The 144,179-nt window shown below is 38.4% G+C and overlaps 5 protein-coding genes across 6 annotated transcripts; 1 reads left to right on the forward strand and 4 right to left on the reverse strand.

The window, feature by feature from the left end:
• Positions 1-29,055: 29,055 nt before the first annotated feature.
• On the reverse strand, positions 29,056-42,557 carry smpdl3a (sphingomyelin phosphodiesterase acid like 3A). Its single transcript, XM_088908723.1, has 8 exons — positions 42,382-42,557; positions 41,030-41,243; positions 38,803-38,947; positions 37,652-37,748; positions 36,344-36,507; positions 34,727-34,907; positions 33,543-33,667; positions 29,056-30,417 (listed from the first exon to the last, which is right to left on the reverse strand). Exons 1-8 carry the CDS (start codon positions 42,497-42,499, stop codon positions 30,088-30,090), a joined length of 1,374 nt encoding a protein of 457 aa, XP_088764849.1. The 5' UTR covers positions 42,500-42,557; the 3' UTR covers positions 29,056-30,087.
• A 1,608-nt stretch (positions 42,558-44,165) lies between these two features.
• On the reverse strand, positions 44,166-46,894 carry fabp7b (fatty acid binding protein 7, brain, b). Its single transcript, XM_088929239.1, has 4 exons — positions 46,737-46,894; positions 46,316-46,488; positions 45,314-45,415; positions 44,166-44,490 (listed from the first exon to the last, which is right to left on the reverse strand). Exons 1-4 carry the CDS (start codon positions 46,807-46,809, stop codon positions 44,440-44,442), a joined length of 399 nt encoding a protein of 132 aa, XP_088785365.1. The 5' UTR covers positions 46,810-46,894; the 3' UTR covers positions 44,166-44,439.
• Positions 46,895-54,835: 7,941 nt separating this feature from the next.
• pkib (protein kinase (cAMP-dependent, catalytic) inhibitor beta) lies at positions 54,836-90,576 on the reverse strand. Its single transcript, XM_088929252.1, has 3 exons — positions 90,453-90,576; positions 58,276-58,447; positions 54,836-55,530 (listed from the first exon to the last, which is right to left on the reverse strand). Exons 2-3 carry the CDS (start codon positions 58,418-58,420, stop codon positions 55,442-55,444), a joined length of 234 nt encoding a protein of 77 aa, XP_088785378.1. The 5' UTR covers positions 58,421-58,447; positions 90,453-90,576; the 3' UTR covers positions 54,836-55,441.
• Positions 90,577-102,257: 11,681 nt separating this feature from the next.
• On the forward strand, positions 102,258-110,286 carry serinc1 (serine incorporator 1). The gene is made up of 10 exons (XM_088908389.1): positions 102,258-102,402; positions 104,736-104,897; positions 105,178-105,371; positions 106,007-106,086; positions 106,418-106,555; positions 107,199-107,368; positions 107,451-107,541; positions 107,890-108,031; positions 108,420-108,647; positions 109,025-110,286. Exons 1-10 carry the CDS (start codon positions 102,364-102,366, stop codon positions 109,161-109,163), a joined length of 1,383 nt encoding a protein of 460 aa, XP_088764515.1. The 5' UTR covers positions 102,258-102,363; the 3' UTR covers positions 109,164-110,286.
• Positions 110,287-112,251: 1,965 nt separating this feature from the next.
• On the reverse strand, positions 112,252-123,616 carry hsf2 (heat shock transcription factor 2). Of its 2 annotated transcripts, XM_088930057.1 has the most exons (13): positions 123,409-123,616; positions 120,893-121,001; positions 119,182-119,309; positions 118,589-118,713; positions 118,369-118,444; positions 117,545-117,606; positions 117,228-117,306; positions 116,072-116,196; positions 115,393-115,641; positions 114,735-114,840; positions 114,148-114,204; positions 113,727-113,793; positions 112,252-113,084 (listed from the first exon to the last, which is right to left on the reverse strand). In XM_088930057.1, the coding sequence occupies exons 1-13, from the start codon at positions 123,499-123,501 to the stop codon at positions 112,795-112,797; spliced, it is 1,566 nt and encodes a 521-aa protein (XP_088786183.1). In that variant the 5' UTR covers positions 123,502-123,616; the 3' UTR covers positions 112,252-112,794. The 2 variants fall into 2 exon arrangements, with proteins under 2 accessions (XP_088786183.1, XP_088786192.1); XM_088930066.1 differs by lacking the exon at positions 114,148-114,204.
• Between the last annotated feature and the right edge of the window lie 20,563 nt (positions 123,617-144,179).

The following is a 144,179-nucleotide window of genomic DNA, read 5'->3' on the forward strand; positions in this document are numbered from 1 at the left end:
TTGTTTTGTAGAAGTTGGTGCAGTGCACCGTGTTCATCTCCTGGTGATTCCTAAAAGAATCATCAGCCTTATCAAACAAACCTTTTTCCAAAGAAACAGGAATCTATAGTGACAGTGGGTCTTTTCCATACTGGCTTCTGACTCTGGCTCATTAAACCTCTGTACTAAGCACAACAATAACTATGTTTAAAATGATTATAACTTTTAGTTCTAGAATTGGCATTGTGCAATCAGCGCATATTTTTACCACATGCACTATTTCATTCTATCACTATGCACTGAAAATTGGCAACTCAAAATTCCCAATTGCGAAACAGCATAGAGTGGAAAAAATATTTTATTGCAGGGCAAATCTCTAGTCCATACAGCACAGAACACTACTGCTGAACTACAAATATTTGGAAAAGATAAGTGACAATTTTATGAATGATTTTACACTTCTGCGCATGCAACAATTTGTGATTATGTAGGTTTTGCTGGCTCATTTGTATGCATGTGCAGTATATCTAAACAAGATATACAATGATACTTCTGCCTCTAAACCCCAGTCTAAACTGGCAGTCTCAAAACTTTATTCAATTTTTCTGAGCTATGCAATAAAAAGGAAGAGAGAAAGCAAGTCTGAGCAAGTCACTGGTATTATTAAGCCCTTGCGCTTGGTGGGAATATATCAGCATGTTCTCCAATATTTAAATGTCGGGATATTCATTTAATATTGAATGGTATTAAAGTGTATATAGCCACAGATATTGGGATGTTAGGTGGCCTGGATGTGATATTCAATAGAATTGATCATTCATTCATCATGGTGTTGGATCTGAGATAAGACAGCAGATGGGTTATAGACACGCCGTAGCACAGAATTCATGGGGTATGAGAATGGGGTACAGAGAGCAAATCAAGACAGCTAGACAAAGAGAAAAAGAGATCCTTGGAGACACAGAGATGAGAAAGAGATAATTAGATGTTGCTCTTTTGTACATATGGAAAGAAAATTATTGGATCTCTATACCTGCTAAATTAGGTGTGTAATACAAAACAGCTGCCATTTACTGTTTACTGTTCCATAATGAAATCATGATTTCAAATGAAAAAACTGAAACACATTATAATTTTTCACGTGCTTATTGAATTAAATGTTTTCTTCACTATTTCCCATGTTCCTGATATCACAGTGAGGATTATTCATAATGTCTTGGTCTTTAATGAAAATGGTGACATTTGAGCATGTTCAGTCAGATTAGCTCGTTGCAACATTATTTTATTTGCAAGTATGAGTATAACAAAGAACACAATGACCACCCATATACAGAATGGGCCACAGGTTGTGCCATGGTGAATAAAAGGATTTTATGTAAGTTTACGTGCAGATAGGTCTTGACTTTATTGAGGCCCCGAGAGGTGAAAGGTTACTGAGGCTGGGTGACAGCCTATCACCCCTGAGGGAAGACAGAGCAGGTGCAGGAAGAGAGAGAGAGGAACTGCGTGAGACAACATTTAGAATGCATTGTCTGAACAGAGGCTACAGCAAAATGGGCTTAATGAGCTAAGTGCATAACTGTTTTAGTCATTCTAATGCATAACACTTGCTTTGTCCTAATTAGCACTATTTCAGCCGAGCAATTCTTCTGTTGTGATGCATTTAAAATTAGCATAAGCACCGTGTCTTTGAAACTGTGAAAATGTAGTTTTGTTGTAGGAGAGGGGGGTACAGGAGAACTGATTTTCTTCTCTTGGAGTGTGTATCTGAAGTACCCAGTATGCTTTTCCCAGCTGTCGGCAATTAAAACATGAAATGGTGTTGCAATATTAGGAAAGCCAGATTACTGTATGTCCCAATAATGATAAAGATGAAGCACAGACCAAGACTCATACAGAGATTCAGCTTGAGCTAAATGGGTTTAAATTGCACATTTCAGCACAATTGAAATACAGCACAAATACTAAAATCATTAAATACATTGAAAAAAAAGCCTGTTGCAGGTGTTGTGGGTGAGAAAGCCAGTGGGCCTTACAGTTTGGTTATTACACAGTTATAGAACAGAACAGGTTCAAATAGAAACCAGCAGCTCTTTCCTGTATGACAATTCAGCATGAGACATGGTGGCTCAGTACCTTTTGATCTTTGATGTGCTCACTTCACAGATAACATATAATAGGCTATACAATTAATTTTACCTACAGTTCTCATCTATACTGTACCTTTTCATGTCAAAATGTTACCAGTATTGGGTCAAGGACAAAGCTGTCTCAAATATCAGACACACAATTGTCTTTTGTTCTGCAAACACATGGATCTCAAGATGAGAGAAGACTGGATAAAACAAACTGGCCAGTTGTTTTCTAAGGCTGTAGAGCTATTACTTTTGAGAAAAGACGGTTATAGTTTTCACCCTTGTAGATACAGTAAATATCTTGGCATAATGGATAATAATTTTTCAAGAAACTTTAACTTAATTTTCTTTTCAATCTAACTGTTGTGCTACCTCTGTAGAATTAAGAATCTATCATTAAGAATTTGCTGTTTCTCAGTGCTGGTGCTCTGGGTTAGATGCTGCACCTGGGGTACTATCTGCTTGGAGTTCATCTGTTCTTCCCCTGTTTGTGTGGGTTTCCTCTGTCTGTTCTGGTTCCTTCCTACAGTCCAAAAACACACTGGAAGGTAACTGGCTTCTGGGAATATTGGCCCTGATGACAGTGTGTGCATGTCTGTGTCTGTGTGTCTGCTCTGGGATGGACTGGTGTCCTGTCCACCTGTGCCCGTTGCTTTCTGGGATAGGTTATGGTTCCCACATGACTCTGAATTGGCAGAAGCAGTTGGAAAATGGATGGACGGATGTTCTTATTGTAGGTTTTCATCTAATTCTCTGTGAAAAAAGAAGATGCCCATGGGGCATGCACTTATGAGAGGCTCTCATGTAGACAGTAAAAGCCATTGAAATCCATGCTAGTATTTCAATCCAGATTCAATCCATGCTAGTATTTAATAATACTTTAATAATAATAATAATAATAATAATAATAATAATAATAATAATAATAATGTTACTTAAATAAATATTATAATGCTGAAAAAAGCAGAAACAGAATATAAAACAATGGCAAAACAGTATTTTTTAGAAAGCCTAGATTTGAGTGTACTCAATGTGACTGAGTCTCAGTTTTCTTTTGAGACGATGGCCCTGAGCTTTAGGTAATAGTCCAGTCTAAGTGAAGACCGTACAGTACAACAGGGAGGAAACAGATAACGTATTGCCTAGTTAGAGCCAATCCAGCCAATCCATATAGAGCCTTGAATGTAAGCAGAAGAATTTACTCTAATCCTGAAAGGAGCCAGTGCAAGGACGCCAAGATAGGGATGATATAACCACTTGTGTGTGATCTAATCAGTCTTCTGAACATATTATAACTTCATTGTAGTTTTAAAGACTGAATGCCACATATAGGTAGGGTATTACAGTAATAAATCCTTGAAAAAATATACACAACTAATTTATCAGCTATAAACATTCTTATATGTTACTTTGTAAATTGTTAATATTTCAATATTAAAGAAGCACAGGTATTAAAGAAAATTAAAATAAATAGTGACTTATTTGTTCTTTTCATTCCAAGTGGGACAAAAGGCTACAATTACAATTGGGGTTTTCAATCCTTGGTGGATTGATGTACCTCTTCCCAAGAGAGACTAATCTTGGATAGCTCTACTGCCATGTTTGTTTGCCTGATGGTGTCCATTTTGTAACGAGGCTCAGAAGAGGTGAAAAGGATCCGATGCAGATGAAGGAGACATTGGGAGGTAAGTAAGCAAACAGACCGGAACCAGGAGCTGAATCATAGTTCGAAGGCGTAAGGTACAGTAGGTCGAGACCCGGTAAAGACACTGGTGGCGAACAATCCAAAACGTGAGACAGAATCGTGGTCGAAAAGAGAGCGGCAGGGTCAAATCCGAAATCGACACAGGTAGCAAACGATCCAAGGGGCGAGACGAGATCCGAAGTCCAAAGGCAAAAGGTGTAGTCAGAATTCCAGGAAGGCAAAAGGTAAAGAAACGCTAGGTAGAGCAACGAGAAGTGAACTCAATACCAAGCAGCGATATGCGGATAAGGGAGGCTTAAATAATGCAGCCTGCCGCACGGTAAGGCGTCTGATGTGAAATTAATATGTGCCGTGGCGTTTGTAATTATCACCCTGCTGCTGCAACTGATTAGTCCTCTTGGGGGCTGGTCTGGGCAGGTTAGTGGTCGTGACACATTTTAAGGTGGTTTTTGGGATGTGATCATTGCCCATTCTAAATACATAGCCAAGTCATTGCAGTCTCCGATATGAGATTTCTGTAATTACACTCTGACTTCTAGTCCTTTCGTACAGGTAGTGGTTGGATATTGTATTCAACCAGAAGATGCAACATACAATATTCTTCTAAGACTTGTGTTGTGGAAAGCTTCGACGTTCTTCATGTCTGCCAGCACCCAGACCTACAGAACAGGATGGACTTAATGTTGCTCATTTAAAAGTGAATCTCAGTTTTGAGGCTATTCTTCTTGGAAACTTCGAGCTTTTCCCAGCCTTGTCTTGATGTCTTTTTGCACCCAGCTTTCTTTGCTGACTGAGGCTGCCCAGTTATTGAAATTATCCACAAACTCAAACACCCCTTATGACAATTGGTGCAGAGGGAGTGGTGTTGATGCACATCACTTGACTTTTGCCGGTATTGATGTTAAGAACTTCTTGTCAGGCAAAGATATCAAGACCGTTGGCTTTTTCCTGTAGATTGGAGTGTTTGGTGGACAGGACAGCAAAGTGATCAGCAAAGTCTAGGTCTTCCTGCTGTTTGAACAGGGTCTACTGGAAGACTCTGAATGTGGTGTTAGTCATGATCCAGTCTATGGTCAAAAGGAAAAGAATAGAAGAGATAATGTAACCTTGTCTCAATCTGGTTTCAGCGATCTCTGCAAGGTTCTCAATGTACTGTAGGTCCTCTTGTCTCTACTGGCACTTCTCTTTGCTTCCCTATCTGTTTTTATAGGCTATCTGAGTCAGTTCTTGACTAAGTAGCCTTCATTAAGTTGTTTTCTCTCCTTAATTTTCTGCCATATATCAGGTGTTATCCACTCCTTAGCAGCTCTCAGTTTAAAGGGAGGACTTTCTGTACAGTTTCAAGATAAGTGATAATCATAACATCCTATTTTGTGTTTTTGTTAAGACTCTTCCTCTCTTTCAGTGGCGACATCCACTGTATTGAAATTGGTTTAAAGCTCCCATACAAATTCCCTTTTCTTCTTGGGGACTTGTGTTTTGTGATGTCCAGCTGCTTTGGGTCCTGCCCTGGTGTTATCATCTTTGTGAGTATGAGCTACAGCAATTAGAAAGTGATCTCTGCAAGCATCAATGCAGAATGGTAAACTCACAATGGTAGCATTGTCCAAAATTGGTAAACTCTCATGTCAATAATGACCTGCTCCACTGGCCATTAATGATGATGTGGACTATGTGCTTGGAGATTTTGCCATCCAGCGACTTCCACGTGAGCTTATGACTGTTCTTATGTGGGTAGATGGTACTGCCTATGACAAGGTGGTTAGTTTGTGTTGTCAGATATCACTGTGGCATTCATGTCACTAGTTATCTGGAGCTTGGGTACTTAGAAACAGCCATTTGGAGTTTTCTCAACCATCTTTGTCTTCTTCTTCAGCTTCATTAGCTGGTCCACAGCATTGCAGGATAGTGAGTTTGTAGAACTTTGACTTGAGGCATGCTCTTATCACCCTGTCACTCACTAGCTCCTATTCCATTAGGATCTGGCTTTCTCATTAAAAAGTACAATGGCTACATCATGTACTGTGTGTATGTACTTTTGTGGCCTGAGTAAAGAATAACAGTCTCATCATTCATCGCCAGACATCAAGAGCCAGTCGCTTGTCCCCAGGATATTGGGACTGTACCTCCTCTGATCACTGAGGACTTGTGCTGTCTTGGAAGCTCAAAGGTCATTCCATGTGCAAAGTCAGATCTTGGTTTTAGGCCCCAGTAGACTCTCCATTGCACTCCTGACTTCCGCCTGGTTTTCATCAGGGGTGATCATACAATCACACTGTAGTTTCTGTAACAGTTGATATTTTTATGGGATAATGCTTTGCCCAAGATCCAGACTGGAGGACCGGCATGCGGCTTTGGTCTGGCACCTCACCTGAAACCAATCCAGTATGGTTATATCCCCAGGAGTCAGGGCTCATACGGGCGTAGCTCTCAGGCTCTTAAGGCACAGAAGCTTCCCCACCATGTCAAGGTCACGACACCGAGGGGAAGGGCGAATTGGTTAGTTAATAATTATTTATAAATAGTGAATTAAGACAAATCACTTGCCATGAGGATACCATTAATAATTTAACAAGAGCCATTTTAGTTTAGTACCTGTCTAAAGGGTTCAAAAAGCTTATTTATAAATTATAAATAAATTATTATTTAAACTGAGATGATTACAGTATGTTCTAATATTTTCACATGAAGAGGCAAATTGAATTTTGGGGCAAAATTAGTTAAAAGTTTTGACTGATTGCAGCTCCTTTAAAAGCTGCGGGCACCACACCAGAGCTCAGGGTGTCATTTATTATGTTAAGCACCAAGGGGCAAAGGGCAGAGAAAGAGGAGTGAAATTAAACAAAGGGAAAGGGCTCCAATAAACAGGAAGTGTGCCTTCCTCCCAGGGAGGGCTCTGGTCCAGCATGATCATGGACTGCATCAGCGGTTATTGAAAGTGATGAGATGACACTTTCTGTAGGCCTTAACAAACAATTAATAGGGGAAATCAGGTTATCTAGGATTAAGTGATTATGCTGAAAAAAAAACTGAATCAAGAAATATTCATTTAAACCAGTTTAAAAAATGTCAAAAACAGACTATTAATGGTCTAATTTTATTGATCAATTCAATGTGCCACACTTGCATTTAATTTAAAGCGGCAAAATAAAAGAAAAAACATTGATTCAAAATTAATATGTTTGGAATTCTTAGATGTTTTCTGTTGTGTGACAACTGTAGTCTGTGTGCACCTCAATATCACAGATATTGTAATTACTTTGAATTGTAATTTATATTAAAAGGCGTTTGGTAATGTGAAAGGTTGCAGACAGCTCAATATAATTAGTGTGGATGTAATAAGACTTCTGAGAGACAGTGCCCTGTGATGTTTAATGCATTGTTTACCAGCCCATACTGTGTGACCTGGGCTGATCTTGTGAATATTTGTAGAATGTCTGCTGGTGTCAGATACTTGTGTACAGAGAACATGCAGCAAAATGATGCTTCGGAGCTTATCTAGGGAGCCAGATGGTTAAAGCAGTCTATTTTTGGATTCCCTGTTATTCTGACATCTCAAGTTAAGGAACTGAATCATGGTGGAGTGATAATCAAAAATAACATGAATCAGTAAACCTGAAAATATTATATTCATTTGAGATTTTGAGCTTCATTTAAATGCAGGGAGAAGGCAGTACAATTGTACTCAGTCTCCCTGAGAAACCAAAAATGGGAAGAGCTGTGTTAAATTATGCCTGTTCATCCAGATTTCAGAATGTGATGCATTGCAAGTGGCACTTAATGGACTTCAGTATCTTATCAAACACTTGCTCGGAGGCTCTGCCAATATGGTCACTGCATTTGCACTGATGTTAAAAAGGAGCAGTGTGTACCCCCCACCTCTTACAGTGCATGATAAATTACACACCATATGGCGAGCCCTTTGGCTGTGTAATGACCAGGTTTTCATTTCAATGTGTGACATCTGGGCAAATATACATAATGTTTACTGGTGTGGACAGCCTCATTTAACAGACTGGAGATAAAGGGTAGACGTACTGAAAGATTCAGGAAAGGGAAATGTGTTAATTCATTCTATGTGAATGTTTAATAATTGAAGATCCCTGGACTATATTTCCCTCTTGGATGTAGTAACAAAATAAAGTGCAGCTGACAATAAAAGGACAATAGCAGAAGAAAGCAACCAAATATAGATTTATGATTCCATTATAAAAGGGAGTTTCACACTCTACACTTAAATTTGTCTGTTTATAGTTTTTGCATGTAGAAATGTACATTTCCTTACCTGTATACATACTACACACATATGTTACTGAAAAAGAAAAGTAAGTATGTGCCTTGTAGCTGTGCATACTGTATGGTTTAAATTATTAGAAATACGTTATTTCAGGATTTTTCAGATGAACATCCTTCCTTATAAAGAGCAGATGAATGATCTGTCCAAAACATAAACATAAACAGCCAACCACAGCAGACACCTGCAATGACCCAAACGGCCGCTGGCAAACAGGCAACCTCCTTGAACTGACAGGTGCACCGGCGTCCTCCTGTCACTTTGCACTCTCAGTACATACTGTATGAACGCGCTAAATACCTCCTATCCTTTCGCACAATCTGTAAATTGTATTGTAAATAACAATCGTGTAATTTATTGTATACTTCTGTCCTTCTACTCTTCTATCGCTCTTAACCAGTTCACTGATAAAGCATTCCATTGCTGACAACACCACTATATGCTGTACTGTTACTTGATCCTTCATACCTGATACTCGATTGATTGATTTTGTAACATTGTTCAGTGACAATTCATCCCCGTAATAAAAAAAGGTGGCAAACAACCATTTAAGCTATTTATGCTCATACAGTATCTTGCCCTTATAATGGCAGATAGCAACAATTACTAACAATGTATAGTCAACTATACTGATGCAATTTTATTCACTCATTAAGTGTAAATGGAAATTCTGTATGTTTATACCTTATATTGTTAAGCAAGGCAATATAAAATAGAGCAGCACTGGAAAATGTCTTGTGCTGTTTGCAAACAAACAGCAGCATGAATAATGATTATAATGCTCAACTATAACAACAGTAAGAGCGCACAGAAAAATATAATGTTTGATCACTAATAATACATAAACACATACTGTACTTGCCTTTGTATTATAGATGCAAATCATGACACCAGTCTGTGCATGCAAACAGGCTGTGTTCCTTAGTTCTCGGAAACAACAAATAAAATTATACAAGAAAGCAACTATGATTCTGAGATGTTTTTTTATTCTATACTTTGACAAGCTAGAGTTTTTTATCGGTCATGGTAATGGTTAACCTGGGGATGGTCAGTGGAATATTCGGTATATTTTACCATTTGTTTGCTGTGTATGTGTATGTAGTTCTAAGTAATGTGCCAATATTGTGCTAAAACACAAAAGTATAACATTATGGTATTGTGCAATAATTGTTTAATTTGCACTTCCACTCTGATAAATAATAAACCCCAAATTATTGTGTAAAACTATTCTATAGAAATGTGTTTCTGTCCAAAATAAAGCTGCAATAAGTGAATGATAAGAAATACAGTTACATCCTTACGGTAGATATAATTTTTTTTTTCCAATTAGAGAATAACCTTTTAAAAAAGACATTTACAGGAAAAGTGGTTATGCATGGTTATGTACAGGTGTGTGTTATTTCACAATATGGGCACGTTTCATGCATTTCCTGCCATAATTACTGTGACACTGTGACCAAATGGGTAAAAGAGCTTTTGTTGTTCAACAACACATTTATATATACATTAATTTTGTTTTTTATAGACATTTTATTCATCTAAGTATGAATGTTTTAGAAGCAGTTAGTTTTTTACTTTCAGTAATGGAAACCTTGTAATTTACCTGTAGATAGTATTAACATCTTCTTTTGGATTGAAATAATTTATTTTTGATACTATACTTATTTATTTATATTTATACTCTGTATTAAAATATTAGGAGATGGTGCATTCCTTTTATTCACTGTCACAAACACTGTGTCCAAGAGTCGCTTAAGACAGAATACTAGAGAATAGCTAATGTCATGTCGATCCATAAAAAGGGGAGAAAACTGAATTACATAATAACAGACTGAAATGTTTGACTTCTATTATTTGTAAGGTATTGGAAGGGATTTTATTAACTAAACTAAAGATTATCAAAAGGGAAATTATATCATAGAAGACAGGATAGTATTAGAAAAGATACATAAGGGACATAATGATATTGTGCACTTAGATGTTCATAAGGCTTTTGATAAAATTCCTCAAAAATGAGTAATTCTCAAATTACAGGTGGTAAGCATTCAGGGTATCATATGGATCAAGAATTTGTTATTACATAGAAAAGAAAGGGTAAAGATAAGGGGTGAATACTCAAACTTGGGTGATGTAATTAGTGGAGTACCACAGGGATCTGTACTAGGACCACTGCTCTTTATTTAATTTCTCTAAAAGTTCTAGATACCAGATCAATTAGTACATTTAGGATCAAATTAAGAGGATCATATACTTTAGAAGTAGCAATTGAAATTAAAATGGATTTTGATCAAATTCAAGACTAACAAAACATTATGTTGAACGCAGGCAAGCGCAGGGTATTGCACGAAAGTAGTAAAACCTTAAGCTATAAATACAAAATGGGAAATGCTGAGGTAGAAGAGGGTATTTATGAAAAAGACAAAAGATATCTCACACTGTAGTCAGTATGTTATAAAAAAGTAAATAAATAATAAACAGTGACAGCATGTACAGACAATAAACAAAGCAATAAATAAATGGTGCAGTAGTACTTTGCAAGAGTGGAGGGGGAGCACAGTTTGTGGCGGGATATGTGAGATGCTGAATGATGGATTGGGCTTTATTGCAACAGCAGATGGTGTGAATCTCATCGATTGATGGTAAATCACATCCTATAATCCTCCGTGCCATTGCCACAACCCACTGTAGAGTGACTTTGTCATTTATGGCAGTATTGTAATATCATACAGTGAGGACACTTTCTATGGTGCTGCCGTAAAAGTTTATGAGTATCTTCTTCCCCATACAGCATTTCTTCAGGCACAGCAGAAAGTGCAGGTGATGTTGTGCATTTTTCAGACTGGCTTCTATTTAGTGAGACCAATCCAAGTTGGTGAAACAGAGACTCCCTCTGGGTCTCCTGAAGTCCACAATGAGTTTTTTTGTCTTGTTGACTATCAGGGCCAGATCGTTGTCAAGGTACCATCTTGTAAGATGCTCCATCCCTCACTCCTATATGCGGACTCTTTATTGTTACTGATCAGCCTGATAACTGTGATGTCATCAGTGAATTTTATAATGTGGCTTGTGCTTTAAGTGGCTGTACAGTTATAGGTGAACAAGGAGTACAGCCTAGGACTGAGACAGCACACATTTGGAGCTCCAGTGTTTAGGATCACTGTGGAGAAAATATTGTTGCCAATTTGCACCACCTGAGATCTGCCCTTCAGGAAATTCAGTATCCAGTTGCAGACAGAGTTGCACAAACCCAGATTCCTGAGTTATGGGACCATCTTGGCAGGAACAATCATGTTAAAGGCGGAGCTGTAATCTATAAACAGCATCCTAAGATAGTGTAGGTGCCCCACTGATCTAAATGTTCTAGGGCAGTATGTACTGCTAGAGATACGGCATCATCAACTGACTTGCTTGAGCAGTAAGCAAACTGGAGTGGGTTGAGGGAGTCTGGGATAGTGCAGTTTATATATGTCAATACTACGCTTTCCAGGCACTTCATGACCCCTGAAGTGAGTGCCCCTGGACGGTAATCATTCAAACAAGTTACCTTGGTCTTCTTGGGCAGTAACACAACTGTGCTTTTCTGGAAGCACTCTGGTACAACTGACAGGGACAGAGAGAGGTTAAAAATGTCTGTATATACAGGTGATAGCTGACCTGCACAGGTTTTAAGGACATGAGGGGAGACACCATCTGGGCCAGCTGCTTTACAGGTTTTCACTCTCCTAAAGGTTCTACACACCTGCTACATGCACCTTGAGTTGCTCCCAAGCTGTTTTTCTAATTTGTCCTTGTATTCCTGTTTTGTCAGTTTAATGGCTTTCTCCAGGCCATACCTTGATTTTTTATACAGTTCTCTGTCAGCTGACTGGAAGGCAGCAGAGAGTGCTTTAAGTCTGCAGCAGATGTCTTTGTTCCTCCAGGGCTTCTGATTGGGGTATATCCAGATCTTCCTGGGAGGTACACATCTGTTCTCATACGAATGCATGAAACTGCAAAGATGTCCATTCTGTTTGACATTTTGGGTTAGTTTGCGACCCAATTAAAAAAAAAAGTTTAAAACAGATGCTTTTGGTACTTTATAAATTTGTTCACTAGGACTAGATGGATCCTAATGAGCGGGATGAAAAACAACTATGGTGCCAGCAGGCAATAAGCTTACTTTGTATACTGTACATCTTTGGTTTTCTCGGAACATGGTTTCCAGAGGGGCACCACCTTCATCTGAACTTTTGCAATGAGTATCTCCCCCAATTTCCCCACAATATTTACAACTACAGTACATGCGTCTTTATAAGAGAACAAGAAGTGGTTTCTCATCTACATTTTATCCGGTTCTATTTGTCATGATAAATGAGAATTCACAAATCAAAATTTTATCAAATGCTTCTGAAAGCCAAAATTTTGTTAGAATACCTAAGAACCAGCTGTAAGGTCTTTCCAATTTATGTGTATTTCAAATTAAAAAAAGGTTAAGGGAAAACACAAATTAGTGTCTATCTGATTAATATGCTATTTCTTTTATTTTTCTTAATTGTTTTGGTTTTTAAAAGTTCTTTAAAAGTATGCTCTTAATGTACGTCTTAGTTCAGGTGGGGAGCTGTGTCAGCATGCGTAGGCTGCAAAGGAACAAGTAATAGGTTTATTCCATGCTGAAAAGAGAAGAAAGAAAACATGTTTCCACAGCCGAAACATTGTGTTTTCTTTCTTCTCTTTACATCATTCTAAGCCTTGTTAACATGAAGAGAACTGCAGCTTCCAGGTGATGGCGCCATTGCACTAGTTACATTCCATAACAAGCTGAAGTTCAATGTCAAATGAATACAACAGATAAAAACCTCTTATTTTGCTCCTGAAAATGGAAAACGAAATTGAATTTAAAAATACACCAGGAGTATGTTGTACTTTTTATGATATCTTATTTTGATAATATTATATTTCAGTCTATTGATTTATCACCCTCAAGCATCTGAAACAAAGCATTTTAGCTCTGTGGATTTTCCCAAACGCATTGACCCAGCACTGTTAAACAAATGTGATGCAATGTCTCCACCTTAACAAATTATTGCAAACCTCTTATTACCTCTGCCCAGTTACAAAAGTTTTGCTTTCCATTAAAAACCCTGACACAAGGTTCAAACTATCAACTTCAAAGTAACATTGGTCCTGTACCACATACCTTAGATACCTTACTAATGTGCAGTGACCCACAATTGCAAGTTGTATACTAACTATAATATAAAATACAGGTGATAAACTTTTACCATGTTTAAGCAAGAAATGTAAATTTGTAAATAGCTGTAAGTGCTCAATGTCTGACCATTGCAAAGATTACTCTTTTGTGTTTGTATCATATACAAGCATTTCAGTCACAGCAATAAATAGGGAAAGCTCAAAATTCATCATATCTCAAGAAAAGGATACTGCATAATCTCAAGAAAACAATCTCAAGGAAAGGAAAGAAGAGATTTAAAGAAGATTGGGGAAGACTTCAGTTAACAAATGCAGTGGAATCTGGTTTCTCTTCACAGTATAACCAAAGCTGAATTCATAAAATGAACATTTCACAAAGAGGGACTGAAGACACAGTAGCTACCAAAACTGGCAACAAGGCTGATAAAGTTATGTTTCAGATTCTCCCTTGTGACTGGAATGAATAACACAATGTGACCCTTACAAAGGGTTTTAACATATAAACCAGCTGTAATACAGAAATGAGGATCCTCCCAATTGTGTTTGTTCTTCAATACAAGACACATTCTATCACTTAGGTTGTGAATAATTCACCCAGAATTCTTTCTTTCCATGCTGCTTGTGCATGGCAATGTTTGTTTTTCCAGGTCTGGTCTGGGTACACAAGCTCCTCTGCACAGGGTAACAATAAAATATAGTAGGCAATCTTCATGACCCCGATTAATAATCAAACCTGCTTTATATATTAAATGAATAACCTAAGAGAGCATCGTACTCACGGTCACTGTTGAGGCCAGCACTTGGAAAAAAGAACGCTTACACTACAGTACATGTCATGATGTCTTTTATCAACTGGACCAACTGGTTCATCACACAGCACTCTTAGTAGATTCCTTCCAAATCCCAGTTTTGCACTAAACATACTGCAAGAATTCCTTTAAATTCCACAATAAAAAGCAACATAGAATTTCTTATTTCAAAATAACATAATAGGGCCATTCTTTTTTTTTTCTCAGTCGTATATAAAGTGTATTTCTGTTTTTGGAAAATATGCATGCACTTACAGTATTTACAGCACTTACCATATTATACTAGACTGTAAAATAAGATGCTTCAAGGCCACAGAACCGTTATAAATGAACCCCCTTGAATCACTCTATGAATGCCAGTGGCCTACAGTAAATTAGAGGGACATCTGAAAACGGAAGTGAAATGCAGTTAAAAGGAATAATAAGTAGGCATGGGCACTTGATATGCATGAAACATTTCTTAAAAGAATATGCAACTTGGGATATTTTTCTTGCATTAAATGAAAAACATTTCTATGTTCTATGTTATGTATAAAAACTCATTATAGGAGCTTCCAAAAAAATCGAGACTGTAGTTAGAGCCACTGACTACGTCAGCAGTGACTGAGCTTGTGTTTGTCTTGTTTGACATGTTGCATAAAGGCAATCAATATTGCACCCATCAGCCGTTGTGACTAAGGAGCATTTTTAAAATCTGCTAAATCAAGATTCTTCTAACAGTAATAGAATCTTCAAATCCTTGCAAGAGTCAATTAGAAACGAGCTTCGGAAGTCTACACTCAATGTAAGTTGCAAATTTACAGGCAAATGAAGAATGAGGGAACAGCAGAAGTTGATGAAATTCGTAAGCACAGGTGACAGGAACTAATACTACACCTGCAGATCCTCATCATATGGCAAGGATATGAAGATACCCTCCAATGGTTTCCAGGATGCCAAGAATGTGACAGTCTTCCAAGAAAGGGGACAAATCCAAAAGTAGAAATGACAGAGATCTTTTCTCTGTCTACTATAAGATCATTATAAGAATTCTCCCAAGCCACTTCACTCCTCTTACTGTAGGGCCTCAACCTGAATCACAGTGTGGGTTCAAAATCTACAGAGGCATAGCTGACATGAGCTAGGCTATAAATTAAGGGGGAAATGACAGTAACAATGCTCACCTCTTAGAATCCACTGACAAAAAGATGTACTCTATGAATCACGAGGCACTCTGGATGATCTTCGAGAGTACAGATTTCCTCCAAATTTGTCAACATCCTTTACCTTCATCATCAAAATATCTGTGCAGCAATCGTCAGTTAAACATCCACTGCAAAGTCTGCACTGGAGACCAACCAGAGAGTTATCACCCTCTCACTATTATCACTATCACTATTTTCAATATTTCCAAGTCCAATGTTCATTTGATTATGCATAAGCTCCCTGCTGAATGTAGCTGACTAATCAAATGGATGATAAATTACTTAAACTCCAAAAAACCTAGTCCACAAATACAACCATCATGAATTCAGACATCGACTTGCTATGAGAGATGAGAGATGGGAGGTATGAACTACCCTTTAGCAGAATTTGTCCGTTAAATCTAAAGTCTGTTATACCAAAGGTTTACTGTGACGAAATGACTAGATGAATACAGGTATTACTTTTAGCAGCTGCGCTGATGTACTGAGTAAGAAAGCAGCCATTATCGTTTCACAGTTTTAGCTAGTGATACTCCTATTAGCGTTTCACAATCTGCGTGAGGAAAAGTATAATCTCCTGTGATGACCACCTCTACCTGTACACGTACACCTCCAACTCTTCTATATTTTTTCAGCTCTCAAGAATAGTGAATATCCATTAATGTTGTCTTCACCGTGACTCTCTGCTAGCCCCAGTGATTACATTTGCATCACAATCTCCCACTAATGTAGTAGCTTCATCTCTTGCATTATGTGGCGAACACTTCATAAATTTAAGTATCACTTAATTTAGATGGTAGATGTTTAGTTTTATTCTTGGGTTCTACTCCCAATATCTCTATTGCAGACTCTAATTTTTTTCTATTGTGGTTTGAATACTACTTTAACATTAAAATGGGGCTACTTTTATTTTCATTCTTCTTGTCTCATTAGCATGACATATGAAAACATGAATATGAAAATATGAATGTGATATGGTGCTAAACTATGATACAGATAAAATCCAGCTCTTAAGCCTAATCAGCTGAAGGCACAGACCACGTTTCCAGTATTTGCAGTATTACTGTTATCCAATAGAAATCAAAAGATAACTGTAGCAGAACCAGATTTGAAAACATTACATTATTAATGCTTTTTATCACATCATGATAAACCACAACATGGTGAGAGGTCAAAATCAGAAAAAGTACAGTAATAACACACTGAGTTATTGAAGGAGATATGTGTCTTCTATGTACTGTACATGTTGCAGTGAAATTCCTGTGTGTACTTCTCAGTCCAAATAATAACAGGAATCATAATGAAATTTCTTTAAAATGATTAAAACAGTGCCATTCTTTCTTTTTCTCTTCCTGTCTGTCTCAGGAACATCTCTGTATGGTATTCTGTTTCTGTATGTGTAGACAAAAGAACCACATCAGTTCAACATGAGATTCCTCACTTCTCTGTGTTAACCTAACCTAGTGGGTCTCATTCTAATTGGCAAAATGTCTACACTGCTCTTCCATACTTATTTGGCCTCCTGTTAATAGATTATAGTCTCTCCAATTCAGAATCCATATACTGTATGCTACTTTTTGAAACATTTTCCTATCTGGAATGCTGCCTTTTGTTCATCCAAGTTCAGTTGTTGGGTTTTTTTGTTAGCAGTTCTCATGGAAAGCTCATGTGATTTCTTCACTTTCCCATATTCCTAATGCGTTTTCCTTTCAGAGGGAACAACAAGGAGTCTCTCTTTTGATGCTTGGCAAAGACATCGTCTGACAGTGATGTAATGGCCAAACCCTGAAGGGATTGGATGCAAAGAAACTGGTTATGCTCAGTCCACAAAGGAAAGGAGCACAATCGGCTTAGAGCTAAATAAGATCTGAACCCAAGCCTCCGTCACAAAGGTTGATGAAGGCAAGCATTCATACTAGATCTGACAAATTGCCACTGAAGCATAAGAGCAAAAGAAAAGCCCAGCTGTATTTTTGCCTTTTTCCCACTTTTCATACATAAATTCACATCATATGGGAAACAAACTGGTCCATACTGCAATAACCTGTGCACAATGGACTGTTTTTTTATAATGAAGGCCAATCAAAATCTGTTAGAAATGCTCCATACTTTACACTTTTTTGTGGTATCACATTGGTAATGTGAAAAGCAAATTTAAAGAAATATAGTTTGCTTTAGAAATATAGTAGAAATATATTTAGAAATATAGTAGGTGTTGCTCACTATGAATATGTTTCACATTTGAATAGCATTTGAATTGTGTGATTAGAACGAGTACACAATCTTGTAGAGCTATACAGTAAACAAATCATACAGATCATACAAATTAAACACAGTAAACAAACTACAAGAAACAAACTATAATAATGTGCAACACTGCTGCACATTAAAGATAATTGCATTTGCCACAGTTTTACTATTTTAAGAAAAAGCAAAAACAAGCTATTGCTAATACTGAATCTTAAAAAAATGTCCTGAATGTGTAACTAAACATTCAAGAGATCTCTTCGGCATGGTAATAAGAAGCATTTACAGCTGAGCAAATCTTTAGAAACACTTCCTTAATGAGGATTACTATGCAAGACCAGGAAGGTTACTCTGAGTCATTGACAGACCCCAGCTTCGCTGTGACACAGTTTCAGAAACAAAGCCGTTCTTTATATTGGAAATGGCTTGGGAAAGCACATTATGGTACATAAAACCCTCTGAAGAAAAATGAAATGTGCTATTTAATCTCTCACAACATATTTAAAAAGTGAGTTATTTTTAGATATGATTTTATTATTTATTTCTGAAATAGGAAAATAGTCATTTTGAAAATATTACTTTTAATATTTTACTATTTATTAATGTGTTTATACATTTCCATGTATTATTGAACACAACTGTGTTAAAATGTGTAATTTAATGGAAAATCACTGTATAATAATTGGCTGAAGTAAGTGAATTTCTTATACGGAGAGCTATTGTGTAGCATCTTCAGGAATGGAAATGTTCTGTTTTGTACTTGGTATTTTTATTCCTGATCTATGAATCCATGCACCCAGAACACCACTAATATTCCTGATATACTTGCATATGAAATATGTTCAATTACACACCTATTCTCCAGTGAATGAAAACACTCGCCAGTCATCTGAACAGCATATTAATATGCTAGAAACCAAGATGTTAGATAGCTAGTTGTAGAAAGTGTCAAGGTAAAAATGCAGTCCACCTCATGCATCAGCAAATCATTATCAGAAAGCATTTCGGTGTTAGTAAGGGTCATGGCTGCTCGGAGCCTTTTCTTGGGTGTATGTGCTGTGTATGTTGTATGTATGATGTATCATCTGTGGATGTGCTCTTCAGTAATAAGGCACCACACACAGTACAGTATGTACATCAGATCAAATCACAAAACCAAAGAGAAACATAACATAAACATACAAACATGCTGTATGCTGCAAACTGATGCATCAGAAAAATGTACAGTACTGTACATGGCAGAGTAACATGATTCTCCAAAGAGTCCTAAAGACTCCAGAGCCAAAACATTGCGTCTCTTGTCTTTTCCTTTCAGCGAGGAATAAACCTTTACCTGTTCCTCTGCAGCCCAAACATGCCGACGCAGCTGCCTACTCGAACTTCATAAAATATTTATAGTGCAGGCAGCAAGCAGTAATACACTGAATGAGAAAAAGAAAAGGCAGACAGAAGTACCTATCGTTTTGTGCATTCAATTTCGGCAGTTCATAAAATAAATTATTGCTTTTATTTTCTGTGCATTGACAAAGGACACATCCAGGAGACTCACAATAGCCTTTGGAACATCTCTGTGAATAACAGGTACGATGCCTTTAGGAAGGATTGGGACAGCATGGCAACACCTTTCGTTTTTGCTTTGCAGCCAATCATGAAATTAACATCAATGATCAATACACCACAATATACGTTTTACTTTTCGTGCCGTGAACACATTTGATCACAAACTAACAAAACTTACCTTGTGTTCAGCCCAGTGATTTCAAGTGACTATAAAGTATTGAAAAATATTAATTTAAATTACATTTGAGAGTGCAATCACTCAATAATTCAGACCACAAGAATCAAGCACATTGACTATAAAAAAGAATGTAACTGAAGTTTATTGTGGTAGCTGATACTTGATGTAATTATGACCATCTGTTGACCTCATGACTCCACTGTACAAAATTAACAAAACAAAACATATTGAAATATATGATTCAGTTGACCTGCGATGGACTGGCGCCCCATCCAGGATGTATCCCACCTTGCATCCAATACCAAGTTAGACACCACTTTCCCCCATGACCCTGTGCAGGGTAAAGAGTTTGGATGAGTAATTCAATACAAAAAGTCTTTTTAAACCACTCAACATCATAATTAAACATATATGGAAATAATCTTTTTTTGAGGGTTCAGGGAAAATAAGAATCTTTACCCAATGCACTGACAACAAAGCAATGATGTCTACTGGGGTTATTTACATTTTCCATATGCTGCATTAAGAATTAAAGACAAAAAAACACCCCTTCGTCTTCGCAATTGCTGAGTCAGGACAATTATACATTTTGTTCTACACATACAGTATAGCACCTTTTGTGATTATGAGCCATCGCACCCATAACCCGTTTCTTACAAAAAACAATAGAAGTGTTAAAATAAATGTAAAACAGTCCTGAGAGCCAACAGAAGGGCTTCAAATTGGAGATATCATACTAACTAATTAACATAGTATTTCAGCCTCGTTTCCACAGCAGTCCACTTACTGAAGCATCTGGAAGCCTCCCAGTCAACAGCTATGTAGTGCTGTGTCCTTGTTAACTGGCAACAACATCTCTGAACGTGCTCAGAATAACTGGGCAGCCATCTGAGACGGGAGTAACATTTCTAGATTTAGAGGAAGCGCTGCAAAGAACTAGCACAGCACAATCAAAGGCAACCCCCAGATTCTCATACTCTGATGCAGAGAATGGAACCAATTTACACTTTCTGATGATGCTACAGGGGCTGTGTGAGTGTAGCTCCAGTGACAGGAGGCCTCTTTGCAGCCTGTGTCCATAGACAGCACTAGTCTGTGTTCTACTGGAACATTACACTTCAGAAGTGCAATAACGCACTTTTGTTGATGCTGACTATTACTATACACAGTATGTAGGGTAGCATATACAGTACAACAAAGGACTCGATTAATTAAAATTCGATTAAGAAGTCGAGTGGTTGAAAAATGATAGCATGCATTGCTCATCATGGCTCTCTAATGGAAAAGAGATCTGAAGTCTTCTCAATGCCAGAAACAGAATGAACGTTCACTACAGGCAGCCTGATGAGTATTTTACTGGGCTTGTTTGTGAAATAGGAAGCTCTAACGTCACCACGTGACATCCCTTGCAGCCACTGAGCAAATTATGAAAAATGCCACTTGTATTTATTAGGAGAAGAAAAAAGACAACACAGCACAACCCTTCCCCCATCCAAAAAGGATCCCTGTAATCTACATCACGTGCGTATGTTAAATGCTGTGGAACCCACCTCTAATCAGTTTTATCTGTCTCCCAGCCTTGGGAAGCTACCCTTTTCTTACAGGCAAATAAACCAGCTGTCACTCTTGTCCATTGTCTCCTGTAATGCTCATAGCTCTTACTTAAACTAACATGCTCACAAAAACATCACACCTTCACAGAAGCCAGATTAGTTTGTAATATTTTCTCATGTTTACTTTCTTAACTGAACTCTCTCTTCAACTGAAGGAAAAAAAATCCCCAACAAGATGAAAGGAATGGAAGGTAACAAGATGTTCAAGATGTTTCCTTCAGAGGTGCAAAAACCACAGGCATTATTTCCTTCACTAGTGCACATAAAAGACAGAAGAAAATGTGCAAACTAGCAAGGACTAAGCTCCTCAAGATTGCCTTAATAATACAATTATAGTACGTGTGAGATGCACAGATGCAATCAATTACCACCCAAACAGGAGAGTAAACTGTTCATTCCAGTCTTTCTCAGTTGTAACACAATACCCATTCTCATACAACACTCACATACATGTACAAAAGAGCACCATTCATCAGAAAAGTTTTAAAATTATTCCCAGACCACAATTAGGGAATATCTCCCCAACCCCTCATCAGCATATTTCATAATAAAAAGTCAAAGGGCTGGTAAGGGATCATTTCTTTTATTTTTAAGTAAGAGTGTCAGACTGAGGTCCTGAAAGGATCTCTTTGTTTTTTGTCCAGAGCTGCGACCTGTAATCTAAGATCTGTGTAACATCCACCCATCTTCTAACTGCTTCTTTCAATACAGGGTCGCAGGGTCGCTGCAACCCAACGTTGACAGGACACACCCTGGATGTGACACTGGACACACACATATAGACACAGACACACACAGGCACACAAACACAGATACAGACAGAGAGACAGACAGACAGACAGACAGACAGACAGACAGACAGACAGACAGACAGACAGACAGACGGACAACCGTGATGGTCAGACAGACACAGGGCCAATTTTCCCAGAAGCAAACTTGGCAACCAGTATGTTTTTGGCCTTTGGGAGAAAACTGGAGTTCACGAAGGGAAACCCACCTGAACACGGCCAGAACGTACAAACTCCACACAGACAGCAATCTAGGATTGAATGTAGGATCCCAGTGTTGTGAGTCAGCAATGCTCACCACTGCTCTCTCTCAGTTACATAGTGCGTGTAATTATTCAACTAACTGCATAAGAGTAATACTTCTAACTGGCACTTGGGTGTTTTATAAATAGCTGTACTTGAATGTTTTAAGTAATTAACTGTGAAAGGTCTTCAGTTACTGTATACTGCACCATATGTCTGATAGGCTACACAGGCAGGAAGAAAAACCAACAAACACTCTCCCTCCAGGAACTGATCTTGACAACCCAGCTTCAAAGTTTCCCTTGTTCATAAGAAATCACCTCCAATTTATAGAAATCCTTACTAATCAACAAAACAAATGAAAAAAAAACAATGAACACAACCATATCAATTAACATTAACTTTAAGTAAAGGAAACACCTTACATGGTATAAAAAGGTATCAGAACAGCCATAATAAATTATTATGGAGGAAAATACTAGAAATACAAAGAGAGGGGTAGAAAAATATTAGGTGTTCTGCCTTTGAACCATCCAGGAGGTTCAATCTTGTTCCATAGTGACCACCTGAACAGAATAATATTTAGACAATTTTATAACAATCAAGGCTTGTCATACTGTACCTAAACAGAACTGCAATATCTAGCATGGGCTATGAGCATTTAAAGACATCATTAACCCATCAAACTCTTCATTGAATAACAAACAGGGAATAGACCAGTTTATTAAAGAATTGCATACATAACAATAATCACCAGAATGAAAACTGTTTCATGGTGAAGAATTATTAAAACCAAAATAATAAATCAAGAATACATAATGAATTGACATACACAAAGTGGATAAAAAAGAGTATCTTTATCCCAAAACAGAAAAGACTGTAGATTTTGGATCCAGATATTCAACGGACGGACTGGATAGATTCTAGTTGCACAAGGAAGTCAAGCCTGGACATCTGTACAACCGGAAGTACTAAGGTGGAACTTAAGTACAAGCGTATTTAGAAAATAAAATGAAATTGTCTAGCGAAACTGTATAAATTATCTTCTATTTCATCTTCTCTGAAATTCCTTTGAAATATATTGGCAGGATCATTCGATCAATAATCTGGCAGCACCCAGACAAACAGGGTCAAAGACTGTTCTTCTTGTTTTTTTTAAAGAATTTCACTACTATGAAAATACAAAGTGACCACTGTCAGTCTCTACTTAAAATGTTTCCTTAGCTTTCTATAAGCACCTTTAAATGCATAATAATGCCATAATTAGATTAATCCAGGGACATTTTGAAAACATTAGGCCATAAAACCAAATAACTGTTGCAATTGAAAATGTAATGAGGAATGAAAGAACATGTGTATTTTATATTAATAAAAAAGTTCCATCTATGAATACAAAAAGTGTGCTTAGCTGTATCCATCATGCCATGCCCATAGGTAATTAGACCAGAAATAAAGTCAGATTACCTTCAAGCCTGATAAATACTCCTGCTTACTCTACTAAACAGTGACAACAGGTTATTACAGTTCATTCTCCCTCATTACTGTGTCTCAGAGATTAATGTGCATGACGTACAGCTGTTACTCATAATCCAATTTAGACAGTGGCAAAAAAAGCTAAGAAATATTACAGAATGTATGAGCAGCACTGAACTTAATTGTTTTAGTTTGGTCTTGTGGAAGTACTATGCTACATCAATTACTTGACAAACTATACTCAGTTGTACAACTATAAACACTACTTGTTGTCAGCAATACCTGAAATGTAACACATAAAGTACACTGGATTAAGTATATAAAGCTCATTTTATTATTTATGATTTTTCGCATGTTTTCTTTAAAAAAAAGAGAAAAGTGCACAGCCTTTTCTGTGCCAGACTTGTTATATGATGCTCTATTTATTTTAGCACCTGGGTAATAAGAAAGTATATACAGTATATACACTATGTGTGTTAATGTTAGTAAATTTAACAAAACAAACTGGAAAAAATCAAGCAAGGAATATGATTTTAAATTAAGCACTAAACAGAGACTGGCCAAGTTCCTAATAATCTAACACCAGTTATTGACAACTGTTGCAGACACAGCTGCCCATTGCTCTCTCCTGTAGTGCACAGTACCTTCCAATACTGCAGCCTGCTAAGGACACTTCTGTGAACTTTTGAATTTTATATTTCTGCTATAAGCCTCTAAATCAATTAATGATCTGCTATAGGCCAATGAAAGAGAATGCTGCAAACAGCATACTGTCAGTTGATTTATCTGGTAATATTAAGAAAAAAGTGGGGAAGGATATGTCCCTGAACCATATAATCTTATCTTTCTTTGGACAGAATGTGCTTTACTGTACTTTGTTTAGCTATTTCATTTTCAATTGTATCTAGATTATATTCTACATTTTAACAAATTCATATTCTGAATTGGGCTAATTTGTCTGGATTTGTATTCTTTAGTTTTTGCTGCTGCTCATAGTTCTTTTTTATATATGTGTTATTAAACTACTTTGTAAATCATCTATTGATCTAAAACTGTTTTGTTGTAGTTTTCTAATTTAGTACGTACAGTATGTATCTGTTAGTTTCTCCATTTTTGCTTTAATACTAATTAAGCACTGATTAGGTCAAGCACTTGTGTGACTGATGCTGTAGAGATGGAAACTGATCCATATGATATTTCAAGGAGTTGCTGATAGTATTCAAATTTAATAACAAATTTGTTAATATTAACAGGGCTGAATATTTGACATACCAAATCTGCAAAAGTGCCACATTTAATGAAGAACTATGCTGAGGACGGATAATTTTTTGGCAGTCACTATTCTTTATTCACATTAAAAACTTTGCTCCTAAGAACAAAAGGGCACAAACAAGAGGCCACTAAGCCCATCCTAAGCTTCCCTGTTCAGAGATTTCGTAGATTTACACAGTCCTGACAGTAATCCACAGATTAATTTTTGTAGGATAAATGCAGCCATCAGAAATAAATACTGTCTGCTAACTGGCGACTCCAATGATGATCAGTCTGGCTGTAATGAGCTCCAGTAATTAACAGAGGCCTGACCTGCTGGAGTGGTTGGTATTAAGGTTTCTGTTGACACTCCTCATATGTTATATAGGATCATGTATGAAAGTGGTTTCCAATGAGTCTTAACATCATATAATTGAAAAATTAACCTACAATATCATTTAAATAGGTGTAGTGCATACAATACATACAGGTTCAACATACATTTTAATTAAACATTTTTTTTTAGATATATCCAGAATTTAAAATAAACAACATAAAAATTCAGAATTAAGAACCTGTTTCTCCCAATGTAGTAAGCTGAATGTTTTTAAATTTAAGCAATCTACAAAAATCTGTACACAATTGGTCAAAATACACAACAGTTATTTTAGTCGGTGAAATACACAATTATTTATTTTAGTATCACACATTCAATCTAAATAACAATAAGCTGAAACTTTATTTTCCATGTAACAGATGGATCTCATTTAATATGGAAGCCCGTTTCCGCCAGGGAGTAAAAAAAAAAACGCTCTATGGTATCTCGCAATTCTGACTTTAAATCTCAGAATTACGACTTTATATCTCACAATTGCAACTTTATTTCTCAGAATTGTAACTTTATATCTCAGAATTGCGACTTTATATCTCAGAATCACGACTTAGAAACTCATAATTCCGACTTTAAATCTCAGAATTACGACTTTATATCTCACATTTGCGACTTTGAAATACCCACATTTCATTGTCTGTCCTTTGGTTATTGTAATGGATTCGGGTTCTAGGGCTTGTGCCCTCGCCCCTCCCACCCTAGTTCGTGCCTCACTGCATTGGCTCGAACCCAGGTCCTGCCAGCTGAGCAGCAGATTTCAGACTTCACTCTGAAATCGCAGTGACTGTGGACCAAACATCCACACTATATCAACTTGTCTGTTGCTCCTTTAAATCTTCCAGCAGAAAATGCAGGGCCATCACTGAGGTAACTCAAAACAATTTTTTTTAACGGAATAAAAACAGAACAAATATTTATGCATTCTGGATATGTGGAACAAAAGTTAAATCACCTGGATTGTAACAGTTCTGGCCTCATGAGGATTTCAATCTCGATCAGGAAAGCAGTGATTAATGGTGATATAAAGGCTGCACAAAGTGATGATTAGATCTATGTTTCACTCTAGTTGCCTGGGTATTCCTCGTCTCCTCATCAAACATTTACTCAGCTCACTGAAGCCTACCAACTGCAGCCATTGTGCTGCCACCAGGTCCTCTCAGTCACTGAATACTAATGACGGGAAGAATTGGGACTTGAAGGACTGTTCCCGTAATGCAAGGAAACGGCCGGCTTGCATGCAGACAGGCTTTCCTGGATGCTAATGGCTCTGCCGGCCTCAGCGGGGCGACTCCTACGGAGAGGGGAGCTGGTCCACCGCAGATTTTTTCGTGCTTTTCTTTTGTCATGAGGGTCATGAGCTAACCTCTCCCACACTTTAAATATTGAATAATGCTGGAAGAAACAAAATTCCCTTCGGGGAAGATGGATTGCAAACCGAAGCCACTTGGGAGAAAAATCCTTTTTTTGACTAAACTCAAGTCATAATCAGGCTAGTGGGCCTTAGACTTGACATGAGTGTTTTAGGCAAAAAATAAAGAAAAAATGCTTAAAAGGACGCTGAAGACAGCAACTGCCATTTTGTGATTCACACAATAATGTTCAATTGTTCTCTTTAATGCCTTGGAAATATTCCTATTCTCTGACGTTCTCTGCTATATACAGGAAAAACAATATTAAAATTAGTAACCAGCAGCTGATAGTATAATTGGAACTACTGTATGTCCAAGTGTACACAGGTTTGGTAATTTATACCAAAAAATAACATAAACTGAACTGGTAACTGAACTAGATTGAATTTTAAAAAATATTTTGTTATTGAGTCATTATTGTCTGTAGAAGATAGATTTCTATCCCAAAGGGTGAACATCAGTGATTCTTCCACCTAACCCTATCACACCACTACTCTCATGTTCTAGGATAAAAAAGTTGCCATTACTATACCCTGGCAATGTTATACCAGTAAAGAATGAAGAAAGTCACACTCGGGGGTGGTGTGTTGTAACAGGTAGGACCCTGGAAACCAAACACAGATGCAGATGCAACAGTGCTTCTTTAGTTATAGTGCAAGAAAAATAATCAAAACCACTTACACTTACTTACACAAACCAAAAGTCAAAAACTTTTCTCTGAGCTTCTAACTGACATCTTTGCCCTCTCCCTCTATCAATTCCAGGGCAGCTAAACTGCTTACAGGCAGCAAAACACGCTTCTCTCTCCGAGCCCAACGTTTCTCTCAAAATGCTCTTCCCAAAACTTTCCAGAACTCAGTTTCTCTTCGAGACTTCAGTACAAAAAAAAAAAGGCTGACACTTCTCAAAATTCACAAGTTCCCAGTTTCACAGTCGCACAGCCCATCGTCGGTCGGTCAGGCAGTTGGTCACTTCCTTCTCCGTCTGTTTCTGTGCATGCGAGCACTCACTTTTCACTTCTTCCTGGACAGCAGATAATGACCAGCATGGAGGTCCTAGCTTGCTGGTTTTTAAATAATCACCAGACCAACTGTCTTCTCCCAGTTGGTCAGTTGAATAGAGGACAACAGCTCATTTCCCACAGCCCTACTGCCCTCTTACAAGAACTTGTTAATAAGGTTGTGTCCCAGTATCCACACTTGCAGTCTTGTGGCCTTCCTATGGGTGTACGTCAGCTTGGGTTTAGGGCGTCCCATTTCTAATTTGTGTTTCACAGGGGTGCTCATGAGCGCCCCCCAATGAGCCCTTTATGAAGACCCTTTTTATAACGGTACAACCTTGAATGCTCGCATACCTTAAGTCCACACCTGCACTATGTCACTGGAGGAAGTGCTCAGGGTTTAGTGCAACTTTTGAGACACATGTAAATAGTCCCAGCTTCATGTGTGTAAAATACATGTAACATAAATACATTGTAATTGAATTTATTTTTCCAATATGACTACTGTATTTCCAATAATTTTTATATATGTATTTATAAAGCAGTACATACAGTATATTCATATTATTGTCCCTTCTATCCCCTGCACCTAACAATCCTCAGTTAAGTCTGTGAGATGCAAATGTCTTCTGGGAGCAATTTGTGATACTTTCACTGGGTCTGGAATTCAGTCGGTTTTTAAGCAATCTGTACTGCACACTTTTTGCCCTCCCTCCTCTTTTAGTCACATGCTGTCTTTTTATGTTACGTCATAGATAAACCTTGCAGAACTGAACAGAAAACTTCACCGTATCTATCGCTTAAGTACAATGGGTAAAAGACCATCAGTCCATGGAGACGTTTTCTGTAAGCGCTTTTAGTTCCTGTCACGTCTACTTTTAATTTTAATTTTGGCTTTCCTCGGGAATGTTGTATAGTCTTTCCCCGTTAGAAGAAAAGTGAAATTATGTAGTTAATGTATTAGACATTTCCCATGTTTCCAGTTCTATCTTTGGGACACTTTACTTCATTGGTACTGTCCTTTTTGCTGAGTCATACTGAAAAAAAATGTTGTTTTTTTTCTCTGCTGCAATATTATTTTCTACTTCCTAATATCCTTTTTACAAGCACGCAATGTATTGTACTATCATTCCTTTAACTGCTGCTGTTTTTCTCAATTACTTAATTGCTTTTTCCTTCTGATATTCTTTTCATAATTGACCTGTAATACCATTTTAACCTACTACCTTCTAGACTTTGGTTTACTTACACTTGGGATGGATGCCGTCATACATTTTCTTCTAATTCACATTATCCCACTGTACTTCTGCTAAACTCCATCTCATTCCTTTAAAGCCCACAATCCTGAAATTCTCACCCTTTTCTTTTGGACCATACATTCTCCAAGTCTACATCAAACCATACAATGTTGTGATTACTCATGGTTTTGTCATTTGTATACAAAGACACTAACATATTTGATTCCCCCTCTTATGTGATTTGATCTTGTATTCCTTTTATTTTTTTCTTGTTGTTGTTGAGAAAAAAGACACACATTCTCCAAACTGTGCAGAGTAATTGCACGTCAGTGCTCAAGCTGGAAAGAATGCACTACATGTTAAAGGAGGAGGTTAAAAAATAGCACCTTTATTCATGACACAGATGAAACTAAACCTGAGTTTTCCCGCACACAAAAGTGTTCAATATGGAAATATTGTATATCAACTTAATTTGAGGTATGCAGAGACTAAAATGTATGTTCGACTGTTTTCTCCTAGGGAGAACATTGACTGTACATAATGTCCCAATTCTTCTGGCCAAGACCAGAAAATATGGATATTAATTAATACATAATCACTTATTTCTCAGAATTCCCACTTGAGTGTTCTCTCTTTCTTCAGTACTGTACGAAAACACAGAGAACATGGAAAGAAGATTATGATAAAAGAATGCATATCTTAATCAACTTTAATACAGTATATGAAAATGTATACTATACTGTATTGAGAGTTGCAGTTAAATGCTTTTACATACAAACCCAAATATATACTTTAATGCCCCTAAATCTTACAGGTTCACTGCAATCACAATCCAGTAGCATCCCCCCCCCCACCCCCCCGCAAAAAAGGCCAGTGAATTTTAGCAAAGTTCAATTAAAAAGGCACTTTGACACCTTTTATATTTAAATCTATACATTTTTGACAGAAGCTCACATAACTTTCCTGATTTTCATTTCTAAATACTTCCCATTACTGAGCAGTTATTAAAGTGTAACAAAAATTTTCTCTTCTTTTTCTGCTTTATTGTTTTCAGGTCAAGGCCTCTGGAGGATTTAGGTTATGTATAAAAAACCTTCAGAAGTGCTGCTCTCCAGGGCTAGAGCCTCCTCCCAGAAAATGGCACAGAGCACTTAGAAACGTTTGAAATCACCGACATCCTGTCAAAACCCAAACCTCTGCAGAGGTGTACAATTGCAAATTCAAGCGTGGTATATATTTCCTGAAACACACCAGATATAAACAGGTTACAGCTGAGCCCTCCACCCTTACAACGGTGATTGGAACTGATTATCCTTTAGTTATCCTTTAATCAATGGCAGTTAAGTAAAATGATGATCAAATTTGCTGTTTAAAAAAACAAACAGTTGACTGCAGTATGTTTATAAAATATTCCTCAAGAGTTTTTTTTCTTTTTCCCTTTTGATACACCCGGAGTAATTATTGTGGTCTAAGAACTGTATAGCACACAACTGAGTGATTTTACAGCTCCCATCACAAACAATTTTATCATTGTAGCTTACCAAAAAGTGATTAAAGTACTTCTGGAATTCTTTACTATGTGGCTTCGCAAAATTAACAGCAAGGTCATACAAACTCTTTGGCATAATATCCTTTATGTTAAAGGCTTTGGTCATTATGTATTCAAGTTTCCAGTCTGATTTCTTTTCTTCGTTAGCTTCTGTGAGATTCAAGAAGTATTGCCAGATGTCCTTGAGAAATAAAGAAAGGTAGATCAAAACTGAAGAATAAAATATGATAAACACTATCTGTAAAATGTCTGACACCATGAACCATAATGAAAAGCACTTTTTATGCTGAAAAGAATTAATGTATGTTATTGTACCTAATATCTATATTTTATGTCATTTTACACCAACTATTACCCTTGTAATACCAACGTTTAGGTGGAGATATTCCTCATAAGGTTCTATTGCCCTTTGTCTTCTTTTTGAGATGTGAATGTCACTCATTCAAACAAGCTAATGATTTCCTTACACAAGCCTACTGGATGTCTAATTACTAACCTTATAAAGCCATTCACTGTAATTATCCTTGAGGTTAAAACACTGAGCATCAAAAATCAAGATTTTGCACTTCCAACTGCAACACATTCCCAGGTATGACAAAGAAAATGATCAACTTGTTAGAGCTGGTGAAATGACACTTTGTTGAACAGACATGACACAGACAGAAATTCATGTTGCTGGTTAACATGTAAGCCACTGCTGTGAACAATACATCCAGGACATCTATGACACAAGCTTTGCAGTAGGCTGTGGATGCTATCTTGTGGGTTTAAGACCCCTGCCTCTCGGAGAGCCTGGACACTGGTCTTTGAGGCCTAGAGTGCTGCGCCTCAAGGCAAGCGGTTGCTACATGAGCAGTAGGAGGATGTTTGTTGTCCTGCTGGGTCATCATCCCACCAGGATGTGCCCACAGGAAGAGCAGAGATCCCAGGACTTGACTGATGGAGCGCGGTGTGATCGTGTGGCCCCCAGTCGCTACAAGTGACGTTCTGTAGCAACTAGGTACTCCTGCACAGATCATCATGTTTTGACCTCCCCATTGATCACAGCAAGGCGTTTTCTTGGACAGCGGATGATCGTTCACAGACCATATTCGAAATAACTGTCCGAGAGCACCCTGCATCAGTGGTTCCCAATACTGGGCCTGGTGACACACGCACCTGTTGGTGTTCGTACCAGCTGAGCCTTAAGTTACACAGTCAAACCCTTTATTGACTTAATAAAAATAAGATTAATCTCTGAACTGTTTCTTACATTGTTAAACCGTTGTAGTTTGTACAGTAAGTGGCATAAAATCCAAACTTGCAAATAGAAACAACATGCAATTTCTTAGATCAGGTAAGCTTTCAAAGATCTGGTGACGGTGGGCTGGAACGAGAAACAGCGGGTGTGGGGGTCACCAGGACCAGCACTGGGGACCCCTGCCCCACATGCTGAGTGACAGTGCAATGCCTTTGTCCGGTCTCCAACACACCAAGGGCTCTAGAGAACTGTTCTCTCCAATTACTTTCTTGATTTTCATCAGGCTTGACACTCAACAAGCTAAATCACCTCATCACTACGCCCAATCAACTCTCTCACTAATGAGGTGTTTAGGTGCTCATGCTACAATCAAAGTCACTCAGGTCTGTCATAGCCAGTCATGAATTATCACTTAATCAAAATGATGAGTGAAACATTTAATCAATCCTGTATACTTCTCTTGCAACATACAAGCATAAAGTGACCGATAAGCTTCTTTTGATGCTCACTATTTAACTCTGTTCTCCCAACAAAATGTAGATGCACAAAGTGAGTTTTGGAGTTTACTTTTGGGATGCTGTGCACATTTGTTTTTCACTTGCACTGGGCATTTATTTTTTTACTTATTCACTTATCTTAACTCAAAGTTGTCTTCATTTGTTTTCCCTCATACTTTCTGCCCATTGTCTACGTTTTGTCACCGTTACATCAACTGTTATATCAATAAACCAAATCTGTTATGATGTTGGTTTTAATGGTGACGGCCACTGCTGACTTTCCTGATACTGAAGGGGTTTGTAGGAAGAAACTACATTAGTTACAAACAGGCACATTGCTATTTGACAGTATACAGTATGCCCCCGTACACCCTGAATGGTAAACTATAGACACCTCATACAGGAAGATTGTTGGTATGAGATTATTTTCAAAAACAAAAGCCAAGCAATGACAGAAGCCATAGCCCAGAATTATGGGATTAGATGAAGCATCCATTCAGAATTCACAGTTTAAAGTGTTCTGGCAACATTACCCTCCGTGGGGAAAAATAATTTGATAACTGAATTATGAGTGACAGGCCACTTGCCATTGCTAAACATCAAGCATGTTGTGTTCAAGTAACACTGACAGCTATGAAAAACTGTGTTACCTCTCTAAAGAACTCCATATCTCTGAGCATTTAATGTTGTGTGCTGATCCTCATTTAAACAAACAAAAAGATTTTGTAGCCATGGAAAACAGTACAGCGTTAACTAAAGATTCCCGTTTGGATGTACTTAATGGACCGAGAGAATCTGGCTAAAATCCAACTACTGTCAGATTCTCTAGCTCTCAGCTAGAAGCACAATAAAGCTTTTAACAGCTCCTGTCTGCTAGTCTTAAGGATTGTGCCCTGGACCACTGCCTAAAAAGCACAGCCAGGAATAGCAAATAAATAAAAATCACGGTTCCTTTACATTGCTCTAGCTCACAGGGGTAAAAGACTATCAAATTGAACATTACGACCAGTGCTATCATTTATATGGCAAAACATACTTTTTTTTTCAGCAGTACCAAGGCATCATACTGTACGTCATTATAAGAAATAGGGCTTTCCTTTTTCAAAACATTAATTTACTTCTTCCCAGACACCTGCTGTCATGCTATTTGCTCTTTGGTAAAACATTAGAGAGTACTGCATTTGATTCGTGTTCTGTCCATTTACAGATTTTTTTAATCATCCAGCAAGATTACTGTAGTCTGGATAACAGAGTTCTGTACCCTAGCATTTCAACATTTGCATGTCAATAATTAAATTAAATCAAGTTAACAAAACAGCAATCCCTTTAAAAAGGCCCACATCCAATAGCTTGCCAAGTCTAGATCAGTACTTTGTAATGATTACAATATGGTCATTACAAACCCTTTTAAAACATGCAAGACAATGTCTGCTCAAAGAGGCACATTTCTGAGTACTAGGACTGTATACTCAGTAAGCATTTATCAGTTACTAGTCTTTGAATGTTAAGATAGTCTGGGTGACTTTGTAGGCAGACGCATCTAGCAGAAAATGATGTGCTTTTTCTTACCAGCAAGCTGTAATCCTGAGAGTTGTACTGATATAAGCGAACACCTGGATTGTTTGTGTCAGCTTCAAGAATACTTTTGATGGGGGTTACAGCTGGTGTCACAAACAGTGAGTTAACAGGATGGCCTTCAAAGCAAAAAATAGCATGAAGCAACAGGAGAATAAAAGATGCATTAAAGACGCCATTTACACTGTTAAGTACCGTTAATGTGGTCAAATATGCTGTATACAACAGCACTAACCATTTACATATTCAATATTATAGTTGTGGATACGTACTTTAAAACTTAAGTGTTTTTGATTAACTAAAGAACAAAACATACTTGTTGCAAACATTGTGAAACTAAAGTCTAATAGAACAGAGGTCAATTCCATGCTGAAAAGTCTGCTACGGAGCCTTCATCAGAGAAAGGGCAAGATCAGAGTGGAATTAACCTCTATTCGTTCCTATGCAGCTTGAAGATGCTCCGAACTCGAACCTCTTCAGACCAAAGTATAAATCTAACAAGATACATAGCAGGGGTGTAAAGTCATATATAAGGCAAACCTGTAAACCAGTAAACCTAACTGATATAGAATACTTCAGGTCTTCCTGATTAGAGATAAGAGATTTTTCCTGAAACTTTCCACAAGAAATCAATGGACAGTAATACTTATAAAAAAAATAAAAGAACATAGACAATAGGAATGTTTGTCAATAAAAAACTATTAGTTTTGTGGTTTTCTATTTTGCATTTGACCAACGTTCCAGCAGAACCAATTAATAATTTAGACACCAGGGTTTAATGCATAAATTTGGAATACAGTAGTTTCATTTACTGATTAGTGGCACAGGAACTTTCTACTCTCTGTCCCAAATACAGTCATCAATATTTAATTATGAGTTAAATTATTTATATGAATGGGTAAATATACCTGAATTTTTTATAAATCTATAATATTCACATATTCTATACCTTGGAACAAAGTGAAATGCTTAAGTAAAAAGGTAAAATAAAGGAACTGTAAAACTAAAAAGATATGAGAAAGTTAACTTTGAAGCAAAAAAAAAACATAAGAAAGAATTCAGAGCTATAGCAGAATCCCACCTTCATTTCTGTGCATGTTTTCCTGAGACCAGCCACAGTATCTACACACACATACAGTAAATGCAGTGACAATATCAGACACAATGAATTAATGTACCTTCATCATCCAAGAGAACCATTATGCTGTCTCTGTGAGTGTGACCATAGAAGTGACCAGCAATAACAGCACTGTAACTGCGAAATATTTTCACAAGTCTTTCGTTGAAGTGCTCTCTGATCGCAGTGGTATCTCTTGCATAGGGAAGATAACCCACAGGAACATGTGCAATGATGTACACCTTCCAAAGAAAGTACACACAACATGTGGATCTTCTATTTCCAAAGAAATAGAGGGATATGTTTTCTGGAACAATGCAGAGCTCATAAACTATATTTGTATTATTTATAGAAACATAATAATAATTTATCCTTTTTATACTATTCTCTATCACATCAAATGCCTTCAAATAAAACTTGATTGTACTTCTATGTATAGTGCTAATGTTGCAAAGGAGCAAGTAAAGATTTATTCCATGCTGTAAAGAGATGAAAAGAAACATAAACACAATGTAAACACAACGTTTCGGCTGTGGAACCTTTTTTTTCGGGTGCTAATGTTATTCATTATGGCTCACATCGTTATTCATTACTCACACTGTAATCTCCACTCCACTCTCAAGCCTTCTCATATTGTATCAGAACCCCAAGAAGGAATTATGTCATGCAAAAAGCCAAAGCACAGTACAAACAATTTCACTACAATCAGCTGCATCATTATCAGAAAAGGCAAAAAAAGGAGCTCTACCTGAGAGAAACTTACATCATAACTTGCAGAGTTGAGGTTACACACATTGGTAAGGCTGTGTTCTATTACTATTACAGAAATTTGTAAAACAAAATCCCTAATATTTTCTTTAATTCTGTTTTTAGAACACCGTATAACCTGTGGCCCTACCAATGTGCGTCTTTCAAGATTTCTGCTCCAACCAGCTCTTCAATTGATAATTAGCTGGATCAATATATAATATATTAAGGACATGGCTGCAACAAAGAACTGCAATGGAGAAGACTGGAAGGCACACGTGTTGAGTTGCCATCCATAAATTAGTTAGCATGACAAACGTCTATGCAGAGAGGCTTGGTGTGACCCCCACATTTCAAAATACAGCCTTGCCTCATCAGCTGCAGGGGTGACACTCCCGAGAACCAACATGCTTTACAAATCTGCAGCTGTTGAGTACTTGGGAGTTGAGTACAAGGGAAATAGGTTCCCAGGGTCTGAGTTAAACCCATCAATGGCAACGTTACTTATAGATTTTCCCCTTAAAAATGACAAATATAGTCATGTGAGTTATAATTCAGCACATGAAAGTAATAAAATATGTTGTGTTTGAATTATTACAGCACAAAAGCTGAAGAGAAGTGTGAGGGAGGCAAGCTGGCGTCATGAGTTAGTGGAGAAGCTGCGCGCTTTTTCAAAGTCTCCGCAGCCCAAACCTGGATGAGCAAGGCTTTCGCAAAGCTGAGAAGACTGGGATTCGATAAGGAAGCCATGCATGAATAGGTTCTGTTTGGTGAGGGAAGACTGTGTATCTCCACCAGTGCTGCAAAGATCTAAACACCTCAAAATACATCTCATCCACTCAGACTGTTTCTGCTGACATTTTTTCAGACATTTACTGAAAAAACGCCCTTTTGCTGAGTTAAAATTTGTCTGTCTCGTTTGTTATTTTACCTTTTCGTTGTTTTGCAGAGACTGTTCCAATGTTTGTTCCAGCCACTCAAACTGCCCCGCTGGATCAGTTATGTTGATGGTAACATCGTTGGGGCTGTAGTACAGGTTGGTGTTAAGGCTGATCAACCGCAAATTCTGCATCACTTTTTGTGTATAGAAACCACCTGAAAATAAAAAAAATACAAATCAAGAGAACTGAGGTTGTTCTTAAATCACTTCTTAAATCTATTACTTCTTAAATCAAGATATATGAAAGCTTTTATTTCTCTGCCAGATATATGATCAAAGCTTACGATGACAATTCTTCAATTAAGCTTGTGGCCAATCAAGCTACAGTATATTCAAACAAATAATTTAATTTGTCATTGTAACTCTAGAGTAGTAATATATAGGCAAATATTGTGCAAAACCAGACAAGTCAGTACCAGTCATGAAAAAAAAGTTTTAAACATTGTCCATACTGGAAAATATGTTTTAAAGAACATCTGAGAGATTCATATAGCGAGGCTGCACTCCACCCATAATCATAATCATTCTGAGCCATGCACAACACAATGTACACAGCACAAACACTGCTGCAGAACAGCATACCAATCACGGGTTTATACTCAGGCTGTGTGGAGATTTCACTCAATACCATGAAAACATTGCTGAAGGATGTACTGTACAAAGTCTGGAAACTCCACTTTCTCAGACTGGGATGCATGACAAGAGTCTGGTTGATCAAATACAGTGATCTGAGAGTCATAAAGTTAAGAGTCCATGAAATATACAGTAAAACTGAGGAATCATAAATGCATACCAACCATCTGCACAACAGCTGCATAGCAAAGACAGCACCATAAACAGACTGTGTTAAAGCCTACAGTAATGTTGCTGCAAAAAGTAACAACACACTTAGCAGCAGGATCAATCTGAAAGAAAACATGAGTGATTAAAGTGAACAACAAAACCTAACACCCTGGATGACACTTTCCTTCACCGAAGTTTAAATATACTGTACTGTAGGTATCGTGCTCCTTGTGAGCTGCCTATTGTTATTTTTTCCTCTTCATTCTGCTTTTATGTAAGCTACTGCATCTTAATTATGTTACTGCGCTCACTGTTTTTAATCTTTTCAACTGAAGCAAACGCTGTTTATCTACACTGTACGCAAGCATACGGGTTCAGTAGTTAAATGGTTAATTGAGATAAATAAGGTAATGCAATTGGGTGATGATTTATAAGTGATTTTAGAAGAGTCTTGGTGCTGGAAGGCTGAAAAACAGCATCAGTGGAGCTAATGAAGCCTTTTACTGGGCTCGTTACCTTTTCTCAGTGTCTCGAGGGCTTCGGGTTGCAGCCATGGCTCCCAGAGGTCAGACACAGCTTGGTAAATCTTATTAGTGGAAACTGGGAGCTGGTCCTGAACAATGGAACACAGAGACAGACCACCACTACAGCCAACACTTTCACATCCAATTTAAACTGTCGCGGCATGTTATAATGGGTTTTCTTGATGAAAATGATCAGTTTCCAGTAGCATGATGCTAACAGTATATGCTCACATGTGCAATCACGTTTTTACCTTAATAATAAACAGTGTGATATTTTCTCTTCCTCATAAGGAGCTTAGAACAGAAGTTCAGGAGGAAAGCTCGGTCCTTAACTCACACACTTCAGCTCTCCTAGGTATATAAGTCTCACTGGCAAGACTCCCTGTTGCATATCTCTCTCACACACAGCCCATCTCCCCATCCACACCCTTCCTGCAGCTCCCTGGCTCATTCCGCACAAGGGGAGGGGGTCTGGGCAGCCTGTCCTCACGGCGGGGCTGCAGGTCCTCAGCTAGGTGAGTCACACCAAATACTCCCTGCAGTACATATCCATCCCTCTGTCGCATTCATTAGGATCCAACCCAACCATTTGAAATGATAGGTGCTGGAAACACACATTTACAGTGGTGAATAAAGGATATAATTATCTTTCTCTGTTTTTGTTTCTTTTTGTGTAACAAATACAACACGTCACCTTATGAAACAATGCTTTCAAAAGGCATGATTTAAAACATTAAAAAGATAAAACGTTGCAATATCTACTCTTCTCTCATTAGTACACCATTCCCAGAGAGCCATACACCAGTCTCAAACAGCTCTTTTCCCAGGAAGATAACAGCACACTATGACAGGTACTGAAGAATAATGAAATACATGCCCTGGGGTAAAAAGATGTAATTAAGGTTATTAAATAATTGCTTACTAAGAGATATTAGATACAGGTCACGAATTACTAAAATAGAAAGCCATGCAATAAAAACTGTAATATCTAAATGCAATTTCACTCATGGACCCATGGACAAAAAAAACACTTTTACAGCAGCTTTAATGCTCAGACATGCTATATTTTGAAATATTCCTCTAGTGCACTACAGAAGATAAGAGCTTCATCCGAGCATTAGGGCAGGTCATAGCTTGAAATACCTGCGGCCAGTAGTCATGGTTCCCAAGTGCAGGATAGACTGGGAGGCTTGGGAAGAATTCCTGAATGGTATGAGTCATGTTGCGGATAACCTCTATCACAGTTTCTGTGGAAAGCTCTTTTACCAGAACGTGTGGAGGACTGTCCCTGGAACACAAAGCACAGTTAGTTAGCAGATGTTTAACTATGTCCTAAATTGAAAAGAATGATGGACAAACCGGCTTTTAAGATGCTTCAGAATCTACTTATCCGGGATTGTTCATGTGTTAGTCTGAATGCAACAGCTAGACATTCAGGCTGTGTAATTCTGTCAAATAAACAGAAGTCATGCTAATACACTCGCAGCTTAACACGGATTAAACAGGTGCAGGACACTGTGTTCGAACCTTATTAAGGCACAGTGGCTCACTCTAGTAATAGGTCTCAACTCCTCGTAATAGTAATAGGAATTACTCTCCTCTTTTCCATAGTCCTCAAGATGAACTGAGACAGAAAATGTTCAGGGTTTCTTGAGATGATGCACACCCTTTCATCTTCACTGTTGCAGAATGCACTCACATACCTCACTGGTGATAAACGTTGCTACATGACATTTCCCACAGGAGGTCTGGTTTGGCATTTCCACAAAAATGGAGTAACTAGCACAAGTGATACATTGTAGACACCAGGCATATTTATGTATTATAGTCATAAATCATTTGACTGCATCATTAACTGCCCAATCCATTCCAACTAACAAGGGTGAAAGTTTTTTTTTTAATAAAAGGTGCCAAAGCTTTGAATATTAACCATGAAATATAGCAAACCTGTTAAGGATTTACTATGAAAGTACAATTTATAATATGCAATTGGGAAGCATGGTAGCACAGTGGTTATCACTGCTGCCTCTCATCGCTGGGGCCCTGGGGACCTATCTGCGTGGAGTCTGTACGTTCTCCCTGGTTGGGTGGGTTTCCTCCCACAGTCCAAAGACATGCTGGTAGGTTAGTTGTCTTCTGTCTGTGTGTGCCTGTGTGTCCCATCCAGGGTGTATCCTGCCCTGTGCCTGCTGCTTGCCCAGACAGACTCCAGCTCAATGCCACCCTGTATGGGATGAATGGGATGGATGGACAATATACGATCTAATGCAGGACGCTTGCTCCAGTCCCCTGTAAGTGTACTCACCTCTTGCCAATGACAGCACTTTCTGATGAATTACAAATAACATGATTTTTATTTTTATTTTTTATTCAAAACCAAAATGATCAAACTTAACACTGTTTTATGTGAAGACGACTGAATGTCAGCAATTTACAAAGTGAAATTCAATGAATGCATAAATATTCAGCCACTATCTGAAGTCAATATCCATTTGACGTCATATTAGCAGTTATTGCTGTTGTCAGGATTTTCAGACAGGCCTCTTCAAGCTTTCCACAGTAGGATGGTTGCAGATGTGTCCATTTGTCCTGGCAAAATCTATCTAACTATTGCCCTGCTGAAATAGGAATTTTAGACCATGTTTTCCTGAATCAAGAAGGATTTCCTTAAAGACTCACATGAACTTTACACAATCCATATTCTTCTCAGTACAGACAAGCTTCACCTACTGATGAGAAACATCCCCATAATCAGATGCTTACTTTTATTTGAGTTTATTAATTTTACGCAAGAAATCAAGATAACTTAAAGCCTTTGCATCAAGGCTTTTATAAGTCTGATATTTGTTTTATACCCCTTTATATCAGGGATCCCCTGCCCTGGTCCAAGAGGCCTGCTATGTTTAGAGATTTACATTTCAGTTGAACTTTAATCAGCTCCTTATTGTCTGGATCATTTTACCAGTTTTCCCAGCTCTTTTGCTGCTGGTGCTTTCAAGACGGCTGGAAAACCTCAGACACAGGATTGGTGACCCCTGTTTTATATTCCTGGAATATTAATAATCCATCTTATAGCATTTTACATATCTACTGGGATCAGCCATGTGAGATCCTCCATCTAAAATTTAGTGATCAGTGCTACAAATGGGATAGATTACATCAGGAGAACCTTAGAAGTTAAAATTCTCTGAACATCAGTATAAAATCCACCATGTTTTTAAGATGACTAAGCACATGTTCATTAACCATTTTGCTCTATGTTTCAATTCTATTATTATGGCTGCCATTATACTGTATATGATGCATTTGAAAGCAGGACAATATGCATGGCTTCTTATTGATATTAAACAGACTGAGGGAAAATACATACCCTGTCCAAATCATAAAATCTGGGTCCTGGTCCACTTGTTTCATGAACTGAAAGGCTGACTGAATGAGCTGATAAGGTGAGTCACACATGACATCCCCAAACTCCCCAGGGTTCTTGGCTGGGAAACCCTTAGATGACAAACAGACTTTGGTGTGGTCGTCAGTGAGGTGGTAAGTCGGATCCAAATGCAAGTCTGACACGTGCCAAAACCCACCTATTGAAAGGATGTCACAGCGCATTCAAGCAGGATCAACACCAAATTTTACTGTCAACCGGAGCACACTGCATCTGCAGCGACGTGCTCAGAGAGATCATAGATGACCATCTGGAGAATATAGATTGGTGACAATACTATCTGTATAAAACTCAAAAGTAGAAAACAATAATCAAACACAGGAAATTCCCCACTTACACAATTCATAGGAACTAAAGTTATTTTTTTCTTTAGATCTGTATTCCCCTTTCTGTGAAGTAAAGAGCTAGGCTCTACAAATATTACTTTCAGTTTTACCAAGAGATTTAATTACAAAGAGCACAGGTGCTTTTGAACAAGCATGTGTACATCCAGCAAGAAAACTAGTCTTTTTTTTCGCTGTTTAGTAACTCTAATTTGTAAGTTAAGGGAAATTTCAAGCTTTGTCATGGCATGATCTTGTATTATTACTGGACTGTAGTGGTGACAGCACAATCAGAATAATTTTGGTTACAGATATCTAGCCAGACAAGTGATTTACAGTAAAAGTCATTTACTCCATACCTGCATTACAACCTAGAATTAGACAAGTGTTCACAATGTACTGTATAATGACTACATACTGTGCATACCACTGTGTATGCAAACAGTATGTATATGTGTTCTAAAAAATAATGTTTCGCTGGCTTAGAAAAATGAAAAAAAGGAAGTGAAGACGTGGTTTATATCAAATCTGACTAATACACCATAAGTGAGATATATGCTGAATCGCTGATTTCACAACTACTGTAGTAGCAGTGACACAATTAATATAACACATCCTACACAATATACAGTGTATATATATATTCAAACATGTAGTATATAACTGTCATTGATAGTTGTTTAATTCTGATAACAGAATAGTTTATTAATGTTTAATACACGCATTCACTTTTATTTGAATGCTTTACAGGTCTTCATATTATCAGGCACGTTCTGTACAGCACTGCCTACAAAATCCTATTACTGCAGCTATCCGGTGCCCCTCTGTAGAGAGTGATCTTTCTTTGACATTTAAAACCTTTCGCTTATATACCCCATTGTTGCATAATTAATTAAAATGCCCCTCTGTTACAGGTATGTCTAATGTCTCCTGCTGTCTAATTTCTCCACTCACCCATGAGTCCGACAGGGATCTGTGGGCGACTATTTAGTGGAGCCGCTGAAACCGGCAGGCTGACCCCCAGGCCGAAGAGGCAGAGACAGTAAATTAACTCACGTTGTACCATTTTCATTGCCCCTGCAACTTAAATGATATTTACATGTGTAAACGTCTCTATACCCGGCTCATGTGACTCAAACAGGAAGCCTTCTCGGTCATGTGACGGCTGAGCCTGCGATCTGCGGTCCTAGACAGGAGTTGAGAAACGGCTCCGTACTTGTGAAACAGGCTGGTGCACTGTCATTGAATCGTGCACATGCTGCAAAATGCATTTCCACATTTTTTTTTGCCGTTATTCTGAACATAAATCGAAAGTTCATCATATTCACCGCTACAACACGAAATATATGTCTGACATCTTCATGAAAATGCAACAGTCTTGACCACATATGTGTTAAAACCTCCATACACTACGTGTGGCACATTGGTTTCTTAATAGGTCAAGTCTCACATTTGTTGCACAGGGTTAAATCCTGTGCAGACGGTAAAGTTCGTTATTAAGTTTTGTATTATCGTGAGCATCCATTACTTCTTTCTGTATTTTAAAGATGTACCTAAAACGAAGAAACAACATTTTAACCCTAAAGTGCCCAAATCTGTGCTGTGCTTGATTCACAGGAGCTTCCAACTCCTCCAGATCTAAATGTGACGGTTGTATTTGTATTTAAAACGTTCACGTGGGAACCAATCGTACAGTCTCTATGCTTTCTGTTAGGCCTTTTGATTTCTCATAGTAATTGAGCCCAGTAGTGAGACACCTAACACAAGCAGTGTCTGATTTACAACTCATTTAACATCAAATTTAAATAGCAAACCCACGATCTAAATAAAGGCATTCATTAATGAATGAAAGAATGAAGTCTTTTGGTTAAAAACAAATTATTCTGCTAAAACCAGTTGTTGTTGTTTTTTTTTTTTGGGGGGGGGGGGGTGTTTCTCAAAAACTCTGGCATGCTTATTATTCTTTAAAAAAAGCTACAGTACTGGGATTTTATCAGCCTATCTGTAAACGTTATACAGATAAGAATGTTAGTCATAGCTCCTTTCAAGCTGTGCATTAAGAATTGTCAGCAAAATATTGTAGGGAGCCAAACTTAAATGGAAGTTTGGGGAGCGCAGGTCACAAGTATTCAGTCAAATAACATCTGTGACTTCATAACAGCCACATACAGCAGCAGTGATTAGGGATCTGGACTCAAAACTGAAAACGTCTGGGATCCAGTCCTCAATGTGAACACTGCTGTTGTACATTTTTGCCCCCAACCCACCGGCTGTCCAAAAGGGCATGAGCACTGCTGGGGTCACCCCTTCCACAGGTCAGCCTCCGGATCGAGGGGAGTGCTGTGCTCTCATTCCGCTTTTCCCAGCCTGCGGAAACAGGCATAAGTGGCAAAACACAAAAACAAGGTGCCTGGCGCTGGCGCTACTGCACCTCCAAACTGTATGCTTGAATTCCCACACCAGTATCTTGACCATGATGCATCTGGAAATACTTTCTGTATTATATAATGCTCAGAAAGAGTTGCTGACCATTGACAATAGACTCCAATGTTAATTTTTAACTTAACATTAAATTGTTAGTTTAGTCCAATTTTGAAACTAAATCTAGCAGCTGGGTGACTTCTGTGTTCTAATCGTTGATTTGTACTTGAACTGAAATGATCTTGGCACTACTGTTCTTTAAAGCTCAGAATAGCAATGCAGGGTAAAAATGAAAAAGGGATACCAGACACCGCAGAGCCAGGAGCTGTAATTTATTTCAATCTGTTTTGCACAGGTTCACAAATGTTGACTTAGTATAAAACCAATTAAGGTCACTGGAAACAAAACAAGTGCTTAACAGATTTTTATATAAAAGTTGCTTATAAAAACATTTCCCCAAGTCATATTATAAAACATCTGTGCAGGTGAAGTGCAAATCTATGCGAACCGTAAACAAAAATGCTTTATTGACTGTAGTCCAGTAAACAGGACTGAGATGGATCCATGAAGAGGAAGCACTCCATGCAGAACTTAGGCCTTTTCGTACGTGCGCACAGCCTGGACATCACCAAAATTAAGAGTCTGCAACCCAGAAAGGCAAAGTTAGCTTATCGATTAATTTAATAAATATCTTTGTTTCTTAAAATATTAATATTTACACTTTAACAAACACCAATTGAGACATGTATGTACGCTTTGGCTGTTAAGTTATTTAAACGTGTACTCTAATGTGCCTATGCATTGGCTGTAGCCTCTGAAAACCGTGCACAGATAGCTTGCTTGTGCAGGGGAATATTACGATTCACAGTCATGGACAAACCTGGATAAAATCGCCAACTCACTTAATTTAAAAAAGTGCTCAAAACTATCCCCCCAAAAAATCCCCTTGTGCCCTACAGTGGGTATCACCTTTATAACAGAAACAAAAGAACAAAAAAAAATCAGTACCTCGGTAACTCTCAATAACACCAAGCAAGTAACAATATGTGGAATGACCTCAACCATAAAGTTGTACAGTACACCGTAAGCAAGGATACCGTTCTTATGCAGGGGGGTGTTAAGATTCACACGCAGTCATGGACAAGCCTGGTTAGAATCACCAACTCTCATAACTAAAGAAAATGTTAGAGTACGTAGCTGCGTCCGCACACGTAGAATGCTAAGGAGCAGGTGCAGGTTTACTCCATGCTGAAAGAAGACACAACGTGAAGTTGAAGCACTGCGTCTCTTTTCTTTATCTACTAGCATGGAGTAAACCTTTACCTGTCTCTTGGTAACTAAAAACTAGGAACTAGGAAATTAATAATCAGTAAGTATTCTAGTGACAGTAATAAAAGTAATTATTTTCATAGTATTTTCGCCTCGGCTTTTATCCTAATAAAAAAAAAACTAACGGAAAAAATACCATGATCATCTTGCCGTCCTTGATCTCCCGGACGAACTTCGTCTCTTTGCCGTCCCATTTCTGCACATGCACTATCTTGTCTCCGTCCAGGCTCACAGTAGACTGCAAAACCGACAAGGAGCAGTTACACACTTTCACTGCAGCGGCGTCCGAATGTCTTCAACAGTACAGCAGGACAAACCTCTAAATGAACAATCGCGACACACGTCGACCATGCCTTTTCTGAAACGAAAAGTCTTATTTTTAATGGCAAAGAAGCAAAAATTCTCTTATTCATTGATTTTGCAATCTACTGTATACAGCCCTGTTGGTGTGCGTTATAATAGGGTTTTTTTTCCGTCTTGAGTTGCTTCTTGCAAATGAGGCTGCGCCCTGTTCTGGTGCTGTTTTTGGCAGGAAATGTGAAAGCGTTTCAAAACAAAAGTACTCATACATTCAAAAACACATTAGAACTCATAACGTGGTATTGTATTTAATTGTTTTCTCGTTTCTCAGATAACTTTGTTCCCGCGGTTAGGTTATTGGTTCGCAATTAAGCTACTGTAGGACAGTATGCACTTACTGTACAGTATATACACCCCCTACAGTAACTGCATAAACAGCTCAAATTAACTTAACAAAACCAAATTAAACTTTACAAGTACTTGGCGTTTAAACACGGACTTGTAACAGGAAACGGTCCGCAGTTGCTTCAGGTTTTGAAATGTATATGCAAGTGTACAGATATGACATGCCTCCCTTTTTATAGTGCACGAAGATCTTAGCATTTAGAAATAAGCTTCATGGGAGCATGATAAGTTTTAAGGACAATGCTTCGGTTCCCATGTAGTAAAAATAATTAGATTATTACATTTTTTCCATTTCTATAAAAGTGTGTGCATAGTCACACTGAATAGTGTTATACACGGGCAGTCTGTATAGATGCACTAAGCATTAAATATTGATTCGTTGTGATATATTATACGTCTGAGCCACCTTTTAGAATCCAAATAAGCCACTTACTTTGCAGTTCCTATCGTCTGCTGTAGTTTCATCAAACTCCTCTCCAAGTTTAAATGATATTTCTGTATTTTTGAAAGTACTTTGCGTTTTTAAAACAACTTTGTCTCCCTCCTTGCTGATGATGATAGTGGGTTTAGTTACATTGCCCACTTGCCTGGTTGCAAAACCAACACCTGTAAAAGGAATTGGAAAAAAAAAAGATCTTATACAAATTATAATGATACCATCTGAAAAAAATATATAATGTCGCAGTAGACTCCGGACAGCACGATCAATGGAATTGTAGATATGTGAGCTATTCGAAACTCGTATATAATATTAGATGATAAGGAACACCAACACATTGCAAGCTTAAACAAATGCATATATTCCTGTGTTACGCCATAAATAGATAAAATACTGTGAAATACGCAAACCTTACCAAGAGCTTTCATGTACTCATCGAAGTTCTGGCTGTCTACAAGTTTCCAGGTGGAACAGAAGGCGTCAACCATGATGAGTGCAAAGACCGCTGTCGGGGACTAGCCTTGAGGTGAAGACTGATGCGCTGCACAGAGACACTGTATCTTCCCACAGGTACTCGTACACGTTTGACTCATTCTCTAGCATTAATACCCAGGCACGGGGGCGGAGTCGGAGCCCGGAGGAAATGTGGCCACCCTCATTGGCGGACGAGGCAGACTTTCTGCGACTGTGATTGGTCCGGAAAGATGGTGAGAACGGGGTATTATTCATTCAATGTTTTCGGGGCTTGAAACCGAGTAATGCTTTAGCATGTTGATGTACTAGTGGTAGAGTAACAGATACAGTACTTCAGAAACTCAAAAACTGCTGAAATATCTCCTCATGCGATTAAAAAAGCTGAACGTTCATCGCCCCCAACACACATGCACACACAATATAATAATAATTATAATAATAATAATAAAATATCGGCCAATAAGGACTGGTAAACCTAAATCCTTACATGGATTAACTTTCTTACCGCAGGGTAATTTATTGATACGTTGTGAACACCTATTTCTAAAACAACAAAAAAAGAAAATGTTGCTTTTATTTCAGCTAACAATCGTTGGTCCAAGATCAATTATAAATTTCGGCACATGCCAGGCACGTGAGTATTTGGCAAACGGCTTGTGCGCCTCGGATTTGGGTCTCAACAGGTTTTATCATTTTTATTTTTAAAAACTGTAAAAAAATAGGAAAACTGGTACATTTATCTCATTAAGTGAATTCTTTGTTCTATTCCAGTTTAATCCATGCTTTGAATGAGTACTTTAACTCATTTTGACTGGTCATGCAGTAAGAACTCACTGAGATCTTAGAAGTACTCTGTCCATCACTATTTTCTCCTATTTCATGAGTTTCACTTGAATCTTAGATCAGAACTGTGGCCCTATCATTTGCCACAGTAATGCCCCCTCTCCCCCCATGGCATAATTCTACAACAGTATTCTAACTTCTAACTTCATCTAAATAAACATCTTACCTCCCATTACTGCAATGGTCTTGCTGTTCCTACTGTATATGTACTGTGCTTAGGCATTTTGTTGGCCATCCTGTTTAGCATGCGGTATGAATAAGCATAGCTGCATTCCCAAAGAGCCTCCTTCTTTAAGCAAGTGTGCTACTGGTTAGGTTATGCTCCCAGGTATCTGTTACCCTACCTTGCATTACTGAAACAGACATACTGTACCAGTGTAGCATCATCAAGTTCAAGTTCAAGTTTATTGTCATTATACTCATATACAGGTATATGGTATAACGAAATGCTATTTAGATAGCTCTCGGACATAAGTAGTACAAGAAAAAAACAACAACAACAACAATACAATTGTATAACAAAAGAAAGACAGAGACAACAGGCAGTGTGCAAAAAACAACAGACGATGTGCAAAAACAGCAACAGCCAATGTGCAAAACAACAACAGGCAATGTGCAAAACAACAAAAAGGTAACAGGTTATGTGCAAAAACATGCATCAACAGAATGAAATAAAGGGATAGAAATTATGGGGAGTGAGCTTTTGACATGTATGGTAGAGGTAGATTTTCAATGTGTGTTTGGGTTTTTGGTAAGAAAGAAAGAAAGAAGGCACTGTGAGGTTCAGATCATAGATGAGAGGTGAGGTGAGAGTGAGAGAGGCTGGAAGTTTAATAGTTTGATCATACGTGCTTCTGCAGAATAATAGTCTTTCCCTGCACCTGTCCATGTGCCTGCAGAAGGTCCTTTTGGAAAGCTTGAGTGCTGCAGGAAATGCTTTTTTTGTTTCCAGGTTTCTCCTGTTGTCTCACGGCAACACACTTGGATGGGAATGTTCACTAGATCTCAAATCAATAAAACTCGTGCTTCAGCACTTCAGGCATCGAGTCAGATCTCTTGGGATCTCACTGTCATTATACTGTTATCTATTGTTTTGCACATGCTGATCTCTGCTTTCCCTAAAGCATTTCTGATTGCATTTTTTAAAAGATCTCAGAGGATTTAGGCTTGATTTCTTTTCCAATTTCTGAGTCTTTACTGTATACAGTAAAGGAACAAGTAATAGGTTTATTCCATGCTGAAAAAAGAAGAAAGAAAACACAACGTAACATTGTGTTTACTGGTATGGGCAGCCATATCACTCTGCAACTCACAACTGGCAACCCACTGAAGCCCTGCAGGTGTGAGCCTGGTCAGTACCTGGATGGGAGACCTCCTGGGAAAAACTAAGGCTGCTGCTGGAAGAGGTGTTAGTGGGGCCAGCAGGGGGCACTCACCCTGCGGTCCATGTGGGTCCTAATGCCCCAGTATAGTGACGGGGACACTACACTGTAAACAGGTGCCATCCTTTGGATGAGATGTAAAACCAAGGTCCTGACTCTCTGTGGTCATTAAAAATCCCAGGGCATTTCTCGAAAAGGGTAGGGGTGTAACCCCGGCGTCCTGGCCAAATTTCCCATTGGCCCTTACCAATCATGGCCTCCTAATAATCCCCATCTATGAATTGGCTTCATTACTCTGCTCTCCTCCCCAGTGATAGCTGATGTGTGGTGAGTGTTCTGCGCACTGTGGCTGCCATCGCATCATCCAGGTGGGGCTGCACACTGGTGTTGGTGGAAGGGAGTCCCCATTACCTGTAAAGCACTTTGAGTGGAGTGTCCAGAAAAGCACTATATAAGTGTAAGCAATTATTAATTATTATTATTACTGGCCCCACTAACACTTCTTCCAGCAACAGCCTTAGTTTTTCCCAGGAGGTCTCCCATCCAGGTACTGACCAGGCTCACACCTGCAGGGCTTCAGTGGGCTGCTTGTTATGAGTAGCAGGAAGTCGAGTTGCAATTGTGAAGGATTACTCTTTGCACTCATGACATGAACTTGACCTATGGAAAAAGTATCATGAGTACGCATTGACAGAAGAGCTAGTGTTCCCCAGGAGCAGTTCTGCTATTAGGCTTGGGGGGGGGTATTGTATACTTGTAGCCAAAGTATTGTTTTTGTGATAGAAATATAGAAATCTCCTGTGTCAGTCTGCTTTGATTGAAATTCGGTCTCAGACTTCAGATGTACTGTACATGAAATGTGTTCACATTTGTTCATTGAGTTCACACTCAATCAGATTGCCCATTAACCATCAAGTGCAATCAAAGGTTTCCATTAGCCTGTATTGTTCTTTGCTGTTATACATCATGCAGCAACTCTGGACTTTTGGACTGCATCTCAGATACCTACTACAGTGAAATGTCTGGTTGTTTATGGTTCCAGTGATGAACATGAGACAGTCAGTTGTGAAATTGTATGTATCTGGGCCCTTTGAAGTATTCAAATCACTTCCCACAACCTTTTATAACCATTATTCTGTTATTTTAAGTAGTTGTTTGTATTCCTCCTGGGAAAGATTTCCTCATTCTTCATAGCAAGGAAGGTTAAGTGCATTCAGACTGGTGATCACAGATGACTGAGTGGGTCAGCGACGCAATTGAGGTAAAAGAACTTCATTTGAATTTCAAAGGCTGGAACGGAATGTATGCAAAATAAAAGAACATTTTATGCTGCTGCCAAAGTGTATCTTGAAGGAAAATACTTTTATCTGTCACTCAGTCACCCGTTTAGTAGTTTGCTTTGAAAAAAGTGCTCTCCAATAAGACAAATACAGTATATAACAGAGGTATGTAGAACACCAAACAGATTACAGTTAAAATAAAAGTTTTTTTTTTAATTACAAAACTAATTTCTGGAGAGTCTTACTGTGAACTGATTCTATGATCTGTGAAAAGTAGGAATGTTTTTATTTCAGTAGTTCAAGTAGGGAGCTGCATCAGCATGCGTAGGCTGCAAAGGAACGGTTTATTCCATGCTGAAAAGAGAACAAAAGAGACACAATGTTTCGGCTCCAAAGTCAAAACATTGTGTCTCCTTTCTTCTATTTTCAGCATGAACTACACATTTTTAGATTTTGCCTTAGTCTCGTTCAATTTTCAAATCATGTCATAAATATTACCTATATATTGACATATAAACTGTGCTGTACACTTTGATTCAGCATTTTTATATTTATATTGGATGTAGTGAAATTGAAATGAAAAGGTGCACTTCTTGTTTTTACTCAAGATTAACAGCCAGTCTACTTATTTTCAGAATGTACAGTAAAACATTATATTTAATGTGACAAGAAGAAATATGTTAGACCACAGATAGCCGGTTAGAAATCCAACTGCAAGCAGTGAGAAGATGGTAATACACATCAAAGGGGATTATGCATTTAAAGTCTAAAGTTGGATTTTGATTTCAAAATGATTCGGTTTAGATTTACATTTAAAGGGAAAGCACTTTGCATACACCCTAGCTGAGAAAGAGTAGAGTTTAAAATAACCTTACCATTCCATTATACACAAATTTATAAAAACAATACATTTTTCAGGTGCAAAACAGTTACAAAACCCTATTCACTAAATGTATTAATTACAGCCTCAAAATTTAAAAATGTTAGACCAATGCTAGAAATAAACTACCCATCCATGTAAACCAGACAGAAAGATAGCAAACAGTAGGTGAATGAATGGGCAAATAAATGAATGGATGGGCAGATACTGTAGGTTCATTCCAAGTGTGAATTTTAATTTGCTATTGTCATATCACAAAACTCTGAAAATTGAACTATCTTCCGTCTTCTAATTCATTAATTAGAATTAGAAGCCAGAAAATGGTTCCATCTTTCTTGTAATACAACAAAAGATAATTAAAATTCATAATTATGTCAGGTAGATTGAACTGTGATTAATTGTAGGATATTTGTTCATTTCAGCACCACTTTTAGATGGAAATGTTTGTTTTAGTGATTTAATTAATACATATTCCATGGATTTAAACACACGCAAAGCCATAATTAACCAACAGACTCAACAATAACTCCAGTGGTCTTAAAAATGAGTGTGTGGACTCTGAAGGATTGCTGCGTATCCTGCCAACTCAGGTTTGGTGACGTCCTTTCAGTTCTTTTTCCGTTTCAATACGTGTATCAAATAATTGTAACGATGATAAAATGGTGTTTAATTATTTTATGTAAAGACACAATGTATTGTGTGTAATGTTATGTAACGACACACACTGAAAGATACTTCTGTGCAGCCCAGGGAACTAACAGCTAACATAAATGTGATAAAAAATATTGTTTACACAAATGTATTCCCTTTCAGCATTTTAAGTTTCTACTGTAGAAGTCGGGGAACGCTATACTGGTTATGTATGCCTTACTGCATTTGCTTAATTTCCAGAACACTGCTCACCTTGTAAAGGACGTCATGAAGTGGAAAAGTAATTTAGGATTGGTTACACATGAAATCTGATTCTTACAGGGCATTAACTGCTTGTCTCTCTTAGGAATATTGATCCCTGGTTATCTCTGTAGAACAAGCTGTACCTCTAACTCTGAGGTTGTAGAGGCAGCCTGTTCTGTCCCAGGTAAATGATTCATTAGTATCACACAGTATCAATGCTAGGGGGCATTCAAGCCACCCAGACCACCCACTTATAGGTACAGTACAAGTCATTTGCATTTCACTATTTTTTTATCCTCCATCATTTTTGGAGGGAATCACTTCTTATCTAGAAGGAGGACTCTGACTCCTGCACCAAAACTTACCAAAAATAATGCACTGGTGTTGACATGTGCAGAAATACATTTTTATGCATGCTCTCAGATCTTAGAGCACTATTCATAAGAGAAGGGAGAATCATCCTGGTATCCTGGCTAAATTCCTTTTTAAGCTCATACACTCAGACCTCCATGTACCAAGAGTTCCCATCTTAATTTAACTGGTGAAGCGATCTCTCACTTCACTGCCTGCTGTACCATGAAGAGGGACTCACAGTGCCTGCGCACAGGGGGTGCTGCTCCCCAGTGGTGGGTGTAGTGAGTCCCCTCCTGTTTGTTTATCCTTCTGGGATGAAAAAGGGCTTCACAAATGCAGCTAATAATCTATTCAGTTGCAAGAAAAAGTTTGTGAACCCTAGACCCTTCCAACCAAGACTGTGAATGTTTAAATGATGCGTTCAGTACTGACAAGAAGAAGTACAATCGTACAAGCAGATTGTATTTGTCTGTTATTGTGACGTAGTTGAATATCAGACCACATTTTTATGAGTAATTAATGCAGAAATCCAGGTCATTCCAAAGGGTTCACAAACTTTTTCTTGCAACCGTAAATAAGTGAGAAATGAAGGTAAATAATGTGGACGTGAACACAGGGTAAAAAAGGAAAAAAAGTCATATTGCTCAGTTATTGACTGAAGTGAGACTTTCAGCTGTTCCCATACCTGAAGCAGACACTGAAAGATTAGACTGCAGTGAGTTAAAAGATGCAGATAAAAATAAATATAAAAATACTTGAAGTCCCTTGTAAACTACACATGCAGATGAGAAAGTATGATTGGTGACATTGCCCTGTGTCAGGCAGCACTGTGCCAGTTAATACTGTACTGTACATGCAGGGAAGGGAACTCATGTTCCCTGATGTCAACACAATGGCAAGCCTCAGCTGTTTTCAACAGGGAGTGCAGGGAGATACAGTATTTCATATCTAATATTTAATAGGATGGGAGCCTGGTCAAGTGTCAAGGGATTCCAATTAGTCTACTGCCCGCTTCTGGAAAATTATAAAATGTTAGGACAAATTGTACAAGTGGCGAAGAAGATTAAAATGTATTTTTCTCTCGACCTAAGAAAACGTATTACCTAACTTTTACATAGAATTAATATCTAGAAAATAATAAAAATGAAAAATGACAAATACCTTCTGTAATTATTGCAATGCAGCTCATTTCAAAATAACTGTTTAATATAAGATTATGTTATATACTGTCTGAAATTAATGTTTCATGAAAAAAGTGGTTCAAATGACACCAGAGTAAAATGTGATTAATAAATGTTCTAAAATATGTAATTTCATTAACTAAAGCATAGATCATGCAAATCACTACATGCATAATGTAAGTTATATCGTTTTTTGCATCTTCATCCTGTGCTCCGAAGTGAACATTTATTTTCTGTAACTGACACGTTTTGTTTTTTTAAGTTTTATCAGAAGTCTATTGTTATATTATTTATTCTATTTAAATAAATTATTTATTGAAATAATTGTTCTAATGTATAAAATGGAATTATGCACAGATTATACATAGTACATTTAAAGGTAAAATAAAAAAAATATATAGCCAGTGGCTTTCACAACTCTGCTTACTCAGAACCGAGATGATGCTGCCACCTTCTGTTCAAAGCAGATAGTTCTTGATCATCGTTGTGGTTAGTACTGTAACATTCCTGTACTGAATAAATAAATTAAATATTTACACTAAATAAAGGAAAATTCAAGATCTAAAGTTAAATGATTTGAAGATGTTAAAATACAAGCAATAGAAATAAGATACTACATTGTGTTCAACATTGAATTATTCAGCTTTCATTATGACAGGTCATTCTTACTTGACTTTTAAAATAACACAGTGGAGTTCTTTTACCTGCATTTTACAGTTATGTTCATGTTTACTTTCATGTTTACTTTTTGAAATATTCATATCAAACTTTCAAATTGCTATGTTTTTTTTATCATTATGACATCAAAGGAGCCCTTCAACAAGACTTTGTGCAAAATTACAGGTTCAAGAAAAAGAAGACAGCTACCACATTTTAAAGAACTCCAAAGTTTTTACTTAGGACATAAATTTAATCAATTTCAGAGTGATATAAACTGGAAAGATCTTAAAATCACAATGAGGAAACAATTGAGAAGTAAGAAATATGATGAATATATTTATATAGTATCTATAATATCAGCAGACAGTCTCCTCAAAAGTTGTGAAGCTTTAATAATGTAATTTTGTGACTGCAGAGTATACATTCCTACACATGGGACAACCTGCAGAAGACAAATCACCTAACCTGATATTTCAAGTATCGGACACATTAAAATATTTGGATGTTTTCTTTCATGGGCTTCTAAAGTATTTGAAACAAAGTATATAAACACTAAACAGTACATAAAGAAAACTACAATGTTCTTTATTTTCTTATGTAATTAACAGTAATACTTTCAGTATAAAACACAGAAGGTAGAACTTTAATTCTCGCACACTAGTAAATTCACAGGTATAAGATTAGGAAACATTATTCAAAGTATACTATTCAGTACAGACGTACATCACCAAATGGAATGTTTACATTTTATTGTGCAAAAATAGTCATTCCTGCAGCTACATGGCATTATGTAAACATGTTGTATATACATTTGATAATAACAAGTACCTTCTTAAGAAAACAAAAGAAATAACATTTTTGAGCTTGTGATTTCAGAACTACAGCACTGTCAGTGCAACTCTGACCAGTCTGTGTACAAGTACAGTGTTCTAATGATAATTCAAACACATAATTAACTATCCATAATTTAGTGTCTCAATAAACCTGAAAAAATATCTCCTTTTCTCAGGACTAAGCCTTTAAGAACTCTGAGCTGCACCTGTGTGGCTGCCGTCCTGGAGTTGCATAGCGCTGGGCATTGCAATTACAGTTGTGTGGTCACATGATTCCCAGAACAAACAGTCCAAGGCAGTCAGTCAGCTCGTCAGTCAAGCCCAATTGATGGAGAGATGTTATGTCCCATCACTCTTTTCCTGGGTTTCCAGAGGGCTCTTTGCTCCTTCTGAGGAGGAAGATGTTTCTCCAACTTGTCCTCCATCATCTGGCAAGCAAATAAAAGGTAAAGCTAAGACATTTTACAACGTAAACACAGATGTGTATTTAACACAGATTTATCTAACTGACCCTGTCGGAACTTAATGCACACAGTAAATGAAAGTGAGGTATATCATCGGGTTTGAAGAGTGAATCCATTTTAAAATAAGTGTCTTGAAATGAATAGTGAAAACCTGCAGGTGAAGTCAGTCTGGTTCTGGGGAATGAAAGCTGGATTTCTGGAGAACACTTGCTATGGCTTCAATAGGAAAGACTGGACTGACTGTCAAAGCATTACTCAGAGTGCAGGGAGCTTCCTTAGTCACCATACCTGAGAGCTTCCCCTCCGCACTGTAGTGCCTCCAGGCCCAGACTGCCTGGTACTGTCACTAATTGACACAGAACACACCCCCAGGCAGACTACTGAGGAGGCACAAACATAACAGCTGTGACAGCTGGTGTGGTTTTTTCAATTAATTTCCAATTAACCTTCCTGCTTTAAACACAATTGAAATTGTAGGACATCAATTACGATAGTGAAGAAATTGTGAAACAACATTCATTGCAAAACAAGGTTACTATTATTATTTTCACTTTGTGATTTGATGAACAAGGGTGGCACAGCAGTGCAGTGGTTAGCATTGCCCTGGGTTCATTTCTGGACCGGGACATACTGGTACTGTAGGTTAATTGGCTTTTGAGAAATCTGTCCTTGCTGTGAGTGTGCGTGTGTTCTCTGTCTGTGTGTGCCCAGTGATGGACTGGTGTCCCAGCCAGAGTGTACCCTGCCTTGTGCCAGTTGCTTGCTGGGATAGTCTCCTCCATGACCCTGAATTGGATAAAGTGATTAGAAAATAGATGGATTTGATGAATAACAGTTCACTGATAAATGGCAAAGCATCTTCTGACAAATGAGAAGATAAATGTCTGTGCTGTCTCTTTTGGGAACATCCCTCCATCATGCTGCAAGAATAAAGTTTTGAATTTTACTCTCATCTCTGCTCATTTTTGCTCTCTCACAAAAAAGCATTTCTATTCTGCAGCAGTCCTGGTTTTTAAACACCTGTTTTGCTTAGTGCAGCAGGAGTATTGAGCACCAGTGCAATTTCCACATGCTTTTTGACTACTGCCCTGTTCTTAGACTGACAGCTGTCTGGACTCCCGCTAATTAAGTCACGTTCGCTCATGGTAGATGTTGGAGTCCTCCAAGGGTGCACATCCTTTCATTTTTATGGACAGGATATCATGGTGCATCTGAAATAAGGAGAGTCTGGGGTTTGTAATGGAGGGCTCTGGTGCTCGTAGATGGTGTTGTCCTTCATCCCTGCACAGTATGGTTCACTGCCAAGTGAACCCTAATCATTTTCAATGCTGTAGCAGAGTTCAGAGCACTCATTGTCTTACATTTCTATTGTAAAGTGTGTACAGAGTTTACTAAACAGTTCCAAGCACACTCCAACTAACTAAAACATCAGCTGTGAAACTGTCATGCAGTTTCCGTATAAAACAAATTTCCAGGGATTTCCTACGTACAGTCCAGTGGGCTGACTGACCTCTCTACTTGTATGGCAACTTTATTTCTACTCTGTTCATCGATTTTTAAAATCCATTCTTGGACCGGTGTTTGATCTGATTCCAGTGCTTTTTTTATTTTATTTACGTTAAGGTGACTGTATTTGCTTTTTCGGGCATTTCCACCCATATTGCGTTTTGTTGACTTATTGTGCTACTTTCAATGAAACAGCCTTTCATACAGCTTTACTGACTTTTCCTATATGTTTCTCCAGTGTAAAATACTGAGAACACAGGTACTGTAGGTTAAATGAAGGCACACCTTACTGTATTGTTTGAATTTAAGATTCTTCTTCAGAGTCACTCGCAAACATTTGTGCACAGCTCAGGTCAATACCAATCCTTAGTGAATATACAAGAAACAGAACAGGAAAATGGTCCACTTACAAAATGCCAATTGTCTCTTATTTACTCTTGGCAAACATTCAGTGAATTTCATCCATAGTTTCATGCCAAACTCAAAACTCAGTGACCGATATTGTTATCCAGAATTAACACAATTTTACTTGAAAAGGTAAAATTGTTAAGAATTCAGCTCCTGAGTGGATCAATCTGTTAATTCAGATCTGAAAATGAAAATAAGTGTCGATCCCAAAACATAAGCTCAAAACCACTTTATTTAACATTCTTCACGTCAATTAGGTAACTGTTTTAGCTGCAAATAAAAAAAATAGATATATAGTGAATTTTAAACTTTGGGTTTTTCTAAGCACTGTCTTATGTTTTAACTGCATACTGGATTCATCTTCCTCCCAAATGATTAATTTCAGTGCAGTATACATTCTCTTTCTGCCTGATTTGTTTTAAGAAAATCATATATGTGGAAACAAGGAAAGCTTCTGTAATTACACTTTAGGACTCAAAAGTCAAGCAATCTCAAATTTCTAAAACAATGAATTAAAATTTCACATTAATGTCATTCTACCTGCTATTTGTCTTTATGTCAGTTTGCCATGTAAAGTTTTATATTTTTGAAGGATAAAATATGTTTTATTTTAACCCACCTAGACTATACTTTTTCAATTGTACATTTGTACACACATAATCACATTTTTGGCACTATACATGAACAATTTAAAACAGATAGTGTACTGAATCCTGTACTGTATACAGAGCATTTGAGAACAGAACCCGGTCTGTGTGAGTTCTGTTTCCCTGCTGGAGGCAGCTTCATATTTACCGCTGACAGAGAGCTCCGACAGCTTGTCAGGAAGGTCGGCTGTGCCCGTTCCAGCAGGAGACCCCAGGATGTCAGGCAGGGCGTTCCTGCGGCCAGCTCTTCCTGTGGCTGCGAAGTCCGTCACGACGGGTTCGACATCAGTCATTGCTGGGTCCTGTCCTCACAGCATGATCTGAAAGAAGGCGCCGTCTCAGTCACTTCAGCCTTGTTTTAAATGTTTATCTGAGCACCATGAAATGCATCTTAATTGATTTCCTCCTGTGACAATCTCCCATTGTCGACGTAGTCCTGTGACTTCCTTTGTCCACATATTGACGGTCATTTGTCAGCTTCATGTCTGGAAGCGGTTGTATTGGTCTTTCTTCTCATTTTCATATGTGTGAACAGTGCGTGCAAGAAAATGATTTATTACTATCTTCACATCTCCATTTTTCAGTCAAGTGTACTGCTTTTTTGAATTACAGTTCAGGGGATAATTGCACTGCAAATACTGAGCATGCAACGTAAAGTAATTTCTACATCTTCTGACCTTCATCTTCACCTTGATGCAAGTCAAATTAGCCCCCTGTTCTCTGATTAGTGATTAGAATTCTCTGTGTTTTACATAATATTGTTTTAGCTACTCTTCACACAAAAGGTTAGTACTTAATCAATTTAAACTTAGCCTTCATCATATTTAGTATATTTACATATCTAAGAACAATCAGGGATATAGGTTCAGTTTCAAGGATCTGAGCAAGAGTAAATAGGAAGAAAATAATTTGTTTAATGTTAGATTCCATGGATTGTAAATGACCATTAAGGATAAACCTACAAAATCCCCAGATCCAAATGTTATTCTGCAATACAAAATACAGGCAAAGCCTTGTTATAAACTTGTGAATTTGAAGATGTTATCAAACAATTTTTGTACAAATCAACAAAAGAAAAAGACATTCTAGACCCCATCCAGAATGGACACATATATAGTTTATGCAATTGAAATCAACTAAGTGTGAGACTTTACAAATACAGTAGGTAAGAAGAATGTAACATACAGTATCTAACATAAAGCACTGAGTTTAAGCACTGAGCTCAGGAAAAGGCTTAAGATGCTTATGTTAGTAAATCATTAGGAGAACATGATGAATGCTAGCAGAGTGTTTGGGAATATTGCTTGAATATTGGTATACTGTATGTTCAGAATTGGGTACCATTCTACAAAAAAATAAATTGTGGCATTATGATTAATTCACAGAACAGAAACCACAATAAATTCCTGGCTGATGATCCTGGTGAATGATTTTAGATACAAGTGTGTGACAAGCCAGGTCAGGAAGGACTACAATTTCAGGCGACCTTCCACTAGAAGCATGAGAAAGGCTTTAATTATCTCACTGGGTGATTGTTAATTGATTAGATTATTGGCGCTTTCCAATACAGGGCAAATTAAGGATTTTGTTTGTTCTAGTGGTTGCTGGGTTAGAAAAGATGGCAGTGTGTTGTCACAAACCACACGCAGGCATTTTTTTTTAAAGGAAAATTACAAAACCACACACAGACAACACAGAAATGGTTGATACACCACCAATATCCAGAAAAGCCCACAGTATGACTCTGAGATCTGACCAGAGAGGTGGGCTTCCCCTAACATTTCAGAGTGCCTTAAAGAACAGTCCTGGTCTTCAGCTACTGCTCTGGCAAAGTGTCTGGCTGCTGACACAAAGGCTTTCTATCCTACATAATTAATATGTAGTGTTTTGGTCGACCTACCCCCCAGCTATCAATGTACTGTAACTAGATACACTGCACAGTCCCATGCAGCCAGAGTTTAACTTAATGGAAAGAAATAGAGCGATCTCTGTACTGTGACGCTTTGTGAACCATGCTGCTCCTTACAGAATGTAGTACTTATTCTCATTATTATGCATATATATATGGGCTGCATTGGAGCTGATTATCTGTTTTAAATTTACCTAACTTCTAAATGTCTTATAGATAGGAATTAAGATTTACAGAAGGCAATAAACATAAATTTAGTAAGTAATTTGTTCTTCCGTGCACTTTATTTAACTGCTATTAAACAAATGCTTATGCATGTAAAGGACACACATTAAATTTCAAATATTAGCTTCAGTATTATCACTATATTATTAATCAAGGAGAACAGGCATACAGATGATCAAGAAACAACATATTGGAGTTAATGTCTCAGTTCCCTGAATGTGGCTTAAATAACAGCACTTCCTGCACTCTAACTCCAAACCTCTGTGTTACATTACATTTACATATACATATGCATATACATATACATATACATATATACTGCATATGTGCTGGGTGTGTGTTTGTCTCTGTCTCTGCCCTGCGATGGCCTGGTGTATCTTCCAGGGTACATCCTGCCTTGTGCCAGTTACTTGCAGGGAAAGGCTCTGGTTCACCTATAACCCTGAATTGGGTAAAGTGATTAGAAAATCAATGGGTGGATATGTCCTGTAGCTAGTCAAATTAAAAACACAATAAATGTGATTGGTTCCAATACTAATCTGTTTCAGTACTCATTCACACATATACTGAGACAGATAAATACATAAACAAGAAAATGATGAATGATTGATATGAAAATGTGTATAATAAACTATACATTAGGAAACTACACTGTATATCCATCACTGTACAAATATATTTAAATAAACAATGCTTCTGCATTCTACGAAATCAAATCATTGTAACTGAAAGCCCTGCATAATTATCAAAACTCATAAATTACTGACTGTGAAGTTTTATTTATAAAGTTAATATCTCATGTACACAATTAATTTATAGTAGCAGGAAAATGGGAACACATAGCTGTTCAGCAAAGTTGGGAATTGGTCATGTGGGCAGCGCAATGTGTGTCAGTTGTTTGTTTCTCAATGACTCTGGGTATGATGCATGTGTGTGTGCATATGTGGGTGTGTGTGTGTGCATGTGTGTGTGCGTGTGTGTGCATATGTGGGTGTGCGCGCACGTGTGTGTGTGCGCGTGTGTGTGTGCACGTGTGTGCGTGCGCATGTGTGTGTGTGCATGAGTGAGTGTGTGCGCGCATGTGTGTGTGCGTGTGTGCATGTGTGTGTGTGCGTGTATGTGTGTGCATGTGTGTGTGTGCAGATGTGTGCGTGTGTGTATGTGTGTGCGTGTGTGTGCATATGTGTGTATGTGCGTGTGTGTGTGCGTGTGCGTGCATGTGTGTGTGCATGTGTGTGTGTGCGTGTGTGCAAAAGGACAAAGGATATTCTGCGACAGAATTCCAGGATAGAAGCTAACTAATGCCTGTTTCAAATAAGAACATAGGAAATATACCGTGAAAGTCTACAAAAAACAATGTAAACGTGTGCTTTAGACCTATAAGGGTTTTATGTTCTCTGGTGAAGCTGTTTATCCTGAATGATTTGTACTGTTTACTGCAAGTCTCTTTGTCACGCTCTGTCGACTCTGCTGCAAAGTTGGCCGCCGAACTTCCTCTTGATGTGAGAGCTGCTTCAACCTTAATTGAAGCACAAGTACCAGAGAAATGAAGGGTACAATACACTGCTTTGATCTCTGAAAATGCTTAATGTACAAAGATCGGCAGCTCGACAGCTCTTGCTCTTATTGGGCAGAAGGGAAAATGTACTTTCTTAACCCAACTCTTAGGGTACTGTAGCATGAAATTAGTCCCATCAAAAGCTTTCATAGGCTGTTCTTATGACATGGTTAGAAAGGACAGGAGGCAAACATGTAAAACATATCCAACATAAAAACGCTTTACTCACTAATGTTATTAATAATGGCACAAACTAAGTGACATACAATATGGCAAAGTCAGATACTGCTTTTTGTATTTTCTTAATATTGTTGCTTTGTCTCTGTTCTTCGCATTTCACGCGGGATATACTGAATGTCCCTAAATGTTCTTATTTCAGGATTTTTACAATATCTTTTTTATTTTTAATACAGTGAAACCAAGCACATTAAACACATCAAACTAGGGTAGAACCCTATCCTCACAGGTCTTGGATACCATCGCATTTGCTGACTAGAATCTCAGCTGAGTTCTAGGTAACTAAAGTGGTCACTGTAAAAAGATGCAACAAATTGTTCATTTAACATTCTTTTTCAAACAGTTGGAAAGTACAAGATTGTTGCTATATTGTGTCAGTTGTCTTAACATTTTAGATGTTGGAAAACGCTGACAGGTTGTTATACATACTGTATATCAAAGAAAATTAAGTATCTGTGTTCACTGGGAGCCAACAGAGGCAGATCTGTTTAGAAGCTCTTGAAGGACTGTGGTAAATACACATTACTGCCTTCTGTGTTTGCTCATACTATGCTTAATGACGCTTTTCAAATATCGTTCTTACACACTGAGCACTCAGAGTGCCCTGCAAAACCTTCCTATGGTATCCCATTTTGTGGAAATTGTAAAATGATGCACACACATTTTTTAACCTTAATATTTCATCCAACACCTCAGTGCTCAAACAGGTTTTCCTCTCGTATTTGCCTGTGTGTTACAACATCCATTCTTCTTCAAACGGCGTGAAGGCCAATGATGATGCTCCCCTAATCTGCTACACTGGTATGTTGCTCACTCTTGGACTGTTTCCCCTACAGTATCTCGGATATGTAACTCTTTCTACTGGCCTCATGGTGGCATCCCTAACTAATCTCCTCATTGCCCAACTGCTCGCTTTGGAGGCACAGCCTGATCTATGCCTTGCTTGGTTGCCTTCCACTTTTTAACGATCAGCTTCCCTCACATACGTCTGTCCTCCACCCCATCTCCGCCTCTGCAGGTGCCCCGTATCCCACGGCCAGCAGAGGAATCCTACTCCCTTGGGCCCCTGAGCAAGGCCCTTCACCCCAGCTGCTCCAGGGGCGCCGTATAAATGGCTGACCCTGCGCTCTGACCCCCAGCTTCTCTCTCCCCGCCTGTGTGTCTCATGGAGAGCAAGCTGGGGTCTGCGAGAAGACACATTCCTAATGCAAGAAATTGTATAGGGCCAATAAAGTGATCTTATGTAATACTTTCAGTACACTTTATTCTTGGGTGTTGTTATTCCTAGTGAAATATTACTTGATACTTCGAACTGTCATGACTCCAAGCTTTAAAGAAACAAAACATGAAAGCTGAGTACTTTTGCGAGAACCAGTAAATATCTTAAAAACAATATATCCTTCAGCAAAGCAATCTTTCTATACTATTTCTTGTATCTGTAGACTCCAGGCGTCTTTCATCCATTTTTGTTTTTTAAAGTAAAATGAAACAAAACTAGCCTGTTAAATATCCTATAAGCTGTGCTACTCCCCCCCCCCAAAAAAAAAAATTAACACAAAGAAGAGTATTGCCTACACCATTTTGCTATAAATCATATTTTTCCAAGGACTGCATTCTTTTCTCCAATGAATTTAAAATTCTAATTCATTTAAAAAATGAAAAGTAAAAAAGTGAAAAGTGAATGATTTTTATTAGACTTTTAATATAACTACAACATTAGTAATGAAAATAACAGGATTTCTCTGTCAGAAAATAAAATAAGACATACACTACAGGGACCTTTGTTCATCTGTAAAAATACTGTACCCATATTTTATTTTCATTGTTTGGAACACAGTGAAAATACGGAAGAACAAATTAACCCACCCACTGCATTAAGGAATCATGAATCATCTTGTATTGCTTGAATAAAGCACTACTGACCTCTGCCCTCCTACAACTCCACCCACAGTGAAGAAAAATGACTTTATACAATATATCTGTTAAAGTAAATCAATTCTGATTTCCTAAGGTCATTCTATTCTCTTTTTGTAATTAAATGTGACATGAAAGATCTTTTGTGCTGTTGTCAGGGCTCCTAAACATGATATATGGGGGGAAAAAATGAAGCAAAGTTGCATTTTAAAAACTAGGAGACAAACATTTCCCCAAATACATTACATTCTGCATTATGAGGTGACAATAACAACGGAAGCCTGTGCATACCCGAATCTTAAATAACAGTATTTCCATTTTCACTTTGCATGCAACGCCAAAGCTAATTAATTTTGCAGGATGATAAATTAAGTTTCGAGTATCCCCAAGACCACTTCACACTTATTTAATTAATCCTGTTAATATTTTAACATTTAAATCCTGTTCTATATTTTATCTATCATCAGATAACGACTCTACAGGTTCCTGTAGTTAGATTATGAAACATGAGTTGGAATATTAAAAAATACCTTACACTTAAAACCACAAGAACGAGGTACTGTGCATAGAGTTGTAATATATGTCCAAAAATGCCCAAAGGATAAGTGCTCTTCTGAAATGTTTTACACAAGTCACAGATAATCATGTTTTCTGTTAAACTAATAGGAAAAAAAAGATCTAATTTCACTATTAAAAGCACAACCAGGCTTTCTCTGTATTTCCAGTAACAACACCAGATTATAAAGTTTCCTGAAGTCATCAAACCTTTCATAAGGGCAGGTGTTGCAGATAAGCCGTTAGTGATATTGGTGGACCAGGAGGTGGCACTCCTCCCTCCGGGCTAGAAACTAGATTACAGCCGCAGTACAGTGACTGGAGACACTGTGCTGTACGAGGTGCTGTCTGTCAATGAGATGTTAAACCAAGGTCCTAACTACTTGGTCATCAACAATATCATGGTTATTTAAAAAAAGTAGAGGTGTCAACCCCATTGTCCTTGCTAAATTAACTCTGGGCTTCTACATACTCTCTCTAAACTTCCTCCTTAATTCACTGAGTCAAAGAATTTCTCACTTCGCCCTCGGGTCTGTGTAGTGGGACTGCTGGCACATGATGGCAGATGCACATCACATGGTGGGTGTTAAAAACTGAGATATAAAAAATAAGGCCCCCATCACATTAGAATAATCTCACACAGGCAGTGCATCCCATCTTGGCCATCCTATTGCCAAAAGGGTGGCAATAGGTGAGAAGCTAACATTGTAAATTACTCTAAAGTAGCTGTCGCCAGAGCAACTTACAGGACTAAAGCAGTGCAGATACCCCTTACATAGATGGTTGTGGGAGTATGGAACAAGATGCCCAGACATGTTGTTGAAGCTGATACTCTAACTGCTTTCAAGAAACAGCTGGATTAAATCAAGGTACAAAGGCATGAGGAGTAAGGCATAACTGGAGGTAGAAGTAGTTCAGGTGGGGAGCTGCGTCAGCATGCGTAGGCTGCCAAGGAACAAGTAATAGGTTTATTCCACGCTGAAAAGAGAAGAAAGAAAACACAGCGTTTCGGCTGTGGAGCCTTTTTCGGCTGTCACAACTGGAGGTAGCTTTCTCTCTATGCATCCAGACTTCCTGGTAAGAGTCACTGCACAGGACACATCGCGGAACTAGTTCCTGGCCAGGACGTCAGTCTAGAGCAGGGTACAAACACAAACGCATCCCAGACACACCAGTCAGGTGGAAGAGACTGGCGGACTAGCAGGAAACCCTTCCTTGTTCAGGGTTGCTGCCTAGGTTGACCCAAGAGCTGCAACAGCTTTGATTTCCATGCGGTCCTAAGCAAGCTTTCTTCATTGCAAAGTTTCAAAGGTAGTGATATTGACTTCGAGCAAGTAATTTTGCACCATACTAGAGCACTAAAATAAGAGGTCTCTACCACCACCATTTGTGGATGTGAGGGCCTAGGAGAGTATTACAATATATCATCACAGAGTCACATTCAATATTGAGCATGGTAACCAGAAATAGAGGTAGAAACAGTAGATTGACAGCTTGACACACCTGAAGAAGGCTCCAAGGCCGAAACGTTGTGTTCTCTTTTTTTTTTTTCAGCATGGAATAAACCTATTACTTGTTCCATTCTAGAGACAAGCCCACAAAGGTGAAAATTAATATCCTTTACAACAGCACAATTTCTCTAAAGGTGGCTGTCAAAATTTTAACATTTTCTGATGAGCCTAGGCAACCTCTATAAGCAGCACAGATAATGATATGCTTAAAAAGTGTTAAATATTCAACAGATGGTGTGCAAACTCCAGCGTATCTGGGGAATAGGAGATAATCATCTTGTAGATGACACAAGATTTAGAATTTAATCAAACCTCGTTAATCAACAAGAAAGATTTTCATTCCAGCCTGCAGCCTATTTATAGCCTTAAAAAAGTAAATGTGCATAAAAGGCAGTATAGTGATATGCCTGACCCTGTTTCCACTTTTACTGTCTTTTGTTTGAAGGTAGCCTGAAAAATATCCTAGACTGAATAAAAGGACACAGTATGTCCAGGACAAATGCAGAACATTTAAAAAGCACATGAGCCTTCCCTATGGGCTCTCGTATTCTACGTGTCTCTGTCTTTATCCTTGAAAATCACTTAAGTGGGCTAAACCATGAGCTCATCACTCCTGCAGCTGACTTGCAGATCACAGCTGTCACAGTCTGCAGTAGTGCTTTAATTCTCACTGTTCCCCCACCATGACCACCACCCAGGAAACTGAAATATTCCATCCTGTATACTGCATTACCATTACCAAACAGTCACGCACAGAATCTTGTTCAAAGAGTTCCTTCATTTTGGTCAAAATGGTATTTTCACAATAAAACTATCAGCACAATTCCACCGAAAGCTGCCACCAGTACACATAAATGTAGCAGAAAAGAAAAGATACATTTCAATGTGGATGAATTTTCTTCCTTTATACATCTTTTATCTTTTCTTAGCTTCAATTGCCCCTGGCGTTTATGTACAGAACTTCATAAATGTCTTCCCTGCAGCTCACAGCTTTGCTACTCAGAAATCTGCTGATCTCAGGGCCCCTGGGAGTGTGCCAGTGCCACTATTCATTTACATTTGAGCTCATCTTTGATTTTGGATTTACTTAGTCAGCACTATCAGCAGATGCAGATGCCCTCCGGCTCCTGAACTGTCACCTGTCTTGCTTCAGAAGAGAGGAGCCTGACATTGACAACTCCCGATCCTTCCCTTTCACTCTTCCTATCAACCCTCGCTTCTCATACGTCAACTGCATTTCAGACACCACTGGACATCCATATGCTTTCTTTATAGAAATAATCCTGATTAATCTACTTTACCGCAATTGTTTTTGCATTTTGAGAAAATAGTCTGAGCACAAATTCAATGTTTATATTGTTTGAAAGCTGCACTAATCTCTAACAGATATTGGAATAACGTTTATTTTTCTATGTCTACAGGCCTGGTAATAATTGCATACAGCAGGGACTACTATTCCTTTGTGTATTTTATTCATAGGGGTGATTTTAAGATGATGTGAGTGTATCATTTCCAGGAAGACTGAAGGGGACATGGCTTTCAGTTCAGCATGACCAAACACAAAAGAGTTAAAGCAAGTACCTCCAATGCAGGCTATACATACTGCAGGCTATCAAAATTTCACATCTATACCTAAGACAAGGTTTTTTATTTCAAATCCATTTATTGTTGTTTACAACAGAAGATTGCACTTGAAATTAAAATAAAGAAAGAGATACGATTTTTAATTGTATTATTGACATCATCTTGTATGTCAAATAATTGTGGTCCACAAGTGTCTTTTGATGTAGACTGCATGTGGACAAAACGATATGTAATAGATGTGAATTGTGTAAGACAGTCATAAAGAAGAGCTTAGGCTGTTATAGACTATACAGAAACATCAAAAGGATTTTAAATCAAAGGACAGTACTCAACACATTTTGTTCATTAATAGTGGTAGTGTAGTGAGACGGTGTCGGCGAGGATGCAGACAGGAATTCAGGCTCTTTTTGAATGGAAACTGCTCTTTATCGCTGGCACAGCAGCAAAGACAGTGGCAGACAAAGACAAGGACACCAGGCTATAACACACTAGGGTCACTTGAGCTACAGGTACATAGCTATAGGGTAGTTAAGTGGGAACAGGTATAAAAGGGTGTAAACTGGGGATAACTATTTACATGGCAGCCCAGCAGCCCACAACAATGTGCAACCGCACCGGATGGTCACCTGAAGAAGTTGTGTTTTCTTTCTTCTCTTTTCAGCAGGAATAAACCGATTGTTCCTTTGCAACTTAAATACATGTCAGACAAGCAGTGTGAGTAAAAAAACATCGGTGTGAGCCAGTGGTGGGGGTAGATTTCAGTAATCTGACAGCTTGTGGGAAGAAACTGTCTCTGAATCTGGAGGTTCATGCCTTTATGCTCCTATAACGTTCACCAGAGGGAAGGGAGAGAAAAGTGAGAAACCAGGATGATTGTTATGCTTAGCAATACTCTCAGCCTTCCAGAGACAGCAAGTGGTGAAAATGTCCGAAATAGAGGGGAGCTGTACTTCAGCGATGGACTGGGCTGACCTGACCACCCTCTGTAACGGCTCCCAGTCAGACAAAGAGCTGCTGCCAAAGATGCTAAGCTGCTGTTTATCCCCTTTAAAAGACTAATTTAAAACAATGTTCTGTTATTACTAATTAGTTCTGAGGATACACTTCCACTGAACATATTAGCATTATGAAAATTAAGCCATATTTATAAACCCATTTATTGCCAGCTTTTATTTATTACCATAAAAACACATGGTTTTCTTCAATGTAAAACTTCGAAGATTTTACCAATTACAAAATCAGAATAATTATGTATTTTTATATATTGCAATTAATCAAAATGCAAAAGGAATTGGAGGACAGCTCCAGCGGTCTGAACTGGTATTTTGCCCTACCACCAATCTGCAATTGCCAACCAGGAGATACAAAGCAAAGCAGTCACTTAAATGTCAAGCAGCAAACCACCAATAAAAAAGCTTGTCAGATCCTTTTCTTATAACTGATGTAATTGTGTCAACTCATTAAATTTATGTTCTGAAGTTCAAAGGTAAAGGTGCAGTCCAGCCCAGAGCCACAGCGGCTCATTAGTTCAGATAGAGCTCACCCAGGTCTCCGTAGCATTAAACAGACAAGAGAGCACACCATTCCTTCACAGGGATCTCCACCAGCCATCCTGGTCCCCACTTAAACAGCTGGGTGAACTGGAAAAACTGGGATAAAGCACCTCACTCAAAGTACAACAGCAGCACCTGCAGCAGGGGCTTGAACCCACAACCTAACACTCAAGTACAAAGCCTTATCCAGTGAGCTACAGCACTGCCTAAAAGGCAAATAACTCAGATTTTCACAAAATTAAATCCATATGAATATAAACAAATAACCACACAAAGGTCCATTAAGAACACTTGGTGTAATCAGCTGTTCAGGTTGTACTTAACTACTTAGTCTCATTTATTACCTTCTAGGGGAAAGCTTTATTATTTATGCTGTCAAATGTATTAATTCCTACAGAAAAAAAGCTTTCAATGTAAAAATGAACACTAACTATGTTACAGAAGAATAACTGTTATGTTACACCAATATCGGTAACTCAAATTTAGTGTAAATGAAGTTGCATTGCGTTACAAAAATGCTTTAAGACATAGAAACAGAAAGGCAAAAATGGACAAAATGGTCTATATACTGCTTGTGAAATAATAATTGTGAACTTTTATCGACAGACATTTAGAAGCTGTTAAACTAGACAATTTGTATATTAATGGAAGGAATGCTTTGTTACTGTGAACCATCATCCCAATTGGTCTTGAGTACTCAAAATATCCTGGTGAAAGCAGGGCTGTACGACAAATAACACTTCTGTCTATATTCCTAAAATAAAGACATTGTTTCAAGAGAGTTTTAACAAAGGTAAAACAATATGACTATAAGATGAGTATTAAATAACATTTGAGGTCTTATTTTATTTTTATGTTTGGATACTGACATGAATACATTGGAAATTTGGCAGTACAAATATACTATTTTTCTTAATTAAACAAAAGAAATCGAAAAACAGAAATGTGTTTTATATAAGTTTGAGCCATTTTCTGTTGCACAACCACAAAATTATCCATTATCAATGATTGTTTTTTATGAAATATTTTTTTTAAGAACAATATGCTAAGAACTGGAAAAAGCATGTAGAAAGCCTGTTGTTTGACTAAATGAAGCACGTAGATCACAATAACAATTAGGGTATGAAACCACCTATAAAGCAAAATCAACTTTTAATTACAGTTAGATGGAAGGAAAGAAATCTTAACAAGTTGATGAAGAGCTGCAGGTTTGTCGGATGAAAGGTTTTAATCCTGTACTATTTTTAGTAAATCTGTGTGCTATGGCAGATGATTGAGATGAAATTAAAACCCACAGAACAAGCCCTACAACAACAGACTAGAATAATAAGCTGCAACAATTCCGGACTGATATATTTTGTCACAACTCTTTGTGTTCAAATTATTTATCTTATTCTCTTTCCACACAAAACAATGTGTTTGTCATAGAGTAGTAAGCTCAAAAAACAGTTAGTTTTAGTTACACATTATCTGTCCAAAACATATGAATTAGTCATTTAATTAGCAAATTAGATGTTGAAATAAAGACATTAAAAATTAAGATCTAATTAGAATGTTTGTTTTACACATAACAATTTCAAAATTTTAAACGCATCTCAGAAGGTATTCAGAAAGTCTTCCATTAAGAGGTATTTAAGACCATTGCTGTTTAGCATGATGGTTTCTTTATGATGCTGTCTTTATCAGGGCTGTCCAGTTCTGATTCTGGTTAGTATGCCAGTGTAACGGGAGCCGGTTCAGACTCCCGTGCAGTGTGTATTTAGGACCCTATGCAGACGGTAAAATCCAGAAGAGACTGGAGAAGGGCAACAGGGAAACACGCCACACCCCCCGTGCACCGGTACACTGCCGTCACACCCCCCTGTCAGTCAACACATCCTGATCCTCTGCGTCTTCCCCCTGTTGTCCTCCTTACTTTTGGATTATACTGTCTGCATAGGGTCCTGAACTACGCTTCACGGGAGCCTGGACTGGCTCCTGTTACGGGAACTAGGAAGTTAAAAACATATCGGAGCCGGGTGCTCCGAGCCCTGGACCCAGATGGTCAGGACGCCTGGGGAATAAGACCTGCCCTTGGGCTACCTGCGATCCCAGGGAATAGGCAAGCCTTGTGGCGTCCATCGGAGGCACAGGGTTTAAATACACAGGGAACAAGGGGCAGGTGAATGCAATAATGAAACTAAATACAAAAAAGGGTCGGAGCGCCCTCTAGAGGAGGGATGACGATCGTGACAGTAGTCAGTAGTTATTCTGGAAAAGCTGAAAACAGGTCTTATTAAGCCAACGTTCATCTGCTTTAGGTCATTAAGAACTGAGCCCCTCTCAGGACTGGGACTGGACTCTAATCAATATGATCTACAGCATACTATACTAGCATCACTTAGTATTCACTCAGTAGTGTGTTAACTGTGTTAACAAACAGCAACATATAAGAATTAATATTAATATAACTAATATAATAATCATAAATTGCAGTTATAACATATACAGTACATTATACCCACTTTAGGTTCAATCCTAAGTTTATATGTAAGTACCTGAACAGATTGTATCAAAAAGACTCTGTACATGATAATCATAATTACATTCAACTGTAAGCACCTTAAATTCTCATCTGGAAAATGAATTACAACAAAACTGATCAGCTATGACTTGTCTTTACTTGGGGATCAACTCAAGTGTTAGTTAATTTTAAAAAATCAGCACTGTGTGATGCCTATTAGCAAACTTGCTGTGGCAGAAAATGAACAAGACTTTACCAAAATGCACAGGAGTGTTTGTCTAGAGACCAGGTTTGCATTTCCCAGCCAGCCTGAATTATTCAGAAGACATGGTTATTGATGGACATATTTGCCTTGCTGCCTGTGGGCTGTGAGACAAGTAAACACAGAGCAAGACAGGGATGATCAAAGGGTTTTCCTAACGATTTACTGTTCCACTGACTTCAGGATACATCATGAGAATCGCAGCATGAAACAATAACCAGTCAACGGTGACTGGCCATTCCTGGGGAGGTTGTTAGCCAGTATCCATAGGGATGGGATGGTCACAGGAAGACAGGAGAGAGGAGAAGGAAAGGTAGAAGTTGAACAGTGGCAGAGCTCCTTTTTCTGACTGGCCTGGGAACCAGAGGATGGCTAGGTAATGTCCTCATTATCATCAATAAGAGAGCTTGCTGTTTTATATTAATCAACACTGATCTTGTGTTGTGGAATCCTCAGGCTAAAAACATTTTCGTCTAAGGCAGTCACGGATGGGGCAGCTCGGTGTTGCTTCACACATTGTGGCCCTGGGTTCAATTCCTGGGGTTCTACCTGCGTGATGTTTGGACATTCTCCTCATATTTGCTGTGGTTTTCTCTGGGGGCTCCAGTTTCCTCCCACAGTCCAAAGACATACTGGTAGCTTAACCGGCTTTTGGGGAAACTGGCCCTGGTCTCAGGGTCTCAGGGTGTGGGTCTGTGTCTGTGTCTGCCCTGTGATGGACTGTCTGTACCTTGTCTTGTGCCTGTTACCTGCTGGGTTAGGCTCTGGAGACCCTGAATTAGATAAAGTGGAATGAAAATAGATGTTTTTGATATGATACATTTTTTAAATGTAATTATTTACTGAAAATACATTGCTTATTGCTCTCTATAGATAACAATGAAGATCTACTTGAATTAGCAGTGTTCTGTTCAAGAAAGCAGATAGATTTTATAAGAAAAATGATCTAATCTTTCTTTGAATGATTAATGGTCTAACATGCAATTCTCCATTAGTATGAGCAGGATGAGAATGAAAATGAGATCACTAATGGATGGAGAGGTAAATTGGTCAGTTTATTTCAAATTCTGACACAATAAATCATTGCCAGTGATGCCCCTTAATGCTCCTAAAGCCAAGGAAAACCTGAATCTTAATTTTTAATATTCAAAAGGATAACATGATCCAATAAGTTACAGCATGTGCTGTGACTTAACATTCAATGTTTCTTTTTCAGAAAAGCATGACACAAAAGAAAACTGATTGACTTAAAATGAGACAAAGGTACCTGAAACCTAGACATAGTAGACAAGAGATACTGTAAAATGCTACATAACGTACGGGAAACTTCTTAGGGTGTCTTTCTGTTATAGCAAAATATTTGTTCCTCTTTTTCCTCACACAAAAACAAATGGTAAAATCGAATTCCTGAATGGCAATCTTGAGATCTATGCCTCAGTACTATGCTGTATCTGTCCATTAAACTAGAAAGGAAATGGTGAACCTGAACAACAAACAATACAGAATAAACATAAATAAAATCTAGTTTATTACAATGCTTATGCCCTTTTTAATTTTTCTTTTCTGATTCATTGAAGCTGATTGACATGGCAGGTTCCCCATCAGAATGACTGAAATGTCCCCTCTGGTTAGCACAATCACTTGATAACCTTAGTATATTAACAATTAAAATGTCACACCCTGTACACCTAGAGGGCGCTCTACTTCTGTCCTGTTCCTAGTTCCCTGTGATTATTCATGTCTTTCCGGTGTGTCTTGTTGTGTAGCCTATTTACTTCCTGCTTCTGCTTTGCTCCTCGCTCAGCACCGGGGGTTACGGATGTCGTGAGACCCGTCTAGCACCAGGTCGCCCCACGTCCGTGGCCTGAGGGCATAGGTTTCTGTACAGACATCGTCTGAAACCCCTGAGCCAGGGCTAAACTCTGTGTTGCCCCTTTGACCGCTACGCATAGGGTCTCTACTGCTCATCTAGTCATTCCACGGCTTGCCCCTTCCGACATCCATGATAGAAAACTTTCTAGCAAACAGATTTCTAGAAAAGCTACTATTGTGAAATTCAATGTTCAGGGTCGATTTTGCTTACTCAATTCAACATTTTGAAGAACAAGCCTAAGAAATCTTAGTAAACATTTCTGTATTCTAGCTATTCTGAATCAAACCCTTCCATTTTCCTGGAAGAATCGCAACAATCATACTTAGTCTGTGAGAACTACAGCAAAATCCAATTCCTTCTTGAAAACAGGAGATTTTCTGCAAAGAGATGAAGCTACAGAAACTAAGAGGGTACCAAAAAACCAGCAGCTGAATAAGACAAACACCACGTGGCCATGATGGGAGTTGTTCCTTCACTGCAGAACCTGGAAGCAGATGAGCAGCAGCTCCCAGAGCACCGCTGTCGCTGAAGCTCAGACATGTCACAGCAGCTCCGATCAGTGCTGCGCCTCCACACCCCCACAGCCTCACAAGGAGGCGGCTGTCTGAGGCTCTATTCTCAGAAACACTGGATGCGAGATATGCTTGAACTTGAACCTGAACTTTATTGCCATATGTAACCAGTACATGTACTGGTGCAATGGAATTCTTACTTAAGTGTAAAAACACAAAGTGCAGACAGTGCATCAAGACAATATACAAGCAAACAGTAGACAATGTACAGGTAAACAAGTAAACAGTTTGAATGTAAACAATGCAAACATGTAAACGATGACTGCAGATGTGCAATAAATAAAATTACAATGAGATAGATGGTGTAGGTGTGGTCCGAGGGGCATGGCTAAATGTGTTCGCCAATCACACTGCTTGTGGATAGAAGCTATTGAGGAATCTGGTGGTAAGTGTCCGTATGCTCTTGTATCTCTTGCCTGAGGGCAGTGGGGTGAAGAGCTCATGCCCGGGGTGTCCTCTGTGATGGTCAGAATTCTACCACGGCAACAGTCCTCATAAGGCTATTTAATCTCGGTGAGACCACAGCCGATGATCTTCTGGGCCATATTGACCATCCTCTGCAGTGCCTTTCTCTCTCTCGAGAAGAGGTGTTGCCGTACCACACGGTGATCCCGTTAGTGAGGACACTCTTGATGGTGTTTACTTGTCCATGTTCACAGTCCACGTTAGGTCATTAGAAATGTGAATTCCCAAAAACCTAAAGCTGGTGACTGTTTCCACTTTGGTCCCGTCAATGTTGAGTGGGTTGTGAGTGTGTGGCCTGTGTCTTCGAAAGTCCACCATAAGCTCTTTTGTTTTACTCACATTCAAGTCCAGGTTATTGCTATGACACCACCTCAGCAGCTGTACGACTTCATCCCTGTAAGTGGACTCATCATAATCGCTGATCAGGCCTATTATAGTGGTGTCATCTGCAAACTTAATGATGCGGTTGTTGCTGTGTCTTGCTGTGCAGTCGTGAGTGAACAGGGAGTACAACTTTGGACTCAGACAGTAGCCTTGTGGGGTGCCAGCGCTCAGGGTGAGCGGTGTTGATGTTTAATTACCTATCCGCACCACCTGTTAAGGATCCTGAACAAAGAACAGAGTGCTGTTTGCCTGGAGCTCAGGCAATCGACATTACAGTTTATTAAACCGACATTTTAGCATCACAAGATGAATATAATTCCATTAGTCAGCACCTCAGTAACCATGGGTGTGCACTCTATTCAATACTTTGAATAACCCGTGATGTAGACAGGCTCCTAGCAAAGGTTTGTGAAGACTCAGTGGTCACCATTAATGTTGGAACACATAACACTGGAGGAAACTGCACACTTTCCTTAAGAAAACAAATTCAGAGACCTTGGAAACAAACTGAAGGGTAGGATTAAATCAATGGTTATCTCAGAAAGGTGAGGAACTGGAAATGCTAATCTGTAAACTCAACACCTTGCTGAGGGCCCAGTGTGCTGAGGAGGGATTCAGCCTTCTTGGCCGCCAGTACAGACACCATGGATTATAGCTGAATGAGATGGTCGCCAGTTGGCTAGGGGCTAGAATCTAGAGAAAAATTCAAACATATTTTATCTAGAATAGAGGGAGGGAGAATCCAGAAAAAACCTACAAGATAGATACCCCAGGGGGAATGTGAAAGAGAGAACATAAGGCTAAAGAAATGTCAAAGGACCAAGTAATTAAATGATCATGGCTAAATGCCAAATTAGGAATAAAGTGCAAGAAATAAAAGATACTGTATTAGCAGATGAATATGATGTAATTGAAATCACTGAAAAAATGGCTAAGAGAGAGTGACAGGGAAATTCAGCATTCCTGAGTGCGCATCATTCTAAAGATACAGGGAAGATGGAAGAGGTGGAGGCGTAAATCAAGGATAAATCAAGGATGTCAGAGCCTATATGGGTCAGACTTACAAAGCATATTCAAAGGGCATAGCAGAACGCTACAGATGGCCAGATTTAGATATCAGGTAAACACAGTCTTATTTTAACAAACAGGTTAGATGGGCCAAATGGCTACTTCTTGCTTGTAAACTTTAATAACAGAACATGGGAATTTTGTTCCCATGTTCTTATATAATGAAATCAGGAAGACGTGTGTCAAGGAAGACATGGTTACTGTAGAGTGCAATTTTAATTTTCCTCATATAGACAAGAGAAAACCATCATGCATGCCAGCAACCGAAATTGACATTGTAGACCAGCTGCAGCAAATGGTTACATTCTTGCTCAGTTTCTTAGAATACCTTCTAGAGGGAGTGTACGGTAAGTGCTGATTTAGTCTTTTCAAACAATCACAACAGAGCAAGGAAAGAAGACCACTAGGGAACTGTGATCTTAATATAGTGTATTTCAAGCAGAGTTCTAAACTGTACAGTCGGAGTCCAAAGTAAAAATATTAACATTTCATTAAAGCAGACTATAAAGAAATCTGACACGGTTTAAGAGATGATTAATAGAGAGGGTAGATATAGAATCAAAAGAGATCTACAGTGCCTTGCGAAAGTATTCGGCCCCCTTGAACTTTTCAACCTTTTGCCACATTTCAGGCTTCAAACATAAAGATATAAATTTTTTATTTTATGTGAAGAATCACCAACAAGTGGGACACAATTGTGAAGTGGAACGAAATCTATTGGATTTTTGAAACTTTTTTAACTAATAAAAAAATGAAAAGTGGGGCGTGCAAAATTATTCGGCCCCTTTACTTTCAGTGCAGCAAACTCACTCCAGAAGTTCAGCGAGGATCTCTGAATGATCCAATGTTGTCCTAAATGACTGATGGTGATAAATAGAATCCACCTGTGTGTAATCAAGTCTCTGTATAAATGCACCTGCTCTGTGATAGTCTCAAGGTTCTGTTGAAAGCGCAGAGAGCATCATGAAGACCAAGGAACACACCAGGCAGGTCCGTAATACTGTTGTGGAGAAGTTTAAAGCCGGATTTGGATACAAAAAGATTTCCCAAGCTTCAAACATCCCAAGGAGCACTGTGCAAGCGATCATCTTGAAATGGAAGGAGTATCAGACCACTGCAAATCTACCAAGACCTGGCCGTCCCTCTAAACTTTCAGCTCAGACAAGGAGAAGACTGATCAGAGATGCAGCCAAGAGGCCCATGATCACTCTGGATGAACTGCAGAGAACTACAGCTGAGGTGGGAGAGTCTGTCCATAGGACAACAATCAGTCTTACACTGCACAAATCTGGCCTTTATGGAAGAGTGGCAAGAAGAAAGCCATTTCTCAAAGATATCCATAAAAAGTCTCGTCTAAAGTTTGCCACAAGCCACCTGGGAGACACCCCAAACATGTGGAAGAAGGTGCTCTGGTCAGATGAAACCAAAATCGAACTTTTTGGCCACAATGCAAAACGATATGTTTGGCGTAAAAGCAACACAGCTCATCACCCTCAACACACCATCCCCACTGTCAAACATGGTGGTGGCAGCATCATGGTTTGGGCCTGCTTTTCTTCAGCAGGGACAGGGAAGATGGTTAAAATTGAGGGGAAGATGGATGCAGCCAAATACAGGACCATTCTGGATGAAAACCTGTTGGAGTCTGCAAAAGACCTGAAACTGGGACGGAGATTTATCTTCCAACAAGACAATGATCCCAAACATACAGCAAAATCTACAAAGGAATGGTTCACAAATAAACGTATCCAGGTGTTTGAATGGCCAAGTCAAAGTCCAGACCTGAATCCAATCGAGAATCTGTGGAAAGAGCTGAAAACTGCTGTTCACAAACGCTCTCCATCCAACCTCACTGAGCTCGAGCTGTTTTGCAAGGAAGAATGGGCAAGAATTTCAGTCTCTCGATGTGCAAAACTGATAGAGACATACCCCAAGCGACTTGCAGCTGTAATCGCAGCAAAAGGTGGCTCTACAAAGTATTAACGCAAGGGGGCCGAATAATTTTGCACGCCCCACTTTTCATTTTTTTATTAGTTAAAAAAGTTTCAAAAATCCAATAGATTTCGTTCCACTTCACAATTGTGTCCCACTTGTTGGTGATTCTTCACATAAAATAAAAAAATTATATCTTTATGTTTGAAGCCTGAAATGTGGCAAAAGGTTGAAAAGTTCAAGGGGGCCGAATACTTTCGCAAGGCACTGTATATGCTACTGTAGAGACTGCAGCAGTTTAAATTTGTGCTGGGAACAGAGTAGATTCATCACAAAACTAAGCAAATCAAAGGCTAAAATAAGTGGCTTTCAAATATCCTGGCTACTTTCAAGGCATTGATGGATAATATCCTCAGCAGCTACATGGAATGAATGGTTTCCCCTCGTTTGTACCATTTCTCATGTTGTTATGCTCTTTGATTAGTCATTACTACTGTAGATATCAGTATTACTGCTATAGTGTGCTTACGTGATGATACTGTATATTGTTGTGCATAATGAAAGTAAATAATATCATGCATAACATCCAAATGAGATCCTAATTTACCATTTATTTTTAATACATTGTTCACTGAATCATGAGACAATGTATACAGTACAAAGGGGACTGTACAGGCAAAATCATGGGTTCAATCTCTCTGTGCCTGCATCTTATTTTAAAGACAGATGCAAGGTATTCACCAGCATTCTCACATCCAGTGATATACAGTACCAGTTCATGATTGAATTTTCACATTGACAAAAAGAAATCCCTTTCTTTCTCCAGAAAACAAGCTATCAGAAGTGATACAGTACTGTAGACACTGGGTTTCCCAGACCACTTCTTTGGGAGGCTAGTGGCAGTGTTGTTATTTACATTATGATCACAATATACTAATAGTAATAAATCTTCAGACACCTTTGAACAGTTCAGGTTAAATCTTAAGAAATTAAGCTGAAGGATGGTTCAGACTGGAGACTTTCCTGTCAAACAGTGCCCCCCTTTCTAGTAACAGCTAATGATCAGAATAAACTTCAAAAGGATGCTTTCAAGGACAGTAATAGCTCAGAGTGATAGGGAAAGTGATAAAAATTCAATGCATAATAAGCTCATATTTGTGTGCAGTTTCCTAATGAAATGAAGTCATGAAACTACGGTATTTATAAAGATTATGGGCATTCCATTTTTAAAATTAAGCAAAATTGAATTAATAAATAAATTATAGAAAATATGAATTAATATCAACAATAACAACAACAATAATCATAATTTTATTATAATAAAATTGTAATAATATTTAATTTATTAACATTTTATTTTATTCAATATTCCTTATTAGTGGGTTAACTGTTGGGGCTGAAATATCAATACCATGATGTTAAGTTCTATAGTTTTTAGTGAAGGAGATCCCGAGCAGTTTTGCCAGATCCATTTTTAAATTAAATCTAATATAGCCTGCATTCATATTAATCCAATTTTGGAGTAAAAATCATGTGATATTGATTGCTACAAGACTGAAAAAAAACATTCTGGACCTTATCTGGCCAAAACCCTTTGAGGATATTTTATTGTTAATAAGCAAAACCAAAGTAGACAAGACTTGTTCTTTATTCTTACTATTAATAGTAACTTAAACTCTCTTCATTTTCATGATGTTTTTAATTATATCCACAAAAATGATAAAAAATGTTTGAGGGGAAAAAAAGTACTTCACTAGAAGTGATAGAAAAACATTCACTGTGATACATGGCTTGTGAGTTTGAGTTAATCTTCAGCCTTCTTCAGGAGCCTTCTTCAGGCTCTCTTTTTTCTTCTCTTTTCAGCATGGAACAAACCTATTACTTGTTCCTTTGCGTCAAGTAACATATGTTGTTTTGGGCAGATCCCGATTGAGAGGAGTGTAACTGTATGGTACACAGCAGGATAAACAAACAAATCAAAAGGTGTGATAAATCCCTACTGGCAGACAAAATCACACATACTGTATACCAGTGTAATGCCAAATTAAAAGGCCAGCAATTTCCTAAAATGCATCTACCACATATAATTACAGCAGTAATCGTGCTGCAAAGCATTTTATAACAAAAGGAAAAGGAACTGAATATGTTTTGTTATTATTTTTCAAGGGGCATACTGCATATGTCTGTATATGCAATATTCCAAATTCCCAAATAAAAATAACATTTTGGTCCTGTACACAAGCTGCACCTGTGTACATTGCACATCAATGGAGCAGATTGCACTGCAGTTCCTGGAGGTGCAAAGAACTGACTTCAATCAAAACACAGTTAGAATTCTAATACTCTGATCTCATTTACGGGTTTTTGTATTTAAAATACATTTTTCTAACAGTTTCGAAGAACCAGTTACTGCATTCATTAGAAGTTAAACCCCAAAACATCATGACTATGACTACAGTTTACGTTAGTGTACCAAGAGTATTTTTACTAACATATCAAAGAATATTCAATTTCCCAAAAGTTATAAACCCGTCTAGAAAATACGTAATAACTACAAAAATATAGTCCACACATGTACTGCACATCATGTTCATGTGATAGGAACCCAGGGAGCAGGGCTAGGAATCTCCGTGCCAGTTCACTGGAGATCTTTTTTTAGAAACATAATTTTCAAAAGACTCAGATACAATTTCTGGAGTTTAATGTTTGAAAACATTAACATGGGTGAATCACAACCATAATGAGATTAAATGTCTTCATGCTGTCATTATCTACCAATGAATCAGACCAGACAGAACTGGTCAGGGAGCAATTGAGGCAGTATTCACCCAACTTTAAAATACAGTGGTTTCAAAAGGTATCAGTGACTGGAATGTAAATGGTACTTCTAATTGTAAAATACAGCCTCTCTGAAGACATCAGCATCTTTGGAGTTTGTTCAGGTTCCAGGTAAATTCCTAAGGTTAAAGGCTATCAAGGTAAAAGAATTGAAACTTCTTAGTCTTTAACATTGACGACCATGGGGGGACTTGATTTATATTCAAAATCATCAAAGTCAAACCAGTGGATCATTTTAAAAGCAGCATCCATCCGTTTTCTAACTGCTTTATCCAGCACAGGATCATGGGGGAGCCAGAGCCTGTCCTGGCAAGCAGTGGCCGCAAGGCGGGGTACACCCTGGGCGGGACACCAGTCCATCGCAGGGCAGACGCACAGACACACACACTCACATCAGAACTCACTTATCCTACCAGCATGTCTTTGGACTGTAAGAGGAAAGCCACACGGACACGCCATGAAGATATCACCCCAGGTCCAGAACTGAACCCTGACCACTGCTCCACCACGCCACCCTTCAGGTGCAACAGTGAAACACAAACTACAGGACACAAGAGGGAACTGGGGGAAGCGGGTTAAATGCTGAGAACAGGTGGTTATGGGAATCGAAAGGCTGTTGAACGAGGTGCCAGGTCTTGTTGTCAAAGCTGCTCTGCAGGCATTCTTGCAGAAATATGGGATGAAAGAAAGCTGTCAAAACACTGCCAACTCAGGAGTGGCCAAGACATGTTAACACATGTCCAACAGTCTGGTTAGAATATTAGGAACACAAAAAGTGAAAAAGAACTGTTTTTATTCTCTTCTATAGCTCCCTAAGTTACAATGAAATAACTGGATGAATATCCATACAAGCAAGCAAGAAGTAAATACTTTCTTAACATTTCTGTTGAATCCAACATTTCTAAGTATATATTATGGCTTTCTTATTACAGTATGTATAGTTTTGTTTTTTGTATCTCCTTACATACAATGTTACTGCATGTTAAATGCTTGTAATCTGATTTATACACAATTCTTCCATCTAATCATGCCGATATTGCAGTCTGTTTAAGTACTAGCATTCAACTTGGTACACTGCCCATGGCAATGGACTGTCCTACTCTCAGAAACCCCTATTACTTATGTTCTTAATGCATGAAGACCTCAGCAGGCTCTAGGACTGTAGATCTTTCATAAATTGTTTCTCTTGCTTCTAGAAATACTGCATATCTCTCAAACTAATAAAGAACCAGACACATTATACATTATTTACACTCAAGATATAAGTTTTGCTTGCATTGTAAAAGAAAAATTAATAGCAAATTATTTTGACCTAAAGAGCTTTTGTAACTACAAGATTAGACAAGACTGCTCAGAACAAATAAAGTAGAATCTTTTTAAAAACATACTGAATGCAACAATAGCTACAGTATGTTGAATTCAATAACCCAGCTCCAAACCTAGAGGACTTTTCAAGAAAGGGGTAAAAATTGTAAATAAAATTGAGGTACACTTTATTGTTACATAAATTCAATCAAAATGCTTATCTGAAATATCAGTTACGCTGAATATCAGAAGGATGAAAAAATCTGTTGTTTTTTCAAGAACCTCAGAATATTTGTTACTAATGAATGTAATGAAAAACAGGCCTCTTAATTGTGACTTACACTGTATAGTGCTTACATGGTGACACGGAATCTGGGAATCTGGGGAGATTATTGTTGTGCTATTGTGCTCAAGGGCAAGCATGAACATTTCTGCAGGGACCATAAATGTTACATCAATGGATTAAGTGTGGTATACAGTAGGTCATATATATACTGTATATATATATTTCATATTAATATTTAATACAATTTTTAAACAAATGAATCAACTGTATTTCTAATTTTCAATATTTATGAGGTTAATATCACCATAATTGAGGAAAACTCTCCCGAAGGATTAACAACTCTCCTTTCTGCTAACTATGTGATAATCAATCTATTATTGAAGAACAAAACAAATACTCTGTATGCAAACACCATTCCTGGAGCTCCTCCACATACTGAAGACCTATTGAATCCACTTAAATACCATTTACTATGAATATACTGAAATGTAATTATCTTTCCCTGTCGGCATTTAACCCTTCATATCTCTACAGTTAATGGACATTTTAAACTTTCACCCTTTTTCTACAATAAGCACACACATCATGAGGAAATCACAGAGAAAATTACAGTTGTATGCTGCATTTTCTCAGTCACTGAATACCACACTAACATAATCCACACAAGCACAATAGATGTCTTGTAATAAACTGTACAGGACAGGTCTTGCTACCTAAGAGGATTTACTGCAGGTAATATTGTTATGTAACAGGTCTATATTTGTATTCTTAGCTTCCAAGATTAGACAATTTTCAGAAAAAAAGGTAATTGAATTATAAAACATTGCATTTATCCTTTGATAGGCTTTTGACAATGTTAAAAACCATTAACTCAGGTATTCTGTGTGAATTTGAGGTATTATCTATCCTTGTAAATAAGAGGTTCTAATAGATTTAATGCATTCTTGTTACTCACTTACAAATCATTAACCTTATTACAGCAAAATGTACACAAAGTTAGTCAAGGGAAACTATGTTCATGCTCACCGGAATAATGTTAAGTGCTGATCAGGACATCACAAAAAGTATATTAAAACCTTACCCATAAAATTGTGGCTTAGCCTTGTGACTCAATAACAAAACAAGCACGTCACAACTTTAAATTAAAAAACAAATTCATTCAGGACAAAGAACAGGAAAAAACACTGGGTTACTTTGTGATGTTCTTCAGGATATACTGTACAGTGAAAACTCAAACCTCTTTGTCTTTGTGTTGGTTTGAAGGAATATAAATGAAAAAAAAGCAATTTATACCAAGTGCCTAAAATGATTCATTTTGGAAGCAAGGTACAATTATATTTTGAAGGTATACTTTCACATTACTTCAAATGATGAAACAGCAATAATAATTGTTATGAACATGCACAAATGTCCAGAGTTACTGTGTGCTATTACAGGATAAAAAATAATTAAAGTGCAACTCAACCATTCAACTCATTGAACGAAATGTATGTGATGTTGTTTAGCAGGAGTGAAACAAAACTCTCTTCAAACAGTCTAATTATTATAATTATTATCCCTTTGACTACGATCCAAAAACTAAAAAAATAGTAAAACACTCTAAATGCAACAAAACCTACAAGAGTTTTGTACCTGTCAGAAGACCGGGATTCAAGCCAATGTTCCACAGACTATCCTCTGCTTTTGCTGTCCCAAGCTTTTGCTGTTTCTTACCTCATGTCTGTGGCTGAACCTAAGAAGAGGTTTAGTTTATTCACCTCAAATATGGTTGAGTATACTGATTTGATGTCATGTCCATAATGAAATTGTAATGGCAATGACACTGAAACATGCATTTTGTCATTCTAATTATGTCATTGTGTTACAAAGTGCACCAAGGAAAACTGAATATTTATAATCAGAACCCAAGCTTAGCTGTCCATATATTTCAAGTTGTTTCTGCATAGCTCTACTTCTTATTCAGACTCTGGCTCTTTCTGGCTTAAATCATCCAAGCGGACTAAGTGTTCTTTTAACCCTGCAGGTCACTGTCCACTTCTAGCTCTTCAAATAACAGCTGCCTCGTTTTTAGAATATGGTGCACTTGTCAGGTTCAGAAAACTGTGTTCACCACTTTATGTTTATGGCTTTCACAATAAGGAAGAAAGCAGAAAAGCAGGAAGCTGATATACTGTACAGTGCAATACAATCTGGTCATGCAGATCTTGATAATGGATGCAAGTACACATCAAATTTTTAGAAGGTAAATTTGATACAATTCATTACAAAATATACCTCATCACCTTAATTCTTAATTTTTTTTGTTTGGCCAAAAACAGCAGCTTTGTGTTTTTATTGTGCCACATGCTTTCCTTATATGCGACCTCCTATCTGTATGTGAGGAAACAGACAAAGGAGAACATTCGTTCTTTAATACGGTTTTCATTCAATTGATATCATGATTAAAAGAAACTATGGCCAACAATTCCATCTGTCTCCATAGATTCGCTGGATGTGGAGGCTAGGTTTTGCTTTCTAAAGAAATTTCTATCCCCCCCTCCCCCCAGCATAGCCAGCTGGTCAGTACATAGATTGATAATCATCAGGCTTGTCACCCAGCACAGGCTCAAAGTTAACCAAAACTTAAACATGAAAGAACTTCATAATTTTAACATTGTGACATTCCCAACCATTATATTACAAAAAAAAATTGAGCTTAAGAAGCACTCAGTAGAAGACACTTCTGTGGAATAGTTATAGTGGAATAGTTGAGATAATAGCATCCTGAAAAAAACTTCTAAACCGCAGTAATTCTGTAATTACGAATCATCCCACATTCACAAACAAGTTGATAAAACATTGTTTTTAAACTGGCATTGTCTTTCTACTTGTCGAAGCTGCACTGGAAAAAAAACCTCTTCTCTTTCCTCCTTTGTTTCAGTGTGTGTTTCACTCCTTCATCTCCACTGCTGTGATGGACTCTTGTCTTGTCCGTTGGTTCTGTTTATCGTGTTCACTATTCTCATATGTCATCATCTTGGTTTCGCTGGCTAAAGAGGCAGTGCATTACACTCTAAAGTACAAGGCCATGACACACTGATATTAACACTTCTCGTCCATAATAACATTAATAAATCACCTCATTGCACTTATTTTTTATTTTTATTTTCAAAGCAGATGTCTCTTTCTGAATTAGGAATAGGTTTGTCTTTTCTAACCTGCACAGCTGAATGCTGAAGAATTTTTAAATTCTACATCATTCCTAAAAAGCAGGATTAAAGCAATATGTGGTAATGCTTATGAAGCTCAAATCCTGACATCAATGATCAGCTTTTCTGCATTTTAATTTAGACAACATCCACTGGACAAAGCTGTACTGAGAGATATTTAGGAAGCGAGAGAATTCACAGTAGTCCTAGAAAACACACAGCATCAGTAGTAGTCTGCACCATTACGGTTAATCCCATAAATTCCAGGTACAGAAGTAAACCTTCAGAAACATATTTCACAATCCAGGTACTTATTCTCTATTATACTGTAGCTGTATTTCTCTCCATCAGAGCAATCCTGCAAATGAATACAATCAGATTAGGTTAAATCTCTTTCTGCATCCAACTTCACAAAATGTTTTTTTATCAGTAGTTAGACCCACCAGCAAAAGACTTACAACAACCTAAGGATTATCCTTAAGTAGGAACAGACAAGAAAATTAGCCACATACACCCAAATGTGTGCCATCTCAGCGTACTCTTAAGATGGGTAAACTGATGTCATGGTGCTAGGGTCAGGGGTAAACTAACTGAACACGGCTGAAATGGGTTAGGCTAAGTGAAGACTTTAGAAGAGAGACTGAACCCAGTTCAGTTTATTTGTCACGTACAAGTGCAATGTGTCACAGTTGTCATCCCTCCTCTAGAGGGCACTCCTACCTTTTTCGTATTGATTTTAGCTTAGTTCTGCCAGCTGTGTTTTCTCCCTTTTTTGTTATATAAACCCAGCGTCTCCGTAGTTCTGGGCTCAGCAATGGAAGACGGACATCTGAAGGTCCACTTATTCCCAGGCCTGGAGTAGCCTGAGGGCCCAGGCCTTCACCCCGGCATCCTGCCCTACTGAGTCCGGGGCTCGGTGCGCCTAGTCCCATCGTGTTTTTATCTTCTGTGTTCCTGGTCCTAGTTCCCCGTTCCCTGGTTTTTAACTGTCCTCGTCTTGGATGGATCTCCTGGCTTTTGGATTTCGGACTGCGCCCTGACTTCCCTTTTTGGACTTCCCTGGACTTGTTTGCCTGCACTTTTCCCCCCTAACCCGGCTGTGTGTTCCCCTGATGTCTCCAGACACTTCCGGAGTATACCGTCATGCATAGGGTCTCTATTGCACACTCCACGGGAGTCTGACCCAGCTCCCGCGACACAATGTCATGCTTATTTGCACGTGTGCCCCATTACAAAGATGTTAAGAAAACACCAAACCTAAACACAGAATAGCAGCAGCAAGAACAACAAAGTTAAATAACGTACAACTTAAATAAAAGTCAGCACAAGCATTGTGAAAAAAAACCTCAGCATGAGTCAATGGTAGAGGTAGTATTCAATAATCTGACAGCCCGCGGGAAGAAGCTCTGAATCTGGAGGTAAGTGCTTTACAGTCTTTCATTTTACTCCAATTATGATCCATTTGAACTTTTTTAAAATGCTCCATTTTTTTCTGGTAAAATTCCCCCCAAGACATTGTTACATATTTTACTAAGGGCATACCTAATCAAAAAGTGTTAATTAAAATCCCAATGTATTCAAGAAGATTTATAATGTCTGCTACCTATACATTTTGATAACTCTGATACTTCAGAACATTTAGAAATAGTGGGGAGGAGTTAAGTAGATACAGAAAATACTGAGGATACAGGATTTTCAGTAATTAAAATAAATGATTATAACCCCCAAATTTCAGAAAGATATGCCAAGTACAGTATATATCAGAGCACTTTGTGTGGTTAGAGACACCTGAGTTCTATGTTCTCTAGCACAGCTAGAGAGTAATGTTGTTTACAAACAAGGCTTGTCAGACACCTACGTCCTCACCAACTAGAAAAACCTACTGTAGACTGCTAACCCAGTACTCAGAAATCCTATAACATCCCTATACATAAATCCAAATGCTCCCAAAGTGAATGGGACCCTATTCTAAAAATACATCTACTAATCAAGAGAGAATGCTTGTAGCCTGGGGATTCCTTATAAAGGAAATCAGAGTTTCTTAAATGAACAGAACGGCAACTCCTCAGCTTTCAACACAACAGCCACCTCTGTGACTGGCTGAATAACTGTGAGTTTGCAATGCTGAGAGCGTGAGCCACACCCCTCTTCCCTTCGATTGTGCTGGTACTTTAGCTGAAAAATGGCTGGTGAGTTCTGACAAGAGCACAACTCACAGGAAGTCATGTGCATGTTAATTCATTGGCAATTAGAAGTTGAGGAGTAAAGAATATTGTAAAAACATATAGCCAGATCGGAATGTATTTCATGAGTACATCGCTTTGATAATGGCAAAAAGTTAATAACTTCACTTAATTTAATTACCTTAGTTCTATAACATGAGCCAGATGTTTGGACAAGGTTTCTCTGATTTTGATAGTATTCAGTAATGATAACAGTTGGGCTAGAGACCTAAGACATTTCAGAGAGTATATCATATAAAACAGCATATCCAGCTGGGTGTCAGGAGCTACAGGTCTACAGGGGCAAAGTGGTTGCACTGTGTCTAAGGATCTGCACCTATGGCTGGAAGGTTGCTGGTTCAAATCCTGTGGCTGGAGGAGGAATCCTACTCTACTGGGCCCCTGAGCAAGACCCTTAACCCCAGCTGCTCCAGGGGTGCCGTATAAATGTCTGACCCTGCGCTCTGACCCCAAGCTTCTCTCTGTGCCTGTGTGTCTCCCGGAGAGCAAGCTGGGGTATGTGAAAGACAAATTCCTAATGCAAGAAATTGTATATGGCTAATAAAATTATCTTATCTTACAGTATGTTGCAATGTATAATATAGTCACTGGCTGTAATGCAAAAAAAGCAGATTCATAAGTTATCTTTTACTCCTCTTTCATCTTATTATCCAGTAACCACTGTGATTTTCCTAATCTAAAAAGCATTTTAAAATATTACCAAACTATCTGACTTTACATGTGATGATCAGTAAACTACCAATCGGACAGCCTTACTAAGACTGAGGATTACCGGCTGATCAGAGTAGATCAAGAATAATGCAACAGAAATAGAACTCATGCACCTCAGGATAAAAACATCTTACACACAGAGCGACTCCTTTTGTCACACTCACAGTTCTAAATCCATTTAATTGATTTTACATTACATTTACATATCATTACACCTTATATCACTATTAATAATATTATTACCTCTTATGTTTTTAGGATAACAGTATTCTGCACAGAATTAACACATTTCATGGTGGCTTAGTTTTGAAAATATCTTCAAGTAGCAGATTAATTTTTGGAGCAGTTCAAATGGTGCAGCAAAACTTCAAGTTATAAAATCCACTTTACTCTTGAAAGGCAGCCTTTTCCCACACATTTATCTGTATTTGCATAACCCAAGCAAATAATCCCAGAGCCCAAGAACATCTCTTGACATAAAGGATAATAATAGAGCTATTGCATCTAGTTGAACACATAACAACCTCAATGCAATGAAATGTTCACCAGGGAAACCACCAAAACTCCTATGTCAAATTAAAATAAATGCATCGAGATATTGGGACTTCTGTGCAATTATAGTAATGTTTATCAAAGCAGTGTCTTAGGTGGTGTTGAACACTATCGTGGTAACAATAAAAAAGTAAATATTTTCGGCCAAAATAATTAAGAAGCTATAAAATTAATGAGCAATAATCTAAAAAAATATTCACTATAATTTTAATCAAATGCAGTCTATGTGTGGTATGAAATCTAAAGCAACATTTTAATGTAAATACCTTATTAGTTTAAGATTATGAATTCTTTGGAGTAAAATTACAAAGAGCCCTTGAACTTCACGTACTGTATATTCTACTTAAATAGTACTTTCCAATACACCTCCAATCTCGCATTAAATAACATTTCTTATAGAGTTAATATACTGATATTCAATGGTCAATGACGATTACTAGCGACATACATAACATAAAAACTAGAATTATAACGAAGCCCATTACTATTGTACTTTATTTTACATAGATTAAAGACAATAATTTGAAAAAAATAAAGAATTTTCTCCAGGATCCGTACTTAAGTAAACTAATATGAAGGCTGCAAACTGATTCTATACATCATGTTACACATCATTTATTTAATGCTAATGTTCTTACAATTTTATAGATCTTACAATTAAAAAATACCGTTCTTTGAGAATAGTCCCTCCTAACGAACTATCGTTATCGCTGCATATACCGTAACAGACGCGTATTCCTCTATTTGTCAGTTTCAAAGGTAAGTGACAAAGCCCTTCAGATCTTGTTAAAACCATGCATCACACAGCGTATCGCGCCTTTCCTGTTATTACCTTGTGTCCCTCCTCAATGTCCAGTAAAACAAATGTAGAATAAACAACAGACCAACTAGCTGGATAGCGTAAGGTTTGAGATCAGAGAGCATTGTGCATTAACTGTAACATGCGGTCCTAAAGGCTGGGGATGACACTTGTTTCGGAGTAGTTATCCTAAAAAATACACAATGCGACTAAAAAGCATCTGGCAGCTTTAACCGGTCATGAGGACCACCGGCAGATGCCAAAGGGACAGAGCCTGTATTTATTCCTTGACACTTACCAGGTAGGCGGGCGTGAGAGCAGAACCGGTTTCCACTTAAGCCCCGAAGAAGTGTGGGCTATCCATGAGCAGCAGCACGTCGCTCGCCGGCTAGCGTCCTCCTCTGCTCGCCTTCAATAAGCCCACACCGATCATTACTGCCCTGGTACAATGACATCATGCGGGCATGTTCCATGCGCAGGAGAGGGAAGAAGCGAGACTGGGGGTACTTCTCGCTCTGTGTCGGCACTGTCTGTAAGGAATCATCTGTATCAACGACGCTGAACACTGCATTCCGTTTAACATCACGTCGTGTCACCGCAGTGTCGCTTTCTCTCTCTCTTTTTTGGCTGTTACCAGAGCGCAATCGTAGCAGTCCGTGAGCTCACACATATTAGTACAGTCGGTTTTTTACAGGCAATGTTGGGGGTGGGCGATACAAAAGACTGTTCAGAAATTGCTTTGCACACGTCATATTTTAATAAAAGGATCCAAGTTTACCGATTCGTGGCAAGAGGATGTATTGTGTATACTGTGCATCCACACAGGACACGCACACAAACCAAGCACGCACAGTTAAGCTGGCCAGCTTGTGTTTGGAAAGGGAGCATCAGAACAAGGCGTCCGAGAGCACACTGAGCGAATCCCAGTCCGCAAGCCAGCACCAGGCTCGGCAGCAGGGGAGCGGCAGGGGGTACCTGCTGTAGCGCCAGTCGGGCACGCAAGTTTGGTTGAATTACTGCTCAAAACTAGCAGTTCGGTTAACTAGTATTACATTCTTGAATTGCATAGCGTATTACAAAGAAGCGATAACTCGTGTTCACTTTTATATTGTACGGTCAAAGCGCCCGAATTAGTCGTTCTGCTGTTTGAAAAAGTTCAAGTAGGGAGCTGCGTCAGCGTACGTAGGCTGCAAAACCAGGTACAGGTTTATTCCCTGCGGAAAGACAGAAGGCTCACATCTGAGGAAGGCTCCATAGCTGAAGTGTGGTCTCTTTTCTTTTCCTTTCAGCATGGAATAAACCTTCACCTGTTCTGCTTTTTGTGCTGTTAATTAAAGGAGCTTCACGCAAGGTGATTGTTTTCAGGTGTCACTGGGCTTGTCTTGGCACGTACAGTACGAGCCTTTCGCCGCTTTTCACTGATTGATTCGAGCATCTCATCTCATCCGGTCGTTTCTTCTAAGCGGGGTAGCGGCAAGTAAGTTTCTACAAAAAAAATGTGTCTGAAAGCATTTCCCTTTCGTTTCGCCTTAGTTTTAAATGTCCCGAGACAACTGTGGTTGCAGGGTAATTCTCTGCTGATGCATCCTTTATTTTTAAAAAACAGTACTTGAATTTAAACTATTTAAAATAAGGCTAAATGTGAATGGAAAAATCAGGGAAACCGAAATCATTATTTGTTGTTGTTGTTGTTGCAACCCTGGAAGTGATATTACATATGAAATGACCTGAGGTTTATTAGAAAACGTCTTTGCAAAAGGGGAGTACTCAATCGATTCAGGAGCAAACTCACATGTTCCTGAAGACAAGAGCACTCTTGGATGGTGCACTTGTCAACATTTACCAAATGATCAAGTAAAGGTTTATTCCATGCTGAAAAGAGAAGAAAAAAAACACAACGTTTCGGCTGTTGAACCTTCTTCTAAAGAAGGCTCCACAGTCGAAACGTTGCGTTTCCTTTCTTCTCTTTTCAGCATGGAATAAACCCTTACTTGTTCCTTTGCAGCCTATGCATGCTGACTATGCAAACTACTTTTACCAAATGATGTCCAATGAAGACCTACAGTAGATGTGTTTATCCACCTATGAAAAACGTTCTGGCAACTCACTCCTGTGCTATATCACATGATAGTAAGAAATATATACATTTCTAAAATGCAAATAAGCGCTGATTAATGTGAGAAACCAATAAACCTTCTCTAAAGAAAAAAATACACCAGAGAGCCAAGGGAAAGGTAACTTTCAGTGTGATATTGACCCTGAACAAAAAGATTAAGCACATGTAAACAATAAAACTTTAAGGGACAAAGTTACATATCGAAGCTGTTATTTCTATCAACTCTTGCCAATAACTCCTCTTATATGCTCTGGCACAAGAGTGAAAAGAAGATCGGAATTGCAAGAAATGTTTTCAGGGATGTGAGAGGGAGTGTGTGGATAGAAAGAGAAACACTACACAAATAATTATTTCCATTTCAACCGAAGAAGCAAGGGGAACGCCTCTGGATTTGCATTTTCTTTTAAGAAGATTAATGCATTTTCAGAGTAAATAATTGGTTTGCCATTTCTTTCTGTCATACTGTATGTGTTTGCCCAGAAGTATCAATTATGATAAATGAACTATATTAGTACCATTTGCAGGGTTTTTAACTTATATGAGTCAGGATATTGCTTGCCACTTTAGAATAAAATGATTGGATGGAATAATCTCTGGAGATGGCTAGACATTTTAAAAATCATGCCTTTCAGAATTCATATTAGTATTCAGAGGCACATGTTCTCTTTCCTTTTAAATTGTGTCTCAGAGACGCTTGTGTAATACTCACTGGATGCCAGTTGAACACTTATTGCATGCTTTTATACATTTAATGGAAAACTTTGAATATAAAGATCTCCTCAACTTTTCTATAACCTCCTATACAGTATATGCATCCATTATATACTAAGCATATTCTTAGCACAAGTATGTTAAAGCAAACCCTAAATTAAGCTTGTTGTTAAGTAATTCCTTCACACCATTTGCAAAAACCTCTTTGATCACCAAATTGAAGAGAATCAGGATTAATGTTTTGAAAATGTGTAAACTGAATCATCTCACGCTTTATAAATGACTATGCTTGACTCTGGGTGAGGCATCGTACTGTTTTACTTATCTACAAACGGGTTGCTTCCCCCTGTTATAAATACACCTTCACGACATCTGCCAGGCACAAAACATGTTCTGTATATAGTCTTGCTTGGTCAAATACACTAGAAATAATAACAATTGCAATATAATTGTAGTATTAATAAATTAAGATGACAAATGAAAGGGAGCATACAGTACTTTAATTTAGATTAAATTTGCACTATGTATAGTATTCAAAATATACATAAAGAATGCAGAGGAGTCTAGAATTAAATATTTGGTTTAAGTAAAGGTCAGTATCCAGTTGTATCCATTGTCTGAGAGCCGCTGGTTCCTGGTAATTACTGCAGCAGCCCAGAGAGAATCCAAACAGGACACCAGTCCACTTCAAGGCACACACACTAAGGGAGAGCTTAGAGGCACCAATAAACTGACACAGCATGTGCTTGCTGTAAGGGTTCTTGGGGTTTCTGCCCTTGAGCTCCTGCCCTGCCAGTTCATCTCTCACTGCCTGGGCACGAACCCGGGTCTCCGGTGTCACGCAACAGGGAACTTGCTGGCTGAGCTTAAGGAGAACTCCCCCAGCCCGGGCGGCTGACATCCCTGTTATATGCAAGGAATTATTCGTTACATAGGCAAAAAAACAGAACAGCTGTCAAAGACTCACAGGAACATGGGGGGAACGTGCAAACTCCTCCAGAGAGAAGGCATTCCAGCCTGGAAGCGAAGATGTAATCTTCAGTCAGGGCTTAGAGGAAGCAGCAATATATGCCAGGCCACTGTGCATCTCCAGTAGCCAATTCTTATATTAGACAGAAATACAAATCAGCTCTACTGTACAAGGGGTTTCAGTGTAGTGGTGAATACAGCATGCTGTACTCCACAAGGAAAGGTTTGAGTGAAGCAGCAGATACAGTGGATATCAAAGGTCTAGACACCCTTGTTGAAATTCCAGCTTTTTGTTGACATATAGGCTGAAATCAAGACAAATCATGTCAGACCTTTTTCACCTTTAATAAGATCTTGTAACAAACATTTGATCCATTTCTTTTTCACTTAAATAATGTTAATTAATTAACAATTCCGAATGTATAGATCAGGCTTTACTGTAGTATGTCATTATTATAGCCCCTTTAATGGAATTGGACAACAAAGTGTTCAAAACCTTTTTTTTAAAGTTTTATTACACTTTCATCTTTTCCATGTTTCTTTAGTTTCTGAATAGTAAACAATTAAATACAATAATTTACAATGAAATGTAAGAAGCCTAGGTTATAGACAGAGCTTATCCAAATATTATAATGTTTTAAAACCTGTCAGTATCATTTACTACAATATCGGACAAAGATTAAGCTTTTCAATTTTCTAGTTTCAAACAACTCATCCATCCCATGCCTACATCATGGTTACTGTATGTTTGTGATATGTTGCTGTCACTGATTTTCTAGAAGGAAAATACGTTTTGTGCTCTGGTGCTATATGTTCCTCCAGCTTGAAAACAAGTTGCTGTAAAACAATAAGTGAAGAAACTTATAGATCAAAATGTCCTTAGTAATTGTAAAGATTTTTATACCTCTTTTAAGGTTTTATTGCCATCACTGTCACTGTGCCACAGGACAGTACACTGCATTTTTGTGTATATTGGTCCCTTTTCCTGTTTACTATATTATAGATTTACTATGAACTTAATGTTAAACATGTTGTTGGATATAATTTCTATGCTGACTATGGTCAACATGACCTAATGTCTTACTAAGATGCACCAAAGGCCATATTGTAGATTATGTATGCTTAAATCATGCTACCTGGACCTTAACATAGAGTGGATCTGAAGTTAAAGTTGTATAAACCAGAGGTTATATTATTTTGTTCTTAGCATAGTCTGATGAGTGTGACTTCATAATCCTGAATTTACTAATGCTTTAGTCAGAAATGTTGGTGTACTTTTCTTACACTGTTTGAACCTTATATTTGAAGTTCAAATAAACCATCCTTTTTCAATTCCATACTTTTTTATCTACATTTAGAATCATCATTACTCTTACAGTACACACCAGTAAGCTTACCTGATTAGGAAAACATAATATCCTAGTTCTCAACTAAGAACCCGAGAACGCACACAGGGGAGAGGAGGACAAAGTGCAGGCGGATTCCTCCCACCCGTCCACCTTCCATCCATCCATCCTTTAACACATCTCAGTGAGCTGGAGAGACGTGGCCCGTCCCTTACAGACAGCACTGCATGTCTTGAACAGCTCAGCAGTCTGCAGACTTTCCCTCTGTTGCAATTACTACATGTGAGGTATCAATTAGTAAAAACTGTTGTGCTGTGGTGTGGTTCCTCCAGCCTTAAAACAGGGTGCTGCTTGTCACCTGTAAATATAGGGTGCGTTATAAGATCTTACTGTTAACAAACATTTACATACATTTGTTCCAGTGTACGTGAGGGACATTCGCACAAGAATACTCTCTCTTTTCGGGTTGAGCAGATGTTTGTTGTGTGTGTCAGTGCTCAAAATACTGGCTACAAACTGGATTTTATTTTCTCTAGAGACTGTTTTTGCCTTTCACTCTTAGTTTTTCACCTTCTCTACACTCTTTCACTTTGAGCCATATAGGTCCTTCTGTCTAAAATCAAGGTGTTTTGGCGTGACCATGGCACATTTTCCTGAAATATGTTCTATGGAGGTTGAATTTAAGGCAAAGATTCAACACATGGAATAGTTTTTGAACTTCCTGTTCTTTATGAATGCTGCCTAACAACCTCTCTAGGAATTATTATTTTTGTCTCTTGTGTCTTACCCAGTGATTACAAGCCTCGTAACCCAGAGACAGCTCGGCAAATACCTTCTTATACTTTGTTGACTCCTCTCTCTCCTCTAGTGGACTGTAGCAGATTTTGTGGAAATCTGTGTGTGTCTTTAAAAAAAAAAGAAAATGTTTTCTTCTATTTTCAAGCTTGACTTTTCTGTCACAGAAGGAATTTAATCTTTTCTCTGAAATGACTTTCTTTGTCCTCCTGATAACAAATGATAGAACTTTCAATTATAGAAAAAAATGACTTGAGAATGCAACAGCTTCTCCTCCAGTTAATAGGAATAGGAGGAGTATAAAAATAGAAGGTTCCCAGAAATAACCTTGCTGTGACTGTGAGGCATCTTAGCTGTTATCATTCATGTCGATCTCTGTGTTTTCTGATCCGTGCATTTTGTGTAAATGAATTAAACAGAATCCTTGCTGAAGGCTCTGCCTGTCTTTATTATTTTTCTTTAATGCTGAGGACCAGAAGACAGTGCTTTCTTCAGGGTTGTGTAAGAAGGGGTCAGCTGAATGCTATGGGGCTTGATAAGCGAGTATGAAATGGTACTGTATATGGAGAGAAATGTTGAACATTTGTGTGTGCAGTTGTTGTTGTGTTTGTTCCATTAAGTGTAAAGAACAATTCTGCAGCAAATCTGTGTCAGAAGTGTCACAACTTAGGCTACATAACAAGCTGATTGACCAAACATGTCAAGGGGACATCTGATAAAACAAATGACACCAACATGCAGTATTTGCATTTTCTTTCTGTTATTTTTACTCTTAGACAAAAACAAATCACAGCTTGCTGAATTGTATTAAATATAGAACAAGATAAGTAAGTATATTTCTTTGGTTATGTATTTGGTACATATTTGGAATCATAGGTAAAAGGTAGGGGTCATTAAAAATAATATTTCATAGAACATTGTTCCATTAGAACTTCATATTTTAAACATGGGCTAAGATTATATTAAATATTAATTTATGTTAAATATTAATTGATTGTACAAATTGCAGTTGCAGTAATGCAGTTAATTGGTGTGCATATCAAATTGGTTATACAGTATTTCTTTTTTTTCTCACTCATTTGATTTTCTGCCTATTTGTTCACGTGAGTGCAACAATATTGTTACAGGGTAAACATCAAATCAGCTTTAGAATTAAACACATTGGAAAGAAAATACCAGTACATGTATTGCCTTTGACTCATACGGTTTTTGATTAACAGTTATCAGCCACTGGATGTCTAATATCTTGTTCAGTGGACAATGTTAGGGGCATCTGAACTGTAATGAACTGTGTGAATTTGGATAAAATGTTCTCTCAAATACCACTGATATTGCTTCTCTTTTCTGTCTTTGTATATTTTGAATCGCTAGGTGTAGTACCTAGATATTTCCATTAATTTACAACATTAGCCCAATATATTTTAGAAATTGAGTAGAAAGGATTTCTAGAAGATGAAAACTTCACAGGTGGCTTAGTGACTTAGTGACTTAGTGCTGCAGCGTTCTAATAATTCATTCACAATAGCTATAAAGCTAAAAGACTTTAAAAAATCAATTAAATAGGAAATGAAATTCTGATGCATCTCAACATGCCCTAACCCAGCTCAGAGGATAATAGTATAACAGAACGCCTACATAAATTATGGAAAACCCAAGTCAGTAAGAGTGTAATCCATTGCATGCCTTTAAACAATTTCAATATCAGTAATAGAACTTACATAATATCTTAAAATAATCCTGTGCAAGACACTGAGATGTTAGTTTAATTCTATTAAATAAGACATTATTCAGTCTCTTAGCTCTTAAATTCCAGCTTTGCAGACTTAATTGATATAATGTAAAACAAAAAGATTATACTGACTGCAGCTTGACTCTTATTCAGAAAACATTTTCTTATTGCTTATTCTATTTCGTATTATCAAATAATGCTGAACAGTCTTACAGTATCTTTGAAAGTAGATTAGTTTGATTTTGTAGTTTTGGAAGCTCTGACATTTTTCTATTCTCATCCCTAAAGATGGAAAGTCACAGTGCTCTGTTGGGCCCATGACATAGGCAAGCTCCAGAAGAGACAGAGCAGAACTCCAGTAACCTAATGCCCATCAATCACCAGCCGATGCTGCACTCTGCCCAGTGGTATTGACTTCTCTGCTGTAATCAATTACTCCTTACAGTACCTACACATTGTTTACACAGCTTGATGAACATTATCTGCAGTCTTCTGAAAACACACATTATTACCTCCCTGATTTTGTGATTTTTGTCATTTATTTATTTTGGTTAAATAGTGATTTAAAGATAAGAGGAAGGGCTCTTGTAGAAAGATCTCAGTCTTAGGCATCAGTTGAGTTCTGTTATGCTCTTAATTTTTTTATCACTTTAATCCAAAGCAACTTTAACATTTTCACCCATTTATACAGCTGGCTAGTTTACTGGAGCAATTTGTGCTGTTCAAGAGTCCAACAGCTGTACCCTACCTGGGTTTGAAACCATAATCTTCCAGTAACAAGTCCAGAACCCTGACCACAGATCCAGAGATAGTAAAAGAAGAACCACAATAACACAGTAACTGACATTTTTACAGCACTTTTCAACCTGAAAGGAAAGTATTTATATATAAGATGGGACAAACAATATCCACCACTGACGTACAGCCCCCACCAGGGTGATGTGCAGCGATTCTTGTTAAATGGCAGCTGCTCAGACAATCAGAAGGTGGTGAGGTAAGAAACTGTTTCACCAGCTGAATTAAGATCTAACTATAAGGAGGCCACATTGTGCATGTTACAGATCAATTGTTATTTTTTTAGAGTTTCTTTTCACATTACTCATCAAGTATGACATAAGTCTCTTGATTGGAAATTGACAATTATTGGTACCTTATATCCTTGACTTTTCTAGATTTTACTTAGCATTTTAAAGCCTCGACTCATTAATTATGTTAATTCATTACACCTGAACATCTGTTATGACCAGTTAGTGTGCAAAAGCTTCTTCTCTCAGATAGGTGCTGTGGTTAAATTTTTTTAGTTGTTTTTGTTCTAAACAGATCCGCAGTGCTAGGTAACATTTGTTGAATTCTGCTGGGCTCATAATATAACTTTGATAACATTCCCTAAGAACTAACATGAGTTACTAATGTTTTTCCACCACAGTGCCCACAGATCACTATTATTTTTTATGAGGGACAAAATGTAATGCCGTATTTGGAGAAATCTGGAAAACTCAGATGTGAGAATATTATATTCAGCTTTGATTTGATCAATAGCTTTTAAAACATCTTTTTAAAACAGACAAGGAAAATTCAAAATTGCCTTTCTGGTCCAGTCAAGAAGTCCTATATTTTTCATTTGCAATGGGAAATCAGGGTAGTGATTGCATGGGTGGCAAGCTACTGATTCCACCCAAAGAGCATCACGCTAACCCTATCGTTTTACTGGGCTGACCAATAATATAACTGACAGTCTGAAACTCCTTTATCTCCCTTCTCTTTTGGTTTTATTAATTGAGTAAATTTAACCCTGGGCATTTGGTTATTCCAAATAAATATACTGTAGATATAGTTGTATTTAATCCTGGGTGGCACGATGGTTAGTGTTGCTGCCTCACATCTTCATAGAGTTTGTGTGTTCTCCCTGTGTTCCTGTGAGTTTCCTCCAGGTGCTGCGGTTTCCTCCCACAATCCAAAGACATGCTGGGAGGTTAAGTGGCATCTGGGAAACCTGAGCCCGGTGTGAGTGTGTGTCTGTGTCTGCCATTGCAGTGTACCCTGCCTTGTGTCTGTTGCTTGCTGGGATAGGCCTCAGCTCCCCCCGCAAATCTGTATTGGATAAAAGTAGTAAGAAAATGAATGGATGTACTAAATTGTTTGAAGAAGGAAGAAGGTAGGTGGCAAGGAAGAGTCCGAGAAAGATAACTCAGGTGGGGGAGAATGTTCATTCTAACCATATTTATTCTACCAAAAAATGAGACTGGGAGAGAGTACCATGGAATTAAATCGTTCTTAACCTTTTTGATTAAAGGGAAGTAACACTTACTAAAGGTATAATATAGATAAGATCACTTTATTGGTCATATACAATTTCCTGCATTAGGAATTTGTCTTTTCACATACCCCAGTTTCCTCTCCATGAGACACACAGGCACAGAGACGGGGAGAGAGAAGTTTGGGGTCAGAGCACAGGGTCAGCCATTTATCCTCCACTAGCTGGAAGGGGATATGGATCTCATATTAGCACTTGGGGGAACTCTCATAGGTAATGGCATTGATCTGGATAGATTAATTTTGTAACCAGAGAGGTTACTACATTGTGAAACACATTCCAACACTGCTGGAACTGATCATTCTGGCTTAGTTATATTCAAGAGAACGCTATCAGCATGAAGGGAGCTTTTGGGTTATGATGTGGTTTTAAATGCTATCAAGAATGTCAACAATGACAAAGCTGTAGACTATATACTGTACCTAATGTGCATCTAATGTGTAATTTAGCTGTTAGGAAACAAAATGGCCATTTAACACAACACACTTTCGCTACTAACAAATTACACACAGCACTCAAATCATAGACAACATAATGATATACTGTATATATTGAACCTAGATATAAAAGATATAAAATGTCAGTGCACTCTGATTCATATGTGTCAGTTTGAGCTTTTATTAAGGGTTTTACTGATTTTGACTTACAGTATTCAGCCTTTCAGAAGCCCACAATATTTTTGGATAATCATACATCTCTTTGCTTTTGAGTGTACTGAATTCTCAAAAAGGTGTGTATTTGCATGGTGAGCGAGAGCAGTTGATCCGCTTTTATTTTTATATGACTACACTCAAGCATTTTCCAATAAACATTCTTAAAGTAAAAGGAATTCTTAAGAAGACTGCTTACTTTTAATTCTTGAGTCTTGCATTTTCTATGGCAATGATCTTTACAAAGTAGCTATCCAGGCACTCTCAATTTTCTCTGGGTGGCATACATCAAACTAAAATTGATTTAGTATTTAGAGGTTTTAAAGCTAAAATTGATCTTTTATCCCTTATCATGGTCATCATCTGATTCTAAAATTTACAAAGGTATTGTTACCAAATAATTAAATTTAAGCTTCATTCAATAATTCAAATAGTTTTACCTTGGTAAAAATAAGACTGCAAAATAGCAGTTATGAAATGGAAAAAAAACTAAATAAAAAGAAAAATGATACCTCCTAAAATTAAACAATGATCAATTCATTTTTTTCCCATCTGTTCCTACATATTTGCATATTATATTGAACTACAGAAGCAACTTGCAGAGTGCTTTATCTGATTAAACTGGGCACATGATAACATATACAATATGTTTTAGTTGGACATTGAAATGCCTACAATTTGGTATTCCTGTGTAGCTGGCATAACTACAAATATGGCAAAAATATGTCATAAGTATCCGCCCTAGTAGCCCATAGTAAACCAGTCAAGCAGCTACCTTAAAATAAAACTTGAAAAATGTACTGAGGAAGCTGAGGTCACTAATAAAATTATAGTGCATTAAAATGTATCAGTAAGAGCTTTTGAACCTATTAAATGTTAGAGGATCATGATCTTGATCTAGAGGAGCTGAAGAGTGAAACCAGCAGCATACAGTACAGTGTTATATTCTGGAACTCGATTAAGGCTGAATGGTTAAGAGTCTGAGGGCAACCTGCCAAAACGTGTGACAGACAAATTTCCCAGAAATACGTCCTAGTTAGCAGGACATATCCTGGCCTTTACCAATCCTGGCCTCCTAATAATCCCCATCTCTGAACTGGCTTCATCAGTCTGCTCCCCTCAAAACGTTGAGAGGAATGTATGTCCAAATCTATAGGTTAGCTTCAACTCTTTTTATGAGGTCCTTGAAGGACTGAGGCCGCGTTTTTACATCTAACAATGAATCTTTAATTATACAGCCAAAGCTGAATACCCTCGGCTCAAAGACATGCATTAGAAAAAAAAACAAATATGCCACAGCCCCATTTGCGTTCCATTATATTCTTAAAAAAATCATTTTAATGTCTTTAGCAGTTTGTGTTATAAGAACGCGCTCATTTATTTCACTTCTGAGAAACAACAGAAACTGGCCTATATGATTTTTTCAGTAATTATTATTGAGTGTCGCCGGTCAACAACCAGAGGAAGTGCGTCAGCCGGGGGCGGTGTCTGAAACGGAAATGGCTCGGGGACTGTAAACAGCGGATCGTGAGTCTCCATTTTCAACAACAGAGGCTGGTTAGAATAAGAGAGCAGCGACATGGGGTCTGTCCTCGGACTCTGTTCCATGGCAAGCTGGGTGAGACTATATTCCTGTTCACGATTTTTACAATAAATATAGAAGTTGAGGTTTGCATCGCTAGACGTGCCTTGTTCTTGCTTCTTGAAGTGAAAGAGAAAGCGTGTCCGTGGTGAGATGATGAGACAGTGAAATATGGTGCTTGGCCCTCCGGCGATGACAGCAGGGGAAAATACCGATTCTTTATGCCTCAGGGAAAGCACACCGTTCACCGTGTATGCTGCGTTTATCAAACCCGATCCCTGGCTTTGTGTCATTATGGTTAAAAGATAAACCTCACATTTTGTTTAATTTGGAATCGGCGATGTAGGATGTGCAGTCAGGATTTGTGCGTAGCGGTTTCACTTTTTTTATTTTACTGTTCAGTTCCTCTTGTTTATGTAGTTTGTGTGTAGTTGAAAAGGTGTGGGGATCCAGCGGTAAAGAAAGGAGGAACGTCAGCACGGAAGGCGACTCTCGGGGACTTGTGACAGTGTAAACATACGCCCATTTGGTATTTGAGACTCTTGCGTGTGCATCCTGGGGCAGTTGGAAAGGCTGAATACTTGAGGTGCATCTCAAGACCATCACTTCTCTTGCAGTTTTGCTACCTAAGGCTGCAGTTGTGCGTTCACTGGGTGTGTCTGCCCCTCGGCCTCTCGTGGATCATGGCCGGTCCTTCTGCTCCACGACAGAGTGTCTGTGAATTGCAGTCGTTATAGTCTGAACTGTTTATATTTATGTAATGCGCAAATGCATTCTCGTATCACAAGAATCTTATGTCATAAAGAGTTGCTGAATTACAAGAAAAGGTGATGTTCGGAGCTTTCTTGGATCAAGCTGTTAGAGAATATAAAGGCTGCGGTATTAATGCGACTGTGACGCTTGCGTACAGTCATTTAATTAAGACTGCAAATCTAGTACCTCGGATCAGCAAACATCCAGTCTGTCTGAAAGGTTCTGATGTTTTTTGATGTCTTCTGATCCACGATTAAAATGTGCACTCGATAGGTTAGATTGTACAATAAACTGAAACAGATTATAGTTTGGGTAATATGGTGAATTATTGTAATTTTGTGCATATTAGTTTTCTTTGTTAATTATACAGTTCAATTTTCTAAAACGATAATATTCAAATTTCTGTTACATATTGGCACTACGTAGATAAGTGTATTAATTATGTTACCTGAAAGAAGGTACATATTTGGATTTTAAGTAAGTTTAAATGTTCTAGATGTTTCTTCTGTCTTGACTGTCAGAAATGTTAGATTTTCTCCCTTTCTGTTTTTTTCTTGAAGCTGTCTTGGTATTGCTACATAGTCAGTCACTTCAGTGAAGCACCAGTCAAGTGGAGGTGTACATCATACATAGCTGATATGACATACGTGGTCAAAAACGTACCTATGTGGTTTGTTTTTGAAAATAAGAATTCTGGTCAGTGGTTAGTCTGACCATCTCGCCCTTCAAAAGTATATCGGTAATGTGAGTGTTTGGCGTTTGAAAGATTTGCCTGAATAGCTTGCTTTTACTTATAATGCACTTGATGGGAGACACTGAATCTGCCCTGCACTGCTCCCACCATCGCCACTGTTACACTCGGCCAAAACTGCCGACGTTCCTGGTGGAGCGCTGCTCGAGGACTTGTGCAGAGAGCTTCTGAATGGTGGTTAAAGCAAAGTGTTGTGATTTGACTTGAAAAATTCAGAGAAAGCAAAAACCATATCCAGATTCCTTAAGCACTAAATAGCATCATTTGTAGGAGAGCTGATTTGTCACAGGTGGGGAGATGATTTATGTGGTAAACATCAAGCCTGGTGAAAAGTCTCATGCTTATAGTTTGTGTTAGTTCTTAGACTTTTATTCTGTATTTGTTTTTTTGTTTTTAATTCTCACTTTCCTTTGTTGGCCAAAGGGTATTTTACAATTAAAATGAAACATTCTCGGTTGCCACACTGCTCAAGGTGATGGATTATAATGTGGGCTGTTGGTGTAATTTCTTTCCTTCATGGTTGTTTTGACTTGACTGGGAGAAATTGGATCAGGTGGCTTTAAGTTAATGACCTGCAGTAAACAGGCTCTTGGCAAGGCAAGAAGCACATGTTCTGGCATTGCTTGTTAGTCCTGCAATGCTGAGGACATCCACAGCACAGCTTAGCTAAAATCCTTGTAAGTTCAGTAGATGAATATAACACATAAAAGGCAATATAAGAAGCTAGTTGCGATACCCTGACTTTATTTACAGAGAGCAATGCTCCGGAAAATCATATCTGTCCTCTTTTTTAAACCTCTTTCTGTTTTTAGTCATCTACAGGGACACGAAATAGCTCAAGTTGTGAATTTCCCTTGCTTTTCAGATTCCTTGCCTGTGTGGCAGTGCGCCCTGCCTGCTGTGCCGATGCTGTCCTAGTGGAAACAACTCCACGGTCACTCGGCTCATCTATGCCTTCTTCCTCCTGCTGGGGGTCGGCGTGGCCTGTGTAATGCTGATGCCCGGGATGGAAGGACAGTTAAAGAAGGTACTGCTGTTTTGTTTATTTTTGCTGTGTATGTGTCACAGTAAAAAGTCATGAAGTATAATTTCCCTAAAATATTTTTTTATCCTGTTTATTGTTGAATTGCAGCTTCTCCATGACTAAATCCTATTTTGCTGACGTCACAGTTATTGGTGTTTTTTTCTGGTATTCTGTGTGTAATTGCACAGATAGGTCCTAGATCATATTGTTTGACTCAAGTGTGGAGTATACTTCATTTCTGTGAGTACAGTATACACATTGCTGTGTTTTTAAAACTCTGCAGATTCCTGGATTTTGCGAAGGAGGCATGGGGACATCCCTTCCGGGCGTTCACGGTCACGTGAACTGTGATGTGCTCGTCGGCTACAAGGCGGTCTATAGGGTGTGTTTCGGCATGGCCATGTTCTTCCTGCTCTTCTCTCTGCTGATGATCAAGGTGAAGAGCAGTCAAGATCCGCGCGCCGCCGTCCACAACGGGTGAGTAGCAGAGGCGCCAGCAGCTCCTCACATTAAATACCATGTCATGGCAATATCTTAGTGTTTAACATTATTTTAATAAAGTAACACTTTAGTTGGATCTATCCGTGGGGACAACATGAATGTGGTGGAGGGGATCCCCATTATCTGTAAAGCGCTTTGAGTGGAGAGTCCAGAAAAGCGCTATATAAGTGTAAGCAATTATTATTATTATTATTATTAATAATATTATTGTTATTACCTGTAGGTAGGAGATCAGCTGAGTAGATTCACCCAATGGGTGTCGAACATGTGGAGCTCCTGTAGGCAGCTCAGAAGTAGTCAAAGCATCTGGAGATGGAATCTCGTGTTTCTTCTTAAAATGTTTCAAATTGTTTTCAGAGGCTGGAGGGAGTACGGTGGAACAGGCCACTTGTTTTGATGTTATATGCCAATGTGTGTGCTTTCACAAGAGAAGGTCATCGCACTGAGAAGTGTTCCCAGAGGCCTGTTTGAGTATTTGGTGTGATGCATGCATAACTAGTCTATAAAAGATGAACTGTGCTTTCAGATCTAGAGGCTGTTTTTCCCCCAGTTTTTAAAGGTGAAAACTGCTGTATAGAAAATAATCTAATTCTTCATTTGTATTTTTTTAGGTTCTGGTTCTTTAAGTTTGCAGCTGCTACAGCCATCTCTGTTGGTGCCTTTTTCATTCCTGAAGGACCCTTTACTACTGGTAATATTTTCCCAGCACATTTACAAAACCTGTGTACAGTATGATCTTCCCATGACGGCATATTACTGGAATTTAAGTGAGGTACTGAGTGGGGTGTGGTAAAAAAATAATGGCTGTCTTTATTTTGTGTGTGCGGTATTGCTTAAAGCAGTTTTAATGTAATATTAATTAATTTGATATTTTTAATATACTATCCATTGGTTTGTGTTGGTTATGTTTTTTTAATGGAGGTAAGTTTATGTATAGCCCTTTCTCTTTTTAGTTATGTTATGTGCCTGTGTCTGGCAAGCTGCTGATTCTCTCTGAGTGCCCTGTTGTCCTGTCCCCTCAGTGTGGTTTTATGTTGGAATGGCTGGAGCTTTCTGCTTCATCCTGATCCAGCTGGTGCTGCTCATTGACTTTGCCCACTCCTGGAATGAGTCGTGGGTAGAAAAGATGGAGGAGGGGAACTCCAGGTGCTGGTATGCGGGTAAGGACTGAAAAGAAAGATCAAGTTAAGAAAAGTACAAGTAACAGACAGGCAGAACCATTCAGATTTTCTAATCATAGTTTTGACAGTACTATATCTCTAAAAGGGAACGGCTTCTTGAATTTCTCCATGCATTAATAACTTTTTTTTTAAATTGAACTTTTGATAATTGTTGCTGAAACAATATGCTATGAAGGTATCTCACCCATCAATCTTGAAAAAATGTATAAAAGAGATATTTAATAGATCTAATAAAATGTGTAGACCTTCACTAATTCATAGGACAACCCAATAACATCGGAAAGTTCAACTCGGTTAGGTGCAGCATAGGTGCACAGATATTTCTCAGGACTTCTGACCTCTAAGTCCTGCTGACAGTAAATATTGTTGTACAACAGTGAAAACTCATTTTTCTGTGAAAGAAATCAATCCTACAATACATGACCACCTGTTGCATTATTTACACAAGAACACAAATCCAGGCCATAAAGGTTTAAGAAGGTATTATTTAAAACTTGATGCATAAATCCCCACAGTTTTAAGTGTAATGTCTATTTTTTTTCTGTAAAATTAAAAAAGACCAAATAAAAGATTATCATTTCCTTGCCTTGCATTGCTGAGGTTTTATTGTGTTTGTTTGAAGCTCTTCTTTCAGCTACAACTCTGAACTACATTCTGTCTCTGGTTTCCTTGATCCTGTTCTACGTCTACTACACCCACTCTGATGGGTGTACCGAGAACAAGGCCTTCATCAGTGTGAACATGCTGCTTTGCCTTGGTGCCTCTGTGATGTCTATCCTTCCCAAAATTCAGGTATGAAGGTGGTCGGTTTTCCCCTGGCTGCTTGTCTGGTTGTACTGCCACACGCAGTGATGTATTTTTACAATTTTGGCAGGAATCTCAGCCCAGGTCTGGTCTGCTGCAGTCTTCTATTGTCACTCTTTACACGATGTACTTGACTTGGTCGGCCATGACCAATGAGCCAGGTAGGACTCGGACATTTTTAATGCTGTTTTCTCTGACATGAGAAGATTCGCATGCATGTGATTATATGAACACATAGATTGCATCATTGCGTACTATCTTCTTATAACTTGTTAACTTGAGTGGAGTGGGTGCTTTTTGTTTTTATGCTTCTAATTTATGGAACTCACTACCACTTTTTATTAGACAGTCAAGCTCAGTACATTTAAAAAAAAACATTTGAAAACTTATCTTTTTAATTTAGCTGCTTTTTGTATGAAAGGTGCACTATAAATAGTTGATAATTATTGCATGGACTGTCACCAGGCTGTATGAGTGATGAGTATGTGCTGTACTCTTTGGTTTTACAGACAGAAGGTGCAATCCTAGCTTGCTAAGCATAATTGGCTACAACAGCACTGGACCTGCAAGCCAGGGTCAGGTGGTTCAGTGGTGGGATGCTCAGGGAATTGTTGGACTCATACTCTTCCTCCTGTGTGTTCTTTATTCTAGGTATGTGCATGACCCCTGTATATGTGACGCTAAGACTTTAAAAAAATAAGTGATTGTAATCCATGAAAGTACTTTGTTAGTGTTTGTTTTCAACAATAGACTGTATTCTCACTTTTGTCTATTTTCCTATTTACTTTGCTTGGGATACTTGCATATTATTATATCTATATCATTGCCACTTATTATAGAAGTGGTTTTCTGTTTGCCAATCAAGTTTTTTTTATTTGAATGCATTGATTTGGTCTGTAACATTAAACACTCTGACCAATGAATCGGATGTAACGCTGAGGAAGAACAGTAGAAATCGTGTCTTGACCCGTTCACTGATTTTCCTGCTGTGGTGCTTGAGACTTGTGGCGCTGACTGATCGGCTCTTGTCCTGTTGCAGTATTCGGAACTCGTCAAACAGCCAGGTGAACAGGCTCACCCTGACCAGCGACGAGTCGGCCCTGATAGAGGAAGCGGGCAGCCGTGCCGAGAGCTTCGAGGAAGGAGAGGGCGTGCACCGGGCAGTAGACAACGAGCAAGACGGGGTCACCTACAGCTACTCCTTCTTCCATTTCATGCTTTTCTTGGCTTCTCTTTACATCATGATGACTCTTACCAACTGGTATAGGTAGATGGCCCTTTCTTGTTTCACTTTTTTTTATAATGAAGCTACAAAATTGAATGTCAACATGAAGGGGAGAGAATTACATGTAACCTGTCATACAGTGGACCACTGTAGCAGATCCCTTGGTTGCTTTGTCAAAATTGCAATGTGCATCAAAATAAATCTTATGGCAGTATAACCTTAAATACCTGACTGTGGTCGTGTAAACTCTGCCAGTTAGAAAAAGTTTGAAAGACGCATTCCTTGGGGAAAGACAAACATAGATTTTATTTTAGTCTTCCTAGTTTTTGTTTTTGTGTCCCTTTTAAGTTGCACTAGATGAGGGCATGTCTGGAAACACTCCATAATGTACAGCTTGTGAATTTTTCCTTTTTTAACAGTCCTGATGCAACCTATGAAAAAATGACGAGCAAGTGGCCATCAGTGTGGGTGAAGATCTCGTCGAGCTGGATCTGCATTGCCCTCTACGTTTGGACTCTGGTCGCGCCGCTGGTTCTCACAAACCGCGATTTTGATTGAGCACGAAGTACTGAAGGCCTAATGTATTAATCACGCTGATGCAGTCTTGTGACTAAGGGAAGTCACGCATCTAACCTGAATTGTAAATACGTTTGTCCCTGTGATTTATGCTGTATGTTTCGCTGCATGCAAGAATAGCTATTGAGTCTCACGTGTAGCATTTTACGACAGTTAGCATTTAGTGTTTAGCAACTGAACATACCATGGAGGACTTTCAGAAAGAAAAGAGGAAGGTGTTTGCAGATATGCAGTAGTAAATGGAAGGGTCTTGTGATAAGGCATTCAGAAATGTGATTTAAGTCCTTTCAGAGGATAAGGCACAGGGACAGTGGACTGCTCCCTAGTTATTACGGAATGGCACTGAAAGGAGGAAGAATAACCCCCAGCCAGGTATAAAATAAGGGATTTGAAATGCATTTTGTAAACAGAATGAGCTGTAGCTGCTATTGACAACTTGCTTATTGTCATGTTACCTTCCTCAATATCTAAATGTTTTCTCATGCATTTGTTCCTAATGCAACATTGCTGAAGACATCAGGAATTAGGAAAGTGTGTGTAGTTTCACTTTTTGTTTAAAGCTTGTATGTCCAGGTAAAGATAACCTTGCAATTTTAATAGTTGCATGCTGCTTTGACTTTTCCACTAGTACCTAACTTCTTTGGAATTTGATTTTTACGTGTATTTCTGACATGATCATATGTTTGTTTTTTTGTAAAACATTGAATTTACTTTCAATAATACATTAGAAATGTGAAAATATTTTGTTAAATATAAGGTGTCAGAGGCATGACCCGTTGTAGCCTGTCTCGCAGGTTTCAAAATGGTTCTAAAGTACTGACAGATTATCGTTTTTCTTCCATATAACATTTTGTTGTGTAAACTAGACTATAAAACATTTTGCAGTGAGTGTAGGGAGTTATTGAAATATTTTTACTTTGTGTTAAATGTCAATTAGTGCTTTGCTGACAGGTACCTGTAAAAGCTATAATTTTGAGAAAGCAGGTGAGAGGCAAATTGTGAATCTTGTGGTTGCACTTTGAGAAAGAATGGATGTTGCTTCTTGCCTTTCTTTTACATGTAAGTGTATTGTAACATTTTGTGATTAAATTCCTTCGAAGGCAAATGGCATCTAATTCATGTAGCTATCCAGAGTTCTGTAGATGTAATGTTTTAAAAACGTTTCTCTAACCTATCCCTCACCTTTGTCTTGACTTACTAATCATTTTGTCATGACATTTTAAACCTATTTTGACTAAACACTTAATGTGATCCTGAGAAATGCTTGTGCTCGATTGCCAATTCTATTAAACTTCATCTTAAGTTCAGCACTGGCACTACATTTGGAAGGGATTCAAAGATAATATATAATCAAGTCATCATAGCTGACGTTCACTACCAGCGCCATGCAAAGCTTTCTCAATGAAAGCAACTCTGAAATGTGATTTATTGGATCCCTGTTTCTAGTTTTGAAATTGTATTATATAAAAGCCTGAAAGCCTGTAGTTTTGCCATTGGGGGGGGGGCTAAAATATAACTGCTTTTATTTTCATATGGCTTTTCTTCATCTTCATCACTGTATGTGGTAGCACTTTCTTTTCAGTAGTATCCAATTGGCATTTCAATGCCTGTATTTTAAAGGAAACTCAACTTACACCACACCTTAGTGACCCATTCAGCTGTGCTCTACCTGTGTTCTGGCAGAGTTCAATCGCCACCTTGGAGCAACTGTTTACACTCCTACTCCCTAGAAAGTAGTGAGCTACTGCTGTCTAAGAGGGTATCATTTTACTCAGTAACAGCAACTACCGACCTTGGATAGATAAAATTCACACTAATACGTAACCTAAGAAATGGACTTTTAGGAGTAACCAGTGTGGTAAGTTTTCAGCATTTACATTCAAGTAAAATCTATTTAAACTAGAATTACTGCTTTTTGAACCATCCCATTTAATGTAAATCATATCCCTTAACATTAAACCAGCTATACTTTACTACAGAAATTCCAAAATTGGCTATGGTAATAGAACAGATGCCTCACTAGAAAAAAGGAAATATATCCAATTCACTACAAAAAGCAACCAAAAGCATTTGGCAAATCCCAAAATCCTGTAAAAGATTAAAGAGCAAAAGCACAAACATGCCTCAAAAAGAACACCGGGAAAACACATACCCTTTCAGTCAGTTTTTCCCTTAATTGGGTAAAAAGGTTAATGGTACAAAGAGATTAGAGTGCGAAGGTACATCAGCTCCACAACTGAAACTTCATGGTATCACCCTCAACTTGTCCAATAGCATATTTAAATCTTTAAAGCCAACCGTCTCATTTGGTCTTAAAAGACAGCCAAGGTAAGTGATCACCTGTTAGCCATGTGTCCCATGACACATTTGTCTTAAACTGTGAATTTTCTCTTGGGAAGGTTGGTTCCATAGGAATTAGATCATCACTCAATTAAGAAGTTATGATCACTGCCTACTATAGACAACAAAAAAATCCTTAGCATATTTTGATAGTGTCTTCTATATTACAAAATTGTCTACAATTGACAGGTGAATTTGGGATGAAAAACCATCAGTTGAGGAACTTCTATATCGCTGTTAATGTTGTTCAGAGGAGAGGGTTGTGAGATTTGTATGAACTGCTTTAAGCAATGTGCCAGTGAATTTTGTGTAGTTATAATCTCAAAAGCAATCCATATCCCATGGCCTATTAGATTTTTGGGCAAAAAGCTAAACACTAACACATTCTTCAGTTCTCAAACATGTACTTGTTATTATTAAGGATTGTAACAACCCTGAGCCTATCCCAGAACATTAGGCCCAAGGTAGGATCAAACCCTGGGCAGGGTTGGGGACACATACAGGGACAAGGTAGAGACACCAGGTGTCTACAGAGTTGAAAGGAAACCACAAGGAGAGTTGTTGACCCATACTAGTGTACAATCAAACCCAGATTCCAGACTGGCATCTGTCCAAGATAGCAAGAGCTGCGAGGTAGCAGTCCAAATTGTTACGTGAACATGCCACACCAACTTTAAAAACAGGCGATGGAAACAAAAGTGCAAAAATGATGAATAATAATGAAGCAATCTCGATGCTTTGCAATTTATTGGCTGCCAAGCTTGATATATCAGTGACAAAAAGCGAAACATCACATTAGTTCAGCACGTTTTGAAACGAATGACAAACCAGACTTCTTGGAATTCAGAACACTGAGAGTTTACAAAGACAGGGAAATGAACTACATACAGACACTTCCGTATCTTTATATGTCTATAATATGCTTGTACTCCATCTGAGAGGAGCATCTATGGAAACTGAACCTTTCCACAGACACGATAAAACTTATGGACCTAGTCATTAACAACTCAAAATAGTCTGTACCCCCCAAAAAAACATCAACCGGCAAAAAAAAATACAACTGTATCCCTTCTGACTCCTTGGCTTTGTGAAGTCAGACCTAGAATACTCTATGGACAAGAGGATTTAAAGACATCCGCTAAATAACAGGAAGAAGGAGGACTGTCACATTTTCCTTTTGGATTTAGGACAGAAATGTACCAAAAGATACTAGCAAATAAATAGTTCATCATTTTGATGAATATATACAAAGCTTAACCCATTTCTTTCCACTTTAAACCCCCAGCTGCGGAGTCTCTATGTCAGGGGTTTCTGGATTGAGTCCGCAGAAGTAAAACAGAGTTGCTTCGCTGGCCTCCGCTTCAGTCAGAGGCTCCAGTCGAATGAGCTTGCTCCGGGGAGGCTCATCCGTTTCCAGAAGGTCGGTTGGATCTTCCTGGTCCTGCTCCAGAAGCGATTCATTCAGGCCCGAAACCGGAGTGTCTGGTTCAGGGTTGAGTGTGGAAGAGCACCCATCCAAGAAGGCCAAGAGAGGGCAGGACGTATACTGGATCAGCTGTTTATCTGCAGTGGGGACACCACAGTTCAACACACAGGAGGAACGGGCGATGCTGCAAGCTGAAAGTGAGATCTGCCATTTCGATCAACGATCATTAAAGGGGAACTGCAGCCCCAATTTCCCAGAACAATTATTAAATCTTGATAACAAAATAAATTCACTTACAGATTTCGAATTAAGCACAAAATAGTGAAATGCACAAATTGCAACGCAACCCTTCCTGCTCACTAGTCACTGTAATAACTCATGTAATGCGAAGTATGACCAAATAAGTACAGGCTGTGCTATTTCACCACATTAAGGTTCCACTGTGATCTGCATGCAGAGTTAACAGGTTAGATTTAATCGGCAAAACTGTCTTGAAGTTGAGAGCAATATTCTTATTAATTTAAAAGAGATGCCAATGCTGATTCTTTCTAACCCCAAAACATAATAGCCTTGCAGATCCCCTTTAAATATTTTTTTACATGTGCCATGCAAGACCGAGACAGAAGAAATCTGTGAAAGAAGATGCAGGGGGGAAACTGGATTAGATTTATTAAAAAAAAAGCTTTTAGGATCTTTCCAGACTAAAACAGAGAAGTAAACATCTAAATCCAATTGCAAAGTGCTGCATGCGTGAACCATATTGAACAGCTGCAGCTCACCATTATTACTCTCACTTGGCTTCTCTTTGGATAGCAAGCCCGCTTTCTCCTTTGAAGGCTCTGTCCCCTAAGATTCACAGGTGAAACAGCAAGTCAAATTCCATTCAACAGTAATTACATTTCTCCACTAACACTATAAAAAGAACACATTAAAATAAAGAAGGTTTGGGCTTACTCAAGTTTAGATGCAGTTCTACATGAGAAGAAATGTATTAAGTCATTTCAAGAAAGAACAATACAAAACAGCAAAACCCAGGATCACTCTAAAAAAGGAAATAAACCGTTTCTTAGTACTCTATAGAGACCAAAGTGGTACAGTACTGCAAACTACAGAAGTGTACAGATACTTCAATCGGGAGCTGAAAACCCAGTACATATTACTTTGATTCTGTGACAAAGCAAGTGACTGGGTAGAACTCACTTTAGCTGTGCTGATGCTGTGATCATTTGTGCTCACCAGGCAAACTGGATTAAAAAGCTACAGGGAAAAGGTTAAAGATCAATTAATGTGGGATTTAATTAATTCACACTTCACCTGCCACCAGTTTCCCCCCTCCCCAAAAAGTGACCTACAAAATTACCACTATTTGAAATGTTTTAACTACCTCATATCTTCGTGCATTTGAAACTACTACTTAATTTCATAATTTAATATTAATTTCTGGTTAAAGTAACTGTGCTTCCTTTGCCTGTAAACGAATTGATAAAATCCCCAGAGCTAAGATAACACTGACTTGTTAAACGTAAGTCAGACATTCAAGCACGTTACTTGTACTATTGTGAGAATGCTGACCTTCAGTAACAACGTGCAGGCTGTTATCAACTACCAGGGTCTACATCAAACATGGATAGCAGTTGTTACATTTTAAGATGAATGAAAGTGAAACGTAGACCAAAACACTACGACAGTGATTACTGAAATACAGCTAAACCGATGTCAAAATAAATTTAGATTTACATATTATTGCACCACTACATTAATAAAAAATATGAACACCTGAAACTTACATCATCTACGATTTCTGGGTCAATATTGAACTGCTTTCCACACAGCATAGCCTGAAAGTCTTCCAAACTGCAGTCAATACTATCCAGATAGTCCATGAGCTCAACCCTGTCGGACAATAGCGACACCTAGTTAATATGTTACAAGAAAGGCCAAGCAGCTCATTCACAGGACTCTGACGTGCCAGCCACAGTCCCTCAATACTACTGGAAGTGGGGACGTTTTTCTTAAACAAAGGGGTATAGATACAGTCCAACAAACTACACAACTGTTCAGAACTATCTTGAAGTGTGCCTCCAAAGTAAAAATTACCACTGCACAGCTAAGCAAGTGTAAACAAAATTCAAAAATTAAATGATTATGATTTCTGCTTCCGGGGTTTATACTTTTACTAGAACAGGAATTTTCTGGTGAAATTTCTTAGAGGTTTAATACACATAACGCATGTCACAGGCGCAGACTCTTATCAGAATACTATAACCAAATATTATTCATGTAGCTCCTTCAGCTACAAAATCAAGTAAGGGTCTGAAAGACCAAAACACTTTGTCACTTAACTGCTAGATACTTTAACAAATATCAGTACTTAAATTGCTTACTAGTAATGATAGTTGCTGGAATAAAGTGGGAGTCGGCAAAAACAGAAACAGTGGCACTTACTTGCCCAGAAGGTTAATGTTCTGTGAAATAGCTCCGCTTTCATTCATAATGGAGTCCATCATTGTAACTGGATCTTCCAAAGTGAGCGCCGATGGTTTATTGATCTGCAGAGCACTGCTTGTCAAAGGGGCGTTTTCAGATATGGCTTTGGCTATGTCTTGAGGCTCCACTCTTGGTGGGTCTGTCACTTCATCATCCACAAGCACTGCTTCATCACTACCAATTTTAACTTCCACAATTTCGACATCCCTATAAAAAAATATTAAGTCATGTATGTACAAACGAGCAATCCTCATATTACATTTTTTGTTTACTTAAGATTTGCCTTAAGACGGAAACCAAACAGGAATCATAGTTAATACAATTTAAAACAAGTTAATACAGGATGGAAGTCCAGGATTGCCGGTTAAAGTGGAATCACAACCTTTGCAAATATTAACATTAATCGAACTCGGTTAAAGAGAGGTTCAAACTTCCTGCTTATATACTGTAACCATTTTAAGCAAAATTATTTAATTTCAAGTATACTGTAAATAAAGAACAGAAATAAAGATGAACAGGAAAGAACTGTGCCGAAAAAAGTTTTCATTGAAGAGGTCAGACCAACTCCATAAAAGCACGAGCCAATTAAGAACAAAGCCTGTAAACAATACGAGTAGCTAAAAAAAAAAAACTTTACATTGGATCAGAAATTTTCGTTACTTCTTCCAAGTTTTCTGGATGATCTTCAGTTACATCACAGATTATAACATCATCAGAAATATCAGAACTGTTCTTCAGACCGTTCGGCACTTTCATAGATCCCTACAGGAACAAACGAACAGAATATACATACAAATAAAAATATTACACAACACAAAGACATATTAAAGACAGACATCTGTAAAACAATTAGTTGGAGATTTAAAACTCAAATTTATGACAACAGAAAATACTGAAAGCGATTACTTCTGCATATTTTGGGTACACTTTATAAAGATCATTGACCTTCTGGCAGCTTATCATGCCATTATGACAATAGCAAATACACCTACAAATACTAGTATTGCAAAGAAAAGTTAAGAGAATCCTCAATTCAGTCACAGTATGAGGTTCCTCCCTGATGTCTGAGAAAACCATTAGTTCAGTCTGAACTGCAGCTTACAAGGTGAAAAGTTAAAGTAAATGGGCTTACACTTTGTACTGATAACAGGCTCAATCTTTTCTCTCTCAAGACACTGCAGCAACGAAAGTGAAATTAACAAGAAAATGGCAATAGGCACGTACTTTATTAAAACGTCATACAGCTTGACTCTTAAACAGCTGCTGCTAACTGAAGAAGCATCAATGCAGTTTCATGCTGCTAGCTCCAGCATGCTATGAACCTAAAATCTAAGATTCCTAAATAAGCTAAAATGAAGTAAATTGTTTTAGGTATTACATATGTAAGCCTAATCAAAAGATTATACAAAAATAGTTTGAATGTCTGGGTCTCAAGAAACCTTTCTGTATCAAAGCATTAGTTTAGAAACGGATCCTAACAGTTGCTTACTCATTCAAGTCTCAATAATCGCAAATTCAGAGGCTTTTACAAGCCTCCTACAAATAAATTATTCGGAAAATGAAACCCAAATTCATAAATCTGAACAAAGACCAAATGCACAGCTACAAAGTATATATACTTAAGTGGAGTGTTTGGCTTAAGTGCCAAAATGTTTGGCTTACAAATGAAATTTGAAGATCTGAAAAAAATAAAAGCTAGATTTAATAATTATTGTACTTTGGAATGGTTGGCAAGTTATATACCGAATATCCAGTTTAACTTAATCTTAAATGCGATCATCTACTACAAATACCTTGCTGTGTTCGACGGATTCCTCATAAATTTGATGAAAGTATTTTGACTTGTTTCCATTGCTGTTCATCAATAAAGGTCTACAGAAAAAAAGAAAATCACAAAACATTTTAAAAGGTGTACAATAAAGGGGCCAGTTTTCTCATACTGAAACTATGTAAATTTGGAAGCACGTTCTCAATGTCAAATTTCATTTCATATTTACTGTTATGTTGACAACCTAATTTGCCTTTATTGGTTGCACAACATTGCATATAAATGCTATGCGTCTTCCATTTAGGTTACAACAAACGTCAGTGATGCAAGGGCTGGGCTTACCTTTTGCGTTTCAAGCTCACTAGACGGTTGTTCTGGGCTAATGTTATAATGAACTGGATCAACTGAAATAGAAAAGGTACATTAAATCCCTCACAGAAGTTAAATTCACAAAGTGGGACACTGATAGGATATTTAACCTCATAAGGCCAAATACAGAATGTTTTTGTCAAAGTATACAATTCGCACCTATATACTTAACTTCTGATATGATATAACTGCAAATTAGATCTGGTCATCTGCACCCCTAGGTTCACACCTACTCAGTGTATTACCATGTTCATGGAGCTTCTCAGTTCATCAAAAACAAAAAAGTACAAAAGTTGCTGGAGAGCAAATTACAATTACTATGGCTATTTTAGCAATCACACAAATATTAACATAAAACACTCTATCCAAATTTGCACAATTATCTAGAACAATTTGTGTTTCTTTAAAGAAAGACCTAAACAGTGCATAAAATTAAGTGTTCTATTTTATTTGAGAATGCACTACTCTTGAGATAGGCATAAAAAAAATAAACACCATTATTTACGGTATAGCCTTTTATATTCTTATCCATTTAAGATAAGAATGTTTTTTCAACAAATGCAAATGCACTCGTCTTTGCACTGGTAGTTTAAAAGGCTATAAGATAAGCTATACAAACATTTTGTCTTTCATAACTCACTTCTGTATAAGGGGTAGATTACATATAATTGGTGCCTGAAAGCTAATATAAATGTAAACCAACCACAAATAAATCTGAATTAAGTTCCATTAAAGAATCAAATGCAGAATTCAAACAAGCCATCTGTAAAACTGTCACTGCTATAAAATTTGGGTACCTTTTTAATAACTTGTTGCTGGCTGGTATGTTTCTGTCTCAAATCTGAGACTTCCCTCCACAGAGCCTCATTCTCTCTGTAATTCAAGAACAAAAAAGTTAGTTTTCCATAAACACAGATAAATCCATTTTCTTCATTTTAACTAATAAGGTAAAGTGTACACAAATGGTCCCCAATATATATTGGGATTAAGATCAAATTACAGTGGTCACTCTGTTACCTTTTCAGTGTTGAGAGTCTCGAATCAAGACTTTCTTGTTTGCCATGAACACTCTGAACGTTGGACAGGATCTTAGAGAGGTCTTCGTGACGTATTTTATTTTCCTCAGGCCTGGCTGACGAAACCTACAAAAAGAAAAAAAAACACAACTTTAAGATAAAACTAAGTTAACTGAAGTTCATTCAACAATTCTAATGCTCTTCCTGCTTTACATACATTTGCTTCAATTTGCAGGTATGGATTGTGAATGAGCTTTTAGAATGGTATCCATTCACAAATAAACCTCTGGTGGATTTGGCCATATCTGAGGAACACAAGAAAACTGTTAGATTACTTAGAGGGGACAAACGAAGTTTTGCCTCAAAATAATTAAAATTAAACATAAGCAGAACCTTAATTGGATTTTGTACTTGGCAAAGACTAAAGTTAATTACAAACAAAAGTAGGTCATTTGATCCTAAAGGTGGCAGGATGTGAAATTAGAAACCTATCGTGCACATTATTTCAATTTTCTTAAAGCAGTTTTGAGCTTTGCGAGGCTATTTTCTCACATTTTAAGGCAATAAATTCAAAGTGTAAGCCCTTGTTCTTACCTTTCTTTTGATGTTTTCTAGCAAGTCATCCTGCCCATGTTTGAAGAATGGATGCTGAAATTCAACTGGTCCATCACGTTCTTGTTTTACAATGCCAGTGTCCATGTGCATTACCTTGCGAAATCCATCTGTAAGACAGTTTGTCCTCTTTAAAAGCCCTTTGCACTAACATAAAATGCATTATTTTAGCTCTCTTTAACATAATTGATTATTTTCTGACCTGTGAATCTAATTTAACATGTTTTTAAATGGTTCACATTTATTTCCTCTTTCTTTTCCCATTGCTCTCCAGAAATCTTTATTAAAAAGATATCATGTAGATATTTTTGAATTTTTAAAACCCTCTTGATATGCATGATATGCCTGTATGATAGTGCAAAAAAATACCCCTTAAATCACACACTCAATTCAAAACCCCCAACTAAAGCAAAATTAACTACATAAATAAAAGTTTAAATAATACATGTCTTGAAAATAATAGATGAATATTAAAACAGATCTTTTTTCAGAACTGTGACTTGACATCATTCCTCTGATAATACAAGATATTCAACAATTCCCATGCATCTTGATATCTTTCAGCCATGTTCTTTCCCTCTTCGACAGCCTCAAGTAATGATGTCCGTATTGGGTTTTCCATAACTGGACATGGGTTCTTGACATTCAGTCTGAGACAAACACTGAGGAAGTCAGGTCTCCAGATCTGCTACTTTGCTGCTCTTTCCATCCTACTTTGAAGGGGTTTCAGTTCCCCTGCTCTTTACTATTAACAAGAAACCCCACTATTTTCACTTCTGGTTTGCCCATTTCCTTTTGCTTTTACCCATTTTTCCTCCCCCAACTTCCAGCATTAAGTTACTCGGTTACTGTTGTCTGGTTTACACACTCTCACTTTGCCATTTTCAATTTTTTAAGCCCTGCCTTTCAGCAGTGGGCCTGTATGCTTTCCTCGGACACTGCCGGCCATACCGTGACTATCTAGACTACCCTCGAGCTCTAACATCATCGTAACGGGCCAGCTCACAGGTGCCCGGACAATTCCTAGAGGCATTGCGAGCATGAGCAAGCTGAGAATTACCCACGTCATGTCAAACCCATGAGCCTACTGGGGTCCAGTCATGTGGCCCCCTGGCAATGAAACTCAGAGGTGTGTCTGCGAACCGGACTAAAGGACTCAACTTGTACTCCTAGAGAGCAGGTTGAGCTCAGTGCAAGTTCCCCAAAAAGGTCAACTCTGACAGAGATGCCAGCAGCGTAAAATGACATTCGAGGGTGGAGCTGCGTCAGCATGCGCTGGCTGCAAAGGAACAAATAAAGGAGAAACATTTCAGCCTTCTTCACGACATGCTGTACATAATCATGCTTTAAGCAGCGAGTTTCATCTCAGCAAAGGCACCATTATGAATGAAGAAGCGTGGGTTGATCCTTTCTACTTTCAGCCTGGAATTACTTGAGTGACCTCATGATTTGTTTACATGTACATTGCACATACTCACAGGGAATACGTTACTTGTCTAATTCTGTCTCTCACACCTGAAGAAGGCTCGACGGCCGAAACGTTGAGTTTTCTTTCTTCTTTTTTCAGCATGGACTAAACCTATTACTTGTTCCTTTGCAGCCCACGCATGGTGACACAGCTACCCACCTGAACCAATTCCAGTACTGATAACCTAACGAATGAAAAACATCTGTGACCGTGAAAAGTACTTACACATGTTGAGCTGCCTGACGAAACTAGCCATATTGTTATGCTTGAAGAATTTGGGGAGAATCTCTTTGGCAAATCGCTGTTCATCCAGCACAAGAAAGCTGTTACCTTCCTTTAAAACAAACAAGAAAGTCCATGCTTACTTTAATGGAAATCTGGTCAGAAAGATGATGGATTACAAAAATCACATTGCCGTGGGGAAGCAGTTTTCATGCATCCCCAAGTTCCCACAGACCTTAAAAATATTTTTACACTTCTTTCAAAACCAAATGCCAAAATACATCTTGAACAGTTCTCAGATGACTCTGCAATTGTGGGATGTATCAAGGGTGAGCAGGAGGAGGAGTACAGAGGACTGGTCAGCAGCTTTGTGGAGTGGTGTGGGGTGAACCACTTGGAACTGAATGTGACGAAGACAAAGGAACTGGTGGTAGATTTCAGGAGGAAAAAGGTCAAACCTACTCCTGTCTACATCCATGGGAGTGGCGTGGAGATGGTGGACTCGTACAAGTACCTGGGAGTGCACATCGACGATAGACTGGAATGGTCTAAGAACATCGAGGCCATCTATAAGAAGGGACAGAGCCGACTCTACTTCTTGAGGAGGCTCAGGTCCTTCAATGTGTGTAGTAAGATGCTACACATGTTCTATCAGTCGGTGGTAGCGAGTGCCATTTTCTACGCAGTGGTGTGCTGGGGCTCTGGGATTAGAGCAGTAGATTCCAAAAGGCTGAACAAGCTCATCAGGAGAGCAAGCTCTGTCATTGGGTTTGACCTGGACTCCTTGGAGGTAGTGGCTGAGAGGAGAATGAGGTCCAAACTAGAGGCCATCATGGACAACTTCTCCCATCCCCTCTTTGACAGGCTGGCAGGAATGAAGAGCACGTTCAGCAATAGACTGATTCATCCACGGTGCGACAGGGAGCGCTACAGGAGGTCATTCTTGCCGTCTGCCATAAGACTGTACAACGCATCCACCTTGCGTCTTGGCAGAGGCAACATCGACAGTGACCTGTTTCTGGACTAAATGCATCTACACATCTACTGCTACATCTGTTCTCTTTCTTTTTCTTTTTCCCGTTTACAACCACTTTTTGTGCAATATATGCCAGGGACCTGTGCAATACATTTATATTTATATCTATAGTTACATCTATATTTATATTCATATGTGTGATATGAGTGTGATACGATTTTCTGTGTACTGTTCTGTTCTAGTTTGTTCTTGTGCGTCCGGACTGTGAGTAACTCTTGTATTGTATTGTATGTATTGTACTATTATTATATAATTCGTTACACTGTGGCTGTGTTGTGTGTGTTAAGCTGCTGTTGCACTGCAATTTCCCTCACGGGATCAATAAAGTATCTATCTATCTAAATTGTAGTCTACATCAGACCATCAGAAGAAAATATCCTATGCATGTCTTGAAGTGTATTAACTACCATGATTTAAACGTCACGTATCCATGGCATTTTATTTCTCAGTTTACATTAAGCTATATTCAGACTGCAGGCGCACACACTTTCCCAGACCATGAGCAGCTGCAGTTATATTACAGCTGTTTAAACCCATGGCACCAAGCCGCTTCTAGAAAAAGAGACCCTCAATCTCCCTACTCAATAATTAGAACTACATTGAGTATGAGCTTTAGTGCCTCAAAACACACAGGTGTTTCCCCCCCCCACCACCATTTAATTCCTTACATATAAACCTTTGATGCTCTCGTTCGCCGAAGTCCTGCAAGAGTCTGGGGGTAAAGAGGCAGGGAGAGACTTCTCCAAGCTGAATTTGAGGCAATAGCAAGGGTAGGTGTTCTAGTGTGGCACACACCGTCAAGTGCACACACCCCATCAGGAAGCTGGCTGTGGAGGGTACATTTATGGTCCAAATACTTCCAATCAAATTTAAGATGTTGCATCAAACCTCCCCACTCCCAACATGCTATGCACTGAAATGAATAGAAATAAATCCGCTCTTTTAATTCTTCGGAGGACAGCTCAGGGAACAAGAACAGCCTGCTTGCATTCCTCTGTCCAAAGCAGCGCTGTTCAACTCGGCAACAAACGTCATCCACTTCACTCCTGAACGCAGACCCGCTCCTGCCCACGGCGCTGCAGGGCGAGCTACCTCCCCGAGCCAGCGGTACCGGTACCGGTACCGGTACCGCCCCGGCCCTTCATCATGGGGGCCCCTATCTGACCTCCCGTCCAGCTGCCACATTGAGCTCGGCCCTCGAGTGGCAAAGCCGCCGGCAGCCAGACCCCGGCGCCACGGGCCTTCGCACAACAGCCACGTCCCGCGGTCGCCCTGGAAACGGCGCGGAGACCACAGCAAGAGGCCGGCCGGCCCTCAGGAAACAGCGAGAGGTCCGAGGCCGAACCGAAGCCGCCTCGTACGTTTTTTTATTTTTCCCTTTTCGACGGCGACCAGTTTAGACCTGGCTCACTCCGGCCTCCTGCTCCCCCGCTCAGTCTCTCGCTCGGTCAGGCTGCCCAGACGGGCGCGGGCCCGGACTCACCTGGCTCCAGCAGATGAACTCGTTCGTGTCCGGGTCCTCGACCAGGGTCCAGAGCTTGGTGAGGAAGGCGGGGACGCTGGAGTTCTGCTTCATGGTGCGGGCGGACGAGGGGAGCGCAGCGCTACTTCCGAGCACAGGGCTCAAGCGAGTACTCCAGGGCCGCAGCGGAGGGGGAGAAAACCCCCCAGCGCAGCTTCCGGCCCGAACCGAGGCCGCCGATTGGTGCCCCGGCTCCCTTACGTAACTCCCTCACGTGTAACAACAATGCGCTCTGCGCGGCCGGCCAGCACAGCCAATGGCGCGGCGCGTTTGCGAGCCTCACGTGTCAGAGGGAGGGGCCTGCCCCGCTGCCGCTTGCTGATTGGATGAAGAAGGCAGGTGGTGCTGATGACGCAGGCGGTGGCAGGCGAGCCTGCTGTCTGTGTGTGCAGAGTGCTGCTGCATTGTGGGTCATAGCACAGCTGAGACGCTCAGGTAGTATTTCTCCTGCTCTGGTGGGACTGACTGCTTCCACACATAAACCTCAGCGTCTAGTGAAGGCGGACTCCGGCTGGCGGGGTTTTGTTTTTAATTTGGCAAACACCTCAGACCGTGGTGATTTAAAGTACGGCTGGGGTGCAGCAGTATAAATTACACAGCTGTGGAAGTTAAGAAAGGTAATCGTGTTTAAGTGAATACTGTCCTTGCAATTGAAATATTACAGATGTGTAAGGCATATCACACCTGAAGAAGGCTGCGCAGCCGAAACGCCGTGTGTCTTTTCTTTTCCTTTCAGCATGGAATAAACCTTTATCTGTTCAAATGTATAACTACTGTAGACTACTTATTTTGTAATACATCAAAATATCTAGACCGTTTCTAAAGCGAGCAGTAATGCAGTAGCATGTTTAGGGACTACAGAAAAACGTAGTTTCTAATGCAGACCAAACGTTTAGAAAACAATCCCAATTATGATGACTTTTTCTGGTGAGAAGTTAATTTTATTTCTATGCTTCACCGAAAACAGCATAGGTGGGTCTGAGATGATGCTACAATACTTTGTGATTCCGTTTGACAGTTAAATGTTTTATTCAGACTTTAGTGTCTTTCCATCTGAAGAGCCTAAAGCATTGATGCAGACTCATGAAGAGGCTCACAAGTCGAGTGTAAGTGTAATATTAACCACTTCCCATAAAATCTCAAATCCCCGCAAATGTCTCAGAGGTAAGAGTGTGAGATGACTGATGCCTGTCAGCACTTCAGCACTATAGCCAGTGTCACACCGGTGGAACTTGTGGACTTCAGGTCACCTGCAACGATGACAGAGGAAGTTAAACAGCATTGTGTCGACGCTGGTCTTAGGACCTTAATGAGGTGAAGTATTCATGCCCAACACCCCCAATGTTCAAAAATATGGCGTTATGGATGGAAGATACTTATCTCTTTTTAGTATACATGAAAAATATTGATAACACAAACATTTCCATGTAACGCATTGCTTTGAAACTGTGTTTTAACAAAGATGTGTAGCCTAGGCCAATTCCGCAGACATTTTCTGTCACTTATTGTCTATGACTTACAGTACAGTCTCCGGAGTTGAGGCAGTATAATGCTAACTGTGGTTTTATGGAAATAGAACATTCTAGGCTACAGTATATGAGTGGTATGGGATACCAAAGTAATTCTGGAAAGCTTCAAAAGATTGTAGTATTTAGAAAAGAAAATATAGGAAATTAACTTGTAGAATGAACACATACAATCTCACATGGAAGATGAGTTAGATGTAAATCAATTTGTTAATAGTTGTCTGGAGTAACGACTGCATTTTCAGAAGGGATTTAATAGTTTTGTGTTTTACAAATATAGAAATGTGTATCTTAACAGTGGGAATCAAAAATGCACGTTTCGACTTTGTGAGCTGCACCAGAAGGCCCTGGTGCACTGATACCAACTACACATCCTGCATTTGAATGTGCTTTCCACTGGTATCCACTGTTTTCTGGTGCAGTGATTCTGATGAAGGCTGTAGGCTTGTATTTGTCTGCCTTTAGATATTTTAAATACTTTAATCAGGTCCCCTCATTGTTCTCTCTGTACACAACTAAAAAGATTTTGTTCTTTTGGTCTTTCATTGCAAGTCTTTTCTTCAAGCCCGTAAATGTCTTTTGTTGCGTCTTGTCTCGATTGATGTCAGAGCAGACATATTTTCTGTAATATGCAAATTGTACACAGTTTGCCAAATTATTTCAGCACTTTTAACTATATTTGCAAATATTCTGTTTGCCTTTTTTATACTTTCCTAAATGGTCTAAAAATATAAATGATGTGTCAATATAAACACCAAAAACTCTTTTCTTTTCATAAGTAGCTTCTTCAGTGAAATGCAGAAGAACACGGTCTGCAACTGTGTGAAAGTTTTGTTAAAACCGAGGACACCCTGGAACTATCTGCCCACCTTGCTGTTACTTACTCACTCCGATAGCTGTATGTACCCAGGCTCAGCTTGTTTCAGGAAGCAGCTGGATGGAATCCTTGGATGAATTGGCCACTAGCAATCAAGCTTAATGGTCTGAGTGGCCTTCTCTTGCTTGTAGCCTTTCCTATGTTCCTACATGCTCAAAAACTGTAGTGGGTGCAAAGCCTTAAAAACATTCCATTCTGTTGTAAATAGTTTCACTCCGTGTTGTACAGTATGTTCTTTTCCTCCCTTGTGCCCCTGAGCGAGGCCCTTAACCCCAACTGCTCCAGGGGCGCCGTATAGATGGCTGACCCTGAGCTCTGACCCCCAGCTTCTCTCTCCCCGTCTGTGTGTCTCATGGAGAGCAAGTTGGGGTATGCGGAAAGACAAATGCCTAATGCAAGAAATTGTATATGGCCAATAAAGTGATCTTATTCCCCTGTTTCCCTTGTTCCCCATGTTTCTACATGTGTAGTGTGGTGATGTGGGCTCCAGGGGGCACCAGAGCTCAAGAAGTCGGTTCATCCCTGAGCATGCGCTGATCATGCAGTACTCTCCCCAAAGGGCAAAGAAAGCGTCTGACTGGAGGGACCCCCAGTGGGCTGATGGGAGTTTGGTGAATTTGTGTCCTTGCACATCCTCAGAATCGCTGCCCTAGTACAGGACATAAGTAGAGACAGGCTTCTCATCCTTGAGAAATCCAGCTACGGCAGGGATGGAATGCTTGGTTTTTGTTCAGGATTTGCAGGGAACTTTCACATGTGAAATCTTATGTTCAGTCTGTATGGGATGTTGCCAAACTCCAAACTCTTTAACATTTTAAGTTCCCATGATCAGTGTACTTCTGTGCAGCCTTTTCCATCTACACATGACATATATTTAAATAGAAACAAGTAAAGGTTTATTCCATGCTGAAAAGAGAAGAAAAGAATGTTTGCTTGTTCCTTTGCAGCCTACGCATGCTGATGCAGCTACTGTACCTACCTGAACTATATTTAAATATGGCACACAGAAATTGGTAATTAACTCTGACAGCGAGTGTGTAGTTATGTAAGCAAATATAACTTTAGGGCAGTTATTTTCAACATGAACTTAATATTCCACTCATATTTCTTACTTATTAGGTGAAGTGTAGCAGCCAATTGAAAATCTCCAACTGGAGCAGCACCCGTGTCTAACAGACGAGAGGTGTGTCTGGGGAAAACATTTTGAGTTGAGAGGCCATCCTGTTAAATAGGCAAGGTTTTTGTTTCCTGATCCTGCGAAATCATCATGTTTCAGAGTGAAAGGCAGACACCCGTGGAATACAGTTCTGGGATTTTCTCGTAGGTCTGGTGTTCTGAGGGCAGTTTCTGGTTTGTGGTCAGCACCCTGTCAATACACCATGAAGGACAGACCCTGTCAATTGAAACAGAGCACACATTTTAAGGATTTGTTATTGCAGTCAGCCTTGTTGCTGTATAAGCTATAGTCTAAGGAAATATGAGGAACTTTCTCAGGTTTGGAAGTCTGTGTTAAGAGTGCATAGCCAGATAAAAACACAGAAAACAGTTTCAGTTGCAAAAACATTCACCATCTCTAAACAGCTGAACCTGTTATAAGCCTGTAACACCTCCCTGTCCCAATAACTCCCAGTTACTCTTAGTCCAGTACAGGGTCACAGTGAATCAGAGCCTAATGCAAAAGACAATGGACACAAGGCAGGAAACACCCTGGATAGGACTCCTGTAAACCTGTAACACCAAACCTAATAAGGTATACTGTACGCAGGCCTTTATAACCACAAGAGATTGAGCTGTTAGCACACTATCTTAAGCAATTGAGCAGTTAGCACACTAACGTCTTAAGTAATTCTGCAGTTAGCACACCAAGCTAATAAGCAATTGAGTATTTAGCTCACCATGTTCATAAGCAATTAAGCAGTTAGCTCACCATCTTCATAAGCAATTGAACATTTAGCACACCAGCTTGTCTGCCTCTAGAATAACAATAACCAATTTCCGGTTAGAATGCGGACGGGAAAGGCCGCATAATACGGATCACCGCCCGGCAACTTTGTAATAAAGCCTTGAAAAAGTGTTTTTTTTTCTACATTACGTTTGAAAAAATAAAAACTATGGCTGAAGGGGCTGTCAGGAGAAGCAGGAGAAAACTAACGACCGTGGAAAATGTCGAAATTGCAACTTCGGACCATAGTCGAAGTAGCTCAACGGACTCTGAACAACATGGCGCTGACGCCAGTCTTCAGAAAATATTATACGAACTTAGAGACTTCAGACAAGATAATAAAGAGCAGCTTATGGATATTAAACAGGAGCTGATCAAGGTTAATAAGAGACTGGCTAAAGCGGAGGGACGGATCGAAGAAGTGGAAACAAGGGTCTTAACAACAGAAACTGTGATAAAGAAACTCTTGCAACGACAAATTACTTTAGAAACTAAACTAACAGACAAGGAAGGAAGATCGCACAGAGAAAACATTCGGATTTACGGAATCCCCGAAGAATCAGAGGGTCGCTGCATGGTCACCTTCCTTGAAAATCTGCAAAGGGGGGGACTTGATTTACCGAAGGACATGGAACTGGGAATTGAAAGGGCGCATAGAGCGCTAGCGCCGAGACCTAAAGGCCCTGACGCCAAACCGCGCTCCATTGTCGCCACGTTTGTAAGCTACAAGATGAAAGAGGAAGTGTTGCGTAAAGCTTGGCAAAAGAAAGAACTCTTCCACAATAACAAACGATTTTATGTGGATCATGATTACCCCCCGACAGTACTAAAAAAACGTATGGAATATTCTGAAGTAAAAAAGGTGCTGAAATCGCAGAAAATAAAATTTCAGACTCCATTTCCAGCGAGGTTGCGGGTGTTTTACGAAGACGGCACCTGCCTATACCATTCGGCAGCAGAAGCCACAAAGGACATGGCAGAGCGGGGTCTTAAAGTACAAGTTACACAGCCAGCGCCTACACTGGAAGAAGAAACCGTGCGACTGTTTACTTGGCAGAAGGCTGGAAGACGGGGTGGTCCTGGGAAAGACCAGTCCTCGAAACAGCAATATCAGGAGAAATTAGAGTTTCAGGAGTTTTAAGAGAATTTGTATGTCGGGACAGATACTTGGTGATTACGACCAGAGTGACTTTTTATTTTTCTGGTTACACTCTTTTTTTTTTCCCTTTATAATATAAGTTTGGATTTGCCACCGCGTCGCCTGCTTAAGGGCCCTCCTCCAGAGGAGAAGGAGGATTTCCCTAACGGACTTTCCCCCCTTTTTTTTTTGTTTAAGAAAAAAGGGAGAGAAGCCCACACAGGGTTCGTTTGAAAAGAACCCCACAGTTGGAAGAAAGTACTGTGAGAGAGACGGAGATGGATACAGTTTTGTTTAAGATTGTTTGGTTAATGTTTTTGTTTATTGTGTTTTTTGATTGTGGTGCATTATTAGAAAAAAATGATAGGAAGATGTTTAACAATATGAAACATATGTTGTATGGGAGAGATTTTGAAAGTTTTACCATTTACATAAAATATGTCCGAGCAAGACCTTAAAATAGTTACATTTAATGTTAATGGAGTACTTTACCCTATTAAGAGAAGTAAGATTTTGTCTAAAATGAAGAAAGAAGGGGCTCATATTGCTTTTTTACAAAAAACACATTTGAGTGTATTGGAACATGAGAAGTTAAGGAGAATGGGTTTCTCAAAAATCTATTTCTCCTCATATAAATCTGTCCATAGGAGAGTAGTGGCTATACTGATATCTCAAAAGGTTCAATTTGAGTTGCTTACAGAAGTTAAAGATTAAGGAGGGGAGATATGTATTAGTATTGGGGAAAAATTGAAGGGGAATTACTAACATTATTTAATGTATATGCTCCACCTGGTAGTGATTTTAATTTTTATTAAAAAATGGTCGATTTGATGGTTAATGCACAAGGGATACTGATTTGTGGAGGTGATTGGAATGTGCGTCTTAACCCCAAGCTTGATTCTACAAATACATCTTCTCAGAAAGATAAGTCACTGTATAAAAAGATTAATGTACTGATGGGGGAAATGGAAATAATAGATCTTTGGAGAGATTTCTATCCAAGTGGGCGGGATTACACTCACTATTCCTTCCCTCATTTGGTATATTCAAGGATTAATTATTTTTTTATACACAAGAGAGATAGACATAGGATCCAAGATTGTGATATTGGTAGAACGGATTTTTCAGACCATGCTCCTATGTCATTGTCCTTACGATTAAGTAATAATCAGGGAGATACAACATGGAGGATGAACTCAAGTCTGTTGAACAATCCACAATGTAAGGAACAGATAAAACAAGAAATAAAACTATTTTTGGAGGAGAATGATAATGGGGAAGTGAGACCAGAGATTATATGGGATACATTAAAGGCAGTTATAAGGGGGAAAATTATTGCTCTGAGCAGTCATAAGAAGAAGGTAAAGCAACTACAATTATCTAATCTGAATATAAAGTTAAAAGAGTTGGAGAAAAAACATCAAGAAAAACAGGATTCAAAAATCATGCAAGAAATAAAGAAGCTTAGAAACAAAATAGATGTCTTATATACACAGGAAATTGAAAACAAATATATATTTACTAGACAAAAATATTATGAATCAGGGTCAAAATCACTAAAGCTGTTGGCAAGAAAATTAAAAAAACAACAGACTGATAATACAATATATAAAATAAGGGACCAGAACTGTAATGGTGTATTATATAAATGGGAAGAAATTCAAAACACTTTTACAAATTATTACAGAAAATTATATACACAACCCCATTCAGAAAGTGAAGAAAAGATGGATACTTTTCTGGAATCTCTCAGTTTACCAACTCTTACGGAAGATCAAAATAATATATTAAAAACGACTATAACACTAGAAGAATTGAATTCAGTGATTACGAGCCTCAGAGCTAATAAATCACCTGGAACTGATGGTTTTAATTCAGAATGGTATAAAACCTTCCGAGCTGAATTAATACCAAATCTTCTTTCTGCTTGTAATTCGGCATTAATTGATGGGAAAATGCCCCCATCATGGAGAGAGGCTATCATCTCAGTTATCCCTAAGGAGGGGAAAGATAGATTAGATTGTAGATCGTTCAGACCAGTCTCAGTCCTTAATGTGGATTATAAAATTTATACAGCAATACTGGCCAAAAGAATTGAAAAGATTCTCCCTCATTTGATACACTATGATCAAACAGGGTTTATTCAAAATAGACAAACCCATGATAACATTCGACGCACACTGCATATCATGAACCATATTCAGCAACATAATTTAGATGCTTCTTTGATGAGCCTAGATGCTGAGAAAGCTTTTGACTCTGTTAGTTGGAAATACCTCTATAGGGTTTTAGGTAGGTTTGGGTTTTGTGAAAATATTATTAAAGGTATTCAAACTTTATGTGATAGACCAACAGCACGAATTAAAATAAATGGTTATTTATCTGATAGAATAACTTTAGAACGAGGGACTAGACAAGGCTGCCCTTTATCTCCATTGCTTTTTGCTCTATATATAGAGCCACTAGCCCAGTGGATATGATAAAATAACAAAATAAAAGGTATTTCTATACAAGGTAATGAGCACAAGATAGCACTGTACGCAGATGACATTTTATTATATTTGGAGGATCCCACTAGTTCATTTCTAGAAGTAATGAAACTCTTAGATAGCTTTGGCTTGCTGGCAGGCTATAAGTTAAATGTTCAAAAAACACAAATTCTAACTTTTAATTACAACCCTCCTGATTTATTAAAAGGCAAATACCACCTTAAGTGGGACCAAAGTTCAATGAGATATTTAGGAGTCTATTTACCAAAAGATATTTTGGTATTAGCAATAATTAATTATGGACCCCTTATAACTAAAATTAAAGCAGATATATCGAAATGGAGCCTAATCCCCTTTATGAGTTTTAGTTCTAGAATTGAATCTGTAAAAATGAATCTACTGCCTCGATTACTCTTTCTATTTCAAGCTCTCCCTGTAGAAGTCTCTGCAAAACAATTTTCGGAATGGGATAAGATGATTTCTAGGTTTATTTGGCAGGGGAGAAAACCTAGAATTAGATTCAAAACATTGCAACTTTCAAAAGATAAAGGGGGTATGGCTTTACCAAATTTATAAGATTATTATTATGCATCTCAGGTTAAACCTCATTAATTCCTGTAATCCAGAATATCAAGCCAGATGGAAAGATATTGAATTGTCCCTTGTAAATAGCGCCCCAAATCAGGCACTATTAGGTAATAGAAATTTAGACAAAATTACTGAAAAAATATTCAATCCATGGATAAAGTTTCAATTAAGGACATGGAATATGATCAGAAAAGAGTATAATTTAGGTGAGGCAGTAAAGATACTCAGATGGTGCGCCTATGATACGGAGTTTAAACCAAATAAGTTGGATAATAGATTTAAATTTTGGATTACAAAAGGAATAACTGCATTTTGTAATATAATGGATAAGAATCAGCTACAAAGTTTTCAGTATTTGAAGGAGAAACATAATTTGGAGAATTCAGATTTTTATAGATATCTTCAAATGCGCCATTATTTTAATAAGGAGATTATAAGGGGAGATTTAGATATTGTTAATGATGGAGTAGTGAAAATAGTTACAGAAGCCTACAAATCAGAATTAGGTAAAGGTATTATATCTAGATTATATAAAAGTTTTATGGAAAAGAAATCATATTCCTACAGGGTATATAAAAGAGAAATGGGTGAAAGAAAGTAAAGTTAGAATTTCGAATGAAGAGTGGCTTAAAATTTGTGAATTTCAATGGAGATGTACTAACTCGCATTTATGAAGAGAGTTTTGCTGGAAAAACATTGTTCGATTTTTCATTACTCCGGGTCAGAAGGCGCACCATACTGAGGAAAACTAAGTGTTGGAGACAGTGCGAAAGCCAAGGTAATCATTGGCATATATTCTGGAACTGCCCTAAAATAAGGCTTTTCTGGAAGGAATTACATGAGTCCCTGGAAACTATATTTGAAAGGAATGTACCCTTTACATTTGAGGCTTTATATTTTGGTAAACTGGATTTTGATTGGAGGGGAACGGATGAATATTTGTTTGGAGTCCTTATATCAGCAGGGAAGAAAGTTATAACAAGAAAGTGGCTTCTCACAGATCTACCAACAATGAATGATTGGATTGAATTAATAAAAGAAATATATATATAATGGAAAAAATAACATTTTCACTAAAATTACAATGAAAAAATTTGTCAAATATTGGTCTAGATGGGTTCAGTACATTAAACCTTTAAGGTCAGATTTTGTTGAGATACAGAATAACTAAAATTTATAAGATATATTTATATAGTCTACTCCCTTTTCATATTCATAAATGTATACATCTTCCTTCTCTTGAATGTATATAGTTTTGTAAAAAAGTTATATAATTGTAAAAAACTAGGGAAACAAACAGGAATTTGTGCCTGCAATGTAAGGCTGAATAATGGATGTTCATATGTAAAATGGTTTTGTTTTGTTCTCTTAAAATAAAAATAAAAAAAAGAATAACAATAACCAGCTTTCAGCAGCAAAGACACCCCTCTCAGCAAACTGCCAGCAAGTACAGGAAAACACCTGTATCAGGGATATGGAATTTACACCTGTTGTTCCAGTCCTGTAGCATTGAAAGACACACAAAATCACACATCACAGAAATCTTTGCTTTAAAACTATAGAACGTGCAGTTCCTCTGTTTTCCGAATGTTCCACATTATAAAAATGTATAGTTAATATTATTAACATTTTCAATGTACTGTAAGCTTTTTCTAAAAATGAAAAAAGTAGGTGAAGGAAATAGGAATCATTTGACCATCACTGTAATTATTTTCTGTTAACAAAAATAAAAAATGTATTATATACCAGCAGGAAAAAAGCTTTGAGTGAATGCTTTTTAACCTATTTTTTATCCTTCCAGTTAGTACTGTATCTCGTTACATCAGAATGCCTGCCTGCACTTGTCTCCACCAACACTAGATGTCAGACACGTATTATGTGTAAATGAGTCTGGGGCTACTACTGTTTTCACGTACTTGCAGCGTTTTTTAAGTTTCAGAATAATAAAATAGTGCAATATCTTAAAATTCTTCAACGAATGCAGTATATTCAAAGACTTCTATGCCACATACTACAGCCCATTTTGTACTTATAAATGAATTTTTAAAATATAATTCTCAGGAAGGGTGAATGGACTCTGAAAGTATAGGATATGCATATAAAGTCTTAGTTAGATCTACTTATCTTTTCTCATTTAACCCACTTATAAGATTTATATAAAATCACCGTTGTATTTGCACTATTTGTTAACAGGGTCAAAAGAAAATGATTTCTTATATGGTATGCATTGATTTGTAAACTCCAATCAACATTTAATCTGAATCTTCATCTGTTGCTATGACATCAATGTGAACTGTTTTGCAAGCAAGCAATACTTTTCCTGTAGTACTTAGTCTAGGTTATTGTATTCAGAGCACAATCAGCTGAGCCATTCCAATAAGATTATAGATGTCGTTCAGAATATCCATATACTGCAAACATCGTAGGTGTTAAACTCTCTGATTTATTAGCAAAATTCCACTGTTGTAACTTTGGAAAGAAATCTTGGTAGGATGAGATGACAAAAGATTGTTTAGTCAGTGGTGCAAACTGCCAGATTTTTACTTATTTTTCTGCAGATGTTCCTGTTATGGATAAATTCCCAGAACTTCAGGATTTACTAATGTAATTTAAATTACTAATGTAATTTCGCATTAAAGTCCAGATCTTCCCTACAGTATCTTGTCCAAATATGTGATGCACATTTTACTTGTGGCCTGAAGGTAATTCAAGGATACGAGAAGCTTTTAAAAAAATATTTTAATACTGATTCATGGGTACAGTACCGAATGTGCAAAGCTTTATCCATTCCAACTTTTTTAGATTGTCTGTGTTAACAATATGTTTACATATCATATGAATAATGTTGTTTTGGAATTGAATAATATTAATACAGTCTTTTTTCTTAGATCTTTTTGACAGATCTTGATACTGTAGTTTGACACTGCTTAATAAGTGGGAAGCATTCTGGTCTTGCTTTGCAAAAGCAATGAGCCATGTCTGGGTGTCTTGGTTTCACAAATAGAATATCCAAAGACAAAGGTAATAATTCTGTTGTGGAGGTTTAATAATATAAATAAGTAATGTTTTATTTATGTATTTCAGATACATATTCCTCTTGTTCTTTGTTATCGTTATGTTTACTATCCTGTTCATTGCATGTGCAGCACATGCTCAGTTCAGTTCCTTTTCAATTTCAACTAGAAATCACGGCTCCTAAAAAAATCTTCAAACGTTTTAAAGCTGAAGCTAAGTTTCTAAAGATGTAAAGCTTAAGAAAATGACCGAAACATAAAGTATTAGAATAAGTAAGATTTGGTGCCAGCATAACTAAATGAATGCACATGGAGACTTCACAGTAAAGAAATTGTTAATACTGTATGTGATGTGTACAAAATATTAACAGTACATTTATTGCACTTCCTTTAACTTTAAAACATTTCTTTATAGCTCTTATGGTTTCATTACTTAACTAATAGGTACAAGTTCACGTTATCATGTTTGGCTCATAGTCTGTGGTCTCTCAGGTAAGCTACCTATATATACAGTAGATCCAGAACAGGTAAAAAACAGTTTGCATCACTGCTAACTAGAGGATGGTCTCAATTTATATCACTTGAGCAGCTACCATCTGAACATTTCCACAAAAGACCAAAGAAAAAACTAAAATAAATTTAATATTGAAAGGTGAGACCAAAGGCAACAATTAAAAGTTTGTTTGATGCTGAAAAACAGAAAGAAGAAATGTTCAGCTGTTGAGCCTTTTTCAGTTGTGAGCCTGATATCTGAAGAAGGAATTTGACTTGGTTGGCTACAAAGGAACGTATTTGCTTCTCTGCAGCCAAGAGATGCTGATGCAGCTCCCAGCTAGAACCAGAAAAGGGCAAAATGACACCACATTCAACACAAATAGAGTGCTGTATGTGAAAAACAACCCTTCCCAATACTCTGGTTTCAACATCCCATCCATGCAGCTAAATGTGTAACAGGACTGATATTTCCCACTTTTGCACACAAATAGACAAAAAATATGAACTGCTAACTAGAGGATTGTCATCTGTCTGAAACGATTTTATGCTGTGGTATGTTAATATCACTGACTAATCTGCCCATAAGACAACAGTGGTTGGTGGGTGTTTATGTGTATGTGGGGCATTTGGCAGGTTAGTGGTAATTGAAAACATTCAACAATCATTTAGACAACAAATCAAATACATATCAAATTATGTGCGCCATTAGTGCATATACAGTAAATCAAACCTCACATTTGCCTGCCTGAACACGCATCCGTGTGCTGTAGAAATTCTAGAAGCGCGCATATGTGGGGAGAGAGCATCAAACATCCACATCTGTCTAAGCATGTTTCCCATTTTTATAATGCTTAGTAAAGCAGTGGTCATATGGGGGGGAAGTATTTGCTCTTTCTGTGCGAAGGGTCCTGCTGTCATAATATAAAAGAGACACACAGTCCTTTTAAATGTCATTTGCCAGTCAGGTAGGAAAGCATGTATGTCCACTTCTGGTCTAAGAGATTCCTTATGTATGTACTGTATATAATGTAAACCACAGAGGAACAAGTGGAGGTTAATTTCACACTGAAAAGTACAGAGAAAGAAGAAATGTTTCGTCTGTTTCTGAGCCTACTTCAGGCATGAGGGAGAGAGAAAAGGAGCAGAGGTATGAAGGAAATCAGCACAAAGAGCAGAGCAGAACAGTGAAAGGGTTCACCTGAATGGGAATCTGGAAGCAAGCATGAAAAGGTAAGATCTGTAAATGAACGGAAAGGTTGACGGATGGAAGAAAGTGTGATTAAGTTTAAGTTTAAGTTTAAGGATAATCTTGGTTTCTGTTTTCTGAGTAGGAGTCCCATAATCCTTATAAAAAACACAGATAGGAACATTGTAATCATGCCCGAAGAGGTACAAGAAGGAACTGTCACCTTGCAGAGCTCTTTGATCCCCACTGCCCTGATTTTGTCCCTAAAATGATCGACTGGTCATCTTTTTTTTGCCAAAGTACTGTACATGACAGGACACTTTGCCAAAAGATACAGTAAATGAGGTTGTGGGATACACATGATCTCTGTGGGTGAGTTTGACATGTTCTGAGGGGCCATGTAAATGCTCACTGCTGGATAGGTATAATTCCTTACACTTATATAGTGTTTTTCTGGACACTCCACTCACAGCGCTGTACAGGTAATGGGGATCCCCACCACCAGTGTGCAGCCCCACCTGGATGATGCTCCAGTCCTCTCCCCACACACCAGCTCTCAGTGGGGAGGAGAGCAGAGTGATGAAGCCAGTTCATAGATTATTAGGGATTATTAGGAGGCCATGATTGGTAAATGCCAATGGGAAATTTGGCCAGGACGTCGGGGTTACACCCCTACTTTTTTTTAGAAACACCCTTTTTAATGACCACAGGTCCTCAGATTTATGTCTCATCCGAAGGACGGCACCTTTTTACAATCTAGTGTCCCCGTCACTATACTGGGGCATTAGGACCCCCGCAGAGCACAGGGTGAGCACCCCCTACTGACCCCACTAACACCTCTTCCAGCAGCAGCCTTAGTGTTTCCCAGGAGTCTCCCATCCAGGTACTGGCCAGGCTCACACTGCTGCGCTGCAGTGGGCGGCCAGGTGTGAGCTGAAGGTTGGGGCATTAGTCACATGAGATAAGAGAAAAGTGTTGGGGTAAAGGGCATAATCCTGAAGTGTCTGGAGAATGACATCAGGGACAGCACAGTGAGGTAGGTGGGGATGACAGACAGGTGATCCGGTGCATGGGGGGAGCGCAGGCAAACGACTCCAGAGGAAGTACTTGTACTGCTGTCATAATTGTACATAAACCTATTACTTGTTATTACTTCAGCCAAGCCTACTCACACCTTACATCATAGCCTGCTGCATCCATGGCTGCTGGTGCTGCTGTCCATGCCATTGTGTGTCTCTGTGTTGGCTCACCAGGTAGATACATCTGTTCTGACCAAACTATCCTATTCTCCTACCCACATGTCTGGATGGTGCCTGGGCTGGGCACCATCTGAGTTGGATGTTGCATCACCACCATGGATCCAAGAGGGACATCATGGATATAGCTATTGTTTACGAGGAATTTACTGGTCTACAGAGATCTGCATGGAGTACTGACATACAGAAGACATGATGGATGGATTAATACCCTCATTCATTTAATTCATTTTTTTTAATTGTATAATGTTAGCATGCCCAAAGGGGTTGGGTAGCCTGTTGACCTTGGACCCCTAGAGGTTTTTTTTCTCCTTACTAAGGGGGTTTTGGTTCCTCTCCTCTGTTGTCTTCTGGTCTTCTGTTCTGTATTCACAACATGTACGGTCACTTGCATTGTTAAGCGCCTTGGGGCAACCTTGTTGTGAAAAGCGCTATATAAAAATAAATTGAATTGAATTGAAGTTCAAAGGGGTAGTAAGGCGCAGTCCAAAATCCAGAAAGCGGGAGATCCATTGGAGACGCTGACGGTTAAAAACAGGAACAGGAACTGGGAACAGGTATACAAAAGTTTAAAAGTGTAACGGGGCAAGAGGCTCCGAGCCCCGGACTCAGAGGTCAGGATGCCGCGATGAAGCCTGTGCCCGGTGGGAGGTGGGCTTCCGGGCTTCTGGGTGTCCATCTTCCAAAGCTGAGCCTGGAACTACAGAGACACCATAACGGAAAGGGAATGAAACACAGCTGACACTAATAAAACTAAGAACAATACGGAAAAGGTAGGAGCGCCCCCTAGAGGAGGGATGACGACTGTGACACTACAGCCTGAAGACGTCAATTAAAAAGGACATAAAATTCACATTCAATACATAGTTGAGCCAGGTCATATGTATATATATTTGTTTTTTATAATTGGTTACCAACATATTTAAAATGTTACACAAGGAAATACAAGATTTTAAGTTTAACAACACTATTTGCCCTTTCCTTCTAATTAACAGGTATGTACTGGAATACCAGTTGGATGAAATGAGAAACGTTTGCTCCAAGTATTCAATAACTATAAATGTGAAATAAGTATTGAATATAATGTAAACTTTTCCTCTTCCATTCCCAAGCACAGTGCCTAGAAGTAAAAACATAATTCTTATCAGTACTAATGTTGGTTTTGTTTTGCTTCTCATTGCTAATGAGTAACCTTACTGTAAATAGAACTGAGTACTGTAACTTTTATTTTCTTAGGAAACATGATGTAGTGGTTATAGATAAAGGCCTGACATTTGCAAACAAAATTGTTCGTTCCTTACTCATTGACTTACGGATATCTTGTATCTTGATAAGAGAGGAGAACAGGAAGAGGTACCAACATCTCTCCACTCTTTGTCACACAACTGGTTTTGTAGTGAGTGCAAGTCTGGAAGGCATATTGTACTATATCTCTGTATTAATCAGTGTGTTTATGTGTAGAGTATAGCAGACAACCCAACATTGAAAAATTTATTTCGGGGAGTGGGGGTCGTCCCTTCCGTGATAACTTGCGGGGTCCCCTGGAAAAAAGTCACAGCTATATAATTAAATAATTCTCTGATGGATACTATAATATATATGCAATACACTATAGATACTATAGCTCGTCAGTCCAGTTGGATAATCTCACTTTCTTTGCAAACGTCCGCTGTACAGAGATGCGGTTTGTTCAGCAGATTTGAGAAATATTTGGGAGCGGGAGGCGATTCCCAGGAGATTGTGGATCACTTGCAGGAGTCAGGGAGGAGAAGCTGATTTCAGGGAGATCTGGGAATGTCTGGTATAGCATCTACTGTGGCTTTGACGCAGGGAAGGGTGTGGAAATGGATGATTTGGGGTGAGTTGACCCCCGTGCTATAAAGCACTGTGAAGAGCTGAAAATACAAAGTACTGGTTTTACAGAAGCTCATGCTGCTCTTTCCCTCTGCTATAGTCTGTGATTCCCGAGCTGTCCAATTCGCACTTCTGTGCAGAAGGAGGACCAGTGCTTGCGAGTGCACATGGTATTCCTTGCCTTTAGGTGACGCCAGTCCCAGGGCTGTAGAAGCTCAAGGATTTGCAAAAACAAAGAGCCTTACCATCACTTCTGCTGGTTTTGCCTGTCCTGCAACCCGCAGGTGCTGCTCAGGGCCAGAACATATATAGTACTATAGTCCTGTAGTTTCCAGCCTTTGTCCTGGAGAGCCCCAGTCTCTTACATGTTACATGTCAAATTCAAATTCTGGTTCCTAACAACTTTGGGATTAATAAGTAAAGCAAAAAAAAAAGAAATATGTTGATTGCATAAGTATTCAGACCCATAAATGCAGTATTTGTTGGAAGCACCTCTGCCAGCAATTAACAGCTGTCAGTCTTTTTGGGTCAGTCTCTATCACCTTTGCATGCTGCCTTGGTGCCATCTTTGCTCATTCTTCTTACAGATTTGATCAAGCTCTCTCAGGTTGCTTGAGGATTCCTAATGGGCAGTGGTTTCCAGGTCTTTCCACAGATTTACAAATTAGATTCAAGTCAAGTCTTTGACTGGGACACTCAAGGACATTCACTGTTATTGCACACAGAGGTCACACAAATAATTGTATGGTTTGTTAAGGCAGGTCGTGCCTGAATAAAATCTTAACTGGATTTTATAGCAGAAGTTAGGAAGGAAGATTAGATCCTAATCTCACCTACTTCTTCTCTCATACATACATATATATCTCACCTTCTCAACTTCCCTTTGCGCAACTTTCCACTCCTGCTATCCCACAGGAAAGTGAGGGGAGTACGATCTCTTACGGTTCTCTCAGCTGGCTGAGCAATATTTATTACAGTATCTATTCATATTATCGATTTCCTTTTTTCTTTTCATATTTTGCTTTGGGTGGAGTATCTGGTGTATTGGAACAAAATATGAATACTGTGAAAGGCTTTCAATATTTTTCAAGACTGTATATACGTGATTAATTAATTTAAACTTTGTTGAAAAAACATGGTACTATTATGATTTTAATGTAGCTTACCAAATATTCATACAGAACAGAAACTTCCTCAATAAAATTCTAAACTGCACTTTGTATTTTGTGAGGAGTGCATGTGTGATTTGCACTGTGTATTCACTGTGTGAAGAAGGATCTGTAATTTTACTCAAGCCTTCTCCTTGAGGATTTCATTTACACTATCAGAAAATCATATACATGAAACAGGTTTAGATGAAGTCACAGAAAGTATCCCAGAAATGGAACCATAAATCCCAGATACTTATTTCATGTCTTGGAACAGAATAATAAAGAGGTTGCTCTTTACTTGAATGGTCTGCTACTGTATGTTCTTAGAGGTTTGAAAATGCTGTGGCCAATTTTGTCTGCAACACAAGGACAACCTTTCTGCATTTCAAAATAAATGTCCTGTTTCCATACCTTTGAAGTTTAACTATTACACATCAGAGAGCTAGCTTATTTTTATTAGTTCGTTAGAATACCCACAGCGCATGCTTCTATTAAAGTTAAGACGCATCACTGATAAATCAAGTTGACAAGAGCACAGTTAATTGGAAGAGAAGGTAGTTTTACATCAAAAGGCATCAAAAATAACTTTTAAATGGCAGTAATTAGCAACATCTTTGATTCTGAAATGGAATAATTATAGAGACAGTGAAAATCAGAAAACATTAAAGAAGAACTGGTGAAATACTAATATTTTACTTATATTTTTGTGTTGAAATATAATGTTTTCACAAGAAATCAGAACAGTATTTGAAGTGCACAAAACCATATAATTACATGTAATGTAATTAAAGATTATGTCTTACATTAATGAATCACAGGGGACAATAACCCCCAATAAGCAAAACCTTTATATTTTATCAGGAAATGTTTTGTGTTGTATTTTTTTCCTTATTTTCAGTTTGAAAAAAGTCATATAAAATAATGCTGTTTGGTTAACTTACTGTATGTGGGACTCAAACTGAAAAATACATCCAGACTGTAGGCCTACACTGACAGGCTAAAGTAACTGAATCTTTTTAGTCTTTAACAGAAAGGACTATGAGGTGACCTGATTCACAATCAAATTTGATCAAAATCCTCAAAATTATTGACAAAATTAACCCAGTGGTTTTGAGAGCACAGAATTAGAGAGCACAAGTAGAAGCTATGTGGCAGTGTATATTAAACTGAGATCAGGAAACACTTCTTTTTGCAAAGGTCACACATAATTATATACAGTACAGCAGAGGGTTGTGGGAGTACTGAACAATCCACACAGCTACAGTGTGGCTTGAAGTAAATACCCTCTTTTTCTTTTTTTTCTTTCTTTTTCGGACTAGATGGGACGATGGCCTTCTCCCATTTATAAACTTTCTTATATTTTTATGCACTGTAGTATCAAGGTTTAAAGCATGAACCAGTTCAAGGATTTTCACATAAAATCCGACCTGGTTGTAATATTGGTTTAAAGAAAATATTTTGGTACTTTCTCTGTTGTAAACTACCCACAACATAGCAAATCAATTCACTGGGAAGTTCTCCTACAGTTTGCCCACTACAAAACATACCCCTATTTGCAAGAGACTTCTCAGCATCTACAGTACTAACAGGCACAATTTTGAGTTAACCAATGTGCTGTTGTAATTTTTTTTATCAGCGAGTTACAGATAGTAGGGAAAATAATGTTGGGCTGAATGCCTTGTTTTTACTTCGTAATGGCCTCTGATGTAGTTTAGCTTTGGGTAACTACCTCAGACTATGCAAGTAATCAAGGAGAGACAGAATCAAAAAAAGGAATGTGAACCTCTGTTATATTTCATACTTTTATCAGCTTTAAATATATCCAGTGAACCACAACTCAGCGAATTGCATTCTGGAGAGACACAGACAGGATTTCTGGGCCAGGATGCCTTATATGGAAAAGCTGGAATCAACATGCCAGTTTTTTAGATATCTGTAATATCAACTTGATAAAAGTCCTAACTTTTAAATTTCTCCTCCCTTACAGATTCAAAAGCACCATGTGTCTGTAACCCAGATTCCTTTGAGGTGATGTTCTAAAGCTATATATGCTCTTCCTGTTTCTCCCACTTTATTGAATCTCTACATGCATGGAGTGAAACAAACTGGAGGTGTGTGGATGTCTGGGGACAGTGAAGCTCAAATGCCTTCACAGGCCATCCACAGGCCGAGCATCAGAAATGGGACAAGTCAGAATGTTTAAAGCAAAGACCGTTTAAAAAACATGTGGGCCTTGCTCTGCAGGTCCTGATTAAACAAAGCAAACGGGGGAGTGACTTTAGTTTAAATATTTAAACAAGACTGAGCAACTGTGTTAAAGGAGTATTGAACATCTGTGTACTGGGCATCCCCCTCCCTCTATATTTAATGCATTCATTCTGCCACAGCTCTAATTGTAATTATCGACCATGTGTCTGTAATTACTTTAATTTAGGGGTGGCATGATGGCTCAGAAGCTACCACTGCTGCTTCTCAGCGTCTTGGGTTCTGGGGTTCGATCATGGCCTGGGGTGCCTCCTGTGTTACATGTTTTCTGCAGGTCTTTGTGGGTTTTGTCCAGGTGCTCTGTTGCTCTCTCACGTCCTAGAGATACATAGTCTCTGTATTGACAGGACTCCTGCTTTGCACACAAGATCTGGGTCACTGAAAACCACAGATAAGCGGATGGATGGATCGATGGATGAGTCACCTCTTACTGTCTACCAGGCCATACCAACAAAATCAACAGTTCATTTACCGAGGAAATGTGTTACATCATTACTAATCTATTAGGTTTGATTCTGAAGTATGAATTCATCTTCACTAAACCAAGTTAAGGCTTGCAAATTCTAAAAAAAAGACTCAAGCATTTAATACTGCTTTTATGGGCAAAATGTAATGATTTCATTAGACATGGAATTGTACAACCTGTAAATTACAGCTTGTTGCAGATTGTCTGTTGGGTGTAATGATGATGATGATCATAATAATAATAATAATTGCTTACACTTACATAGCACTTTTCTGGACACTCCACTCAAAGTGCTTTACAAGTAATGGGGACTCACCTCCACCAGTGTGCAGCCCCACCTGGATGATGCAAAGGCAGCCATAGTGCACCAGAACACTCACCACACATCCGCTGTCAGTCATGAGGAGAGCAGAGTAATGAGGCCAATTCATAGATGGGGATTATTAGGAGGCCATGATTGGTAAGGGCCAATTTGTCCAGGAAGG

This window comes from Atractosteus spatula, chromosome 2, assembly GCF_055471065.1.
Source record: "Atractosteus spatula isolate fAtrSpa1 chromosome 2, fAtrSpa1.hap1, whole genome shotgun sequence".
NCBI classification, from domain to species: Eukaryota; Metazoa; Chordata; class Actinopteri; order Semionotiformes; family Lepisosteidae; genus Atractosteus; species Atractosteus spatula.

Bases quoted from the DNA above. Each gene is read 5' to 3' on its own strand.
- hsf2 (XM_088930057.1), bottom strand. From the start codon at position 123,501: ATGAAGCAGAACTCCAGCGTCCCCGCCTTCCTCACCAAGCTCTGGACC. The intron at 119,310-120,892 runs GTAAGTACTTTT...ACTGTCTTACAG, and splicing joins CGTCAGGCAGCTCAACATGT to ATGGATTTCGCAAGGTAATG. The intron at 113,794-114,147 runs GTGAGTTCTACC...TGTGAATCTTAG, and splicing joins ACAGCATCAGCACAGCTAAA to GGGACAGAGCCTTCAAAGGA.
- serinc1 (XM_088908389.1), top strand. From the start codon at position 102,364: ATGGGGTCTGTCCTCGGACTCTGTTCCATGGCAAGCTGG. The intron at 104,898-105,177 runs GTACTGCTGTTT...AAAACTCTGCAG, and splicing joins TGGAAGGACAGTTAAAGAAG to ATTCCTGGATTTTGCGAAGG. The intron at 107,369-107,450 runs GTATGAAGGTGG...CAATTTTGGCAG, and splicing joins CTATCCTTCCCAAAATTCAG to GAATCTCAGCCCAGGTCTGG.
- smpdl3a (XM_088908723.1), bottom strand. From the start codon at position 42,499: ATGAAAATGGTACAACGTGAGTTAATTTACTGTCTCTGCCTCTTCGGC. The intron at 36,508-37,651 runs GTAACGAGCCCA...TTTTATTTTCAG, and splicing joins CCTCGAGACACTGAGAAAAG to GTGGTTTCTATACACAAAAA. The intron at 30,418-33,542 runs GTAAGAAAAAGC...TTATTTCTCAAG, and splicing joins CTCAGGATTACAGCTTGCTG to GACATCTGGCAATACTTCTT.
- fabp7b (XM_088929239.1), bottom strand. From the start codon at position 46,809: ATGGTTGACGCCTTCTGTTCCACCTGGAAACTTGTAGACAGCCAGAAC. The intron at 45,416-46,315 runs GTAAGTGGCTTA...TCGGTTTTGCAG, and splicing joins CAGACGATAGGAACTGCAAA to TCTACTGTGAGCCTGGACGG. The intron at 44,491-45,313 runs GTATTTTTTCCG...TCTGGGTTGCAG, and splicing joins AGGACGGCAAGATGATCATG to ACTCTTAATTTTGGTGATGT.
- pkib (XM_088929252.1), bottom strand. From the start codon at position 58,420: ATGACTGATGTCGAACCCGTCGTGACGGACTTCGCAGCCACAGGAAGA. The intron at 55,531-58,275 runs GTAAATATGAAG...TTTGCTTGCCAG, and splicing joins GTCGGAGCTCTCTGTCAGCG to ATGATGGAGGACAAGTTGGA.